The sequence below is a fragment of the Hoplias malabaricus genome, chromosome 2, assembly GCF_029633855.1.
Source record: "Hoplias malabaricus isolate fHopMal1 chromosome 2, fHopMal1.hap1, whole genome shotgun sequence".
NCBI classification, from domain to species: Eukaryota; Metazoa; Chordata; class Actinopteri; order Characiformes; family Erythrinidae; genus Hoplias; species Hoplias malabaricus.
Genome location: NC_089801.1, coordinates 44,842,054 through 44,986,232, shown reverse-complemented (window position 1 = coordinate 44,986,232; position 144,179 = coordinate 44,842,054). Strand labels below are relative to the sequence as shown.

Genomic DNA, 144,179 nt, shown 5'->3' with positions numbered 1-144,179 from the left:
AACTGGAATGGACTAAAGTACAAGGGAATCTTCCTTTTCCTGAAGACATACAGTATGGGGGGCACCCTGGATCACCCTACCCAGTCGCAGTGACTGCCCTCTATACAAGAATCGAAGCAGCGTGTCCAGTCAGACTGAATCTGGACAAACTGTCTCAGTGCAAACAGAAAGAAGGACAGACTGTCGCTGATTATCTACATGAAGTGGAACAAATCCATGAAGCTCACTCTGGACTTCAGAACCCCGCTGACTATCCAGGAAACGACATGAGCGACTTACATGGGAAAGCCACTTAAAAGAACGCTTCCTAAGTGGTTTTAAATCTGACATTTAGACAAAGGCGAGAGATGACTGTGTGGAAGTGGACACAGGAGGACTACAGACCGTCCTGGCCTTTGCAGTGCATGTCAAAAAAGACTAAATGAAAAGGTGAAGAAAGGACAACAAAAAAAAAGCAGCACCAACTGCAGTGTGCTGTGCTGGAGGCGGCAAAAGCTGCTTTCAGAGGAGACAGAAGAAGAGGAAGAGGGCGAGGAAGAGGTAGAGGATGCGGAAGAGGTGGCACTAGCTTCAGAGACTTCTTTCTGTACAAGTGTTACAACTGTAACGAAATGGGACACATTGCTGTTAACTGTCCTGAGAACCTACCAGCAAGAGACATAGTTTGAGGAAGAGGAGGCATGAATCATACAGGGATCAGAACACAGGCCACACAAACATCTGGATCTGGATTGTTTTAAATTATCAAATGCTTATAACAAAACCCTCTGCCTGGCCGACAATTGAATTACAAATTGTGGGCCAAATTGTAACTATTTTAGTTGACACTGGGGCTACAATTTCTGTTTTAAAAACAGGGGCCTTACACCCCGAACCACGTTTATCAGGCAGGAAAACATCTATATTGGGGGTGGGTGGAGTTCCTTTAATGGAATCTTACACTGACAAGCTTTGGTATCACCATGCAGGAAGTGACACAATCCTAAAACATGCTTTCCTTCTATCATCAAATTGCCCTGTGAATCTTTTAGCTAGGGCCCTAATGTGTAAATTAGGAATGAAATTGTTATGCACGAAGGAGGGTATTGAGATAAGCATGTTAAATTTACCACAGATTCCATCCAATCCTACATGCGTGTGGATGGGATGGCAGTTAAAAAAAATCAAATCTATGGTTACCCTTTTTAAATAATTAATGGTCAAAATTTAATTATGATAATGTGAAAATCTCAGGGTATTTGCATCGCACTGCTAGTGTGGAAACCTGGCCTGTTGATATGGAGCAAATGTGTGTGTTCCAAGGTAGAGACAGTGTTAGTCTCTCTAACCACCCTATTTGCTGGAGAGCAATGGGCGGGCTGCGCTGTAAGTTTAACCTCAGATCAGAGTCAATGGTTTCGAGGGGAGGTACCTCACATTTCCTTAGCAAAGGGAGAAATAAAGAATGGAAAGACATGTCAAATTTCATTTTAACTTGTTTAACAATCACTGATTGGCAGCCTGCCCCCTCCAGGGTGTATTCCCACCTTGCACCCAATGATTCCAGGTAGGCTCTGGACCCACCGCGACCCTAAATTGGATAAGCGGTTACAGATAATGAATGAATGAATGAATGAATGATTGGCAGCCTAGTGAAACTGAAAATTGGGAATATTCAAAGACATCCAAAACATATGTAAATTTGTCATTCTCAGCCCAAGCTGAAGTGTCACTTTTGTCTCAGCAAATCAGCATCAGTAATGAAGCAGATTTTCTAGATGCCATTGAACCTTGGCTGTGGTCCAAAGGAAAATATGATGTTGGTCTTATGAAAGGAGCTCCAGAATTAATAATCACTCCAAAAAGTGATTACAGGCCGTGCACAACTCAATATCCTCTGAAAAAGGAGGTCATCGATGGAATAACCCCTATTTTCAACAGTTTGTTGGAAAGATTAATTATTATAGAATGTCCGGACTCACCATGTAGATCTCCAATTTGGCCTGTAAAAAAATCAGCGGCTCCAGGGAAACCGGAGCAGTGGCGTTTTGTTCAAGACTTGCAAGCAGTAAACAAGCTGTTCATGCTCGAGCACCAGAAGTTCCAAACCCTCATACTATTCTGAGTCAGGTGCCAGAAAATTCACAGTGGTTCTCAGTGAATGATTTGGCAAATGCTATTTTCAGTCTGAAAGTGCACAAAAAGACCCTCAATTTTGGTTTGCTTTCTCTTTTCAAGGGAAATCATACACATTCACACGTGTCACACAAGGATACGTTGCATCACCATCTTTTTTCAATGCAGCCCTGAGGGATAACTCAGCTAAGTTCTCTTTCCCAGGTACTAATACATTTCTACAGCATGTAAGTGATCTTTTGATATGTTCCACTGAACAGAACATCTGTATAACTGACACTGTCTCTCTGCTTCATTTCCTAACACAGTATGTCACAGAGCAGACAGGGACAGGATACAACTTGTGCAATCAACAGTCACATATCTGGGACATGATCTGTCAGCAAAGGGAAAGTCACTGTGTGCAAAAAGAGTCTCTGCAATCGCACACATACCAAAACCAACTACAAAAAAGCAACTTCTCTCTTTTCTAGGCATGACTGGATACTGCAGAATGTGGATTCCAAATTATGCACAAACTTCTGCTCCACTACATGACATGGAACATAGAAAGAATCTAACAGCCTCGTCCAAAGTAACCTGGACCCCTGAAGGGGAGGACACATTAGCTTTGCCAAATCCAGAAAAACCTTTTGAGCAATTTGTAGATGAAAAACAAGACTACATGACTTCTGTTGTTTTACAAGAACACGGTAACTAACTTCAACCAGTGGCCTATTTCAGTGGGCGGCTAGACACCGTAGCTCAGGGTTATCCCTACTGCTTAAGAGCATTAGCAGCAGCAGAGAAGGCTATCATAGCTTCTAGAGAGATAGTTGGGTATGCAAACATCACCCTACACGTTCCACATGCAGTGTCCATGATTTTGCTGGAAAAACAGACATCACATCTTAGTGCAGCCAGGTGGCTTAAATATCACACGTTATTGACAGAAATGCTAAATGTTACAGTAAAAAGGTGTACAGTGTTGAACCCAGCTACTCTCCTTCCCACAGAACAGGAAGGGGAGCCCCATGACTGTCTGCACACACTGGACCTTGTCTGCTCTCCACGACCTGATCTGAAACATGTTCCACTCAATAATCCTGATTTAATTCCTTATGTAGATGGATACAGCTGCAAAGACTCTAAAGGCGTGACAAAAACGGTGTTTGCTGTTTTTACACTAACAGACACTTTGCTTACAGGTAGCCTACCTTCCAGTTTTTCAGCACAGGCTGCTGAACTAGTTGCACTGACTGAGGTATGCAAACTAGCCAAAGAAAAGACAGTCACCATCTACACAGACTCCAGGTACAGTTACAGGGTTTGCTCACAGCTTTGGGACCTTGTGGAAACAAAGAAATTTCCTAACATTCCCAGGAAAGGCAATTGCACATCACATATTAGTGTCAGTACTTCTGGATGCCATTCTTTTACCAAAACATGTGGCAGTAGTACATGTACGCGCACATACAAGTGATAAAACCCCAGAAGCATTGGGTAACATGAGAGCAGATTCTGCAGCTAAGAAGGCAGCATCTGACCCTGGGGTGTTTTTAATACAAGCCACCATTGTTGAACCTCAGAATATTACACCTGAGGAAATTCAAAAAACCAGAACAGCTAAAGATGTGAAAACATGGCGAAACTCGGGGTGTACGTTTAATGGGAAAATCCGGTTGGGACAAAACAACAAACCATGTCTACCCTCCTACTACTTTCCTTACTTTGCAAAAATGGTCCATGGAGTGGACCATTGTTTGAGGGGAGGAATGGTAGACGCAGTAAAACAACAGTGGTTTGTAAAAGGCTTCTCAAAGTACTCACAAAACTTTTCAAAAAAGTGTCTCACCTGTCTGAAGGTAAACTCAACAGGTGCCATTTCATATGAACACACACGTGGACATCCAGAACCTGACATGCCTTTTGATCACCTACAAATGGATTTTATTGAATTAACACCATGTCAGAAAAAGAAATATGTACTTGTGATCGTTGACATGTTTTCAAAATGGGTAGAAGCTTTCCCCACTTCTCACCAAGACGCACTAACAGTAGCAAAAATACTGTTGAGGGAAATTGCCCCTAGGATTGGTATTCCTAGGAAAATCTCATCTGACAATGGGCCTTCCTTTGTTAGCAAAATTTTAACACACGAAGTAATTGACATGCCACTACACAAACACTGTGCCTAACACCCTATGAGTGAAGGGGCGGTAGGAATCAAAGTATGTCAAGAAACGGGGCTAAATTGGGTGGAAGCCCTGCCGCTGGTGTGACAAAGAGTATGAAACAAAGAGTGTCATCCAGGACGAAACTCCCCCCTTTCGAAATAATGTTTGGCTGTTTGCCAAATAGAGGATGTGCTCCCAAAAGAGAAACACCTGCCTTGGAAGATGATCACATGCAAAAATATTGTTCAACATTGTGTTCTGTTTTGTCTGATGTGCACAGGAGGGTGAAAGAATCTTTACCAAGCCCAGCAGCTACAGGACACACGGTGAAACCTGGGGATTGGATCCTGACTAAGGACTGGAAAGCGGATCGCTGGTAAGGACCGTTCCAGGTGCTCCTGACTACTCACACCACAGTGAAGACTGCTGAGAGGGACACGTGGGTCCACATCTCACACCACAAAAGAGCCCCCGCCCCAGAAGTTCACCATGGCAGGAAAATTTTACATCTTATTCAACTTCTGCAAGGTGACAGCATTCATCTTCGCCTGCACCGTCCTGACAGCATCCATCTGGATGACAGTGAAAATATTGCGGGAAGCAAACCCTGAGACTACAGAAAGGTTCATAGACTACAGTAAATGTTTAATGGCAATATGTGAACTTCACAGTGAAGACAACTGGTAATGTAAATGACACATGCATTGTATGTTCACTAATGCCACATTCCTTATTGATTCTTTTGAATCTTCAGTTTCTGAAAACACATATGATGATGTGAATAAAACTTGGATGGGTTTAGACACAACTAGTTATAATCTTACTAGAAAATTCATGCAGGAACAATTCAATCCCCATTCTCAGTCCATCTTGTTAACTTTACAAAAAGGTTCCTATGTGAGACAGAATTCTTTAAAACCGTCTCCTATATCGAAATTGAACAATCAAATAACTCAGTTTAAATGTGACGACTATTATACTATTTTATTACTATGTGTAGTAATAAGTTTCCTTTTCAATATTCAGATCCTAAAGTTTCTGTATGTTCTTAGTGTCCTTAGAGACAGGTGGAGGAATTGTAATGGAAATGTTTATATTGTCTCTGTTGAAAGATCCTGTCTGCTTGTTTTGTCTGTATATTCATTTCTAATCGTCAACAGAACTCAGAAACTAAGAGTATGTCAGGTCAGTTTGAAGTCAGTGCTTTATCAGAACAAAACATTCTGTCCCTCATCTTGTTTATCAAACTGGGATGTCTCTAAGGAAACTAAGCTTGCAGAAATTTAGAGTGATTATCTTATGCTTTTGACGTATAAACTACCTATAAACTCTCTGTGAAAACATTTTCTTTGTCCACATTCACATAGTGCTCTGTGTTGACCACCTTAAGGTTAAATAAACTACTTTCTGATTGCAAATGCTCTGTTAGATTTCAATTCTTAAAACTTGTACTTATTTTCTCCACCAGACTTAACGTTTTATATTTGTTATTTTATGTATTTATCACAATGAAATGTTTTGCTTTTCAATGCTGTAAAGGCTGTACATTCAACATGGAATACAAAGAAAAGAGAAACAGCTAGAGTTTATAATTCTGTACCTCGTGGTTTAGTAGAGAGTGTACTCACCAGCTGTGGAGAGAGTGAATGTGGAGAACAGGAGAATGAGAGTCACACAGCTGTTCATCTCCCTCTGTCCTGCACACATTCCATTCACCTCAGCAGCAGAACACACTTCACCTCCACTCCCCCAGAGAGACTGAAGAAACTGAGAGAGAGAGAGAGAGCGAGCTCCCCCAGCCGCCAATCACACTCACTATTACCTTATTAGAAAGAGAAGAGGAAATCATCAAACATTTCAGTAACAAATCAGAGGAGGCATTTTCTTCTTTCTCCATTTTCATCAAAAGAGAGTGACGCTGATGGACAGAACTCCACCTCCGTCTCTAGAGGTGTGTGACTGAGAGAGAGAGAAGAGAGTTAGTGATAGCAGTGTGCTGAGAGGGTCATCAGCAAACAGGAGACTGACTTCAGAGAGAGGAAGCACTCCAGTGGAGAAGAGCTTTAATACTGCACTTGCACACAGCTGATCCACTCACTGATAAACACACACTCTGATAAACACACACTCTGATAAACAACTTACTAATTTACTTTGGAGTTACTAAACAAATATACACTCAAAACTATTAGTTTTTATTCAAAAGTGCTCCAAATGAACTAAACCCAGTCAAATCCATTACATTAATCTAGTTAGAATTGAGCAAGGTGTAATTATTTAAATGTATTTTGACAAACAGAATACAGTTCAAGGAAAATATAATTTTAAACATAAACAGAATAATTCACAAGAAAGAAATGTAATAATAACAGTGTTTTAATGGCAGTCATTTACTTTAACACTTGTATTTTCACATTGATAAATAAGGTCTTACAGAAGCGCTGTGGATCAATCCCTGTAGGAATTAGTTTTCTCCACAAGATGGAGCCAGAGGATTTCTAATGTCTGTGAAGTGCAGCCACACATTCACTACAGGGACAAAAGTTTGTGGACAGCTGCTCATCCCGCGTTTCTTCTGAAATTAAGTCTTTAATGAAGAGTTTGTTTTTCCGAGAATTTGATGGCCTTCAGACACAGAAGCGTTAGTGAGATCAGATATTGATTTAGTTCTGAATCACAATCTCATCCTAAATGTATTTGATGGACCTCCATTACTTCAGAGAACGAGGAAAACGCTTCATACTCCTCTAGTCCACGCTGGGCATTGGGCCTGGTGACCGCTCATGTGCAGCTGCTCCACAGCGTCCTCTTCTATAGACGAGGATATATATATATACGTTCCCTGAAGTAATGGAAATCCATCCAATACATTTAGGATGAGATTGTGATTCAGAACTAAATCAGCCTCCAACTTCACTAACGCTTCTGTGTCTGAAGGCCATCAAATTCTCGGAAAAACAAACTCTCTCTCTCTCTCTCTCTCTCTCTCTCTATATATATATATATATATATATATATATATATATATATATCGAATATATATATATCAGTGGCGGATGCTGGTCTTTCAAGGAGGAGAAGCTCAGTTTCGGCCTACATCATAAAATGTGTCGGTTTATTTATACGTAAATTCTAGCCTCTGTTCCTTTTTAAGAAAATGATCTGTGACCCTGTCGTACCAACAAGGCGTCTTTTCCAGGGACTTGACTAGTGTCCTCTCAATGGCCAGCAGGGCTAGGCTGCTTAAACGGCCTTGGCCCATGTGAAGTGTGTCCGCCTGTGAGTGCTTTGTGACGGTGGAGGGGCTCAGCAGCACCCGCTGGACAGAAACTGCGATAGAAGTCAGAAAGAGTGATAGAAGTCAGTCTCCAAACACAAGCAGCTACAAAAAACACACCAGAAATAGAAGCTCGATTTGTCGCTAGTCGTTTTTAACAAAGAAAATGCCGCTAAGGGGATTAAGAAAATCTCCGGTTCAACTCAGAACAGAATGAAAATGTAATGCTCCCACGGATCGTTACACCAAAGGATCGCTGATTCGCTCATTTCGCTGTCAATCAAAAAGGGATTCAGCCTCAGACAGATCATCCAATCATCATGCAGAAGCTGAGCGTCCGTTCTGCTGGACTCCTGGAGTGTGTCTGAGGCCTCTGTGGTCTGCAGACAGCTGGGCTGTGGCTCTGTGCTCAACCTCTCCCCCTCCACTTCATCCAGTCCTGAACACACACACACGTGTGTGAGGGGTTTCATCTGCTCTGGGAGTGAAGCTCATCTGGGGAACTGCAGCAGTGCAGAAGTAGTAAACTGCAGCTCCAGAGAACAGCTCTCTATCACCTGCTCTGGTACGTGTTTCACCACTGCTCTGATTAATCCAATGGCCTGAATCCAATGAACTGGCCTGTATTGAATGTTTATGTGGCTGTATGTTTTAATTAATGTGTTTGTGATGTAGCCGTCAGACTGGTGGGTTCTGGAGGAGCGTGTGCAGGAAGGCTGGAGGTCTTTCACAGCGGCTCATGGGGGACAGTGTGTGGTGACTTGTGGGATATTAAGGATGCGCAGGTGGTGTGCAGACAGCTGCAGTGTGGAGAGGCCCTCAGTGCCCCGGTACCAGCCCGGTTTGGACCTGGAACTGGACCCATATGGCTGGTGAAGTGTGAGGGGAATGAAATGTCTCTGCAGAACTGCCAGTTTCATCTGTGTGAAGAGGATGACTGTGGACACAAGGAGGATGTTGGGGTCGTGTGTTCAGGTGAAGTTTTAAAGAAGTTAACAAATATACCGTCAAGAAACCTTAACTTTTCAGAACTATTTTCCCAATAGAACGTTAGGTGTTAAACAAATGAATGAATGAATGAATGAACAAGAACATTTACAAACTGAACTCTAGACTGAAGTCGTTCTTCTCCCACAGAGTTTAAGGAGATCAAACTCACCGAGGGCTGTGTGGGGAATCTGGAAGTGTTCTACAATGGGACCTGGGGTAATGTGTGTGATAATGGAGTAGATGATGAAACAGCGAGTCTGATCTGTCAGGAGCTGAACTGTGGAAGAAGTGGCAGTGAGACCAGAGCCACAACGAGAGTGGAATCAGCTCCTAACTGGCTGGATTATATAAAATGTAGGAAACATGACTCCACTCTGTGGCAGTGTCCATCTTCCTCCTGGGGAAAGTATGAGTGCAGTGATGTGGCTCATATTACATGCTCAGGTGAGCAGTCGAGGATTTTTATGCTGAGATTAACAGTGTGTAGACATTTGTTTGCTTTCAGGTGTCAGAAGGTATAATCAAAACAGATTTATAGATTTCTCTAGATTTAAATAAATTATTTCTAATTTATATTCAATAATCCAAATGCATTATTATTTTAGAAAATGAAAATCCTCTTATTCATCGAAGCCATTTGAAATGTTCCTCATCTCCGTATCAAAGACAGTGCTCAGGTAAGAACTCCAACAAACATTTTCAGTTTTAATTATAACTTTAATTACAGCAGGTGCATCTTTTCATCTATTAATGGCCTTACATCACTATTTCCCACAAGGAGTGAAAACCTTTACTGTAGTTAATGTATTTGACACTGAATCTGAGCATTGTCAGAATTTCTGTTTGTCCATTTGTGTGTGTGTGTGTGTGTGTGTGTAGATCACCTGCCTCTCAGACTGAGTGGAGGAGAGGGAAGCTGCTCTGGGAGACTGGAGGTGTATTATAACTCTGAGTGGGGGTCTGTCAGTGATGATCTGTGGGACATCAGGGACGCTCAGGTGGTCTGCAGGCAGCTGGGCTGTGGGCCGGCGCTGAGGGCTGATGGGAATGCTGTCTTTGGTACTGGTGAAGGGCCGATCTGGCTGAACAGAGTGAAGTGTAGAGGGAATGAGATTCACCTGTGGGACTGTCCTCATTCCCTGAAGAACCACACTGACCGCTCCCACAGACAGGACGCTGGAGTCACCTGTGCAGGTCAGAGACCACTGGAGTTAGGAGTTTGTGTCTTTAATCAAAACTGCTGTACCCCAGGGTAAAAGCTTCACTGAAAGGTGCAGTGATACCCTTTAGTTATTAGCATCTAATACTAGTCTCACACATGCAGTGTTCAAACTGTACGGCTTAAGATTACGAATGGTCAGTTAATGTTAAGGAACAGTTAATAACCTTTATTTTACAGAGTTTATATTAGTATTTAATGTTCCACTTCTGTATTTCTAGAGATATCTGTGCCTACTACTACTGCACTCACCACAACCACCTTTTCCATCACCACAGGTACTGTTTTAATCTCAGGGCATTTTTAAATACTTTTTCTTAAAGATTGTTCAGAGCTGTTCAATGTTTCTGTTCTTTGTCATTATTTCCAGTTGATCGGTCAAAGGGAACAAACAGTACGACACATACTCAAGCTGTTCCCTTCATCTATCCAGTGTCTCTCCTGGTGCTGGGAGCGCTGCTCTTCCTGGCCTTAGTGCTTCTGTTTGTGCTGTTTTATCAGAACAGAGTGCTCAGGAGAGGTAGAGAGATTCAGAAATCATCTACAATCCACTTTCTGTACATTCTCTAAATATCATTAGTCCTTCAATCAGTCATCAGTCTTCTCTTCTACTGACCTGGCTCCCTGTTTCTCTCTGTGTCTCTCACAGTGCTCTCTAAGAGGAGGCGTAAGACTCTGACTGAAGCAGTCTATGAGGAGATCGACCGCAGATACATCACTAAAAGACTCCCCTCCACTCAAAGAGGTCAGTGATAAGTGGAGAGTTCTACATGAAGTTTATTTTATTAAATTAAAAACACTGTTCATCTACAGTGTAACAGACACCTGTTCAATATCGGAAAAACTGCTCTAGAGCACCTATACCTGCCTCATCCTGATCATCGGCATCTCATAACCCCCTGTTCATGACTGTACTTCTCTCCTCTAACAGGGAGTATCCTCTCTGAAGAACAGCGTTCAGGATATGAGGATGTGGATGAGGAGCTGCTCTCGGGTGAGAGGATCATTGTTGGTTAATTGGTCAGTTTGGGCCGTACAGAGAGGGGGGATTAGGGTGGTCTCATCTCTGAAGTGCTTTTATTTCGTAATGGCTCCATATTCTCAGAGCTGGACGTGTACACAGTGTTGAAAGCTGATAAAGTAAAGCCTGCTGCTGTTATTGTCTTGATTTGTGGCTGAGTCTTGACATGTCTGGCCCAGACTGAAGGCCTAGGTTTAATAATCCTACTTCAGCACTGGTGTAACATTAGTCTCTGGGGGATGATCTCGCTCTTTTGTTTTTAATTGTGGAAGTAGTTTGTTGCTTTGGTAAATGATTCTGTTCATCTGTAGAAAAGTAATTCCAGACAGATTTGATTTCCTTTAGAATCTTAATAGAATCACTTACTGTCGCTCACAAAAGACGCAGAAGAGATGTAGAACTCTGAAATGACGCTGAATGAGTAAAGTTTCTCCTTGTTTCCAGCAAAGTCAGTGACTGAGGAGAAGGCAGAATATTATGATGATGCTGCCCCCAGTGGTCTGATAGGTGAGCTCCTCTCTTAAATAATCACATGCATTTTGTTCTGTTTCCATTAAACCACAGTGTAAAACTAGGACTGCTCTGTTTGTAAAGTCAGTGTGTTTTTATTTGATTTTGGTGAAACAGAGAAAGGGGACACAGCAGAGAGCTATGATGATGTCCTCACTGCTGGACAGATCTCTGAGAGCGCAGCAGGTGTGTGCAGGTGTGTGTGTGTGTGTATGTGTGTGTGTGTGTGTGTGTGTGTTCTGGTTTCTAGTTTAGAGAGAAAAGTAAGTAAGTACGCAAGTGCAGTGATATAACTTTTCACGCGGGTTTAGATGCAGACGAATAGTACACACACAGTTCAAAGAACATCTTTAAAAGTCCCCACCACTGTTCTTTAAACGTGTGTGTGTTTAGGAGCAGAGGACATATCAGAGAGTTATGATGACATCATCAGCACTGACCAGAACTCACCTGGAGGAACAGGTACGACTTGTAATGGAACAACACTGTAATCTCCAACATGAACACAGTCACTGATGATACTGGGGCTGATTTAATGTCCTCTGTCTCTACATTTGGACAGAAGACATGACAGAGAACTATGATGATGCTGTTCCCACTGGACCAAGCTCCAACATTATGACAAGTAATGTTTTCTTCATGTGGATAAAAACAGAGAACTATGATGATGGACACTTGATAACTGTTAAATAGATTAGACAAGGAACAGGACAGACTGTATATTCTTTTACAATTTTATTACATTATCTTTGTAATTTGTTCTTATTTATTGTGAATTTTTAGTCATTTCTAACATCCTGACCTGTCCTAACTGAACACACACTTTAAATAAATACATCAAAGTCAGTTTGGCCTCATTGCATGATTTTTTATTATAAAATATTACTTAGTGAAAAATTTTATTTATAATGTTTTTTGTTATAATATTAATATATTAATTCCTCTTAATATACTATTAATATTTACAGAACTGTTATAGCATCTATAGATATTATTCCTTCATTCATTAATTTTCTGTAACTGCTTGTCCAGTTCAGGGTCGCGGTGGGTCCGGAACCTACCCAGAATCACTTGGTGCATGGAGGGAAAACACCCTGGAAGGGGCTGTCGCTATGGCCGTCCAAATCGGGTAGGTCATGCAAATTGAGTAGCGACAGGGGCTATGGTTTATGTAAATTACTGTGACTAGTTATAACAAATCTGTTTGATTAATAATTTATTTTAAAAGCAACAGTACAAATAATCACATTAAAATTGTTTATAATCAAATAATACAATAGTTCTAGTCTTATGTTTATTTCATGAATAGTTTTGTTCTAGCCATTTACCTCTTTACTATGATGTAAAGCCCACTGTTCCCTTTCACCCTGTTCTTCAATGGTCAGGACTTCCACAGAGCAGGTATGATTTGGGTGGTGGATCATTCTCAGTGCTGCAGTGACACTGTTGGACTTGTGGTAATGTGTGCTGTGTTGCTACAAGAGAATCAGGCACAGCAGTGACAAAAATTAATAGAAGAATGTTTGTCTTCTAGTATAAATTGTCTATTATGCATTCTATAACTATATGTGATAATGTAAGCTATAATTTTTAGTAGAACCTGCCATAAGCTGGACTGCTTTCAGGCTATGTAGCTAATGAGCCTACAGGAAGTAACCCAACCCCTTGGTAAATCTGATAAACAGTCAATAAAATCAGATAAAACATCAATAAAATAATTTTGGCTAATATGTTCTATGGCCAAGTTAGTTTGTATTGTAAATGCAGGTGAAATAAGCTAACATCCTTACTGCTAGCGGCTATTTGAAAGACATTGTGTACACTGAATGGATGAGAAAATGAGTTAGTATTTTTATGTCTTCCATCCTGGACTAAATAGTCTTAAATGTGAGAACATTTTGTTCACCAACAAATAACAGTAAGTAATTGGGCAGCATTCTAATTTCATCATTATACTATTATTGTTTGTGGGGGTAGTTGTAGGCTAGGCTGAGGCTAAGCCACTTTTTTGGCCTTGGAAAAAGTGTTAGGCAGTTTTTATGTAGGTGTTTAGGGACAATGTACAGAAATGAAAGAATATCACACTTTTTAAAATTATATAATTTTGTCTATTGCCTATGTTAGCTTCGTTACTCTTACTCTCATCACTGATAGTAGGTGGAGTATACATTTTATAGTGTTAATAAGTGACAATTTTTGTAAGTACTTAATGTTGGAAATATACGTGGTTCTAAAGGGTTGCACAGTTGGTATACACATTTAAGAGACCGAAAAAGACCAAAAAGATGTGCGGGGCCAGGCCCGATTTTATTTTATTTTATTTTGTCCCAGTCCGCCCCTGGTCAAGAGGAAAGTACATTGTGGAGCACACGGGCGGTCACCAGGCCCAATTTGTCAAGCATGGATTAGAGGGGTATGAAGGATATTCCTCGTTCTCTGAAGTAATGGAAGTCCATCTAATAAATTTGGGATGAGTTGGTGATTCAGAACTCTATGCTAACTAGATAACACTTCTGTGTCTGAATGTCATCAAATCCTCACAGAAATATTGCTGCTTTTACCTTCTCGGAAAAGTAGAAACAGCAAACGGGGGACAGACTCTATCAATGCGCTAATTTCGTAAGGAACAGGATGAGCAGCTGTCCACAAACTTTTGTCCCTGTAGTGGATGTGTGGCTGCACTTCACAGACATTAGAAATCCTCTGGCTCCATCTTGTGGAGAAAACTAATTCCTACAGGGATTGATCCACAGCGCTTCTGTAAGACCTTATTTATCAATGTGAAAATACAAGTGTTAAAGTAAATGACTGCCATTAAAACACTGTTATTATTACATTTCTTACATGGAAGTTTATTTATATATTTTGTATATAGTAATGAAGTTCTGAACGTGTTCATTCACAACAGGAGATCTTTTTTTGAAGAGGAATTTGTTTTAGAAAGAAAAAAAAGAAAGAAGAACACTTCGTTTATGTAATATGAGCAGAAAATGTTTAGTTAAAGCATTCCTTTGCATTCTGTGATAGTTAAAGCTTAAAAGTCATTTGAATAATGTTAACATTGCCTCTCCTTCTGGTAAGCTGTTTTTAAAGAAAACTCCTCATTGTTTACTGCCCCTTTGCTGTGTCTTGTTGAGAGTAAAGAAATGACACTGATCAGACACTGTTTCTGTAAGAGCTGAACTGAGACTCTGTAAACATGTTCACTTAAAGCATTGTTCTGAAAAGGCTTTGAATTGTGATGAACCCTCTATAATTTTTATAAAATGCTGCTGTAACTCTGAATCTGAATCAGGATTTTCTTCCACTGTGCTCTGAATGAACTGATCTGTATATCATCTGATTAATTATGAGTTCATAATTAATCAGATGATAAACAGATCAGTTCATTCAAACAGCACTTCTTTACTTTAGTTTAGTTTGAATTTTACCAAGTGTTAAACTGGTGTATCTGAGACTCTGTATTTCAACTCTGATCAGCATATGTATGTGTTTATCAGAGTGTGTGTTTATCAGAGTGTGTGTTTATCAGAGTGTGTGTTTATCAGTGTGTGTGTTTATCAGTGAGTGGATCAGCTGTGTGCAGGTGCAGCATTAAAGCTCTTCTCCACTGGAGCGTTTCCTCTCTCTGAAGTCAGTCTCCTGTTTGCTGGGGACCCTCTCAGCACACTGCCGTCAGCGTCTCTCCTCACACAAAGACAAACACCTCGAGAACCTAAGGAGGAGTTCTGTCCATCAGCGTCACACTCTTTTGATGAAAATGGAGAAAGAAGAAAATGCCTCCTCTGATTTGTCACTGAAATGTTTGATGATTTCCTCTTCTCTTTCTAATAAGGTAATAGTGAGTGTGATTGGCGGCCGGGGGAGCTCGCTCTCTCTCTCTCTCTCTCTCTCTCTCTCTCTCTCTCTCTCTCTCTCTCTCTCTCTCTCTCTCTCTGTTTCTTCAGTCTCTCTGGGGGAGTGGAGGTGAAGTGTGTTCTGCTGCTGAGGTGAATGGACTGTGTGCAGGTCAGAGGGAGATGGACAGCTGTGTGACTCTCATTCTCCTGTTCTCCACATTCACTCTCTCCACAGCTGGTGAGTCGGTGTGATTCAGATCAGTGTGAAATATTCAGCACACTCCAGGTTTGATGTTAAACTCTGAGTGCTGTGAGCATTTGTTGTAACGGACTGAAAGAGATGTACATTTTTCTGTCTTCATTTTATTTAAAACAGGGATCATAGTAAAAATCTAAATGTTTCTTTGGTAACAGTTTATAGATAAATGCTTTTATTAGTAGTAGATGTTCATATTATTATATGGTGTCAACTTTCTAAGGATGAAATGAACCGAAGTGTGTGTATTAAAATTCTTACATTCTCTCTCTCTCTCTCTCTCTCGTACAGACAGTGTGAGGTTGGTGGATGGAGGCAGTCGCTGTGCTGGGAGAGTGGAGGTGTATCGTGATGGACAGTGGGGAACAGTGTGTGATTATTATAACTGGGATATTAGAGATGTTGCAGTGGTGTGTAGAGAGTTGAACTGTGGAGAGGCCCTGGGTACTGCTCGGTTTGGTCCAGGATCAGGACCGATATTGATGGGATTAGTGTGGTGTCAAGGATCAGAGTCTTCACTCAATAACTGTGATTTTGAATCATATTATGATCAGGTCTGTACTTCTCATGATGAAGATGTTGGAGTCACCTGTTCAGGTAGGATCCCATCACTTTTCCGAACAAACATTGCTTTAAAACACATTACAACTTTCATCATGTTTCAAGAATACATTTACTTTACTCTACTGACATGTTCTTCCCTGATGAAACTCTAATACAAACAGCTCACAGAAAGTCCAGACTCACTGATGGTCCTCACCTGTGCTCTGGGAGAGTGGAGGTGCTTCATGGAGAGACCTGGTCCACAGTGTGTGATGCTGGCTTTGATCAGCAGGATGCAGAGGTTGTGTGTAGAGAGCTGGGCTGTGGGCTTCCTGTGGAGGTGCTGGGAGCAGCTGCTTTTGGCCGAGGGGATGAACATGTGTGGTCAGAGGAGCTTCAGTGTACAGGAAATGAAGATGATATCACTCTCTGCCCAGTATCACCTTCACTCAAACCCAACTGCACTTATGATAATGTGGGACTAATGTGTTCTGGTAAAGTATAAATATTTTGCCACGTATTCATATTAAAACATTACATGATCCCTGGCAGGAATTTGTGTCATTGATTTACAGGTGAATATAATGGTTTCACAGATTTGTTGCTTGTAATGGTTTGTTTTCTGTTTCACTAATTATTAATTTCTTGTCCCACAGGGGCTCGTCTGGAGGAGGGCTGGGACTCGTGTTCTGGTCGAGTGGAGCTCCAGTATCTCAGTGAGTGGGGCACAGTGTGTGATGGAAGCTGGGATATGAGAGCTGCCAGTGTCCTCTGTGGTCAGCTGAAGTGTGGGAGTGCTGTGGCTGTGTTGGGGTCAGACTGGTTTGGGGAGGGGAGTGACCGGATCTGGGCTGATGTGTTTGATTGTCAGGGAAATGAAACCCACCTGTCACAATGTCCCATTTCATCATGGAGTCGAGCTGCATGCTCTCATAAACAGGATGCTGGAGTCATCTGCACGAGTAAATAACACTGTTCATATCCTCTTAGAGGTAATATATAATATAAAACAAATCTATATTAATACTTTATTTAACTCATCATTCTCCTCTCCAGACTCTTCTCTGGCTCTTCATGAGGGGCTAGTGCGGTTGTCTGGAGGGAGGGAGTGTGAGGGGGAGGTGGAGGTGTACTTCAGTCAGGACTGGAGGAGAGTTCTGCTGGACTCCTGGAGTGTGTCTGAGGCCTTTGTGGTCTGCAGACAGCTGGGCTGTGGCTCTGTGCTCAACTTCTCCCCCTCCTCTTCATCCAGTCCTGAACACACACACACATGTGTGAGGGGTTTCAACTGCTCTGGGAGTGAAGCTCATCTGGGGAACTGCAGCGGTGCAGAAGTAGTAAACTGCAGCTCCAGAGAACAGCTCTCTATCACCTGCTCTGGTACGTGTTACACCACTGCTCTGATTAATCCAATGGCCTGAATCCAATGAACTGGCCTGTATTGAATGTTTATGTGGCTGTATGTTTTAATTAATGTGTTTGTGATGTAGCCGTCAGACTGGTGGGTTCTGGAGGAGCGTGTGCAGGAAGGCTGGAGGTCTTTCACAGCGGCTCATGGGGGACAGTGTGTGGTGACTTGTGGGATATTAAGGATGCGCAGGTGGTGTGCAGACAGCTGCAATGTGGAGAGGCCCTCAGTGCCCCGGTACCAGCCCGTTTTGGACCTGGAACTGGACCCATATGGCTGAATGAGGTGCAGTGTGAGGGGAATGAGACGTCCCTGTGGAACTGCAGATATCAGCTGAGTGAAGGGGGCGAATGTGGACAAAAGGATGAAGTAGGAGTGGTGTGTTCAGGTAAAGTCATATTATTGTTAACATGTACAAGCAACAAATGTTTATAATCTCTGAATAAGTCCTCTTCCTCCTGCAGAGTTTAAGGAGATGAGACTCACTGAGGGCTGTGAGGGGACTCTGGAAGTGTTCTACAATGGGACCTGGGGTAATGTGTGTGAAAACGGGATGACTGAAGAAACCGTTAGTCTGGTCTGTCAGGAGCTGAACTGTGGAAAATCTGGAAGTGAGAGAAATGGAAAAGCGAGAGTGGAATCAGCTCCTAACTGGCTGGACTTTGTGAAATGTAGGACACATGACTCCACTCTGTGGCACTGTCCATCTTCTCCCTGGGGTCAGAACAGTTGTGATAATGCTTATGAAGTGGCTCACATTACCTGCACAGGTAGGCAGTTAAATGGTTTATATAGTGACATTAAGATTTTCCATGTTAAAATCTCACACACACACACCACTCTTCATCCACATCATATATATATACTGTATATTCTTATTTCAGATGAGGGAAAATCACCACATTCTCATCCAACATGCTTTTCATCTCCGCACCAGAAACAGTGCTCAAGTAAGACTTTTAAACACCAAGAATTTCAGTACCTCCTTAAACATTTGTGTTATCAGTGCAGCTCAGAAAAACGTTTGCCAAACCTGTACAACTGAAACAGACCTAAGAAACTTCAATGAAATTAAGTATTTCTCAAATACTTGATGGTTTGTTGTGTTATTGATAACTATTCACTGTATTTATGTAATCCGTGACAAGATTTGTTAATTGTCACTGTCATTGTGTGTTTTGTAGGTCATCTGCCTCTCAGACTGAGTGGAGGAGAGGGAAGCTGCTCTGGGAGACTGGAGGTGTATTATAACTCGAAGTGGGGGTCCATCTGTGAGGATCTGTGGGACATCAGGGACGCTCAGGTGGTCTGCAGGCAGCTGGGCTGTGGGCCGGCGCAGAGGGCTGATGGGAGTGCTGTCTTTGGTGCTGGTGAAGGGAATTTCTGTCTGAACAGAGTGAAGTGTAGAGGGAATGAGATTCACCTGTGGGACTGTCCTCATTCCCTGAAGAACCACACTGACCGCTCCCACAGACAGGACGCTGGAGTCACCTGTGCAGGTCAGAGACCACTGGAGTTAGAAGTTTATGACTGAATCCCTTTTATTATCGGATTAATAATCTGTTGGGCCCCACTTAGGGCACTGATGCTTTTACTTTTACTGCTTAACACTACTTTCAGGTTGAAACTTAATAAGTATATGTTTTTGTTCTCCGTTATTGCTTTTCATTTAATGTGTGTGTTTTTTTTAAGACATATTAGAGCCCCCTACTACTGCAGTCAAAACAACAACCTTTTTCACCACCACAGGTACTGATTTAAACTTGAGAATGTATTTTTAATTATTTCTGAATGCACTTCAGTCTTCTACATTGGTTTGTTTGTTTGTTTTTTTATTTTCCAGTTGCTCAGAGAGTGAAAAGGACAGTCCGTCCTCCAGCAGCTGTTCCCTCCATCAATCCAGTGTCTCTCCTGGTGCTGGGAGCGCTGCTCTTCCTGGTCTTAGTGCTTCTGTTTGTGCTGTTTTATCAGAACAGAGTGCTCAGGAGAGGTAGAGAGATTCAGAAATCATCTACAATTCACTTTCTGTACATTCTCTAAACACCATTAATCCTTTAATCTGTCATCAGTCTTCTCTTCTACTGACCTGGCTCCCTGTTTCTCTCTGTCTCTCTCACAGTGCTCTCTAAGAGGAGGCATGAGACTCTGACTGAGGCAGTCTATGAGGAGATCGACCACAGACATTTCACTAAAAGAATCCCCTCCACTCAAAGAGGTCAGTGATAAGTGGAGCGTTCTACATGAAGTTTATTTTATTAAAGTTCACTCACATTTGAGTTCACAGAACACACACCACAGTGTAGTGATTAAATTGATGTTTATTTTTCTGTAATAAATTTCATGTCAATACAGCTTTTTCACTGAAATATTAATAAGAAAAATGAGTTCAGTGAAGGAAGGTGTTAGAAGATTTACATGAAGCTTAGTCTGAGCTAAAGTTGAATGGCAGCATTTCTGTAAAACTTCCACTTGTTCAGAGAAAACAATGCTGCAGGAAGGGGGTGTAAGAGCGTATGAGATTGCCCATGTGACCAATAAAATAAGAGACAGATTGTTCAGTGAATGATCAAGAAACAGAAGTTATGAAAAACTGAACCACAGAATAAGTGACCAGTTGTGTGACCGACTCAATAGCTAATTGACTTTACAGACTGGGTGTCTGACAGTGAGTAAATGTCCTTAGAAGAATGTGTGAGGTTGGTATGGCTCAGAACAGGATTTCTGTTTAACCAAATTGCTCAAACCCAAATCAAGCCTGTGCACATGACCAGAGGGAGATTCCTATTCGATCGTCTTCACACTAGGCCTGAATTCAGTTGGCTAACTGAGAAATGCTGCTTTGTGGAATACCATCAGTTAAATGAGTGTTTGAGACCGTTTTCGTATTGTGAGGGTGATTAGTGCTAGAGGGACAACTGCTTTTGAGGGAGACTTCAATTCCTGCCACAAATGTTCATGAACATTAATTCAGTAAAGTGTGCATAAAGTTTAATCCTAGTCTATGAAGATCCTCAGAGGGTAAATGGACTGATCTCACCTAAGTGCAGTGTATAATCCTCAGAACTGAGTCCAGGCCACAGTGAGCTGCTCCAGACTTTAATGAAGACATTCCTCAGTTCAGAAGTCCGTTATAATCCAGAAGACACCGGGGGCAAAAACAAACAAATAACCAAATAAAGAAGCAGAGAAAACCCTTCTGTGAACAAAACCAAAAGTCCAAACGTTCAACTTTAATCCAAATAGCTCCGTCAGCATTAGGGTCATAGCATTAGCGAGGTTAGCATTAGCATAACAAACCACCATAACAGCCCTGGCTGGTGCTGAAAGATACACAGGCACCACACAAAGCAGAAATAAAATCGTCACATCGAGCGAAAAAGCAACAGCATCTCAGCGAGAGATAGAACGAAGGAATGAGCTCTGAAAGCAGAAAAACATTTCAGATTCAGCGAGACACATAAACTGTAAAGTCGAGAGTTAGCCCGCAGTTCAGAGACGTGCTGCAGTGTTAGATATGTACCACCTAGTGGCGTGGAGTTTAAAGTTAATGTTGGATCTGTGTGACAATATGAGTCACTGGACAAATAAGTGAGAGCAAATTAGACCGTGACTGAGTCAATAACATAATAAATAATGAATGACTGACCAAATTGTTGACTAAATCAGACGGAATAATTCATCAAGTGAATAAGTGACCAGGTGAGTGAGATGCATATTGATCACTTGAATGAAGATCTGAATCTATATTACAGATTGTGACAATGTACATATGATTGTAACAATCATTCAAAAACCAACAATATTTTTCTGCTTGTATTTCTATATATATTTTCATTAAAGGTGTAATGGAACATTGAGGAACCTGGAGCCCCTCACTGTAGGGGGAGAGGATTGAGGCCTGTAACGTTCTCTTGGTGAATGTGATGTTGTTGGAGCAGGTTATTATACAGTGAACATTTCCAACCATAACCCCCTGTTCATGACTGTACTTCTCTCCTCTAACAGGGAGTATCCTCTCTGAAGAACAGTGTTCAGGATATGAGGATGTGGATGAGGAGATGCTCTCGGGTGAGAGGATCATTGTTGGTTAATTGGTCAGTTTGGGCCGTACAGAGAGGGGGGATTAGGGTGGTCTCATCTCTGAAGTGCTTTTATTTCATAATGGCTCCATATTCTCAGAGCTGGACGTGTACACAGTGTTGAAAGCTGATAAAGTAAAGCCTGCTGCTGTTATTGTCTTGATTTGTGGCTGAGTCTTGACATGTCTGGCCCGGACTGAAGGCCTAGGTTTAATAATCCTACTTCAGCACTGGTGTAACATTAGTCTCTGGGGGATGATCTCGCTCTTTTGTTTTTAATTGTGGAAGTAGTTTGTTGCTTTGGTGAATGATTCTGTTCATCTGTAGAAAAGTAATTCCAGACAGATTTGATTTCCTTTAGAATCTTAATAGAAACACTTACTGTCGCTCACAAAAGATGCAGAAGAGATGTAGAACTCTGAAATGACGCTGAATGAGTAAAGTTTCTCCTTGTTTCCAGCAAAGTCAGTGACTGAGGAGAAGGCAGAATATTATGATGATGCTGCCCCCAGTGGTCTGATAGGTGAGCTCCTCTCTTAAATAATCACATGCATTTTGTTGTGTTTCCATTAAACCACAGTGTAAAACTAGGACTGCTCTGTTTGTAAAGTCAGTGTGTTTTTATTTGATTTTGGTGAAACAGAGAAAGAGGACACAGCAGAGAGCTATGATGATGTCCTCACTGCTGGACAGATCTCTGAGAGCGCAGCAGGTGTGTGTGTGTGTGTGTGTGTTCTGGTTTCTAGTTTATTAAGTAAGTAGGCAAATGCAGTGAAATAACTTTTCATACACAGATCAGTCGTAACATTACAAGCTTTTGTGCTCACTTTCCATTTCTACTTCACATATAGGAGCATTGAGTAGTTCTAGAACTACACTTTTCTGTTGCTCTGCATAATTTTATTAGAGCAGGTATGATTTGAATTGTGGATCATAGTCAGCGTGACACTGACCTGGTGGTGTGCTAGTGTGTGTTGTGCTGCTACGAGAGCAGGCGTCATAAACAAACTGAACATCCAAAATATTCTTACCACAAAGCAAATGGATAAGGTGAAAAATCCAATACTTTATTTGACTCACAGTCAAATAAAGACATTTTTATACAGAGAGATACAGGAGCACAGTTAATACTTTAGTGACGTGGACTGGTAAACAAGATCCTGATTAGTCGATGCAGGACAGAGTGTCAGGTGTATGCTGGGTAATGTAATCCCAAGATTTAGTGGGTGTTGAATGGGACCAGTAGTCAACCAAAGAAAAATATCCAGTCAAAAGTGTACTGAGGGCAGCATCTAGTGATTATGGCTGATTGGAGCAGATCTTATGTGGAGTTTTACTGTTATCTACATCTTTAAAAGTCCCCATCACTGTCCTTTATACGTGTGTGTTTAGGAGCAGAGGACGTATCACAGATTTATGACATAGTCATAAGCGCTGACCAGAACTCACCTGGAGGAACAGGTACGACTTGTAATGGAACAACACTGTAATCTCCAACATGAACACAGTCACTGATGATACTGGGGCTGATTTAATGTCCTCTGTCTCTACATTTGGACAGAAGACATGACAGAGAACTATGATGATGCTGTTCCCACTGGACCAAGCTCCAACATTATGACAAGTAATGTTTTCTTCATGTGGATAAATAATGTTCAACTGAAGCTTCAACACAGTCCCAATGTCAGCTCTGTTTCTTCTTGTTCTCATTGATCTCCATGTTGGTGCAGTGGACGCAGCAGAGAGCTATGATGATGTGGTCACTGCTGGACAGGATGGAGGAGGGGGAAAAGGTGAGTGTCTGATCTTGAGCGACTGGGAGTTTAAAGTCAGTGTGAATGTGAAGTCGGCTCCTTTTCCTTCTGTATCATGACGTATTTCTGAGTGAAACGCAGCGTCAGAGTCTCTGTCTCTGAGTGAGCTGAGTGTCCTCACTCAGTGATAATAATGGATTGATTTTACAGACTATGAAGACGTGGAGGAGGAGCCTCAGACAGAGATGAATCATGTGACTGAGAGACCACACCCAGTGTCTTTCCTCAGGAAACTACATTCAAACCTCTTCAGACGCAACAAGTGATTCTGTTATAGATCAGAATTCATATTTTAAAGGAATATAAACATTGTTTATTGTAGCTTTATAAGATTTTGTACTTTTCATTTTTTTAATTGTAGAGGGTGCAAATACACCTGTTGGAAAATATAAACGGCAAGTTTTAACATTTAACATGTTTAAATATGTCTCTCGCATTCACAAATGTGAAACTCGTGAGCACAGAGGGAGGATTTGCTAGCGCACTGATCATAATCTCACTCTCAAACTAACTTTTTTAATATTTCTATACACTTTCTAATGGTTTTTACCTTGTCAGTTTTAGAAGTTTCGTTCGTGCTCCATCTGCACTGAGTGGATTTTCCATGATCAGTTTTCCAGGTGTTCGAGGTGGGGGGGGGGGGGGGGGGGCAGTTTTCCTTTGTGAATACTATTGGTTGATGTTTCCTAGTTCTTAGTTCTCTGACCTGTCCTTACTGAACGTGCACTTTAAATAACTTAATCAAAGACAGTTTGGCCACATTGCACTTGTCTATATTATAAATTACCCATTAATCAACTTAATTCCTTAAAGATTAGCATCATTTATTTTACACTAAACATCTTTGTGTACTTCATGAGGAGGTCGAGTTCATCTGCTGCAGCAGTTCACACTTACTTTATATTAATGGAACTAAATGTAATACTTATAGTAAAATTATATTAAAGGTGTTTTTCTATTTCTTGTTTATCACTGTAAAAGGATTTTACTTTTATAGGAGACTTGGACTATAATTCCTGCTGAGAAACCAGACACTGTTAAGTCACTATTAATTTTGTCTCTTCATTTGATTTTCTCACTATAAGCTGTGGCAGGCAGTGTATTTTCAGCTGAATTGCAGCCTAGTGTTATATTCCCCATCACTGCATTCTCCAAGAACAGACAGTGTTCTGGGTGTGACAGGATGTAATGGAAAAATGTCATTAATGCAAACTACAAACAGGTCAGTACCTGTGTAAGTACTGAATAATATCTCTAGTACATCAACAGAGAACAGATTACTGACAGAAATCAATGTGAAAAAGGAGCTTAAAGATAAGTGTGTCAATAATAAAGGAATAAAAGACGAAAACACAACAATAATTATCATTTACACAAGATCAGTAACATTAACATTTGAATAACTGAACAGTAGAGAACTTTCTGATAAAAACGTCTGTGTGAATTCAAGGGAAAATCCCCCTCTGGTCATTGATTAAATCCCTAACAACTCTCAGTTCATTAAAATTACACATCTAGAAGTTATTCCCAATTTTTAAAAATCCATTAATGCTTTAAATATATTATAGTTTATTCCATATATTACTAAAAGAAATATAATATGGTCCAGGACTGCCGCCTAGCGCCACCTTCACGATACAACCTCCCGAACCTTTCAACTTCTCTAAGCCACAAGAATGGGAGAGATGGATAAGGAGATTCGAGAGATTTAGGGTGGCCAGTAACCTTCACGCGAGTTCACAGGAGAACCAGGTGAACACTTTAATATACTGTATGGGAGACGAAGCAGATGATGTCTTGATAGGGCTTCAGTTATCCACAGAAGAACGCAAACAGTTCTGTAAAGTTAAAGAAGCATTCAACGGTTTTTCGTGCTAAAGAGGAATGTCATATACAAAAGAGTCAGATTTAATCTACGCACACAGCAGCCAAGTGAATCGGTTGATAGCTACATAACAGCTCTATATGCTCTCGCCGAAAACTGCAATTATGGAGAGTTGCATGACGAGTTGCTGAGAGACACTTCCCTGTCTGAACGAATGCAGCTGGACGGAGCGTTTACACTAGATAAAGCAATGAATATGGCATGACAGACAGGTCATTAAAAAGCAGCAGAAATAGATGCTGTGTATATATCAGTGTGAAAAAAAACTCATCAATCTGTGAAACAAAAGAAAAGCAGCCACTCTACGTCATCTAAAGCCATGGCACAAAACAGGCTGGTACAGCAGAAGTGTTCTAGATGTGGGAAAATGCCTGCTCACGGAAAGTGGCAATGCCCAGCTAAAGAGGTGACATGCCATAGCTGTGGTAAAAAGGGGCATTATAGCAAAGTATGTAGAGCTGCTAAGGTTGTTCATGCAGTAGAAGCAGACAGTAGTAATGACAGAGCAGAGAGCTGGTTCCTAGGAGGAGTGGACTCAGGAGACGAGCCCTGGACAGTCGAGCTGGTGGTCAGTAAGCAAAAAGTTAAGTTTAAAATTAACACTGGGGCACACATTACTGTCATTCCAGAGGAGACATTCAATAGCATAGCAAATGGAACATGCATGATGAAGGCTTCTGACAAACCACTGCTGGGACCAGGGGGAGTTCCGCTTGAGGTCGTAGGAATGTATGATGAATCCCTCAGCACAGGTGAGTGCTCAGTCCATGACAGAGTCTACATGGCAAAAAGACTGCAAACTTGTGACACGCATTGTTAGGGCGACCAGCTAGTATGAAGCTCAAGCTTGTATCTAGATTGGATTGTGTCGACATAGAAATGTTCAAGAAGACATACCCAAATCTGTGTCAAGGGATGGGAATGGTACAACAGCCTTAAACTATACAGCTCAGACCCAATGCCACACCATTCTCTCTTGCATCACCACAGAGGGTGCCCGTACCCTTATTAGGCAAGGTAAAAGAAGAGCTGGAGAGGATGGAACACCTTGGTTTCATTACAAAGATTGAGGAGCCAGCAGACTGGTGTTCAGGCATGGTAACAGTGCCAAAGACTTCGTATTTGTGTCGACCTTACACGACTCAATGCAGCAGTACTCAGAGAGAAATATATTCTTCCCTCTGTTGAACAGACCTTGGGCAGATTAGCAGGTGCTCATGTGTTTAGTAAGTTAGACGCTAATATGGGTTTTTGGCAGATACCGCTGGAAATTGTGACTGCAAAATTCACCACATTTATAACCCCGTATTGGAGATATTTTTTTCAACATGATACCCTTTGGCATAGCTTCAGCACATGAGCATTTCCAAAGACGAATGTCAGTAGTAATAGAAGGCCTGCCTGGAGTAGTCTGTCATATGGTTGATGTCCTCATTTGTGGCAATTCACAGATCCAACACGATGAGAGACTACATGCTGTCTTAGCCAGAATTGAAAAGGCTGACATCATGCTGAATCTGGAGAAATGTGAATTCAGAAGAGATGAGGTCAAATTCTTAGGTCACATTAGTTCAGCCAAAGGGGTGAGACCTGATCCAGGAAAGACAAAAACAGTTCAGGAAATGAGAGCACCATCACCATGAGAGCATCAGTAAGGTACACAGTTTCCTGGGTATGGTTAACCAGTTAGGCAAGTTTATCCCCTGTCTAGCTGAGAAAGACAAGCCATTGAGAGATTTGTTCTCCAAAAGAAATCAGTGGTGCTGGGGCAGTGCTCAGGAAAAAGCCTTCAGTCTACTCAAACAGGAGCTGTCATCCCCACCCGTGCTGGTGTTGTATGACCCCAACAAAGAACACAAGGTATCCTGTGATGCTTCTTCTTATGGCCTTGGTGCTGTTCTCTTACAGCAGGAGGATGGGCAATGGAGACCTGTCGCATATGCATCACGGTCACTCACCACAATAGAACAACACTATGCTCAGGTGGAAAAAGAGGCCCTTGGCCTGACCTGGGGGTGTGAGAGGTTTAAAGATTTCCTGATAGGACACCATTTCCATCTGGAAACAGATCACAAACCGCTTGTGAGTCTGCTAGGTACGCAGGAGCTGTCAGAGCTTCCCCCTAGAATACAAAGGTTTCGGTTGAGACTGATGAGATACCTCTATACAATCTCCCACACACCTGGCAAGGCACTGACCACAGCCGACACTCTATCATGTTTACCGGTTGATCGAAATAAGGAGGAACACAGTCAGGATTCTGATAACATGGAAGACACAAACATTTACGTAGAAGCAGTAATAAATGGGCCTACCTGCAAGTGCTACTTACCTTCCAGATCTCAAGAGGCAAGCTGAAAGAGGACAGTACATGCGCTGAAGTCATGAGACTTTGTCAGCAAGGCTGGCCCGACCGCAACAGTCTGACACGAGTGGTGAGAACTTATTGGGCGGAAAGAGCCACTCTCACAGTCCATGATGATCTTCTGTTAAAAGGATCCAGACTTGTAATTCCTTCAGTTATGTGCAACACTGTGTTGGAGAAATTGCAGAAGGGGCATCAGGGAGTTAATAAATACAGGCAGCGATCTCGGGAGACAGTGTGGTGGCCAGGCCTTAGTGGACAACTGCAAGAGCTTGTTCAAAACTGCAAAGTTTGCATCTGAAATAGAGAAAACCCTGCAGAGCCTACCAGATCAGAAGAGGTAATTGTGCATCTTAAGTCCATATTTGCAAGGCATGGTATCCCAGAAATTCTAATGTCGTATAACGGACCTCAATTTGCAAGCCAGCAGTTTCAAAACTTTGCAAAAGTTTATGGATTTCAACACAGTACCAGCAGTCCACATTTTGCTCAGAGCAATGGGGAAGCGGAGCGCCATGTCCAGACCTCTGGCCAATGGCTATAGCCCAACTCAACTCTTGATGGGAAGGAGAGTGCGTACCACTGTGCTTCAGCATCCTTCACTCCTACAACCAGATCTTCCCGACTATGCTGTGGTGAGAGAGAGGGAGAGAGTGATGAGACAAAAGGGGGCATGATGTACAACGCACAGCATTGAGCGAGAAACCTACATCAGCTAGCACCAGGTGAAAGAGTTTGGATTACAGACACCAAGAAGAAGGGACAGTGGTGGCTAACCATTCTGCATCACGATCTTACCTTGTGGAAAGCCCGCATGGAGTTCTTAGAAGGAACAGATGTCATCTGGTCCCTATACCTGCCTCTAAGATGAATGACAAGCTTCCTACAACTCTGGCTCGACCAGAGGAGGAGATCCCAGCTTCACCAGTGCTGCATCAGACTTCAGTACAGTCAGACTCAATTCAGAAGTCACCAGCTGCGGTTCAGACTCGGTATGGCAGAGTTATAGTTAAGCCAAGAGACTGGACGTATAGACGTATGAGACTTGAGAAGATGTGATTAAAAAGTACAGTTATAGCTTTAAGTATGTTCTTCTAGTTAAATGAGCCTGTAGGGTGCTATAAGAGCTGGTGTACAGAACATTTCTAAGAAGGGGAGATGTGGAGTAATTGTTCTGATGTTCAATAAATGTAGTATGTTTAGACCAATTTAGCTACGCCCTCAATGGATGTGGCAGGGGGCGTGGGAGAAGAAGGGGGGAGTTTTCAGGGCTTGGCTTTGGCTGTAGGCTTGTATGTACTGCTGTGAAGAAGTTCAAGCTAACAGTTGACTTGCTGCAGTGAATCCTTAACGGCCAACACGACACCTGTTACACACACCAAAAACAGTTGAAACAATTCTGGGATCACTATTTTAGCTATGAAAAGCACAAAAAACTTTTTTTCCTACTAGTGAGGGGTCTCGGGAACATATTTTCCCCTTGTACTTCAGGGTTTCCGTAGGCGACGTATGTGTTGGGAAAAAAGTTTCCATTCCAATAATTTTTAGAATGAACTTATTTCTCACCTTTTACTTCCGTATCTGTCTCTATCTTGTGGAGAAAAATCATTCCTACAGGGATTGATCCACAGCACTTCTCTAAGACGTTATGCTTCATACATGTGAATATAAAAGCGTTAAAATATTTGAATAACGTTAAAACACTGATATTACATTTTTTACATTATAGTGTATTCTGTATATGTTTATTACAATAATTTCCTTGTGCCTATTGTGCTTATCTGAGTGCAGCTTTATTAAAGGGCAGTGAGTATATTTAAAGATTTGTAAAAAGTACCAAAACAATGTATAATAGTAACTTTTATAGGGTTTCTATAGGTTTGAAAGTACAGAGCTAACCCTTAAACTTAACTCAAAAGCATAAACTACAGTAGTTAGCTCTCAAGCTGTGGGTCTAACACCCACACCAGCTCCTCTATGTCACCCGCCTTCTCTCTCACTTTTGCTCCTTCATGTAGCCACTGCCTCTGCTCTTCATGAAGTGTAACATCCTGAATGGTACCTAAAAGAGAACAGAAAATAAAATAATCAGTGCACCACATAAACAACCTTAAGCATGTCATCACAATAATTAATCTTAATTTCTCTATGTTTGACTCTTTCTGCTCAAGCTGCCAGAGAAGCATCATCATATTCAATGAAGCACTTTTAACTTGTTTTAGGTCTACACACATTTTGAAGCTAGCTTCCAAGAGTAAACAAGCTGGTGTCATTGATAAAATGTCTGGAGCCTGAGTAAATTTACTGGTGATGTGTCCGGTGCCTTGACATCATCATGTGTTGTTTGTCTGAGTGTGCATCAGAAGAATTAGAAATTGCGGAGTTTAGAAATGTATAATCCCACGTCATAAATTCTCCCTCACTCACAAAGATGTTTGTTCTTATTTAGCTGGAAGTTAAAGCTGCCCAGAGAAGCAAAGGCTTAATGTTTAATGAAGATAAATAGAACGTGGCGTGGACAGAAGTCACATTAGGACAACAGCAGTGACCTCAGCTGACCAGAACATTCACAGATTATTAGTTTTCAAATCCAGCTGTGTGATTGGCAGCTGGGAAATCAATCTCTCTCTTTCTCTCTCTCTCTCTCTCTCTCTCTCTCTCTCTCTCTCTCTCTGTTTCTTCAGTCTCTCTGGGGGAGTGGAGGTGAAGTGTGTTCTGCTGTTGAGGTGAATGGACTGTGTGCAGGTCAGAGGGAGATGGACAGCTGTGTGTCTCTTATTCTAGTCTTCTCAACATTCACTCTCTCCACAGCTCGTGAGTACACTTTCAACTAAATCTCTTGCAATAAATGCTTTAAATTCTTGTTTAATAAGTTTTTATTGGTGTGTGTTTAATGTGGAGTGTTTCTATATACCAGTAGCATGTTATAATATCAAAAAACATACTTTCCTGAAGTGCCAGCACTTCTCGTTTCACATCTCCTTTTCTAATACACAAAAATTACTCATGATCTTATTCCTTATCTCCTCACCTTCCAGGAGAAACTGTCAGGTGATTATATATTCAGTTGACCTTGAAAGTGTGTGAAGCATTTTTAATTTATAATATTTTAGTGTAAATGTAAACTAAAACATCATCAGATTTCACATAAATCCTGAAAATGATTATACACAACTTTAATTTAATAAACAAGTCAACAAAACTAAACCCAGTCATTTATTTGAAGAAAATGATGCAAAAAATATTTTTCTGAGGTCCTCAAAAATCTCATTTTTTCGTGCCATGGTACTGTTTCCACAAACATTTTGTGAAGATCATATTTTGAGTGTTGGTGGCACTGTGGTGCAGCAGGGAGTGTTGCAGTCACACAGATCCAGGGACCTGGAGGTTGTGGGTTCGAGACCCGCTCTGGGTGACTGTCTGTGAGGAGTTGGTGTGTTCTTCCCGTGTCCGCATGGCTTTCCTCCGGGTGCTCCGGTTTCCTCCCACAGTTCAAAAACACACGTTGGTAGGTGGATTGGTGACTCAAAAGTGTGAGTGTGTGTCGCCCTGTGATGGACTGGCACCCTCTCCAGGGTGTGTTCCCACCTTGTGCCCAGTGATTCAGGGTAGCTCCGGCCCCACAGCGACCCTGAATTGGATAAGCGGTTTCAGACCCTTTTATATATAACAGAGTGCACACTCACACGTGATGATTGGTACCTTGTTTTAGGTCAAGTTCTTGTAGAAATATAGAAAATTCTGGAGGGTTAAAAACTTTTGCATATTATGACCAAACTGCTTTCAAATATGTTTCATCACTGCATTGAACACTGTACATTCTGCACTTTATGGATCTATGGTTTAGGTGCAGACTGAAGTTCTCTCTCTCTCTCTCTCTCTTTCTCTAGAATATGTGAAGTTGGTGAATGGAGACAGTCGCTGTGCTGGGAGAGTGGAGGTTTTTCATGAAAGATGGTGGGGAACAGTGTGTGATTTTTACTGGAATGATATTTCTGCTACAGTGGTGTGCAGAGAACTGGGCTGTGGGGAAGTTGTGCAACTAGTGCGTGATGCTCACTTTGGAGCAGGATCAGGACCAGTCTGGATGTATGATACGTTCTGTAGAGGAGATGAGTATTCACTGATAGAGTGTGACACATTAAAGTGGAGTAATGATTACTGTGAGCATGATGATGATGCTGGAGTCGTCTGCTCAGGTAAACTGTTGTCACTCATCACATGAAACACAGTTCATGTGAAATCATTCATTCATTCATTCATTATCTGTAACTGCTTATCCAGTTCAGGGTCGCGGTGGGTCCAGAGCCTACCTGGAATCACTGGGCGCAAGGCAGGAATACACCCTGGAGGGGGCGCCAGTCCTTTCATGTGAAATCACAGAGTGTAATTATAGTTGATTGATAGATAAAAAAATTCAGAGGCTAACATATATGTTATTTCATTGAGAACGGACTTTAGAACATCTATTTCAGCAAGGTTGCTTGTTAAGAGCTGATTTACATTAACTAGTGTTCTGTATCTCTTGCCTGATGGGAGTAAGCATAAACTAGTATTAGTATACAGTGGGTGATCAGGGTCTTGTACTGTTATGGTGGCCTTTCTTAACATAGCCTTTTTGATCAAATGTAGCAGGTTGTGTGAAGGGAGACCTATCATTTTTTGAGGCAATATATGAAATGGGTGACAGCTTGTTGTAATTTGAATTTTTTAACATGGTAAGGAAACACATTGAGCAATACAGCATAATAGCTTCAATTATGTTTCTGTAGAGGAACAGAAGCAATGAAGATGCTACATGAAGTGTCATTAGCTTTCTAATGACAGGAAGTCATGATAAGCCTATGATCAACGTATACAGAAAAGGGCTGAGAACACAGCCTTGTGGTGCGCCGGTGTTAATAGTAGCAGTTGAAGAGAGGACCTTACCTATCTTAACAGCTTGCACTCTGTTACTTAAAAAGCTGTGCACCCAGCGGATAAAGAGTGAAGGGACATTCAGATACTGCAGTTTTTTAATCATCTGGTGTCACTGGATTGTGTCAAAGCAGAGACAAAATCAATGAAAAGAATTCTTAAAAATTCAATAACAAGACTCTTTTACACCAGTGTTCCTGAACAGAGACATGAGAGATGTGTAAATACAGACTGTAGGGAAGTGAAACAGCCAAACACTTTTCAGAATGAAGGAGCAGATCATATAGTTTCTCACTAAAAGAAGTCGACTGGTTTATACTTCTCACAACACAAGCCCTTTCTCTCACTGTTCATCTTGAGATCACTGTGGAGGAACAGGATGAACATTAGGGAGAAAACTGAGAGGAGAAAGAAAAGGTGTTTACTCTGAGAATGGTCAGGTTCTTTATTATAAATCTTCTGTAAAACAGAACTCTGTTGTAAAGAGACTCAGTGTAATGCTCATGTTTCAGTCTCCTTTGTTAACTGGTTTATCAGGACATATATTGTATATATTAGATCCAGTTAGATCTAGTTTCACACTGCATATGAGCGAGTGGACTTAACGACTTTGTATGTCCCTACATCATGAGAGCTTCGTCTCCCCATACTTGACACTGATTGGATTGTTGAGGGGTATGAGATGTCGGCCCATGGTCAATTCTATTGCTATTTGTGGCCCTGATCATGATATTTCTTATGTAATATGCAAACATACCTACATATGCAATGCTTATGTTACAAGCAGCTAATTCACTTTGGCACATCTACAGTTCCTTTATGGCTCACATTTGGCCTTAAATGACATTGTTGCCTCAGGGTGAGTCTGGCTGCCTCAACTCCACAAGTCCACCTTAAATAGGACAGATATCAGGTGTGTTGTGGAACAAATGGCCCAAATGATATGTGCCGTGACCCGAGCCATGCTTGGCTCATTACAGTTGGATCATGTCTGGTCAACACAACACCCCCCAGTACTGCAACTAAGCCATAAGTTAACTCAAATGCTATGTGTTTGGTCTGTACAGTGATCTACTGCTATGATAATGTGGTTCAGATCAAAATGAAAATTCCAAAGACCTAGACCAAACTAGGTATGTGTGAAAGCCCATTACGGCAGTTTTCAGTATTGGTCAAAACTGTCCTGGGACAAAGCACCAAAATAAATATAGGAAGAACATCCTGTGTTCTGGACAGCATATCTCTGATGTGTTTCTCTGATTAACGACTAAACCTTATGCTGGGCTGTGTCTGATACAAAGCACACCTGGACACAGGAGACGTTTAGAGTTGCAGCCTATATCTGATAGTTGGGTGGGATCTCTTGGCTGGATCACATTCTCACCACAAAGAAACCGGTCCTAAGATTGTTAGGGACTGGTTCAAGACCACTTATTCTCAGTATGGTTGTTTTGGTCCACACCTGAGTGCAATTACTGTATTCACACCTGCTCAAACAAATCACACCAAGGGTGAATACAAACCAGAAACTGATTCAACCAGACAAAAAAAAATGCACGTGTGAAAATGATCTAACTGAATAAATATTACCCAAAATAGAACTACATTTTCCAGCAGTGCACACTATTAAAAACTACAACATAAGCTCACTGGATGAAAAATTATTCACCCACAGGGATGTTCACTAGTCATTTTTTTGCAAGTCCGTCTCAAGTCTTTGAGGGGCAAGTCCAAGTCAAGTCTCAAGTCTCTCATTATGAGTCCAAGTCGAATCTCAACTCTCAAGCGGAGAAATTAGCACTTGGCTGAGGGGGGCTTGGACTAGTTTGGGCTAAGCCACTGCGAGTGGACATTATTTTATTGTTAAACGGGAAATTTCTTGTAAAGCAAGAATAAAAATATACTACATTTAATTCGGTAGGTTGTGCTTTGCTGCATACAGCACAGTAAAATAAACAGCAATCGGCCAAATTAATCAGATAATTACAAATAGATATGCAGCCTATAGGCTTAGTCCATGTACCGCTATAAATAAAAATCCAGCTAAATTTAAGCAATAATAAGAATTATGTTTTATAACCAAATTGAGCGAAAAAAGTCTCAGCTACAGCGGGTGACCGTTGTCAGTGCTGATATCTGTGGTTGCGCGCATGCGCTTAGTTGCGCTTGGAAGGAACTAAATGCAGGTCACTAAACAAACAATAAAGATATACATAAAACAATAATTATAGTAATAATAATAATAAATTACATTACACAGAGATTGTTCACGAGTCCCATATCTCGAGTCCATGTCGTCATTTGAAGGCGAGCCTCAAGTCGAGCCTGAAGTCACTGTTTTTTTGCGACTTAAGATTGTCTCGAGTCCGAGTCTCAAACTGTTCACCCATGACTGAAACATGCCTAATAGCATGTAATACTTCCATGAATTAAATTAGTGATTCAATTTGGCCTGGAGTGTACCAGTTTTTGGATGTATGTGACGTTATTCAGCCGCTCTTACATCAAATTAGATTTCATGGATGTCTTCCCTGGAATATTTTATTAATTTATTCCAGATAGTCTCCCTGATTTGTAAGCTTTTCACTCTTGACACATTTCTTCATTTAAAAAAAAATATATAAAAAATTAGAGATGAGGGAATATTTCACTCTCCCACTTTTTAGCTTAATTCACGTAAGGGCCCCCTTTAGGTCCATTACAATTAAGAAGTCCAACTGAAATACCGCTGAACACATGCCCCACATTTTTTAAACTTCTATTTGTCTTGAGGCAGGAAACACACCACTACATGATTTTATGTAGAATTCCATATTATATTTGTATCACATTCATTAACTCTGTCATTAGTATATGAAGTGTATTAACTATTAAATAAAAAATAAAACTACACAAAGTTACATAAACACACAAACGCAAGTAATCATATACAAAATGTTGGGCACCACTGTCATATATCATATAGTTTATATTTTATTCTATAAGTGAGCACAAATGCTGAACACCTACAAAGAACACACTGCTTTATGTTCCCTAGTAAACTTAAAATAAACAATGATGTGTATTTGGTGAATTTCACATAATGAATGTAACTGAAATACACACAGCTCACAGAAAGTCCAGACTCACTGATGGTCCTCACCTGTGCTCTGGGAGAGTGGAGGTGCTTCATGGGAACACATGGGGCACAGTCTGTGATGCTGACTTTGATCAGAAAGATGCAGAAGTTGTGTGTAGAGAGCTGGGCTGTGGACGTCCTGTGGAGGTGCTGGGAGCAGCTGCTTTTGGCCAAAGGGAGGTCCAGATGTGGTCAGAGGAGCTTCACTGTAGAGGAAATGAACCTCAGATTTACTCCTGCCCAATATCATCTTCACTCAGACACAACTGCACTCATGATAATGATGTGGGACTGGTGTGTTCTGGTAAAGTATAAATATTTAAACTCTATTTTAAAAGTTCTCTTCTCTGCTTGTCACACTTTGTGAGCAGTGGTCTGCACTTATCTGAGCTAATTCCTGTAATATGATGTTCATTCAGGTCACACAGAAGCTCGTCTGGTGCAGGGCTGGGACTCGTGTTCTGGTCGAGTGGAGCTCCAGTATCTCAGTGAGTGGGGCACAGTGTGTGATGGAAGCTGGGATATGAGAGCTGCCAGTGTCCTCTGTGGTCAGCTGAAGTGTGGGAGTGCTGTGGCTGTGTTGGGGTCAGACTGGTTTGGGGAGGGGAGTGACCGGATCTGGGCTGATGTGTTTGATTGTCAGGGAAACGAAACACACCTGTCACAATGTCCCATTTCATCATGGAGTCGAGCTGCATGCTCTCATAAACAGGACGCTGGAGTCATCTGCACGAGTAAGATCTAAAACTGTTCATATCCTCTTAGAGTAATATATAGTATAATGTAAATTTAGATTAATGCTTTATTTAACTCATCATTCTCCTCTCCAGAATCCTCTCTGGCTCTTCATGAGGGGCGAGTGCGGTTGTCTGGAGGGAGGGAGTGTGAGGGGGAGGTGGAGGTGTACTTCAGTCAGGACTGGAGGAGAGTTCTGCTGGACTCCTGGAGTGTGTCTGAGGCCTCTGTGGTCTGCAGACAGCTGGGCTGTGGCTCTGTGCTCAACTTCTCCCCCTCCTCTTCATCCAGTCCTGAACACACACACACGTGTGTGAGGGGTTTCAGCTGCTCTGGGAGTGAAGCTTATCTGGGGAACTGCAGCAGTGCAGAAGTAGTAAACTGCAGCTCCAGAGAACAGCTCTCTATCACCTGCTCTGGTACGTGTTACACCACTGCTCTGATTAATACATACACAAATTAACCTTAACATAATTCTCATAACCAGAGGAATAAATAAGGCCATCATGTTTTGGGATGAAGTGATGTATTGAATTTGTTTTGCATGTGTTTTGTGATCTAGCCGTCAGACTGGTGGGTTCTGGAGGAGCGTGTGCAGGAAGGCTGGAGGTCTTTCACAGCGGCTCATGGGGGACAGTGTGTGGTGACTTGTGGGATATTAAGGATGCGCAGGTGGTGTGCAGACAGCTGCAGTGTGGAGAGGCCCTCAGTGCCCCGGTACCAGCCCGGTTTGGACCTGGAACTGGACCCATATGGCTGAACGAGGTGCAGTGTGAGGGGAATGAGACGTCCCTGTGGAACTGCAGATATCAGCTGAGTGAAGGGGGTGAATGTGGACATGAGGAGGATGTAGGGGTAGTGTGTTCAGGTAAGATTCTGTGCCATACTTAACTGACATTTGGTTCTGACGCTGATAATACTTAAATGTTATGCATCACTGGAGAATGTTATGAACATTCACTATGTATTTTTACTAGACCAGCCAAGTGCTATTTTTACTAGACACCTAATAAGGAGGTGATTATAGTGTCATGGCCGATGTTCACATGTTTGAAGACACCGTATAATTAGTGAATTCAGCCATTATGTATTTTGTCCATTGTGAACATGGCTGTTTCAGATGTGTGTGTGTAGAAAAGTATGAAATTAATTTGGGGATATGGAGCAGGTGCACATGAGCTTAAGCTCTACAAATTCAATATTAGGCAGCACCTGGAGGGTTAAAATCCATCCAGCATTGAGTTGTGGAGCAGTAGAACTGTGTTCTCTGGAGTGATGGAGCGGCATACTGTTATACTAGGTAAAACTAAAAGTAACTTTATGTAGCACTGTGTTTATTCATTTTCCTCCCAACAGAGTATAAGGAGATCAGACTCACTGAGGGCTGTGAGGGGAACCTGGAAGTGTTCTACAATGGGACCTGGGGTAATGTGTGTGTAAATCACATGTCTGATGAAACACCCAGTGTGATCTGTCGAGACCTAAACTGTGGAGGAACTGGCAGTGTATCCTGGGGCACAGCGAGAGTGGAATCAGCTCTTTACTGGCTGGATGAAGTGAAATGTAGGAAACATGACCCCACCCTGGGGCACTGTCCATCTTCACCCTGGGGTCAGAAAAGGTATAATAATCGCAATGAGGTGGCTCTCATCACCTGCTCAGGTAGGTTGTTTCTCTCTACAGATTATAGTGCTGTTACTGATTGGCAGTCAATTTTAGATAAATGTTGTCATGAATTCATAAAGTAAATCTTCTGATAGACAGACATGGGATCTGGGTGTTTACCTTTTTTTTCCTTACAGAAGATCCAAGCCAGTCACACCCTCGACAGAAATGCTCTTCATCTCGCCTCCAGAAGGGCTGCTCAGGTTAGGCCCTTCATGTAATTGTTTTACATAAGATAGTCTGCTAATGTGGATTTTCTAGGTTAGTTATAAAACACTTACTCTGGCCTACACTGTCAAAAGTTTATTGGGATTGTAGGAATCTAAAAATATATTTCAGCATGTTACTATACATTATATTATATTTATTTTATATATATATTATATCAACAGTCTTCATGTGTTTTGTAGATCACCTGCCTCTCAGACTGAGTGGAGGAGAGGGAAGCTGCTCTGGGAGACTGGAGGTGTATTATAACTCTAAGTGGGGGTCTGTCAGTGATGATCTGTGGGACATCAGGGACGCTCAGGTGGTCTGCAGGCAGCTGGGCTGTGGGCCAGCGCTGAGGGCTGATGGGAGTGCTGTCTTTGGTGCTGGTGAAGGGCCGATCTGGCTGAACAGAGTGAAGTGTAGAGGGAATGAGATTCACCTGTGGGACTGTCCTCATTCCCTGAAGAACCACACTGACCGCTCCCACAGACAGGACGCTGGAGTCACCTGTGCAGGTCAGAGACCACTGGAGTTAGGACTTTGTTTCTTTAATCAAAACTGCTGTACCCCAGGGTAAATAAAGCTTCACTGAAAGGTGCAGTGATACCCTTTAGTTATTAGCATCTAATACTAGTCTCACACATGCCATGTTCATGCCATGTCACCTGTGCAGGTCAGAGACCACTGGAGTCTGGAGTTTCAGACATCAGTCTAAACACCTTCATCCATCACTGTTAATAATCCACAAGCTGAACTGTAAAACATTCTGAAATTATAAAGCTAAAGGTAAATTGTGGGCACTTGTAATGTATGACTTCACTTTGTCCAATGTGTATTTCTATTCTATGTGCTTTTGGATTTATTGTATTGTTTTTATTATTTCTATTTACAGATTTATCTGAGTCCCCTGCTGCTGCAGTCACAAGAACCTCCTCCATCACCACCACCACAAGTACTTTTTTAAACTGAAAATTATTTCTTAATGTGTTTGTGTTCTACTTCATTTTTCTATGTTTGTGTTTTTTTTCCAGTTGCTCAGACAGTCCCTCCTCTACCAGTTGTTCCCTTCATCTATCCAGTGTCTCTCCTGGTGCTGGGAGCGCTGCTCTTCCTGGCCTTAGTGCTTCTGTTTGTGCTGTTTTATCAGAACAGAGTGCTCAGGAGAGGTAGAGAGATTCAGAAATCATCTACAGTCCACTTTCTGTACTTTCTCTAAACATCATTAGTCCTTCAATCTGTCATCAGTCTTCTCTTCTACTGACCTGGCTCCCTGTTTCTCTCTGTGTCTCTCACAGTGCTCTCTAAGAGGAGGCGTAAGACTCTGACTGAAGCAGTCTATGAGAAGATCGACCGCAGACACACCACTAAAAGAATCCCCTCCACTCAAAGCGGTCAGTGATATGTGGAGAGTTCTATAGTAAATTTACTTTATTACATTAAAGTTTACTTACATCTGAGATCATGGAAAACATGCCATGATTCTGTGATTAAAAGGGTGTTTATTTTTCTGTAATAAATCACTATTTCTGCATATTTACAATAAGAGAAAATTAGTTCAGTGACAGATTGAGTTAGATAAGATTTACATTATGGTTATTGTGTAATTCTGCTGAAAAACATATATTTAGGAGCTACATTTAACCTGCATCATTCCTGTAAATCTTCTATTTCTGGTGAGAGAGAGATAGAGAGACAGATTTGTGGGACAGGATTGTGAGTGTGTGAGCTTGTTTGTGACAGAGTGAATGAATGAATAAGCAGGTCAATTAAAATGTGAACGAATGAGTGAGGGATAGAACAAGTAAGTTGGTGCTTGAATAAGACCACATAACTGAACTAATAAATCAGTGGCCTAAGCAGAGTGACAGAGTGAGCGATAGATTTAGTAAGAGAAGAGTTCCCAAGTGACTATTAGTGATTGATTGATTGACTGATCAAAGTGTTTTGAGCACACCCATTAATCCTGAACTAATCCCCAAGTCCTTTGCTGAAATGGAACTCCAAATTGGCAAGGTACCCCTTCCATGCTTCACTCTTGCCTGCAGACACTCATTATTGTACTGCTCTCCTGCCCTTCAGCAAACTGCCTTTTGTTAAAACCAAATATTCCAATATTTTTATATTGACTCCTCAATCCAGAGCACCTGCTGCCATTTTTCTGCATAGTTGAGTTGCTTGACCTGGGGCCGGTCTGCTAAAGTCCAATTTAAGTTTTCCTTAAATTAAAACCGGTTGCACAAAACTTTTCGTTAATGTTTCCTTAAAATGTTCACTTATGTATTTAAAGTTTTTTCCTCATCTTAAGGAGTCCCTTATTAAATCGTTGCACAAAACACCTTAGCAACTAAACTAAGTAAAACAACTTAAGGTACCTCTGATACTGTCTTAACCGCAACATGGCCGAGTTTATTGCAATAAATGAACATATCCCGAGGAGAGTATTCCACAACTGGGAGAACCCACTGGATACGCTTAATTATGAGCAGTTGATTTTAAATTATACATTTGATCTGCAGTCAATTCATGATTTGTTTAATCGAGTTGGATCATGCTACTTTCTGCAGCTGTGCTATTCCTTCAGAAATGCAGTTAATGATTTCTGTCGGATTTTATGTTACGAGATCCTTCCAGTCAGTAATAGGTGAGGCATTTCATGTCCACAAGTCAACAGTGTGCCACATCATTCAATGAGTTTCAAATGCCCTAACCCGTCTGCTTTTATTGTATTCCTCCAGGATTGTCTTTTTCTTGTTTTCTTTTGTTTTTTTTGTTGCGATAACATAAAATAGATTTTACTCCCGTATAAAAAATCCTTTATCACATTTCCTAATGTAAGGAATTCTTTTAGGGGATACTATGCAACACCCTAAAATAAATCCCTCAGTTAAGGAGAAATTAACCCTTAAGTGTCAGGGGAAAGCTTAAGGTGTTTTGTACAACTGGCCCCTGGTTTCCATGTTTAAGGTGTGGCTTTTTTGGCTGTATATCTTCTATGAAGACCACTTCAGGCCAAACATCTCTGAAAAGAAGTTAGGTGCACCTGGTACCACAGGTTTCTGCTAGTTCTGATCTAATGGCATTGCAGGAAATCTTCTGATTTTGAAGGGAAGAAAGCATGATGTGTTTTTCATCAGCTGCAAGCTTTCTTGGCTAACCACTGCATGTAAGGTCCTCAACACTGCCCATTTCTTTGTGCTTTTTCAAAAGATCAGCACATCCTGAAACCCTAATCTTTTGAAAGACTTTGCAAGGGGAGAGACCTTGCTGATGCAGTATGACTAACTACATTGTGTCTTGCTGCTGTGCAGTCTTGCCATGATGCCCTTTTGAGACTCCTACACACTTGCTTCTGTTTTAGCTTGATAGTGTTTTGACCTATATATATATGATCTTTGTCATCTGTTTGGTATATTTGGTTAGTCAAACTGATTATCTGACTATAATCCTATAAAATTTGTACTACTGTAGAACCTAGAAGAACAGATGCTGTTTTGAAGGCAAAGTCTGCTCTTTTGTTCATTTACTTTGCATTTTGTTAATTGATAAAGCAAATTATTAACACTTCCATTTTTTGAAAGCATTCTTATTTTGCAACATGTTTTCCACACCTGCCTAAAATGTTTACACTGTAATGTACATGTAATCAAACTGGCTCTGATGCATCTATCTGCAGAGCAGGAGAGCAAGTGGCAGATGCTAGACCAGCAGTCAAAATGGCAGGCAGAAATGGTCAAACTAGTTAAGGAGTCATCGTTACTGAAGAAACAGTGGAAGCAAGGAACCGAGAAGGAAAAAGAGGGTATTATGATTTTGTAAGAAGAGGTTAGAAGTGAGTTGATGAGACAAGAGCAGAGGTTAGGAGGAAGAGGAGGGGACAACAGAGTGGGCTAGAGCATTTTTAGTGATTCTTTTAATACCTTGTTTAGGACATTAAGGAGACGTCTGGGAGTTTGAAGCTTGGAGAAAGGATTTAGAAGAGCATTTTTCATAGTGTGCATTCCAATAAAGAAGTCACAAAAGGACTGAAGCTGCCAGCAGAAATTCTGCCAGTGGGCATCATAGACTGTGAATGGATGTTAACGCAGTTAACTGAGATACAAGAGGTGGTGCAGTGTACTAAAGCTTGTTTTGCAGCAGGGCATAATGGGGTACCATATTGTGTGTGTGTGTATAAAAGTGCACCCGCTGCCTTGAAGTTTCTGTGCTTGATGTACTGTACAAAGTTCACTGAACACACATAAATTGGGCCAGTAGGGATTAGTATAACCTCAGTCACCAGGGAGTCCAGTGTGAATTTACGTGTATCAGTGGAATATAGGACTATAGTGTGTATGTTCTTTAGGTAGAGTATAGAGTCCTGGTAGCACTAAGCGTGCATTAAAGGTGCTTGTGGGGCTAGGTACATCCTTAGTCACCAGGGAGGATGATGTGGTTAAAAGGCTGATAATTTGTTTAAAAAAAAACTTGGAGGGGTGGGACATAAGACATACTTGTTGAGAACTCCAGAGGTGTTATTGGTTTAATTAAGCAAAACACTGAATAAAGAGAGGTGCCTACCTGCTGACCCCTGTAAAAAGCTTGCGACGTAGCAGGTGCTTAGATATGTGTGATAATAAATTGGGATCTATGTGTAACTCCAGTGATTTTTTTCATCTTATTCGGTATAATTTCAATAAAGACCAGCAGTTCCGAGCAGTGCCATAGCGTTAGACAGGCACCACAGAGCGGCCCGGGAGTGTTAAAGAAATGTTGTGTTTGTAGGTGGACGTCGCAGATCAATTAATCTATTTAATGAGTTAGTGTGACAGGATGTCTGAATGAGTGAGTGAATGACAAATTACATGACTGTGATGTGAGTGATGGGATGCACGGTGGTGCAGCAGGTAGTGTCGCAGTCGCACAGCTCCAGGAGCCTGGAGGTTGTGGGTTCAAGTCCTGCTCTGGGTGACTGTCTGTGAGGAGTTTGCTGTGGCATGTCCGTGTGGGTTTCCTCCGGGTTCCTCCCTAAAGACACACATTGGTAGGTAGATTGGTGACTCAAAAAGTGTCCATAATGTGTGTGTTGCACTGTGAAGGCCTGGCACCCCCTCCACGGCGTGTTCCTGCCATGCACCCAGTAATTCCGGGGTAGGCTCTGAACCCACTGCGACCCTGAGTGGACAAGCGGGTACAGACAATGAATGAATGAATGACAGTGTGATAAGAGAGTACAGTACTGAGTAAGCAACTGGGTGAATTAATGACTAAATTATTGACATATTAAAAGCCAAATTAGTGTCTAAATGAATAAGTTAATGACCAAAACAAGAGTAGGCTGAGGGAATAAACAAGAGCCTGCATGATGAAGTCACTCAGTGAATAAATAAGTGACACCAAATGAGTGAGTTACAGAATGAATGACCAAATGAATATGTGTGAATAAATGAGTGTATAAGACAGCAAATAATAAATTAATGAGTGGCCCGAGTGTGTGAGTAAGTGACTGGACAAATATTAGATTCAATTAGAGAGTGAATGATTCATTAATTGAATAAGTGACAGAGTGAGTGAGAAGCAAGCTGGTCACATGACTGAAGATCTGAATCAGTATAACAAGTCGTGATCGGTATTAACAGTCATTAAAGAACAAATGTAAACTATATGTAGTGGCACAAGCAGAATATTGTTTGTGTTTGTTTTGGAGTGATCATTAATGGAAAACTGAGGAAGAAGTTGGCAAATAATACCCCCTCAGGGGATGGGGATTCAGGCCTGTAACGTTCTCTTGGTGAATGTGATGTTGCCGGAGCATGTTATTATACAGTGAACATTTCCAACCATAACCCCCTGTTCATGACTGTACTTCTCTCCTCTAACAGGGAGTATCCTCTCTGAAGAACAGCGTTCAGGATATGAGGATGGGGATGAGGAGCTACTCTTGAGTAAGAGAAATATCACAGATAAATTGATTAATTGGTCAGTTTTGGCAGAGAGGGGACTTATGGTGGTCTCATCTCTGAAGAGCTTTAATTTCATAATGGTTCCATATTCTCAGAGCTGGACGTGTACACAAGGTTTTGAATGTGGATAAAGCCTGTTTCTGTTATTGTCTTGATTTGTGGATGACTCCTGACAGATCTGGCCCAGACTGAAATTCTAGGATTAATAATCCTACTTCAGCACTAAGGCAAAAATGAGAAAAAATATCATGAATGTATTAAATACACACTGAATAATCAAGGGCATTATTTCACCATGTCAAGGTCGAACAAACAGTCTGTACAAAGGGACACAGGAGCACACAGTACTCTGGTGATGTAGAGTGGTGAATTTCATCCTGATTGGCTGATTCGGGACAGAGTCCATTGGGTGTATGATGGGAAATACTCAAAAGACTCAATGGGTTTTGAACAGGACCTGGAACCATGATACCATGTTAGGACTGGACCAGTGGCGGATGCTGGTCTTTCAAGGAGGGGAAGCTCAATTTCGGCCTACATCATAAAATGTGTTGGTTTATTTATACGTAAACTCTACCCTCCGTTCCTTTTCAAGAAAATGATCTGTGACCCTGTCGTACCAACAAGGCGTCTTTTCCAGGGACTTGACTAGTGTCCTCTCAATGGCCAGCAGAGCTAGGCTGCTTAAACGGCCTTGGCCCATGTGAAGTGTGTCCGACTGTGAGTGCTTTGTGACGGTGGAGGGGCTCAGCAGCACCCGCTGGACAGAAACTGTGATAGAAGTCAGAAAGAGTAATAGAAGTCAGTCTCCAAACACAAGCAGCTACAAAAAAACCCACCAGAAATAGAAGCTCGATTTGTCGCTAGTCGTTTTTAACAAAGAAAATGATGCTAAGAGGATTAAGAAATTCTCCGGTTCAACTCAGAACAGAATGAAAATGTAATGCTCCCACGGATCTTTACACCAAAGGATCGCTGATTCGCTCATTTCGCTGTCAATCAAAAAGGGATTCAGCCTCAGACAGATCATCCAATCATCATGCAGAAGCTGAGCGTCCGGGCCAGCCGAGGCCAGCCCACTGCCCCATAGACCCCCAGAGACGCTGAGCGTCCAATGGGCGGGACAAAGCCCAGCACTTATCCAATGACTCGTTTCGCTGCATTTGGCTGCTTCGTTATTGATCTCTGTGGATGCTCAGCGTCCTCACTGTTTAAAGCACTGTGATGCCGCGGGAATGATTGAGAGGAAAGCTGCGTCTTTACCAGTGATAAGAAGCTGATTCTGAACAAATGTTGAGCACATTGTAGTGCATATTAACTCAATGACATGTACACACAACAATATATATTTGATCACTTATTTTTTGACATTTTAGGGGAAGCTGAGCTTCCCTTGCAGTCTTAGAGCAATCGCCTCTGGACTGGACATAGTGCTGGACTAAGAACAGTGTCCTGTGACCACTGGAAGCAAAAAATGCAGAGTATTTAGACTACAATCTGTAATTTTAAAACTACAAAGTGCTTCTGTATGGTCTATGGAGCTATTTGGCTAATTGGTGGATTTCTACTGATTTCTCTTTACAAGTCACTACAACATGTTTTGTAAATGTGTCTGTATGTGTTGGCATAGACGAAATTAGACGAAAAGAGATTTATGGTGATGTCATCAGCGCTGACCAGAACTCACCTGGAGGAACAGGTACAACTTGTAATGGAACAACACTGTAATCTCCAATATGTTTTCTTCATGTGGATAAATAATTTTCAACTGAAGCTTCAACACAGTCCCAATGTCAGCTCTATTTCTTCTTGTTCTCATTGATCTCCATGTTGGTGCAGTGGACAGAAAAGTGCTATGATGATGTGGTCACTGCTGGACAGGGTGGTGGAGGCGAAAAAGGTGAGTGTCTGATCTTGTTGTGGACATTTCAGATAAATGTGAGTGTGGAGGGTGGAGGAACTGATTTAAATGAAGGGCACAGGAAACTTGTTGAAAATATCTGATCTACAGCAGGGCTGCCCAATCCTTGTCCTAACACTCAGCACAATTTTCGTCCAATCTTTTGGTCCTCATCTTCTCTGACCAGTCACAAGGCTGACTGACTATTCTGCCCTCAATATGTGTCGGTACAAGACTCTTGTGTAGTAAACAAGACTCACCGTATGGATTATGCATTACTCAATCTATGGATTAATAAAACTGAACCAAGAGCTAACAGATACTTAAAACATATTAGCTGGAAAACTTTAAAACATTTAAAGTCTGCTGAGTTACAAAATGCAATGCTTGGACAATACAAATACAATTTACAAGCAATCATTTCCAAGCCACAAAAAGAGCTAGAAAATGATGGTAGTCAAAATCTTGGAAAAACACTTCTGTTTTTGCAAAAGCAAAGAACACCCAAATAATGAGGATGCATAACTTCATCAACCAATCATATTAATTGGGGGGAAAAGCTCAGCGTCTTTTAAGTTGGAACAGTATGTTTGAGGAAAAAACTACTGTTTGTATGTGGCGAAAATGGATCAGCATTTATTCAATAAGTGTTACAGATACAACAGAAACTCATTTGTAACTCGTGGAGTTTAGTTTTGTAGCACTTTTGGCCTTCATGCCTTTAGCCATCTCCCGTATTTAGAGTTAGTTTTACCTTAAAAAATCTGAAACAGCAAAAATAGGTCAATATTACTCATGGAGCAGCCTTAATCATCTGTTTCCATGATTTGGGGACCACACCGCCAAATGCAGTTTCTCTGCCATGAGCAAAGTGAGAGAAAGCCTAGAGCAGTGGTTCTCAAACTGTGGTATGTGTACCACTAGTGGTACATGAAGCAGCAGGAGGTGGTACACCAAATGACCTTGAAAAATGTACTATTTAGTTAAGGAATTTATTCATAACTGAAAATCAAAGGTTTTTATGTGTAAACAGGTGTAACAGGCTGTTTTCACCTGTAGCCTATTGAAGCACATGACTGATATTAAAATTTACCTGTTTCTTTATTTCTTTCAAAATGCTTATTGCCCATACATTTTATGTTCTCATGAATGTATAATAGTGTTTAAAACATTCAGTTCAGGCCTAGTATGTATTTGTATTCCCACTATAATTGTGTAAAGCATTGCAAATATCCAGTTAAACAAAAAAGCAACAAAAGCATGCAAAAATTCAAGCAAGATTTTGCCTTATGCCCCCAGAACAGAGGAAGAACCAGGGGTGCACAAGTCTGTGGTTAAAATCATAGGTGGTACTTGGTCTAAAAAGTTTGAGAACAACTGGCCTAGAGTATGTAGAGACAATTTATTTTTTAACCCACTTACTGTCACTAGGGATATGTAATCTGGCCTCTGAGGTTAGAAACAATTTCAAAAATGAGTGCTGTGCTTATAGTGACCACAGGAGGGACCTATTGACTGACATAATGAACATTTCTGTTGAAATAAAGCTATGCACTGTTTCACTCCCATGACCTTAAAGAGCAGCTGAACAAACAGAAGCCAACAGCAAAAATATTGACTCTGAGTTTAAAGTCAGTGTGAATGTGGAGTGGGCTCCTTTTCCTTCTGTATCATGACGTATTTCTGAGTGAAATGCAGGGCAGAGTCTCTGTCTCTGAGCGAGCTGAGTGTCCTCACTCAGTGATAATAATGGATTGATTTTACAGACTATGAAGACGTGGAGGAGGAGCCTCAGACAGAGATGAATCATGTGACTGAGAGACCACACCCAGTGTCTTTCCTCAGGAAACTACATTCAAACCTCTTCAGATCAAAATATCATGGCAAATCTAAGCAAATTCTTAAGTGCCTTAAAATATTTTGAAGCAGCTTTTTCTAAAGAGCATTTGTGTGTGTGTGTGTGTGTGTGTGCAGTGGCAGCTTCACAGAAAACTTGTCTCTTCTAGTCCTTAAATTTGCTTTCTTAGTTTTGTCTGGACAATAGATATACACTAATGTTCTTTAGTTCATGTATGAAATAGTTATAATTACTAATGGGAAAATATAATCTGACTAGTAATTAACCATGAAGTTGTTTGCATGTACACAAATGCTTATGTAAGATGGATTGTAGCGTGTGTTCACAAGAAATAAACTGAGATTCATCGACAGAGACTTTGTGTCTGTGAGTGATTCTGTTTCTCTGAGCTTGGAAAAAGGTGGTGGTTAAACTTCTGCATTTATGTTTTAATGGTAAAGAAAATATATAAAACCATCTGGGGGCTCGTCTAGGATTTCTCATGTTCGGGAAGACATTTACCTGGAGCAAGAGGTGACAGGAACATTTCCTGAACACCCACATCAGATGCCTTCATAGAAGGAAGTGACGCTGACCGGCCTCTGCCCGGACCTCTGAAATCAATGGACTCTGAGAACTGTGGTGAATAGGTTTGAGAATTCACCAATGTTTAGAAGTACTTAAGTATCCAAGCCGATAGATTCTTAGGCCAGGGTCTATGAACCCTTTAAAAGTGATATTCAGTATGATTCTGGAAACCAGGATGAGCATGGAGCACTTCAGGACCAAGGGCTTGTATGAAAAAGTGATAGTGGATATAGCAGTCATGTTTGCCTTTTTATGAGAAGAATCTCTACAGGAAAAATGGGTTCAGAAGTGTGGTTTCCCAAGAGGGGGCAGCCTGAATGTAGGGAGATTGAAAAAGTTAAAGGTTAGAATATCTGGAGCAGAAGAGTGATGTGGCAGTGGGTCAGCAGAAGATATAACAAGTGTAAGAAACTGAAATGATACAGGGCAGACTGGATAATGTTTATAAATTAGTGGGATGATGCACAAAATATAGAAAGGATATGAGAAATTAATAAGCCCAAGTCTACTAATGTGAATACTGTGTTCTTCCTCTTTCTCTGTAAAAACTGAATGATTAGGGAAAGCAGGAATTATTGTGCCCTGCCCAAATTCACCTGTCCAGATTCCAAAATAAAAGAAATCGTAACCAAGACCAAGACTGCACAAGACCTGGTAGCAGTTAACCCTGCTGTTCATTCTGAAGTTAATGAGAATCCAAATCTGTGCACCAATGTTTTATCACATTTTTCAGTAATAGATTTAACGAGAGCATTTTCTCAGCCTTTCAGTCCAACCACAAGTATATGTGGAATCACCTGATAATTCTAATGCAGCCTTGAGACTAGCTCTGAAGGAGTTTGTTTTCCTTTGGGAGCCCAATGTTGCAATGCGAGAATGGTTTGCTTGTGTTTTCATCTGATGAACTTGCATAAGATACTTGGGCACTTCTGTATTTTCTAGCAGAAAGAGGACATAAGATCAGCTTGCATAAGTTTAACTGGCAATGGATGAGAAATTCAATATCATATCTACAGCTGGAAAGTCTAAAGCTGTTTTTTTTAGCTCTAAGTTAAGCTCTTACCTAATGCAACTGCCACATTACCTCTTTCACCCACACAATGGGTAAAAAGGAATGAGTTTGTTTATACTCTCATCTTTAGAAAATTATTAAAATGAACTCTAGAAAAAGCAGATAGTGCAAAACAATTTGACATTTGGTGTTTAAATGAGAGTAGACCTTTCTTTCCAGAGCATTACTTACTTAAACAAGCTGACAAATGGGTATGTCATGTGTCAGTGAGAGGACTGCTGGAAGAACTACCAAGAAGTGGTTTGCAAAAAGGTTTGCTAAGAATTCCACAAAATTTTACAAGAAATGTCAAGAATAACAAACTACTGTCAACAAATGTCACCAGGGAACATCCACTGACCCTTTTCAACATTTTCAAATGGATTTCAAAGAGCTGAACACATGTGAGGGTAAAAGTTATACTTTAGTGATCATGGACATATTTTTGAAAGTGTTTTTACCTCTGAACAGGATGTCAGTGCATGAGCTAAGGCTTTAGTGCTGCATACTACACTGACATTAGGCTGCATTGTACAGCAACCCCTCTGATAGCACTTTTCACCAAAAAACCTCTGGTTCTTTAACTGGTTCTGTTTCTGATACTTGGAATCTTGGTACTCTTCAGCAGACCGGTCACCCTCATTTCCATTAGATTAGATGGAAATAATCTGAAAAGATACATCAGAAGGGGGCAGTTTGAGGGGTGCTTGGTTTCAGCTTCGGTTTGACGAAACTCAGTGCCAGTCCCAAGAGATAACTGGACAGTGAACACTTTATTTGAGGCTCTAACTCTGTTTTGGTTCCAGATGCGAACTAAATTTTCTCATTTGTGAATCAATTTGTGTTGGTGTAAACACTCCGAAGAGTTCCAAATTAGGTTCATGAACAGGAACCATGCTGGTTCCTCATTGGTGGTAAAGCTCTAAGATTGGCGGGGCAGGATAACAGAATTATATCCTTCTCAAATGTTAAGAGGAAACTGATGCTGAACTGGCTTCAGTCGTCACCTCTAGTGATAACATGCATGAAAACTAAACATAAATTTTCTCTTTTTGAGATAGTGTTCGGGAGGCCTCCACAAACCGGCCTGCGCTACAGTCTACAGACGCTACAGCCCAGGTGGTGTTTGGTGATATCTAACCTTGAGACTGGTTCGTCATCAAAGAAGACACATGAAAGAATTGTCAACAGAAGTGGTGGTTGGGTTCATTTCAGATGCTCTTGGTGATGGAGACAGCAGTGGTGTCCAGAGAGAGGGATATGTAGTCACACGGAACCCGCTGCAGATAAGCACCTGGGCTTGACATTAGAATCATAATTGAAATTTTCTGGAATAGTTACGGAGTGGACTACAGGGCTGATAAGTTATTTGGCGAAAAACTGGGGTGCTATGTTTGTCCAACTTGGAGCAGTCATTGGTGTAGTTCTAGGTATCTTGGCCCTGAATAAATGGTTTGTGATTTCCCGTGCACAAGATCTTAAGCAGATTTAGAATTTCAAGGTGTATGCCAATGAAGGCCTGTGCTGAAAGTTTCAGCAGCTGCTGCAGGGTGTTTTTTTTTTTTGTTGCCATTCTAAGTACTGTAAGTCCACAACAATAGTATTTCGAAACCAGTATGTGTTCCCAGAAAACTTCTCAGTGGTTTTATTTCCTCTTTCTCTGTGTACCTCAGAAAGACAAAGGAAACATGTTTTTATTGTAGTTTGCAAATCTCAGAAAGGACACAGTGATATTAAACAACTCCAGGAGTAAAACCATCATCTAATATTGTGTTACATTGTAATACATTTTCATGTGTTATTGTTGTAATGATTGTGAGAACCATAGATTAGTACCACATCCTTAATCCCAGCTGTGTTCAGTTCTGGATCTTGAGTTTCTTATGGTTGAAGTGTGTAATGTGTGTAAACTGCTACACTGGTCTAAAAGATAATTTTGTTCTCCTCTCTTCTCCAGATGTTGAGCAGCAGCAGACCACTATAGAAAACAGAAGAAGTTACAGCCATCCATCTCACTCTGACATGCACACATAGTCCGTTTACCTCAGCAGCAGAACACACTTCACCTTCGCGCCCCCAGAGAGAGACTAAAGAAACCGAGGGTAAGACAGAAGAAAAGAGACAGTTCTAATATTTAATTTAACTGAACAGCAGCAAAATATGCGCTCCTAACACCTTTACGTTTTTTGTTGATTTTTTGGATATGTACAGCAGCAAACTATAATCTAAACTGTACTTAAATGTGTCAGGAATATTCAGACTCATTTTAAAAGACCTTTCAACAAATTGAAGAGGTGAAAATATAGTTAGTAGATCCAGGGATCATCTGAGCCATTTAGCTTATACAGCAGAATCAAACGTAAGCAAACGTAAACCTCAGCCAACAGAAGATGAGCAACGAGGAAAACACAGGAGAGGTGAACAACATCAGAAAGGAAGGATACAAGTGGAAGAGAAGAACAAGGCAGACTGGCTGGACTAAACCAGTTTTAGAGCTGTTACACCATATAGAGCTCAGATAGTACATTGCCTGGTCCAACAGAACCTTTGTCAGTTACTAACACACAAACTCTTAATGCAGTGGGATGGGCCTGGGTGCCCTAGCCATCAACTATCCTGAAGAAGCCTCCAGTGATAACAAAAATAAAAAAATATAAGGCAGAAATATTAAGAAAACACCCAGAAACACTAGGAGACTAAGACAGATTTTACACGGATAAATGAAAGAAGTATTAAATCCAATCTACTGTTCTATATGGATCACCCAGATGTATGTCACTCAAGTCTTCTTTCTGATAACTGGCTTCTTAAAATGTGTGGAAATAAAGCTATGAAGCAACTATACCTCAATACCACCCCCAAATTTAATATAAATATTTACAACAATGGAACCATCATGATTCAGGGATCTCAAACCAAACTGAAACATTTTGAACGAGACTTTCAAAGACAAAAAAACAAAGACAAAAATAAATCCACGCTACCCCCTACATCAACACACCCTGCTCTGATGTCTGCCCCCGCCCACCCTAGATTAAACAGTTAGTAGTCTGACTCTAAGCCTCTATGACGAACTGTGCATTACTAAAAGACATAATCGTTAAAATTAGTTGATTTCGTTTACCTGTGTTTGCCAGTCTGCCATTTTCCAATCAGGGTAAGACTGGCTCTCGCTGACGTAACAGCAGAATGGGCTGGGCTTTTAACTTCAGCAGCCAATGACTGTCTAGATCCTGACTCCCATCAAAAGTGAGAAACTTCTGGAGGCGACTGAGAGAAGTGCAACTAAGAAAAGGTGCAATGAAAGACGATTATATATAGAGAAATATTCTGTTTATAAACCTGTTTTATAATTCAATATTAATGACAGTTTTCTCAATTACAAAAATGTCATTTATTGGTTATAGATTCTGTTTGTTGGTTCATAGAACATTAGAACCTATTTTGATGCCATATTGTGGGTCTTCTTTCAGCCTTCATTAAGGCACCTGTTCAAATATAAAGCTGCTCCAATCATGAGCTTCACTGGCCTCCGGTTCACCGTCAGAGTGTGGTTTATAATTTTATTTTTAAAAAATAAGGTCAGTAACAAGAGCACAGTAGATAATGATGGCAATGTTATGAAAGCTGAAACCAGCAAAAAAATCACTTGTTGCATCTGAAGAGGTTTGAATGTAGTTTCCTGAAAAAAAGACACTGGGTGTGGTCTCTCAGTCACATGATTCATCTCTGTCTGAGGCTCCTCCTTCACTTAGTAGTAAAAGGTTCAGATGTCTGTAAACACAGAAATGACATACAAAACATAAATGCTGAGTGCATCCATATATGTCTCCATGTGGTCAGCAGATATTAAACCTAGAATAAAGGTGATGTGATAAGAAACTCCTAACTCCAGTGGTCTCTGACCTGCACAGGTGACTCCAGCGTCCTGTCTGTGGGAGCGGTCAGTGTGGTTCTTCAGGGAATGAGGACAGTCCCACAGGTGAATCTCATTCCCTCTGCACCTCACTCTGTTCAGCCAGATCAGCCCTTCACCAGCACCAAAGACAGCACTCCCATCAGCCCTCAGCGCCGGCCCACAGCCCAGCTGCCTGCAGACCACCTGAGCGTCCCTGATGTCCCAAAGATCATCACTGATAGACCCCCACATAGAGTTATAATACACCTCCAGTCTCCCAGAGCAGCTTCCCTCTCCTCCCTTCAGTCTGAGAGGCAGGTGATCTACACACACACACAGAAACTGAACAAATCTAATGACAGTACATATTTCATAAATATATTGTAACATGATAAACAAAAATTATTTCAGTGATGCCTATATTTGTTTGAGAGGTATATTTTATTTTTTATATAATGATTTCAAATTCAGTTTTACATTTTAAGCCAACATAAAATAAATAAATCAATAAAAATCCATTACAGAATTCAGCTTTCCTGAATTTGATTTCCTCTGAAATTTATAAAGAGAGGGGTTTCACAGGAAAGAGTAACATTAAGAAGTTAAATACATTTTTTAAAAGCCTTACTTGAGCACTGTTGCTGGTGCAGAGATGAAAGGTGTGTTTGAAGACATTGTGATGATTGTCCCTTGTCTGAAACATGAATTTAAAGTATTTATTTTATGACTGCAGTGTGTGTGTGTGTGTGTGTGTGTTCATTTATTCATGCAGTTTTTACCCTGTAAAACTTTTGTTTATGTCTCTGTATAAACTGTAGAACTGCCTACCTGTGCAGGTGATGTGTGCCACTTCATTACGGTTATCACAGCTGTTCTGACCCCAGGGGGAAGATGGACAGTGCCACAGAGTGGAGTCATGTTTCCTACATTTCACAAAGTCCAGCCAGTTAGGAGCTGATTCCACTCTCGCTGTGCCCCAGGATTCACTGCCAGTTCCTCCACAGTTCAGCTCCTGACAGACCAGACTTGCTGTTTCATCATTCATCCCATTTAGACACACATTACCCCAGGTCCCATTGTAGAACACTTCCAGAGTCCCCTCACAGCCCTCAGTGAGTCTGATCTCCTTATACTCTGGGGGAGAAGGATGTATTATGTCTTTAACAGATCTATTATTGAATGAATCAGGGCGTGTTAATCGATTCAATTTATAATATTCTTTAAAATGTAAACATTTCTTGCTTGTACATGTTAACAATTGTAATATGGCTTTACCTGAACACACCACTCCTACGTCCTCCTTGTGTCCACATTCACCCCCTTCACTCAGCTGATATCTGCAGTTCCACAGGGACGTCTCATTCCCCTCACACTGCACCTCATTCAGCCATATGGGTCCAGTTCCAGGTCTAAACTGGGCTGGTACCGGGGCACTGAGGGCCTCTCCACACTGCAGCTGTCTGCACACCACCTGCGCATCCTTAATATCCCACAAGTCACCACACACTGTCCCCCATGAGCCGCTGTGAAAGACCTCCAGCCTTCCTGCACACGCTCCTCCAGAACCCACCAGTCTGACGGAGCTGTGGACGGAGTTAAATCCATCTATACACACACAACATATCAGTGTGAGGTTGATAAAGTTATGTTTTCTCCACATGATTATAATCATCTGACTGTAAATAGGTCAGAAATTATTATAATAAATGATAATTCAGGTTATGTATGCAATTTAGTAATTAGATATTGAAATTCACTGGAACAGGTGATAGACAGTTGTTCTCTGGAGCTGCAGTTTACTACTTCTGCACTGCTGCAGTTTCCCAGATGAGCTTCACTCCCAGAGCAGCTGAAACCCCTCACACACGTGTGTGTGTGTTCAGGACTGGATGAAGTGGAGGGGGAGAAGTTGAGCACAGAGCCACAGCCCAGCTGTCTGCAGACCACAGAGGCCTCAGACACACTCCAGGAGTCCAGCAGAACTCTCCTCCAGTCCTGACTGAAGTACACCTCCACCTCCCCCTCACACTCCCTCTCTCCAGACAACCGCACTCGCCCCTCATGAAGAGCCAGAGAAGAGTCTGGAGAGGAGAATGATGAGTTAAATAAAGTATTAATATAGATTTGTTTTATATTATATATTACCTCTAAGAGGATATGAACAGTGTTATTTACTCGTGCAGATGACTCCAGCGTCCTGTTTATGAGAGCATGCAGCTCGACTCCATGATGAAATGGGACATTGTGACAGGTGTGTTTCGTTTCCCTGACAATCAAACACATCAGCCCAGATCCGGTCACTCCCCTCCCCAAACCAGTCTGACCCCAACACAGCCACAGCACTCCCACACTTCAGCTGACCACAGAGGACACTGGCAGCTCTCATATCCCAGCTTCCATCACACACTGTGCCCCACTCACTGAGATACTGGAGCTCCACTCGACCAGAACACGAGTCCCAGCCCTTCTCCAGACGAGCTTCTGTGTGACCTGAATGAACATCATATTACAGGAATTAGCTCAGATAAGTGCAGACCACTGCTCACACAGTGTGACAAGCAGAGAAGTGAACTTTTAAAATAGAGTTTAAATAGTTATACTTTACCAGAACACACCAGTCCCACATCATTATCATGAGTGCAGGTGTGAGTGACTGCAGGTGATATTGGGCAGGAGTAAATCTGAGGTTCGTTTCCTCTACACTGAAGCTCCTCTGACCACACCTGGACCTCCCCTCGGCCAAAAGCAGCTCCTCCCAGCACCTCCACAGGACGCCCACAGCCCAGATCTCTACACACAACCTCTGCATCCTGCTGATCAAAGCCAGCATCACACACTGTGGACCAGGTCTTCACATGTAGCACCTCCACTCTCCCAGAGCACAGGTGAGGACCATCAGTGAGTCTGGACTTTCTGTGACCTGTGTGTATTTCAGTTATATTACAGTTCTTTTACAGCACAGAATAATAAATAATAAATTATAGATTCACACCCATTTTCCACCTGGTAATTGGTGACAGTAGCAAGTGTAAGAGTGATCTCCAAAAGAGATTTTAAAACATTGCTCATTTTAATTTAGTTGCTCTGACATACACCACACTTAATCTGACTGTTTGTGTGTGTGTGTGTGTGTGTGTGTGTGTGTGTATTTTATACAGCTGCAATTAAAATTATTGCAGAGTGCCCACTGCAATTTAGGGTCTTTTAAGCAGAATTTAGAAATTTAGCTGTTTGCACTTGGGGTAGGGGAGCGTGTGTTAAATAATGGTTCCGTAATTCTGAGACTGCAGTAGTCATCTGAAGTCTGAGTTGCAACAGAAGTTGATAAATAGGGGTTGAGTATTTCTGCAGTAGTAGTTCATCCTGTTCCTCCACAGTGATCTCAGGATGAACAGTGAGAGAAAGGGCCTGTGTTGTGAGAAGTATAAACCAGTCGACTTCTTTTAGTGAGAAACTATATGATCTGCTCCTTCATTCACACATGAAAAGTGTTTGGCTGTTTCACTTCCCTACAGTCTGTATTTACACATCTCTCATGTCTCTGTTCAGGAACACTGGTGTAAAAGAGTCTTGTTATTCACCACTAATTACACTCAGAATCCTCAGTAAAATTAATGGTGTGATGTTAATGATAATATTAACACAGACTGTGATTCATGTGATGACTGACAGCAGTTTACCTGAGCAGACGACTCCAGCATCTTCACCATGACCACAGTTATGTACACCCCATCCTCGTGATCTACAGTTCTTCAGTGTAAACTCTGTTCCTCTACAGTCTATATTATCCATCCAGATTGGTCCTGATCCTGGACCAAAGTGACCAAACCGTGGGGCATCTACAGCCTCTCCACAGTTTAGCTCTCTACACACCACTGCAGCATCATTCATATCCCAGTAATCACCACACACTGTTCCCCACTGTCCTTCATGAAGAACCTCCACTCTCCCAGCACAGGGACTGTCTCCATTCACCAACCTCACACTGTCTGTACGAGAGAGAGAGAGAGAGAGAGAGAGAGAGAGAGAGAGAGAGAGAGAGAGAGAGAGAGAAAGAAATTGAAAATGTTTTTTAATCTGAACTTAAAACATTTCTATAAAGTGTACACTATACAGTGTTTTTACACTTCAAAGAGTAATTAAGCATGCAAAATCTAATTAAAAATGTATTAATGAATATAAATAATTTATTAATAATGTATTAATTTATACATGAAATATGGTCAACTAACCATATATATTGAGCATTTCTAAACTAATGAAACATTTTGTAACAGACAAGTTTGTGAAACAAAGGGAGAAAACAAAGCCTTGACCAAATGAAAAATAGCCAAGTAATAGAAATATACACATCTGTCTTAGAGAGCTAATGTTTAATGTTTGGCTGAGAAGTTGAATGATGTGATTGGCACTTCATTCATTTAGAGTCATGTTGTTCCTTCTAAAATTTGCTGCAGGGGTAATGTTGATTGGCATTATGCCTTGTCAAATCCTCAACCTAATGTGAGTGTTAGTGTAAATGCAAATTGTGTAGCTTTTATGTTCCTTACATTAACATGAACCCGATAGCTAGGCAGATGTTAGCTAGCCATCCTTCAAGTATGGATCTACTGGATAAATGTATCCTTTTTTAACCTGACAAAGAAATTCCACAACTTGAAGTTAGATTAGAACTTCAGTTTCTAGATTAGATTAGAATTAGAACTTGAAGAGGGCCTACTGGAGATACAGACTTCAAAGAAACCTTATGTTGTCACACCAGTGAGCAAAAGCACAAAACATGCTGTTACTTTGCTAAAGTCCTTTGTAGTGTACAAGCTGTGGCAAGAGTTACTTTAAAGGCTCTACATAGAAAATCTGAGAGAGGTCCAGTAGTCAGTAGTGTTCCCTCAACGTCACCAGTAAGTAATCTACCCTTGTTACAACCTCCTGTCGACATCAGTCACCTTAATGAGAAGGAGCAAGCAAAAGTGAAGAAGATACTTTGGGAAGAATCAGCAACTTTTTCCAGAAACGGTAAAGATTTTGGGTTTATCCCTAACTTGCAGATGTTGATTATTCTCAAAGATGATATGCCAGTGCAGAGAGCATAATCCTCAGTCCACAAATCACTGCTCAAAGAAGTAAAGGAGTATATCCAGGAGCTTTTGATGCAAGTCTGGATTGCCTCCACAGCCTTCCAAAGGAGCGTGGAGGAGCTGCTGGGCCCCCTGAGGGATGAATGCTGCGTCCCCGATCTCAAATATGTTCTTTGTAATGCAGAAACATTTCGTGATCATGCAAATTCCTCCAGTGTCATGGGGTAAAACTAAGACCTGAAAAATATTGACAGGAAGTCATCTTGTGTCGGCTCAGGGAGTGAGGACTAACCACAAGCTGTACAGTTGTTGGCCAGTAAGACACCACAGACAGTTGGGGATGTGAAGAAGCAAAGCCCATCTATGACCTTCTCCAAAATTAATCAGACCAGACAGTTCATTTTTGTCAGCAGCTGCCTGTGGTGCACTCAAACTTTTTCCTCATTGTCCTGTTTCTCATTGTTGGAGCACTGTGATGACTTCGGCTGGGTTCCCCATCGTGACAGTATTTGAATAGGTGTAAAATCACAGGTGAGAAATCCCCTCACTACTGTCAAAGATAATGGCCCTTTAGCCCCAACCCCACCCCATCAGCGAGACCAACTGAATCATTTGGTTGTAAATGGTGGTATTTTAGTTATTTAATAACGACACAGACTGCTTTGGAGTAACAAAGCCATAAATATGAGCTTCAGATGACTGCTTGAAAGCAACAGAGAGAATCCAAACTTTACTACAAGCTGTTTTTAAAAACTGAGCTCTCTGTCTTTGCGCAATTACAAAACATTTACTGTCAGCTTCACAAATTCTGTCGCTGGAAATAGTTAGAAGCTAATCTGCGAAAAAACATGCTGCAGAAAAACATGTCAAATATATTTCACTTGCTCATCTTCCTCATGCAGCTGAAAAGCATGACTATGCTGTCTTCAAGCTCCGCGATCAGGGTGAAAACACAGACATGTTCTTTAGTTTACATGACTAAATTGAGCGTTTTCACACACTGTTCATAATCCTCCAATAAGAGTGAATGGATTAGCATGCAATTATCATATGAATACGTATGGGTGGGCCATCAGAAGTCACGATCTGAGTTGCGTACTGAAATGTGCCTCTTGTTACTTATGTTCTATAACAAGCTAAAAATAAATGTATTTTCAATCTCCATATATTTGAAAAGTAGACCCTTTAAGGTTTCTGGAGGTATGTTTATTATGTTTCTAGGACAAAAGTGTTTTGGCGCAAGTTTTAATTTATCCAACTCCACATTTTTTTCTTTTTACTTTTATGTTTTGATTGTCTCTTGCCCCCCCCCCCCCCCCCCCCTTTTTTTTTTTAAATGGAATTATAAAAATTGTTGAACACAAAAACAAAACTAAACAAAAAACCAAACCCTTGAGCAACTTATCATTCTACTCATGAACCCTCCAGTGCTGGCATATCCTGATTTTGACTTTCCTTTTTTACAACATACCAATGCCTCAGACCAGGGCTTCTGGGCGATCCCCTATCAGAGGCAGGATGGCAAGCTAAGGGTTATGGGGTATAAGGGTAGGACACTGATGGCAGCTGTGTGTTACTACCATCTATACAGTGGCCAGTGTGTCAAAAGTTTAGGAATTACCCATACTATGCACCCCATTTCATGGTGTACACTGACAATAATCCTTTGACCTGCATCATGAGTACAGGTAAACTCAATGTCATGGACCATAGGTGGGTAGGGGAGCAGAGTTTATGTCTGACAAAAAGTATAGACCAGGAAAGCCTAATGTTGATGCAGATATGCTGTCATGTGTCCCATTGGACATAGAAACCTACACAAGTCCTGCACAAAGGAGTTTGCTGAGTGATGTGACTGAACAAGGCAAGTGTATCATTGACTGATGAAGTGCGAAACAACTTCATAAAGAAAATGCTCATGTTGGCACAGAAAAGGTGCTCCATCTAACAAGGGAACAATTTTATTGGCCCTTTATGACCAGGAAATGTCCATGCATCAAGTCCAAGAAGCCAGTGACTCCAGATTTAAGCTCCCATGAGCAGTATTATATCATATGTTCTCCTTGAGCTAGTGTGTTTTAACTAGTAGACCAGTAAGTGTGGCTATGAGTATATGCTTGTAGTGATTAATCATTTTACTAGATTTGCTCAGGCCTATCCCCCAAAGAACAAGAGTGGAAAGAAAACAGCCAAGTGCATTTGTAATGATTTCATGCCTTGTTTTTGGATATCTACTTTAAGCTACTTCATGATCAAGGCAGTGAGTTTGAGAATCAGTTATACCCCACACTCCAAAAGCTTTCTGGTATCCGTCATTCCCGCACTTCACCATACCACCCTCAGGGCAATCCAACTGAACGTTTCAACTGAACTATAATCCAGATGTTGAGGAACTTAACTAACAAAGAGAAGGAGTGGAGGAGAGACCAACTACAGCTAGTTGTACATGCGTACAATTGTACACAACATGAGTCTACAAGTTACTCCTCTTTTTTCTTCTCTTTTGTTGCCATGCACACCTGCTGGCTCCTCAATAAACAAATAATCAAGTTTAATAGTGTTGTCTCATTTATTAGTTGGATTTATCAATGATTATTTTCTGTATAACTGTATTAATAATTATTATTATTAATAACTGTATTATTTTCTACATAAACAATTTGATGATGTTTTATTTAGTTAATATTTATACAGAAATTTACAGTTTCTAAAGGCTTCACAGTGCCTTTAGTTAAAGTCAGCTAAAGTCAGCACAGTGGAGCAACAGTAGTGTCACTGTCACACAGCTCCAGGGTCCTGGATTTGTGGGTTTGAGCCCCACTCCGGGCGACTGTCTTTAACAAAGATGTCTATAAAAGTAATCCATAACATAATCTATAATGTAACTGAGAGGTGAAAAAAGAAATTAAGTGCTGCTTGTGCAGGACAGTATATGCTTGACATTGTAACATGCTACTGACACATAGTAACACTCACACCAATGAAAACACTTTAAACAGCCTTTGTCCACCATTTTTTTTCTACACTTGCTTGCTGTGTACTTCACTGATCAGTAGAGAGTGTACTCACCAGCTGTGGAGAGAGTGAATGTGGAGAACAGGAGAATGAGAGTCACGCAGCTGTCCATCTCCCTCTGACCTGCACACAGTCCATTCACCTCAGCAGCAAAACACACTTCACCTCCACTCCCCCAGAGAGACTGAAGAAACTCAGAGAGAGAGAGAGAGAGAGAGCTTCCTCAGTGACAAATCAGAGGAGGCATTTTCTTCTTTCTCCATTTTCATCTGATAAACACACACACACACACACACACATACGCATTGAGAGTTTGAATACAGACTCATAGCAACACTAATTCAACATTTAACTATTTTGTAAGATTCAAGCTACACTAAAGAAGTGCTGAATGATCTGATCTGAATATTATTTGTTTAATGATTTGTTGAACTCAGAGCACAGTGGTAGAAAATCCTGGTACAGATTCAGAATAAAAACAGATCAATTCAGAGTCCCAGTTCAGCTCTTACAGAAACAGTGTCTAATCAGTGTCTGTTCTTCTCTCTCCACAAGACGTAGAAATGAAGTGGAGTTGATGATAATCTTTGACTGTTCTGGTCAGCTGAGGTCACTGCTGGTGTCCTAATGTGGCTTGTGTCCATGCCACATTCTATTTATCTTCATTAAACATTAAGCCTTGGCTTCTCTGGGAAGCATTAACCTCCAGCTAAAAAAAAACAAATATGTTTGTGAGTGAGGGAGAATTTATAAAGTGGGATTATAAACGTCCGAACTCCCCATTCTTATTCACTTGATCCACATTCTCATAAACTACTCATTAACTTCAGAATTGTCTGAAATGCAAAACATATGCACACAAAAATGAGTTCCTAATTCATTAATTAATTCATTCATAAATACTTATAAATGCATAATCCCAGAAAAAAAAATGATCTAGTCTGAATTGCGTAAATATATTTGACCCATACACAGTACAAAGAAATTATGTCTATAGAAATGTATATAATAAATTATATAATAAAACTTAATAAGTGTTTTAATGGCAGTCATTTACTTTAACACTTGTATTTTCACATTGAAAAATAAGGTCTTACAGAGGCACTGTGGAATAATCCCTGTTGCTATTAGTATTCTCCACAAAGTAGCTAACCTTATTCATTAGAAGGAGTGCCTACAAACATTTGGACACATAGCCGACACTCAGTTTATTAGGTACAGCTCTCTATTACAGCTGTTTTGTTTTGTTCCCTACTTACATCTCACATAGGGTAAGTTAGGTCTTTGTGCAAATAAGGTAAATCAGTGGATTTCAAGCCCAGTTACACACCAGTAAAGTGTCCTGATTAAGATTTGATTCATTAAGATCCAATGTGAACCTGTATTATGCTAGTAGATACCATGCCTGTAAAAGCTGAAGCAGGGAGGTGAACTTAGAAGTTTTTGGGGAGGAGTTAAGGGTGGTTTATGAATGAGTATAAAGCCAGACCTCAAAAATTACAGGAATGCTAGTCATTAAGTGCTACAGAATGGACAGCTTGAGGTACTCTGGTCAAGGGTTTGGTTGGTGTCGTGGATCATGGGTAGGTGAGTGAAAGGGTTAGTGAGTCCACAAATGAACTGCCTTTGAAAAACTGATGCATGACTGAGTGCTGTGTGAGAAGGTAGAGGAATATCATTAGATTGAGTAAATTGAATGCCCTTTATTGATTATGATGACAGAAATTCTAGCATGATGGGGGATGGCATGACTGGTAATTTGGAGTACACAAAGTGCCTCAGTGATCAAGGGGTAGTGGTTGCACAACCCGATGGAGTGTTGAGACATTGCCACAAAGCAGCTTTACAGAATTAGTATCAGAACAGATAATTTGAATCAAAGCCCAGTGTGAGCAAGCCGAAGGCAACAGTGGCAAGAAAAAATTCCCTCAAGACTGGTGGATGAAACCTTGGGAGGAACCAAGACTCACAAAGGGGATCCATCCTCCTCTGATCAAACTAATGATAGAAATTACAGTGTCACCAGTTAAGTGTCAATATGCTACAGTATAATAATAATAATAATACAAACAATAATAATAATCATCATCATCATCATCATCATCTTTTCTGCGTTTCCATTTCAGGGTCAATGTGTATAATAATAATAATAATAACAGTAACATCAATCTGGGGCCACAATAATGGCATCAGACTGGAAGCATCAGTCAGAGTGTTGCTAATCTGAATCAATTTCTACTTCAGTGTTATTCATGTTGGTGGGGCAGCTTCAAAACACTCAACTAATAATATTTCTATGCAAATACAAACTTTTATTTTCATTGAGAGAGAATGGCAAAAATACTTTATTTTAAACATAGACATTGCAGGGAACTCTAAGGCTAAGGATTAATTTAGTCTGTCATATATCCCTTTGTTCGATTCCCGCTCCGGGTGACTGTCTGTGAGGAGTTTGGTGTGTTCTCCCCGTGTCCACGTGGGTTTCCTCCGGGTGCTCCGGTTTCCTCCCACAGTCCAAAAACACACGTTGGTAGGTGGATTGGCGACTCAAAAGTGTCCGTAGGTGTGAGTGTGTGAGTGAATGTGTGTGTGTCTGTGTTGCCCTGTGAAGGACTGGCGCCCCCTCCAGGGTGTATTCCTGCCTTGCGCCCAATGATTCCAGGTAGGCTCTGGACCCACCACGACCCTGAACTGGATAAGCGGTTACAGATAATGAAAAAAATAATAATAATAAATATATCCCTTTGCACAGCAGGTGTCACTAGTGAGAACTATTTAATGAGGCTTCGGGTAATGAACCTTTGGGCTGGAAATACACATTGGTTCATGAAGCCTTACTTTGCCATCACTACTGACAAGACAGCAAAGACAATAAGACATTGAGGCTAATGCCATACAGCTCAGACACAACCAGGAAGTGTAATAGAATGATGAGGAATGCTCCAGCAGGGGTCGTTAAGTAAGGAGAGAGCAGGGCGTGATGTCATTCCATTGCTGTGCAGGGCTCCGAACACTGGCAGCGGGGTTCCTCTCGTTAGCTGAAGGTGATGCCATTGTTTCTTAGCACGTTACTGGAACACAGAGGCTGGGCCACATGCCGTTGGCGGAGGTAGAGGTGGGGTTTCACCAAGTCAGTACGAGAGGAAAAACAGGAGAACAGTACATGCGAGAGCAGGTGTGCTTAAAGGTTTTAGCAGTGGGTGCAGTGGGGAAGCATGGCATGACAGAGAAGAGGGAAATTAGAGGCTAGATTGGATTGATGACGGCCGAATGCGGCTCCCAATATAAGGCAAAGGATCAGCAGAAATGAACCCAGTGCTGGAGGAGTGAGCTGACGTTGTGAAGCAGTCAAGTCGAGGACCGTATTGTGAGCCAAAGCAGTGCCAGTGTTAAGAGTGTTAACATACACGTAACCATAGAATGACATTTTTCTAAAAGACACGTTTCCTGAGATTATTTTAATAAACCTGATTGTGTGAAATATAGCAAATGTACCTATTTTTTAATCAGGCATCTGTAACTGCTTATCCAGTTCAGGGTCACGATTGGTCCGGAGCCTACCTGGAATCATTTTTTTGATTTGGCCTCAAGGCAGGAATACACCCTGGAGGGGGCGCCAGTCCTTCACAGGGCAACACACACACACTTTTGAGTTTGTGGGAGGAAACCGGAGCACCTGGAGGAAACCCACGCCACACACCAAACTCCTCACAGACAGTTACCCGGAGCGGGACTTAAACCCACAACCTCCAGGTCCCTGGAGTGCCTGCTGTGCCACCGTGCCGTCCCCTTATCAGGTATTTAATAATTTTTAAAAAGTCCACTGATACCAACTTGCTTTTGATTAAATTTATTTAAGAAGCATGTTCAGGACAGGTCAGGATTTTAGAAATGATTGAAGATTCACAGTAAAATTATTAAAAAAAGACAAAGATATAATAAAATGGTAAAACAAATAATATGTCTAATCTATTTTCTGTTCTGTAACACATAATTTCTGAGGCACAGAGTCAGTGAGAGACCTGGACATTCTGGCTTATTCTAACCTGGACATACAGATGTGTTCAAAATAATAAACTGCATGTTGTTTTAAAACATCTGTATTGAGAGTGTAGCTCACTGAGGCTGGTATTTTACTCCTGGAGGTGTTTAATACCGCCGTGTCCTCTCTGAAATCTGTAAAGCTACAATAAACAATGTTTATATTCCTTTAAAATATGAATTCTGATCTATAACAGAATCACTTGTTGCGTCTGAAGAGGTTTGAATGTAGTTTCCTGAGGAAAGACATTGGATGTAATCTCTCAGTCACTATTCGACTGCACCTAAACCAGAGGGAAAAGTTATTTGCCTGTACTTGCATGCATTAGTTTTCTCTCTAAAGTAAAATCCAGAACACACACACCTGCTGCGCTCTCAGAGATCTGTCCAGCAGTGAGGACATCATCATAGCTCTCTGCTGTGTCCTCTGTCTCTGTTTCACCAAAATCAAATAAAAACACATTGACTTTACAAACAGAGCCGTCCTAGTTTTACACTGTGGTTTAATGGAAAGATAAACTCAGGCAATTCATCAGTAAAGGAACCCACTTATCAGAGCACTGCTGGGGAAGACATCATCATAATATTTTTCTCCAGTCCGAGATTTTGCTGCAAAAAAAGCAGCATTTATTACTTTATTATAAACATATACTAAGAGAGTTTGGGAGAGTGTGTGACTCCATTAAGATTCTCATGGAAATTATTTCTGACAGTCTAGTCTAGTGCTGAATCAAATCTTTAATCGCAGAAATAAACAACTCTCACTCTGAAGAGCAGCAAACATCAGTTAAGAATAATTGATGGTGATGAAGCTCAGTGTGGACAGAAACTGAAGTTTATTCTGTAATATTTTATGTTTTTCATAATTGGGCTCTAAAAAATCAATAATCAGAGCTGACACCAAAATTGCAACACAAAGGATGATGTAAATACATATGAATTTATTATTTAATGATCCTCTCACCCGAGAGCAGCTCCTCATCCACATCCTCATATCCTGAACGCTGTTCTTCAGAGAGGATACTCCCTGTTAGAGGAGAGAAGTACAGTCATGAACAGGGGGTTATGGTTGGAAATGTTCACTGTATAATAACCTGCTCCAACAACATCACATTCACCAAGAGAACGTTACAGGCCTCAATCCTCACCCCCTACAGTGAGGGGCTCCAGGGGTCTGTTCTGCTGTGTGTGCTGAGACTCATAAACAGGGAACAAGCTAATACTTCTTTATTTTTTAAACATGATTACTTATTGTTCATTTACATATTTTACTCTCACTCACACAGTCACAGTTATATACTCACTCACACTCTCACTCATTCACTTATACTGACACAGCATCAGACAGAAAGAGAAAAAGGGAGTACAGAACACTGCAAACCAGAAGATTTAAAGAAGGATTATTTAGATATACTGAACTTCAAATTCAGACTTTTTTTTTATTCATCAGCAACTTCAACCTTCCCATTCCACATTAAATGACACTTGTAATTAGGTAATTTAGTAATTAATTAATTACTAATTCATTAATAATTCATCTGCCGGGTAAAGTTTCAAAATTCAAGTATGAATATGCAATTTAAAAAAACTGAGTTCTTGGACCTGGGTTTACACTTGATTCTCATAAGCAAATTCAACACATAAACAAAGCACACTCATATAATATTTAAAAGTTTTTATTTGGATAACAATAGCATTCACAACATGGGTTAAATTATTAAAGTTTCATAGACTGGGTTATTTGGTAAACCAAAACCCTCATATGATCTTCAGTAATGTGCGATGAAAGGGAATCAATATATGTGGAGTGTGTTAACTGAGACTATTAAGAAATTAATTATAACTGGTAACTAAAAGAGGTGTGTAACTGTTAAAGAATTGGACCTGACATTCAACCCTGGAAAGTATGCTTGAGAGCCTACTGGACCACAGAAGAATGAGCTTTTTCACAGCTGTTCCCTCCAGATGAAGTTCCAGTCTGAGGTGGGGGTCCTTAGCTGACCGCCAGTTGTGTAGCCAGGGAACCTGAGGGGCTGTCTCTGGCGGAGCCCTGAAGAGCGGTGGCTCCTGGTTGATGAAGGACACTGACAGTTCTCTATCTAGGCTTGCTGGTTCTTTAGTGCTCTGGACGGTGGATTTGGTGGCTTAGTGAAGCACTTGTTCCTGCGTGAAAGTCAATGTCCCGGGACCTATAACTTCTAATATATAAACTAATCTCAGACATGTTCACTTGCTTGGCCAAATCAAGTCCACCAGCCGTTGATGAGTTCTAGTGTGGAAGCTTTTGTGGAGCAATAAAGAAACGAATAAGCAAGGTACAATAAAAAAAACAAATAATTATCAAAAGTATCCTTCTTTCTTTCTGCAGAAGGCTTGATGCTCAAAATTTAGTCAGTTTTTTCAGAGATTTTCTTTATGTGGAGTTGAGATTTTCTGAGAGGAGTGAACTGGCGTTGTGGATCCTCAAGTGGACTCTTTGTGCTGGAACTGAAGATCAGAACTTGCTTCAAATTTGATGTTCATGGCTCTCCAACTGACTGACTCCTCTCTGACTGAAGAGTCGTTCTGCACAGGCTCTTTTCAAGAGTCCTCTAGGTCCTGCCCAGTGGAGGAGCCTGTGGTCTGACTGGACCCTGAGGGTTCAGCAGAGCCACTGGTGATTATCCCCAAGGGTTTCAGTCAGAGCTTAGTCCCTCCCAGGGATCCATCAGGGACAGGGACTAAACATTTCATTCAGATAGCGTCTGATTAATTAATTATTTTAAGAGAAAGATATTGGAATAAAACATGTTTCCTGGTGGACTATTCCACAGTGCATTGCACATAGGATATAAAAAAAAAACATTTTAACCCCAGTACAAAATAATACATGAAAGAAAAAGGGGTTTCTTTAAAGCCATGTTAAAGCCAGCATTTAGAACTTTATCCAATTATTTATCCAACAAAGATTCACCTGTAAAAATACAAGCCAAAAATATTAACATTCATCTTTACAAATCTAGGATTATATCACGGACTTCAAGAATGTATGAAAGTTTGTAAAAATGCTACAACCTTGATTAACAGGATCAAAAGTTATAGAAAAGAAAAATTACAGGAATTGTCAAAGTCGCCAGAACAATGGACTTTTTGAGAGCGCCCTTTTTGGGGTGATCTTGCTCCATGTGTGGACGCAGTTGCTCCTGAAAGTTTTATTCCAGATCTTGGCTTAGAGGTAATGTTTAGTGTCAGATTAATAGTCACGTGAAGTCTCAGTGTGTGGTTGTGATTTTCACTACGTACTGAACAGAGGAATATAGGTTTCTCTCCTTTAATATTGGAATTCCATGTTTTGACTCAATAAGAAAAGACTGAGGCTGTCTTGATACGTCTTTTACATAGCAATGGCGAGTGGGGTCAGCCTGCAGACTTCCTGGCTCCCAGCTGAAGAAACTATCTTGAGGTGCATCTTGATGTGCGAGGATGCTTTTAATCACAACGCTGATGATTGGAAAATTGGGTGATTGGGTCATCCCCAATCTTTCTTTGATCTTTGGAAGAAAGTAGATTGATGACTTGACCAAGGGGACTGTTTTATGGCCTTTGAATAAACAGGAAATCCTAACTTGGGGCATCTGATTAACTTGAGTGAATACTGTCTTTTAAAGACCTGGAAACAGTTATACATGCTTTTATCTCCTCCCGTATCGATTATTGTAATTCTCTGTACCTGGGTATATCTCATTCGAGCCTGTCACGATTGCAACTGGTCCAAAATGCAGCTGCAAGGCTTTCGACCGGTACCAAGAAAAGGGAGAGAATTACCCCTGTGTTGAAATCGTTGCACTGGCTACCAGTGAAATACCGAGTTGAATTTAAAATCTTACTGTTTGTTTTCAAAGCTTTCCATGGCCTGGCTCCGAAATATATTTCGGATCTTCTTTGCTTTCGATCTACCTCACGTGCCCTACGCTCCTCTGACAAATTGCTTTTAGACATCCCTCGCTCTCGGTTGAAGTTCAAAGGAGATCGGGCTTTTGCTGCAGCCGCTCCAAGACTTTGGAACAGTCTCCCACTCTTTATAAAACAATCCCCTACAGTAGTAACTTTTAAGTCCAATTTAAAAACATATTTATTTTCTCTGGCCTTTGGGTCCTTTTAAATTACTTTAGCCATTTGTCTCTGCCTTGGTTTATGTTGTCTTGTTATCTGTATTTTTCTCCACAATGTTTTATTGTTGGATTCTTTTATTTGTTTTATTTCTTTTACATGTATGTTTTATAATTTTATCTGGTTTGTTTTGTTAGTTGATTTTTATTGTGCAGCACTTTGGCTGACATTCACTGTCTTTTTAAATGTGCTATATAAATAAACTTGACTTGACTTGACTTGACTTGAGTGAGATTTAATTTGGAGATTCATGTCCTGAGTTCACTACACAATATATTGAGCAACACACAAATATCTTGTACTTGTTGCTTCCTATATTGCTTTAATGCTGATTTTTCCATCCTGTTATACTGATTTAAATCTTCAGTTATGTGATCAAATTATGCCTCACAGAATCACACACTTGATCACTGGGTCACTCATTCAATCATTCACTGGTCATTCATTCACTCACTCATCACTTAGTCACTCAATCAAATGGTCACTTGTTCACTAACTATTCATTTTTCACTCGTTTGGAAATGTGGTCATTCTCAAAATCCCTCAATCAGTTATGCTCACTTGCCTGGTCACTCATACAGTCACTCAGTCACCCTAACATGGTTACTCAATTGGTCACTTACAGTAATCCCTCACTACTTCATGGTTTATTTTTCGCGGATTCGCTACTTCACAGGTTTTTTCAAGGGGGCTTATGGCCGCTAAAAATATCATTTTCTTATGGTGTGTAAATTAAAAATATTTTTTTATTATTTACATGTATTAGATTAGGCCTGTAGGTCACAAAATATATCATTTACAAGTATTTCTTACTTCCAAGTCAATTACGTACTCTAAACTGGTCACTCTAACTCATTGAGGCATACATCACTTGTCATTTGATCATTACATGTTCTCTAAATTGGTTCCTCAATCATTTAGTTACTCAGTCACTCAGTTTGTTCTGTTCTCAAAAGATCTCACATATTCTCGAGTTCAGTTTTCACTTGATGAACCTTTTTTGGTCACTCACTGAACCGTTGTTCACTCAGTTACTGATTGACAAGCTCACTCATCCTCTCTCTCTCTCTCTCTCTCTCTCTTACAGAAATTGTGCAGTGTAACAGCTGCTGAACTGATGTTTATCAGCAAAATTACACACTAAGCTTCATGTAAATCTCATCTAAATCTGTCTTTCACTGAACCCATTTCTCATTATGAATTCACTAAAGAAATTATTTATTACAGAAAAATAAAGTCTTTAATTTCTGCACTGTAGTTTTTGTTCTGTGATCTCAAATGTAAGTCAACTTTAATTTAATAAAATAAACCATATATGGAACTCTCCACATATCACTGACCTCTTTGAGTGGAGCGGATTGTTTTAGTGATGTGTCTGTGGTCAATCTCCTCATAGACTGCCTCAGTCAGAGTCTTACGCCTCCTCTTAGAGAGCACTGTGAGAGACACAGAGAGAAACAGGGAGCCAGGTCAGTAGAAGAGAAGACTGATGACAGATTGAAATTTAGAGAATGTACAGAAAGTAGATTGTAGATGATTTCTGAATCTCTCTACCTCTCCTGAGCATTCTGTTCTGATAAAACAGCACAAACAGAAGCACTAAGGCCAGGAAGAGCAGTGCTCCCAGCACCAGGAGAGACACTGGATAGATGGAGGGAACAGCTTCTGGAGGAGTTTTCAAAAGACTGTGTGTTCTCTTTGTTGACTGATCAACTGCAAATAAAGATACAGGAAAGAAATAGTGAAGAGCTCTCAACAATCTTCCAGAAATATTGTGTAATACCATAAAAGATTAAAACAGTACCTGTGGTGAGTGCAGTAGTAGTAGTAGGCACAGATATATCTTGAAAAACAGAAGTGAAACATTTATTACAAATATAAACACTTTAAAACAAAAATGTAACTGTTAACTGATCATTCTGATTCTTAAGCCATACAGTATAATCACTGCATGTGTCAGACTACTATTAGATGCTGGTAATGGAGGTGTATTAGTGGAGCTTTAATTTATTAAATGCACAAATGACTTGCTGTTTCATCATTCATCCCATTTAGACACACATTACCCCAGGTCCCATTGTAGAACACTTCCAGAGTCCCCTCACAGCCCTCAGTGAGTCTCATTTCCTTAAACTCTGGAAGGAGAAATAAGATTTTCTTTTTTTAAGAGAGAGTCTAAAAAAAGAAAAATAGTCCAATAATCTAAATATGTCTGTAATTTTAATCGAATACTGCATTACAGTTTTTTTCCACTGAACGCAGATTATTTTATCCCAACAAATCTGTTAACTACTTTGTGAAAATTTAAGAATCTTTAATCTTTAATTTAAGATTTTTTTTTATTGTGGCTTCTTAATAAAAGTACATAAAGTTGTAAGTGATTTGTACATTTAATACACTGAAACATTCTACATTAGCAGCAGTCAGGAGACTTTACCTGAACACACCACTCCTACGTCCTCTTTGTGTCCACATTCACCCTCTTCACTCAGCTGATGTCTGCAGTTCCACAGGGACGTCTCATTCCCCTCACACTGCACCTCATTCAGCCATATGGGTCCAGTTCCAGGTCTAAACCGGGCTGGTACTGGGGCACTGAGGGCCTCTCCACACTGCAGCTGTCTGCACACCACCTGCGCATCCTTAATATCCCACAAGTCACCACACACTGTCCCCCATGAGCCGCTGTGAAAGACCTCCAGCCTTCCTGCACACGCTCCTCCAGAACCCACCAGTCTGACGGCTAGATCACAAATCAAAACACAAATGCATGAATGGTTATTTTGCCATGAAGGTTAAGTCACATTGTTTTAAATGGATTAATCAGAGCAGTGGTGTAACACGTACCAGAGAAGGTGATAGAGAGCTGTTCTCTGGAGCTGCAGTTTACTACTTCTGCACTGCTGCAGTTCCCCAGATAAGCTTCACTCCCAGAGCAGTTGAAACCCCTCACACATGTGTGTGTGTGTTCAGGACTGGATGAAGAGGAGGGGGAGAGGTTGAGCACAGAGCCACAGCCAGGAGTCCAGCAGAACTCTCCTCCAGTCCTGACTGAAGTACACCTCCACCTCCCCCTCACACTCCCTCCCTCCAGACAACCACACTCGCCCCTCATGAAGAGCCAGAGAAGATTCTGGAGAGGAGAATGATTAGTTAAATAAAATAATTTCTGTATGAGCGAAGCTATAAATCATTCATAGTCTGTAACTGCTTATCCTGTTCAGGGTCATGGTGGGTCCAGAGCCTGCCCGGAATCAGTGGGCGCAAGACAGGAACACACCCTCAAGAAGGCATCAGTCCTTTGCAGGGTGACACACACACACATTCACACCTAGGGACATTTTTGAGTCACCAATCCAGGTGAGACACAGGGAAAACACACCAAACTCCTCACAGACCGTCACCCAGAAAGGGGCTTGGACCCACAACGACAGGGTCCTGGAGCTGTGTGACTGAAACACTACCTGTGCCGCCCTGAATTTATAATATAAATCAATATTAAATAATTGCTGTATGAAGCAATTCTTTCATATATTTAAAGATAACTTATAACAAAAATAATAAAATAACATACACAAGCCAAAGGGAGGACAACAAATCGATATCATAAAAAATGAATTCTATAGAGAAGTACATAAGAAAAGGAAAATGAGTGCAAGATCTGGAGAGTAAAACATTTTTAACATGGTATTAATTCTTTTAAAACTGTTTTTTTAACATCTCACCACTGCAGATGACTCCAGCGTCCTGTTTATGAGAGCATGCAGCTCGACTCCATGATGAAATGGGACATTGTGACAGGTGTGTTTCGTTTCCCTGACAATCAAACACATCAGCCCAGATCCGGTCTCTCCCCTCCCCAAACCAGTCTGACCCCAACACAGCCACAGCACTCCCACACTTCAGCTGACCACAGAGGACACTGGCAGCTCTCATATCCCAGCTTCCATCACACACTGTGCCCCACTCACTGAGATACTGGAGCTCCACTCGACCAGAACACGAGTCCCAGCCCTTCTCCAGACGAGCCCCTGTGGGACAGCAAATGAAATATTAGTGAAACAGGTAACAGAACAGTCCAATATAAAACATGTAACTCAGCAAAACTAATCCCTGAGAAAAATAAACACAATGGAATAGAAAATAAGAAATGTAATAATATTAAGAGGCCAAATATTTACACTGACCAGAACATATAAGTCCCACATCACTGTCATGAGTGCAGTTCTGTTTGCGTGAAAATGAAATAGGGCATAGAGTGATATCATCTTCATTTCCTCTACATTGAAGCTCCTCTGACCACACCTGGACCTCCCCTCGGCCAAAAGCAGCTGCTCCCAGCACCTCCACAGGACGCCCACAGCCCAGCTCTCTACACACAACCTCTGAGTCCTGCCGATCAAAGCCAGCATCACACACTGTGGACCAGGTCTCTCCATGAAGCACCTCCACTCTTCCAGAGCACAGGTGAGGACCATCAGTGAGTCTGGACTCTCTGTGACCTGTGTGTATTTTAGTTACATTAGGACAGAGCACAGCACAATAAGGTTTTAGACAGCATTGCAACAGAACTGTACGCTATTCTAATGGTTCTAATAATTGCTCATTCTTGACTATATCCCACCCAGTGGCACTGACTGTGTGTTGTGTTGCTAACCTGTGTAAACTAGTCAGTAATATTTAATAGCAATGTAAACATTAAAGAGGTTAAGTTTATTGTCACGCCTTCGTCCTGTCAGTCTGTTGTCCCCGCCATGTGCTTTATTTGCACATGGCTCTGTTTTGTTTATGTCCTTGTCTTCGCCTCCTCGTCCGTGTCATCTGTTAACCCGTCCTTCTCGTTATCTGTCTCAGGTGCGTCTCGTTTGTGTGAGTATTTAAGCCCTCTTGTCTCTCATCCGTTGGTCGTACATTTCCCCTTTATCCTGTGTTTTGTTGGTCACGGTATTTAGTCTGTCCGTCTGTCTCTAGAGTTTCCCCGTTTCTTCTCCTTTTTCGTCGTGTCGCTTTTCGTCCGTCTGTCCTGTTTTCCCTGTCCAGTTACCTTTGTTTTATTTAGTTTGTTTATTTCCTGTTTAAGTATCGTTGTTTTGTTTATATTAAATTATCCCGTGTTTTAGCGAATGCGTCCGCCTCCCTCAATCCGCCCCTCGTTCCTGACATTTATATCTGCTACCTTCTTTAAATATGCTCTGAAATTACCTGCCTCTGTAACTGCAGTGTTACTCTATTGTTCACCAAAAACTAATAATTTCTTTCTGTTATCTGAGCTACTCACACTTGCCTGTTCAATTTCTCCCCACTTGCTGCTAGTCAATGACTTCAATATTCATGTGAACACACTTGACTGTCACTTCTTGACTGTTTCCATTTTACACAGCATGTACATTTCCCCATTCATGACAAAGATCACACCCTTGTCTACTCTTCCTTCCTTTCTATTCTTAATCCACACCCTCTACCGTTTCCAGTTTCTGATCATAAACTTATTGTGTTTACTGCTCCTCTGGCTGTACCCCACCATTTCAAGCAAAAGTGCATTTCTATCCATAAAATTGAGGCTGGGGATGCTCCTCTTCTTAACCAGTCCATCTCTTCTGCCTTTCTGTAAGAAATCAAAGTTTACTGTTCATGTGGAGGCCTCCCAACAACATCTATCTGCATACAGAGATGCCCTATGTAATGACAAGTCAACTTATCTCTCATGTCTCATTAATAATCTATTAAATTAAAACAAATTCAACAAAAATGAAACTTCTTAAACACTTTGAAAGCACTCTCCTGCAGTCTGATAGTGCTTCTAATCTCTGTTCTTCCTTTTGTAACCCACTTTCTTCCTCTCTTCCTGACTTTTATACTTTTAGTACTTCTTACATTGTTGGTCCTCTAAGACTTAAATTTGCTCTCTAAGACTTAAATTCACTTCCTACAGCCTTAACTAAAACCTGTCTGCCTGCTCTGGTTCCCCATCTTACAACCCTTATTAATCAGTGTTTGCTTCTTGGTCAGTTCCCTCACCGTACAAAATTGCTGCAGTTTCCCCATACTTAAAAAACCTGATCTTAACCCATCAGATTTAAATAATTATCACCTAAACTCTAACTTTCCCTTCCTAGCTTAAGTTCTTGAACAAACTGTTGCCAGTCAGCTACAGATGTACTTGGTGACCAAAAACCTCCTTGAAACCTTCCAGTCTGGTTTCCGTCCATTCCACAGCACTGAAACAGCTTTAGTCAATTACCACCAATACCCAACTGTAACTTTGAAAATCAGGCAGGCACTTAACCACTTTAATCATCTTCCAGGCTTCATATCCGTGTATTTGCACTACTGCTGACACTGGTTCTGTTTATATTGGTACTGTCACTTAAGCTCCTCATCAGACCTAACTGACTTTTTCAATATAACCGGTATGCACTTGTTCACTTTATTTAGTTGTTATATGATTATCTTGCACTATTGTTTACTCTGCCTTGTACATCCAGTATCCTACCTCCTCCTATTACGATTATCTTGCACTATTGTTTACACTGCCTTGTACATCCATTAACCTACCTTCAAATCAGGTTATTGTCTTCAGTCAGTGTCCCATTGTCTCATGTATGTCTATCAGTAAGCTGCTGGTATCGTATGTCCTGCACTTGTCTTCTATTGTCCTGCACTTGTCTTCTGTTTGTTCACTTTCATATATTTATATACTTAGCTTAGATGTTTTCTTAAATGTTACTGCATCTTGGAGAGGAGAGTAATGTAATTTCAATCCTTTGTATGTCCTGTACATATGCAGAATTGACAATAAAACTCTCTTGACTTGACTCAAAATTGCTCATGTCCACAGACACAGGTGCTGTTAGCATACTTTTACTGTTAGTCCTAAGTGCAGCCATTGACAAAGTGTGACTGGGGCATCAAGGGCACATCCCTGGATTAGTTTATATCATACATAACCACCCTCTCTGGTTATATGCCCTTTACTGCTGCTGTCACTCATAGAGTTCCACAGGGATCAGTCCTTGGAGCTCTCTTGTTCATCATATACATTCTTTCACTCAGACATACACTGCATCACTTCAAACTTGATTTTCATTGTTACGCAGATGACACCCAGATCTACCTCAGTACCAGATCCATTAAAAATCCACCCCTTGCTCACCTGGAAACCTGCTTAGCACAAATCAAGAACTGGATGAAACAAAGCTTTCTCGTGCTAACAGTAATGAAACTGAACACCTTATTGGCACCAAGTAGACACATTAAAACTCCCCCTCTTACCCTCTACATTGATGATGTAGCTGTGTCTCTATCCTCTCTTTACACCTGTTCTCCAACATCTCCACTGGCTTATGGTTAAATATCGTATTCAATTTAAAATTCTTCTACTTACCTCTAAAGCTCTTAACAATCTCATTCCTTCATATCTGTTTGATCCTATTCTTCCCTATAAACCGTCCCACACCCTCAGATCTTCTACTGAGGGGCTACTCACCATTCCTCCATTCAACCTGCAAAAAATCTAACCTTAAACCTTGCCTTTTCACATATAATCTGCTTCAAGCCTAATCTGTTCTTCCCCTTTGTCCTGTCCTGCTGTATCTATTTCTGTCTAAGTGTATGTATTATGGTGTTCTTGTTACCATTTTTTCCATTGTGTATTACAAATTGTAAATGTCTTTGGGTTCCAGAAAAGCACCATATAATTACAATCATTCATTCATTGTCTGTAATCGCTTATCCAGTTCAGGATCACGGTGGGTCCAGAGGTAACACTTTAGAATATGACTACACATAAAAGTTATCAATCATTTAAAATCTGTTTATTAAAGGTTATTAAATGTGTTGTTAATGCATTAAAATAAATTAATAACCAGTTATAGCACATAGACAGAAAGGAAAACAGTGACCTGTTGTTTGCCAAATAGTGAACCCACATCCATCCTGTTATACCTCTGATCTTGCCAGATACTGACTTTATTTTGTCTTCCCCATCTGTTGACATTAATCCTGCCAGCTATATCACATATTTGTTGAAGAGTTTAACCATTAAACCACCAGGTTTGAAAAATTAACCACCAGCTGAATGTCTTCTATACAGTAACATTCTCATGTCTGAACTTATTCTTTACCTTGACATTTTCAGTAAGTTCTCTGACACTTTCATGTTTTTAAGCAACTTATAAACATTTATATAAGTAGTCTTATATTAAAATGGTACCTTTTATTATTAGTAATAGATTTACATATATTCCATCTGGCAAATGGTGACAGTTGTAGTAAGAATGGTCCTGGAAAGAAATATTAGTTTCTCTGTTGAGAGGGCATGTGATATGTTATTTTATATATGAACTAGGGCTGGGCAATTGATCTTAAAATTAACTGAAATTGATGTATTCTTTCCTATATCGATTATATGGATTTTTCTTAAAATGTTGTTCATCCTTTTTATATGTCCCCTGATGTGTGTTTATGTACTGTCCCCTTAAACTCACTCATGTCGGGGGTCTTTCCGAGCTCACTAAAAACTGCAGTTGTAAAGCCTCTTCTAAAAAATTTAAATTTAGAATCATCTCAGATAAGTAACTATAAAAAGATTCAAATTTACTGTTCATTGGCAAAAGCATTGAGGAAATAGTTTTCAGGCAAATCACTAGCTTCTTGTCCATTAACAGTAGCCAAGATAACTTCCAGTCCGGGTTCCGGTCTAATCCCAGCACTGAGATTGCCCTAATCAAGGTCATTAATGACATTCGCTTAAATACGGAGGCTGGAAAGGTATCTCTTCTATTACTTCTTGACCTTAGTGCTGCCTTTGATACCACTGACCATAAGATTCTTATAGATAGACTCGCAAACTGGGTTGGACTCTCAGGAACAGTCCTGAAGTGGTTCGTTTCTTACCTGGAAGGCCAGAACTACTGTTTTGAAGTAGAAAATAATATTTCAGAGAACATGCCAATGACCCGTGGTGTCCCCCAGGGCTCTATTCTTGGTCCACTTTTATTTAATTTATACATGCTTCCTCTTTGCCAGATTCTACAGGACTATGGGCTGTCCTATCACAGCTATGCAGATGATACTCAGATTTACATGGCCCTGTCCCCAAATGACTCTGGTCCAGTTGACTCATTATGCAAGTGCCTTGAACACATCACTAACTGGAAGGGACACAACTTTCTGCAGCTGAATATTTGGGAACAGCAATGAGAGACAAAGAATGGCTGCGTATCTGGACTCGAGAGCCCTCAAATCTAAAGAACTGGCTCGCAACCTTGGTGTATTAATGGTCTCATCTCAGTTTTAGTCTCGTATTAAAGCGGTTACTAGATCAGCATTTTTCCATTTTAAGAACATCAGTAAGATTAGAGATTTTCTGACTAAACCAGACCTGGAGAAACTTATCCATGCTTTTATTTAATTGATTACGGTAATGGTCTCTTAGCTGGACTTCCAAAAAAGACAATTAAACAGCTTCAGCTGATTCAAAATGCAGCTGCCAGAGTTCTCACTAGGAGCAAAAGAAGAGATCACTTCACCCTCATCCTCAAATCCTTACACTGGATACTAGACTTTAAGGTGTTATTACTGGTCTATAAATGTCTAAATGGGGTAGGGCCAGTGTATTTATCAGATATGCTACAGAAATATGAGCCAAGCAGAGCTCTCAGATCTTTAGGAACTAGTCAGTTAGTTTAGCTACTATCCATTCATCCATCCATTATCCACCGCTTATCCGGATCCGGGTCTCGGGGGAAGCAGTCAGAGCAAAGAAACCCAGACCTCCTTCTCCCCAGCCACTGCCTCCAGCTCCTCCGGGGGTATACCGAAGCGTTCCCAGGCCAGTCGAGACATGTAGTCTCTCCAGCGTGTTCTTGGTCTGCCCTGGGGCCTCCTCCCCGTTGGACATGCCCGGAACACCTCACCAGGAAGGCGTCCAGGAGGCATCCGAACCAGATGCCCGAACCACCTCAACTGGCTCCTCTCGACGTGGAGGAGCAACGGCTCCACTCCGAGTTTCTCCCGGATGTCCGAGCTCCTAACCCTGTCTCTAAGGGAGAGTCCAGACACCCTGCGGAGAAAACTCATTTCAGCCACTTGTACCCGCGATCTCGTTCTTTCGGTCACTACCCAAAGCCCGTGACCATAGTTGAGGGTTGGGATGTAGATTGAACGGTAAATCGAGAGCTTTGCTTTTCTGCTCAGCTCTCTCTTCACCACAACGGACCGGTACAGAGCCCGCATTACCGCTGACGCTGCACCGATATTATTCTCACTCTGCTGGATCTAAGTGCCTCCTTTCATACTGTAAGCTATACTGTCCTGCTCTCAGGACTCTGAAAACTTCACTGGTTCAAGTCATACCTATCTGACCAGTGACAATAGGTTGAACTTCATCCACCCCCGGAGCCCTACCGCCAAGGAGTTTCCCTACCACCTCAGCCACCTCAGCCCCAGTGATAGACGAGCCCCCCCTGGGTCCCCAAACTCTGCTTCCTCTGCGGAAGATGTGCTGGTGTGTCAGGAATCACGGAGCGGACTGACGGAGGCGGACGCATTTGCTAAAACACGGACAGTTTAATAAAGCAAAACAAAGACAAGATACAAAGGAAACAACAAAACACAAAATGAAACAAAACTATCATAGAGACAGACTAGACTGGGAAAAGAAACGATGACGAGGGAAACTACGGAGACAGACAGATAACATGACCGACATGACAAAGGATAAATGAGAATGTGAAATGAACGACAAACAGGACGTGACACAAGAGGGCTTAAATACAGACACAAACGAGACACACCTGGACAGATAACGAGGACGGGTTAACACATGACACGGACGAGGAGGCGGGACGAGGGCGGAGACAAGGATATAAACAAAACATAGCCATGTGCTAAAAGCACATGGCCGGGGACAACAGACATGACGAGACGAAGGCGTGACAGATGCCCCCCCCAAGAACGCGCAACTCCCGGGCGCGTACTCCTAAACCCCCCAGGAGCTGGCACAGGAGAGGGCACGGAAAACAAGACAGACTAAGACAAGACAAGGAACCAAGGGAGACAGGACTCAGGACAGGACGGGAACCGACACAGGAGCTGGGGACACGACAGGACCGAATATACGAGACGGGACAGGAGACAAAGGGGGGCAACAAGAGACGAGAACGGACTGGACAGGACAGGAGTGGACACATGGGAATTGACGGGAGACTGGACTGGATACAAGACAGGGGACTGAACGTGGGACGGATACGGAGACTGGACACATTTGGGGACAGAAGACTGGACATGGACAGGTGACAGAACAGGGGACTGGAATGGAGACGGGACTGATTACAGGACTGGGTGCTGGGAATGGACGGGAGCAGAGACTGGTGACGAGACAGGGGACAAGACACTGGACAGGATAGGAACATTAGACTGGACAGGGGTATGTGACTGGACAGGGGTACGTGACTGGACAGAAGACAGGACAGGTGACATGACACTAGACTGAAACGGAGACGGGACTGGAGACTGGACAGGGGATTGAAAGGGAAACTGGACCGGAGACAAGACAGGTGACTGGACATTGGACGGATACGGGAACTGGACGTGAGACAAGACAGAGGGTTGAAACGGGGACTGGACAGGACTAACGGGACTGGACATGAGACAAGACAGAGGGTTGAAACGGGGACTGGACAGGACTAACAGGGGACTGGACATGAGACAAGACAGAGGGTTGAAACGGGGACTGGACAGGACTGACAGTGGACTGGACTGGACTTGACAGGGGAACAGGGACCAAGACGTTTACGGGGACAGACATGAATACAGTAACAGGGACAGGAATAGAAATGAAATCAGACACGGTTACAGGGACAAGCACAGAGACAGGAACCAAGACAGGGACAGACAAGGGAACCAATATAACAGGGGGGTGCCCAGGACTGGCTAATGTCTGTGGGGCAGTCTGAGGAACCAGCCTGGGCACAGTTCTGGGGATCGGCCCTGAAGTCCTTCAGGCCGACCTACGGACATGGACAGGAGCGGCCGTAGCCACAGTCACGGGGACAGGAGAGGCCGTAGCCACAGTCACGGGGACAGGAGAGGCCGTAGCCACAGTCACGGGGACAGGAGCGGCGGGTGCCGCCATCACGGAGACAGGAGCGGCGGGGGCCGCCATCACCGAGACAGGAGCGGCGGGTGCCGCCATCACCGAGACAGGAGCGGCGGATGCCGCCATCACCGAGACAGGAGCGGCGGGTGCCGCCATCACCGAGACAGGAGCGGCGGGTGCTGCCATCACCGAGACAGGAGCGGCGGGTGCCGCCATCACCGAGACAGGAGCGGCGGGTGCCGCCATCACCGAGACAGGAAGCCCTGCAGCGACGTCCACGGAGGCAGGGGAACCTGCAGCGACGTCGGCCACGGAGGCAGGGGAACCTGCGACGTCATCCACGGAGGCAGGGGAACCTGCGACGTCGTCCACGGAGGCAGGGGAACCTGCGACGACGTCCAAGGAGACAGGGGAACCTGCGACGACATCCAAGGAGACAGGGGAACCTGCGACGACGTCCAAGAAGACAGGGGAACCTGCGACGACGTCCAAGGAGACAGGGGGGTCTGCAACGACGTCCAAGGAGACAGGAGACAGTGCGACGACGTCCACGGAGGCAGAGGAATCTGCGACGTCGTCCACGGAGACTGGAGAACGTGCGACGACGTCCACGGAGGCAGATGAATCTGCGACGTCGTCCACGGAGACTGGAGAACGTGCGACGACGTCCACGGAGGCAGATGAATCTGCGACGTCGTCCACGGAGACTGGAGAACGTGCGACGACGTCCACGGAGGCAGATGAATCTGCGACGGCGTCCACGGAGACTGGAGAACGTGCGACGACGTCCATGGAGGCAGATGAATCTGTGACGTCGTCCACAAAGACAGGAGAGGCGCGCGTCGCGCTCACGAAGACAGGAGAGGCGTGCGCCGCGCTCTCGAGGACAGGCGCGGCTGGAGGCGCCGCGTTAATGAAGACAGGCGCGGCCGTTGGCGCCGCTTTTACAAGGACAGGAGTTCGTGCTGCTCGCCGGGCTCGCGCTGGAGCTGTAAAGGGTTTAGGGGGTTTCACAGGCGCACCCATTAGATCCCCTCAAGGTGCGCCCCTGTTAGCCTCTGACCTCAGAGCTATGGAGGTGAGGCTAACAGCCCCTACCCTTAACGCCCCCCCCAAAAATTTCCCCGGACCTGAGGGTGTAATCCTCCAGCGAGGGGGGAACTCCAGCACGGTTCTTCCGCCGACTCTTTCGACTCCCGCTGGCGCAACTACTCGATTCCCAAGTCGACTCCTCCGCTATAGGATCCGGAACAGCGCCAGGCAGGAGCTGGAGCCGGCGACTCCATTCCAAGGCCGCTTTCAAAGCCTCCCCCACAGGATCTTTGGGGCCTGTGCGGAATGGAGTCCGGCGAACGGCACATCCTTTGAGGTAATAATCCGCGCTAGCTGCGTCCTTGTGGTCGTTCATTCTGTCAGGAATCACGGAGCGGACTGACGGAGGCGGACGCATTTGCTAAAACACGGACAGTTTAATAAAGCAAAACAAAGACAAGATACAAAGGAAACAACAAATGAAACGAAACTATCATAGAGACAGACTAGACTGGGAAAAGAAACGACGACGAGGGAAACTACGGAGACAGACAGATAACATGACCGACATGACAAAGGATAAATGAGAATGTGAAATGAACGACAAACAGGACGTGACACAAGAGGGCTTAAATACAGACACAAACGAGACACACCTGGACAGATAACGAGGACGGGTTAACACATGACACGGACGAGGAGGCGGGACGAGGGCGGAGACAAGGATATAAACAAAACATAGCCATGTGCTAAAAGCACATGGCCGGGGACAACAGACATGACGAGACGAAGGCGTGACAGATGCCCCCCCCAAGAACGCGCAACTCCCGGGCGCGTACTCCTAAACCCCCCAGGAGCTGGCACAGGAGAGGGCACGGAAAACAAGACAGACTAAGACAAGACAAGGAACCAAGGGAGACAGGACTCAGGACAGGACGGGAACCGACACAGGAGCTGGGGACATGACAGGACCGAATATACGAGACGGGACAGGAGACAAAGGGGGGCAACAAGAGACGAGAACGGACTGGACAGGACAGGAGTGGACACATGGGAATTGACGGGAGACTGGACTGGATACAAGACAGGGGACTGAACGTGGGACGGATACGGAGACTGGACACATTTGGGGACAGAAGACTGGACATGGACAGGTGACAGAACAGGGGACTGGAATGGAGACGGGACTGAATGGAGACGGGACTGTGACATGGTGGGATTGAGAAGATACTCAAAGTACTCTCTCTACCGCCTAATGACATCCCCAGTCGAGGGACCACCATATACAGTGTTGGTGGAAAACCGCTTCCCCTCCTGAGTCGCCTGATGGTTTGCCAGAAACTTCTCGGAGCCGACCGAAAGTCGTTTTCCATGTTCTCACTGAACTCCTCCCACACCCGAGTTTTTGCCTCAGCGACAGCCGAAGCTACGAGTCGCTTGGCTCCCCGGTACCTGTCGGCTGCCTCCGGAGTCCCCCGAGCCAACCAGGCTCGATAGGACTCTTTCTTCAGCTTGACAGCCTCCCTCACCCGGGGTGTCCACAGGCACAGACAACCTTGCAGCCACAGCTCCGTTCAGCCGCCTCAACAATGGAGGTCTGGAACATGGCCCACTCGGACTCAGTGTCACCAGCCTCCCCCGGGATGCAGTCGAAGCTCTGCCGGATGTGGGACTTGAAGATCTTTCTGACAGGTTCCTCTGCCAAACGTTCCCAGCAAACCCTCAGCATGCGTTTGGGCCTGCCAGGTCTGTCCAGCATCCTCCCCCGCCATCTGATCCAACTCATCACAAGGTGGTGATCTGTTGACAGCTCAGCGCCTCTCTTCACCTGACTGTCCGAGTGTCTGATGCTAGTGTTCGTAATGGACAAACTGTGACAGGCACAGAAATCCAATAACTGAACACCACTCGGGTTCAGATCAGCTGGGCCGTTCCTCCCAATCACTCCCCTCCAGGTCTCACTGTCATTACCCACATGAGCGTTGAAGTCCCCCAGCAGAACAATGGAGTCCCCAGAATGAGTGTTCTCCAGCACCCCCTCTAGGGTCCCCAAGAAGGCATGGTACTCTGAACTGCTGTTCGGTGCATAAGCACAAACAACAGTCAGAGCCCTTTCCCCAACCCGAAAGCGCAGGTGAATTACCCTCTCGTCCACTGGGGTAAACCCCAATGTACAGGCGCTAAGCCGGGGGGCTATGAGTAAGCCCACTCCTGCCTTATGCCTCTCACCCGGGGCAACTCCAGAGTGAAAGAGCATCCAGCCCCTCTCAAGGTGATTGGTTCCAGAGTCCATACTGTGTGTCGAGGTGAGCCCAACTATATCTAGTCGGTACCTCTCAAACCTCGCACACCAGCTCAGGCTCTTTTCCCCCCAGAGAGGTTACGTTCCATGTTCCAAAAGCCAGTTTCAGTAATCGTTGATCAGAACGCCAGGGCCCCCGACCCCGGCTGCCACCCGATCCACAATGTGGTTCATTTCTGTCGAAAATTTCTGTCGAAAGTGCAGATTTTAAGCTCCACGTTAGTGTTTGTTTCATGGGGAGCTTTGTGTTGTGCTGTGTGCAGTCAACCACACGAGCATATTATTTTTTTGTTCTTAGATTTAACAGTTACAATAAAACACATGCTAGTAAACCACATCATAAGCAATAACACCTCTAGTGTGCTACAACAACTACAACAACTTCCTCATAACAAAAAAATCTCTAAAATTAAATTAATTAATTAAATAAAATAAAAAACATACAGCTCACCTTAAACGCTGGATTATACTTCAGAATGCGTGTTTGTGACTGAAAACTGATGAATAACGCATTAAACACAGAAAGTACTTTGGAACTTTGAAGGATCTCTTATTATTGAGTGTTTAAAATGGTGGTGAGGGGAGCACAGCAGGTAGTGTCGCAGTCACACAGCTCCAGGGACCTGAAGGTTGTGGGTTCGATTCCCATTCCGGGTGACTGTCTGTGAGGAGTTGGTGTGTTCTCCCCGTGTCCGTGTGGGTTTCCTCCGGGTGCTCTGGTTTCCTCCCACGGTTCAAAAACACACATTGGTAGGTGGATTGGCAACTCAACAGTGTTCGTAGGTGTGAGTGAATGTGTGAGGGTGTGTGTTGCCCTGTGAAGGACTGGCGCCCCCTCCAGAGTGTATTCCTGCCTTGCGTCCAACGATTCCAGGTAGGCTCTGGACCCACAGCGACCCTGAACTGGTTACAGCGGTTACAGATAATGAATGAATGAAAGTTGTCAACAACTTGCTTGTAACAACTGATACTAGTGTGGTGGCCTTAGTATTCTCACTCTGCTGGATCTAAGTGCCTCCTTTCATAATGTAAGCTATACTGTCCTGCTCTCAGGACTCTGAAAACTTGACTGGTTCAAGTCATACCTATCTGACCAGTGACAATATGCTACTCTCTCTTGTTTTAGCTCCTTCACATCTACTTAGCCAGTGTGTCCCTCAAGGCTCCGTGCTGGGATCTGTTGGTTTAATCTGGACTTTCAGTTTTACACAGATGGCATCAAAATAAATCTACGATCTGACTTTGTTACTAATTCATTCAAATTAAACAGTAATAAAACAAAACTTTTAAAGGCTTCTATTAAGAGAATCAGTTCCCTTAGTCTCTCTATTGCCGTTGTTGTTGCATATCCTTCCAAAGCAGTTCCTGACCTGGGGGTTATCCTTGATTCCACTCTTAAACTTAATCTACATGTTAATGCACTTGTTAAGCTTCAGTCTTCCAGTTACGAAAGCATAGCAGAAATCAGATAATCTTTCTCTCTTTCTGTCTGCTGCTAAAAAACTCATTCATGTATCTAGCTAAAATCCTCTTATCTACTGGAACACTCACTTCTCTATTAATTTTTCTTCCCTTAATAAGTTCTAGATGTTTCATAATTCTGCAGCCTACACACACTTGTATCAACACATTTGGCTCCCTGTTAAATATCACATTCAGTTTAAAATCCTGTTGTTCATTTAAAAAGCCCTATGAACTTGTCCTTTCCAACCTGTCAGAACTTCTTCATCGACCCTCAACACTCTTAGATCTTCTACCACATAGGTTTATCCATTCCTACTTCCAATCTTTACAACCTAGGTGACCATGCTTTCTGCAGGGTTGCTTCCCATCTCTGGAACTCTCTTCCCCCCACAGATCCATGTACATTACAAATGTAATGTATTACTGTTATTAACAATATTATCTGCTCCTTCATTCTGAAAAGTGTTTGCTTGTTTCACTACCCTAAAGTCTGTATTTGTATATCTCCTGTCCTCCTGTTCAGGAGCACTGGTGTAAAAGACTCTTGTTATGAATGACATGATATTAATGATAATATTACATAGACCGTGGCGGCACAGTCGCACAGCAGGTAGTGTCGCAGTCACACAGCTCCAGGGGCTTGGAGGTTGTGGGTTCGATTCCCACTCCGGGTGACTGTCTGTGAGGAGTTGGTGTGTTCTCCCCGTGTCCGCATGGGTTTCCTCCGGGTGCTCCGGTTTGCTCCCACAGTCCAAAAACACACGTTGGTAGGTGGATTGGCGATTCAAATGTGTCTGTAGGTGTGAGTGTGCGTGAGTGAATGTGTGTGTGAATGTGTGTTGCCCTGTGAAGGACTGGCGCCCCCTCCAGGGTGTATTCCCGCCTTGCGCCCAATGATTCCAGGTAGGCTCTGGACCCACCGCGACCCAGAACTGGATAAGCGGTTACAGATAATGAATGAATGAATGAATTACACAAACTGTGATTCACGTGATGACTGACAGTAGGTTACCTGAGCAGACGACTCCAGCATCTTCATGATGACCAAAGTCATGTTTACCCCATGCATCTGATCTACAATTCTTCAGTGTAGACTCTGATCCACTACAGTCCACACCATGCATCCAGATTTTTCCTGATCCAGCTCCAAATGGTTCCCCCTTAAGTGCATCTATAGCCTCCCCACAGTTCAGCTCTCTACACAGCACGGTAGCAGCTCTCATATCCCAGACATGATCATACACTGTTCCCCACTGTCCTTCATGAAGAACCTCCACTCTCCCAGCACAGCGACTGCCTCCATTCACCAACCTCACACTGTCTGTACGAGAGAGAAAGCGAGAAAAATAGAAAATGCTTTTCTATCATCCCCTAAAAACACCTCTGTAAAGTGGACAGTATGCAAATGCAGAATTTGAGCCTAATGTATAAAAGCAGTGGGGTTTGAAACGTAAAGAATGCAGTTAAAGGAATGATTAAACAATACTAAAAATGTTTATTTATTTATTTATTGAGTAAAACGATACAGTTACGGATCAGTGAGCGATAAAACTATGTGAACCTCTAGGATTATTTGTTCATTTGAAGGTGAAATTAGAGTGTTTATTTTTAATTCACTGTGACAGCAATCAGGTGTGTGCATGGTGTTATATCGAGCAGGGTCTAATCAAATCCAAATCCAAAATTTGAGGAAGTGTATCACTGGACAAATAAACAGCTTAGATTTCTGAGGACCTCAGAACAATAATTACTGATTCGCATCAGGCCGGACTTTACAAATACTTTACAAATGCATAAATGTTAATCCACAAATTATACACACATCACAAATATGTTTCACAATTCACAAATGAATAAATCTCAATCTGTGTCTCACGGTCTGCAGTTTGTACAAATACAGTTACATTCATAAATACATATTTTTGTTTTTCATAAATATATCATAATTTTATGTGAAAATAAATACATTTGTTTACATTTACATGGCACATATTTATAAAGTTGGAGCGGGTGAAATGCAAAAGTAAAGTCTCAAAATCCAAAATCCCACGAGAGGAAATGAACAAATGCACGTCAGGGAAAACACGTGAGTGACTTGATCCACAAATGCAGATTCTACACTTTACAAATACATTTTAAATTCGAGACTTCGACTTTACAAATGTATGCAATGTAAATGTAAACTAATTTATTTATTTTTGCATAAAATTGTGATATATCTATGAAACCCAAACACATGTATTTATGACGGTAATGGTATTTGTACAAACTGCACCCCATGAGACACAGATTGGGATGTATTCATTTGTGAACAGTGAAACATATTTGTGACTTGTGTTTAATTTGTGGATTAACATTTACGCATTTGTTAAGTATTTTGAGACTAATCTCTCTTTATAGAAATTCCAGATCTATCAATATATATCCATCTATCTATCCATCTATCCATCCATCAATCTACTATTATGTACAAAATGTATGGGAGTATTAACATTCTATTTTATTGCACAATGTTTAGAGGCAGTCACTGAAAATAATTTAATAATACTTAAAACTCTGTGTGCGACTCTACACTTGTCAACATATTTTACTGACTCTTCCCTGAGCAAACGTCTAGATTGGAAAGTTGTCTTCCAATATATATTTAAAAATATATGTCTTTATATGTAATCTGATATTATATGAATTAGAACATGAAAAGGACAAGTCACTGTATATTGTGGAAAATAGATGCAAACTAAATTATTATTATTTTTTAATTTATTAAATATTTATACTTTACCGACACAAACCAGTCCCACATCATTATCATGAGTGCAGTTGTGTCTGAGTGAAGATGAAGTTGGACAGAAGTAAATCTGAGATTCGTTTCCTCTACACTGAAGCTCCTCTGACCACAACTGGACCTCCCCTCGGCCAAAAGCAGCTGCTCCCAGCACCTCCACAGGACGCCCACAGCCCAGCTCTCTACACAAAACCCCTGCATCCTGCTGATCAAAGCCAGCATCACACACTGTGGACCAGGTCTCTCCATGAAGCAACTCCACTCTCCCAGAGCAGCGAGAGCCACCAACAAGCCGGACTTCTAAAATAATGTGTTAACATATATTCACTTTGTTATTTTCTGCTACAGATTTGAAAGTTCATCAAACAACAGATGTAACATTCAGTAAAAAGGACAGGATATTCATGGATTTACTAACACACATATTTTAATCATAAATTACGAGCTATAAAAATAAATTTAATTAAATGTATCAAATAATTTATAAAAGCTCACCTGAACACATGACCCCGGCATCTTTTGAATGATCACAGTTCTGCTCGCCACGTCCTGATCTACATTTCTTCAGTGTAGACTCTGATCCACCACAGTCAACATTATCCATCCAGATTGGTCCTGATCCTGCTCCAAAGTGAGCTGCACTGGGAACATTTACAGCTTCCCCACAACTCAGCTGTTTACACACCACTGCTGCGTCACTCATATCCCAGCCATTATCACACACTGTTCCCCACTAATCTTCATAATGAACCTCCACTCTCCCAGCACAGTGACTGCTACCATTCAACAGCCTCACACTGGCTGTACAACAGAGAGAGCAAGAGAGAGAGAGAGTGTGAGAGAGAGAGAGAGAGAGATAGAGAGAGAGATTTGACTCATAACACAGTGTCCAGTTTGGTAAAGTTACTGAAACATGAAGCGATTTTTTTATATTAATTTACTAACTGGACATTTGAAACACAATATACATACTTATCAACCACAATGTTAAAACCACTGACAGGTCATGAGAATCAAAATGATTATTTGAATTCAGCTGGACCTGTCACAGGGATGGAATATATCAGTCAGCAAGTGAAAAGTTCTTAAAGATGTTAGAAAAATAGACACGCTTAATATATGAACCACTTTGACAAGTGCCTAACTTTGATGGCCAAACAACTAGGCCACAGTATCTCCAAAATTTAGGTAAGGTGTGGAGTTCCTAGTATGCCGTGGTTAATATTAGCCAAATGTGGTCCAAGGAAGGACGACCATTGAAATGGAGACATGGTCATGGGCTCTTATGTCTCACTAAGATACATGGGAAAGGAGGACTGGTCTTGTTTAAAAACTCCTGCAGCACTGCTGTGTCTGATCAATTCGTACTAGCACATAAAAACACACCATCACATCAGTGTCATTGCAGTGCTGAGAATAATAAACCACCTAAACCATGCATGCTCTGTGGTGATCCTGTGGGGGACCTTACTATTGAAGAACAGTTTAAAAGGGGACAAAGTATGCAGGGAAACAGACATAAATACAGTCTGTACTTGTAGAACTACAAAGTCAGAAATAAAATGGTGGCCTACTTTTATGGCTGACAGGTGTATAGTAAAATATTTTACATGCAATAAACCTTTATATTATTGTATTTAATCAGATATTACACTCTCCAGGTTGCTGCCATAAACTGGATAAGTGGTTATAGACAATGAATGAATGAAATTATAGGGTTTAGCACAGAAACAACAGGTCACTGTATAGTATGAGAAACAGCTGCAAACTAAACTTATTTTAATTAATTTATTCCTCTTCTGTGTGACCTTGTCACGCCCTCGTCTCGTTTGTCTGTTTTCCTATCTCAGCACATGGCTTTGTTTTGTTGTCGTTCATGCCCCGCCTTTGTTCCGCCTTCTTGTTCGTCACTCTCGTTATCCGTTTCAGGTGTTTCTCGTTTGTTGTTGTATTTAAGTCCCCTTCCTTCACTTCCTAGGGTCGTTCATTGTTCTTTGTTTTGTTCTTCGTATGGCTTTCTATGTCAGTTGTTCTTTGTACTGTTTCTATCGATATTGTTCTCGTGTTTGTTTCCAGTTGCTCGGTTTATTATAAGCTCTAGTCATGTTATTTCCGGTTATCGTTCTCAGTCTTGTTCTTTCCCCGCTTAGTGTTTGTCCTCTAGTTCGTTCATGTTTGTTTCATTTATTTCCTGTTTAATAAAGTCTGTGTTATTAGCGTTTGCGTCCGCCCCAGTCAGTCCGCACCCCTCGACCCTAACAGACCTGAATGAACTTCATATTACAGGAATTAGCACAGGTAAGTGCAGACCACTGCTCACAGAGTGTGACAAGCAGTAAAGTTAATTTTTAAATGGAGTTTAAATATTTATACTTTACCAGAACACACCAGTCCCATCATTATCATGAGTGCAGTTGTGTCTGAGTGAAGATGATGTTGGACAGAAGTAAATCTGAGATTCATTTCCTCTACACTGAAGCTCCTCTGACCACACCTGGACCTCCCCTCGGCCAAAAGCAGCTGCTCCCAGCACCTCCACAGGACGCCCACAGCCCAGCGCTCTACACACAACCTCTGCATCCTGCTGATCAAAGCCAGCATCACACACTGTGGACCAGGTCTCTCCATGAAGCACCTCCAATCTCCCAGAGCACAGGTGAGGACCATCAGTGAGTCTGGACTTTCTGTGACCTGTGTGTAATTCAGTTAGAATTCAGTTTTGTGCAGAGCACAAAAACATAAAATGATTCAAACCCATTTTCCACCTGGTTAACTGAGTTGCTGTAATTTTTTCTGACACTTCCCCACTATCATTTTCAAAATTCCACTGTGTGACGTGCTTAATTATAAAATAAGTACAGAGTAAGTAAAGGGTATGATACAAGAAATATGTGATTATTACTGAGTATCTTACAAACATTTTACAAATAGGACACACCATAAGTACAAAGTAAGTACCTATTAAGTAAGCCATAAGATAAATAAAGAGTAAGTAAAGGGTTTGATAATAGATGTAAGTGGTTCTTACAAACATTTTACATAGACACATAATAAGTACCTCTTATGTGTAAAAATAAGTAGTGTTAAGGGTATGAGAGTAGATGTTTTTTTTTTACCAGGTATATTACAAATATTTTACAAATAAGGCATGTCACTACAATTCCAAATCTATAGAAATTCTAGTATTGAAATAGTTTAGTACCCTGTACTTTCCTGTATTTCTGTTCCCTGTTAATTATGGTTTAAACAGTTTAGTACCTTTTACTTTTCTTTAACTAACTGTTAAGTAAGGTATAAGTACAACTTAGTACCCTGTATATAGTCTGTGTAGTCTGTAAATTGTGTGGCTTCTGAACAGGGAAGCATAAGTCCTGAATAGTGAGCATGAGAACTAATATATTATTTCATATTATTAGTAGTAAAAAAATTATTTTCAATTTACATACTTTAAGGTATTCACTTATTTCCTTTTTTTTTTCATTTCATTTTTAGAAACAATAAAAAGCAAAATACATGTAAAATTACTCTTTTAAATTTAAAATGACACACTTAAAAAGTTAAAAGTTATGAAACCCTAAAACGTCTGCCTCTCAGTAAGTTCATGTTCTTGCCACTCAGTGTAGATCAGCTGTGTAACTGTGAAGGACTTAAAATTGAAGAGTCATATATGATTCCTGAATTAATCATTTGTTCCTACACTGAGGATCTGCAGTGGTCATGTGATCGAAGACTCGTTCGGGAGTGAATCTGATCCTGGCGCGTCCATCATTGAGACAAATGAGGTGAGTGGAGCACATGATCAGCGCAAGGACAAATGAACGAGTCACTCTGAGCTCAGTAATTTCCAATTTAAATTTTTACAATATTTTTACAAGTTTATTTTACAGCCCACACTTCCTGTATTATAGGGTACTTAATGGTATGGTACAGGAAAGTACCAGGTACTAATTTTCACATTCATTTACAGCCCCCACTCCCTGTATTACAGGGTACTTAAGGGTAAGTTACAGGAGAGTACTGGGTAATAAGCTGTACTAACATACACTTAAGGTTAAGTCTGGAGAGTGCACATTTACTTTATTATATGGGTTGTTCAAAGGATGTTAAATATATAGTAGGAATGATATATGCCCAGGACTTCTTGTGTGAAGACGATGACCCAAAGGTAAGTCTGCTGAGCTGAGGAAGCAGAAGACAACACCAATGCATATTCCCTGCTGTACCCGTGTGAAGGGAGGAGAAACACCCATTTCATCATTAGTCAGCTATGTACATATAATGCCTCAATACATACAGGCTAAAATATCCCTGAAGTATCTGGTGATGATTATTGTGGTAAATCAGATTATTAACCTAATGAGTACAAAGCACCATGAAACTCTGCTAGCGCCTGTAATGAAAGAAGTTGGCCATGTCCTTCCCTGTCTGTGCACTTTAAAGGATTTTTAATTGCATTTAGAACTACAATGAATTCAATATATTAGCTGCATTCCTTATTTATATAAAATGACAGAAGTAGTCACTTTAATTCAATTTTGTTATCTATAATTAGGCTTAGAGGTACAAGAGATTTGGAACGTAGTTACGTGCCTTATTTATAAAGTGTTTGTAAGATACTCAGTAATAACCACATATTTTAGTATCATACCCTTTACTTACTCCACTCATCTCCACAAATTATGCTATGGTGAAGTTTAGAGTGTGGACTGCTGGGAAATATAGTTGTAACTTGAGAGACAATGTTTTAAATTGTATACTGTTTGTATACTGCTGTATTGTATACTGTTTCTCTGTGGCTTAGTGTCATGTGTGTGTTCTCTTAGAACAGTTAACAAAGGAGCATTACACTGAGTCTCTTTACAACAGAGTTCTGTTTTACAGAAGATTTATAATAAAGAACCTGACCATCCTCAGAGTAAACACCTTTTCTTTCTCCTCTCAGTTTTCTCCCTAATGTTTGTAATGGGAAAATGCAGATTAACACTAATGAGTAATGATTCATAATAACTAATGACAAAAGATATGGGGTTTGATTAATCTTGGTTAATTCTTAGTCATATTGTAGGCCTTAGTGCTTGAAGTTGAGGGATTTATTGCATTGTGTGGTTACGGTGACCTGTGGAAAAAACAGGCCTGAGCAGATTAGAAGGAACTGAAGGACATTCTCACCATTTCTCAACCAATAAGGGAATGATTGGGTTAAAGGTATGAGAAACGTTGATGGTGTACGTGACTGGGGCTTTATATGTATGACTGGATTTTGTTCAATAAACTCGTGAGATAAGAGAGAATCTTTGACTGCGTGTCTTATTCCTCTGTTCTCCCCAAAGAATTCTTTGAGCAATTGATCTATCGATCTTCCTTTCTGGTTGCACATAGATTAATTAAAAAATTTCCATTGTTACGGTGATCTCAGGATGAACAGTGAGAGAAAGGGCTTGTGTTGTGAGAAGTATAAACCAGTCGACTTATTTTAGTGAGAAATTATATGATCTGCTCCTTCATTCTGAAAAGTGTTTGGCTGTTTCACTTCCCTACAGTCTGTATTTACACATCTCTCAGGTAAAAGAGTCTTGTTATTCAACACTAATTACACTCAGAATACTCAGTAAAATGAATGGTGTGATGTTAATGATAATATTAACACAGACTGTGATTCATGTGATGACTGTCAGTAATTTACCTGAGCAGACGACTCCGGCATCATAAATATGAGTACAGTTGCTTTTACCCCATCCTCGCGATCTACATTTCTTCAGTGTAGACTCTGATCCACTACAGGACACTTCATCCATCCAGATTGGACCTGATCCTGGACCAAAATGACCAAACCATGGGACATCTACAGTTTCCCCACAGTTCAGCTCTCTACACACCACTGAAGCATGAATCACACCCCAGGCACGGCCACACACTGTTCCCCACTGTCCTCTATGAAGAACCTCAACTCTCCCAGCACAAAGACTGTCTCCATTCACCAACTTCACACTGTCTGTACAAGAGGGAGAAAATGTTTTCTATGAGCACCTAAAACAAAGTTCTGTAAAGTGCACAGTATACTGTGGTGCATGCACAGTTTGAGCGTAAAAAAGTATAGTTTTGACATATAACATCATCAGATTTTCAATCAAGTCCTAAAAAATAGATAAAAAAAAAGATTATTAACATCATCTCTAGTGTTTGGACTTCACTGATCCACAGTAGGACACTGTGTGGTCGAGGTATTGCATGTAATCAGTAGGACTGTCTTTTGAAGACTCTTTAGAAATCTAGGTTCACACAATTGAAACAGTCTAAGGAGGCTGTGTTGTGACATCACTGCAAGGGTACAGACTCAAAGTTGTGGCACAAAACTGGGAAAATGAAATTCTACTACATAAAATGTATGCAAGCTATTGTACGGTAATATGTCAATAAGCTTATGCAGAATAAAATACTACTGACTGAATATGGAATTTACATTTAATTATTTTACACTTTCCTAGTTAAAGAGGATGAATTCTAGTACATGAAACACTTTAAAACAAACTCTACTCCTGAACCTTCTGAAGCTGTTTTCACTATGTTGTTTTTTCTCCTTCGTGCTGTACATGCACAGGGAAACTTGGGAAACCATTAAGTGTATATCAATTGCGTTCTCGAAATTGCTCTGACCATATGTTACATTACTAGGCTGTCTACTAAGGGTCTTTCACACTGAAACAGCTTTTTATCATGTAGCGAAATGGCCTAGGCTTTCCAAGGCTTTTCAGACCACTGAAATCCTTGGAATTTATTTCAATATAAACATTGTAGAAGGACCTACATCTGCCACTCTTTATATATACATATATATTGTAGTGGAGATGAACAGATTATTAATTTTAATAAAAGATATTATACTTTTTGGGGACTTAATATGCCAAAGTTATCTTATTATGCTGAAAGGCTTCTCTTAGCTGGTTTTCAGAGATTTTCAGTGACATCCCCTCCTTGCACCAAGCCAAGATCGGAATGTGAGATTAGCATCCAGAGCAGTCTCATAAAACCTCACTCCAGGACGTTTACGACCCAAGGTCCCAGGGTCAAGAGGAGAATCTTTGCAAAATGCAGAGAGACACACAGACTCAAACTTGATTAAAACTGTTTTCTCACACATTTTAAAAGATTGTTAAACAAAACAATCACAAACCTTATTTCCCATTGGTTTAAAACAATTTGAAGTTACATATGTGCACAACTGTTTAAAATTAATTCCATTTTGACAATCTAAATAGGTGGAACTAATTTACATGTGTTTAAAGTCATTTTTGTTTTATATGAATTTATGTAAAACCAAGGTAGCCACATACTATGTGTGTAGTTGGTTAATAATTATGTAAAACTTGGTGTGTCTGAATGATATTACTTTGTGTTAACATGATCTTTTATATTGCAAAGTATGATTCAGAATCCTGGGATATTCACTCACCAGGGATGTTCAAGTCTTTGTCTTGTCAAGTGTCATAAATTCTATGTGATGCCACTACCAAGGTACACACTTAGAGGCTCACTCTTTTTAACACTCCTCTGAGACACACACTCTTAGAGAATTTTGGAGAGGAAGATGTTTTTCTGAAGAACGTCTCTCTCCTTCTTCCAGCAGACAATTCTGCTCAGATAGGATAGTCAGAGAGCTCCCGTGCTCTGCAGACGTCTCTGTAGGCATAGGCTCTCTCATGTCTCTCTTCAGCAGTCTTGGGCCCCTCGTGGTCCAGAGAGAACCAATTTTTCTATATTAATGTTGTCCAGATAGAAACTATAGATTAATAAAAGCTATAGTTTAACCCTAGCGAAATTTCAATGCCACACCCAGAGCATGGAAACCTTAGACCTCTGACCCTAAAAAGGACGATAACGCCTCCGGACCAATAACGACAAAAGAAGGCCGCACGCACCCTCAGAATGACCTTCTGAGATGAGGAAAAACCTGCCCAAGAGAGACCTGCATGGACGTGTCTCTCTCTCACAAGGCGGCAGATCAGCGATGATGAAGAAACCCCACAGAGACCTTCAGAACGCCACCAGCTCAGACGGCTGCGTCTGACCGTCTTTCTTAGAACTTAGGGTAATAATTATCATAGAGAAATTCCCTCATATATTAATCTCCCTGTTCCCTCATATATCGCTGTAATCCATTTCATTATATGAATGTCTAATTAATATTCATTATTTGATATTACAATTAATAAATCAGTTGTGTGATAAAACCAATCCATGGTTATTTGTTTGTTCTTGTACGGAATTATAACTTCTAGTTCAGATTCAATTTCAGAGTCAAGAACCCATGGTGGGTCAATGAGCATACTCATAGACATTTTGCCCAGTTGATGAACTTTGAGAGGGGCTGCTTCTTTGGTCTGAGAGATGCAGGATGGTGCTGCCATCTAGGCCATTCTGACCAAGTTCTTAAGAAGAATATCTATTAAGTTGTCATAGCAGCCATAATACCTCAAACAGAGAAATGTGCAAAGGGTTCAGTGAAGTATGTTAAGACACACTTAGAATACTAAAGTATGGGAGATCACATACAAGACCAGACAAGGGAGCACTGAAACCAAGTGGTATATATAAACAGGACAACACCTGGAAGAGATATCGAGAGTGCAGGGCAACAAAGGAGGCACAGGTGGAAACACTAATGAGAGGGCGGAGACAAAGGAGGAGACACATGAAACAAAAGAAAACATAGCCATGTGCTCCTTAGCACATGACAAATAAGGGAACTCAGATACTGATAGAGCAGGAACACACAAAACAGGGCAAAAGGCCAATAGATGTAACAGTTCAATAATACCACACAACACACACTGATTAATTTTTGGCTAATTTGAGCCTCTTACTAAAATAGAAAAACTTATTTTTAACTACCAATGCAATGGTACAAGTATTATTTAACCTACCTAGTGTACAGGCCCTACATGCTCAGGTTTTATGTTGGGTTTTTATAACCTGCCATTTCTCTCTTGGCAAACACAGCGTACACTGCATCAAGGGCGTAGAATTAGCATGGACCGAAGTGACGTGTCTCAACCAATGTACAGAGATTATTGAATTGTCCACACCAATAATTTGACCCCCTAAAAAAAATGCCCGATCCGACAATGTCTCATCAACCTAGAGGTGCAGAAAGTGTTCAATCATGTTCTCTACTCAAGTCCTACCTTTTTGCACTGGTACAGCTCCCCTACGAATTCACCAGTGAAGTTGCAAAATACTGTCTCTAACAGGAATCGCTGGCTTTGAAAACCCCAACAATGCCATTTACAACATTGTGCCTTCGTATGTTTTTTGTTTCGTTTTTTGGACTGAACACAGCTCTGTGCCCCAGTTTTCTCAGATCAGTTTTTCTTGTTGCACATTTGGCTTTCACTGGAAAATTTTTGCTGGCCATATAAACCTCTTCAAAACACCTTGAGGTAAAAGTTATGAGCTGCCATTGTGAGTCAGATAAAAATAAATGTGAAAGCTGCTGTAAAGAGAATTTTTTCAAGTGGCGAGTTTGTGCAGGATTTGAATAAGCTCTGCATTCCATGGTAAGACAAGGCAAGGCAAGTTTATTTATAGCGCACCTTTCATACAAGAGTACAAATAAAAATTAAAATACAGCAATAAAAAGTATTACATAAAAAGAGTAAAAGTAAACATGATAAAAATGATTAAAACTATTTCAAATGATACAATAAAAGCAAAGAACTAATGTGCCGTGTAGTGGAGTATGGGCCACTTCGGTATATGAATACCGAAGATAGATTTGGACAGATCGAAATGAAGAAATGAAAAGTTTTGAATTAAAATTTTTCCATTCTGAAGAAGACTTTTCGTCTGCAACATAGCAGCCCCACACACACACACACACCCAATCTAAAACATCAAAGGACTTGAGAAGGACACTTTAAAGTAACACATGGCCCCAACAACCCCCTTCTCTCTTTTAACTAACAGGAACTGTCGAGATAACCAATTTTTATAATGCTTTTAAGAGACAGGGACCTCAAACACAAGGAAGGGTTATAATCCCGCTTGGGACAAAGTGGCACCTCAATGTCTCAATCCTTATCTCGAACCACTAAACAGACAGCCCAGATGGTCAAACTGATTGAACTCGGGTTGACCTCTCGTTAACCAACGCCTGGACCAACAGCGACACCAAATGGAAACTACGCCTCGCTCGGAGTCGCCGGAAACCATGACGGAAAATAGTCGAACTCTGAATTATTTGTGTATTAAACAAATGTATTGATGTCACTTTCTGTACCCTCAGATGAATGCCTACCTCCTAATGAAATGTGTATATTGTGGACTGTTTCTATCATGAAGAGAAATCCTACCTCTGAATAGGATTAAACGAACTAATATACTTTTCCAGCGTATCGTCATGAATGGGACATAAAGATGAAACCTTATGTAACTGTTTGATATTAATAACCCAGTATACTCATTATTGTATGTTACTAATACGAATAGGAAATTTCGATACGGGAAATGTCTATCTTATTACTTATTGTTTAAAAGATCTTTGATCCAGCCTTCCCACTTTTCTGTCTCATGGAGTCAGTCACGTGAGCCTGAACTCGCGTCCAATCAAAAAGAGGACGCCTTCCATTAGGGCGTGACCGCGCTGACTTTGAAAAACAGCAGCTCGACTGCTCACATTCAGTTCGAAGTTCTGAAGAGTTGCGAGGACTCTACAGAAGTAACGGACCACGAAAGAAAGCTGGAAAGAGAGGACGCCGACGAGAAACTTTGAACAACAAACACTCTCTTCTCCACGACGACGACGAAACAAAGGAAAAACTCAGAGACTTCATTTAAAGCTTACGAGAGACGTCTCGAAATTAGCTAAGAGTATGAAGTTTTACTAATACGTCGAGTAATTTGAATATCTTTCTTTTCTCTTAATCGTGTTTATGTCTTATAACCCAATCTAAGTTTAATCTCACGACTGATCGAATCAGGTGAACTTATTCGTGGCCAGAGTAAGGAAACACTGCCGAGACACCATAAAGTCTTAGAATAAGTGAGTTTATTGAAGCGGTTTCAGTTCTGGAACTGCAGCAACCAGCGGAACTTTCGTCCAAACGTCCATATAGTTGGACGCTCCCACTCACGACACTGAGCCAGAGGATTCTGCCGCCGGCGTCATCACGCTCCGAGTACGCCAAGGCGACTCAACCGACGAAGAAAAGCCTCCATGCGGACTCAGCCTGGAAACTTCGGAGACCGCGAAATCAAGCAAGACGCCATAACTCCCAGGACCTCAGAGAGCCTTTGTACGCAACGAGTGGTGAGAATCGACGAAAAGTAAGCTAAACTTATGCATTTCCAGAGCTGAGAACCGAATTAAGTCTCTTGATAAACTTTGTATTAATTAAACCTTAGTTAGCAACTTTAGTCACAAGCCAGAAGCGCCTAGCTCACCTTTAAGCTCGAATCAGTTCCCCTTACCGGACACCGTGAGATTACAGGGTTGTGCTATGTTAATTAAATATCTTTCTCTTTGTTAATAAAACTCTCATTATTTGAAATCACAGTGTTTGCAGTTTGTTCGTTATTCTCCTGAAAATCCTGACGGACTCATTTTAGCATGATTATTATTCATTCTCAAACTAATTATTAATGTTTTAATTGCTTAAGCCAATTATAAATCTTAATTAATTTCACTCAGTCAAATATCAGAGGTTGGAGGAGTTTGAATAAGGTCAAGGCTATAAAACAATTATAAAGATCAAATTATATGTATTTGTGGTGTACCTTACTACACTACATATATAACAATTATTTATTTTGGCGCCCACGCGAGGCCAGGAAAAAGGCTTTTAATGAACAAACTGTAAAAACACTGAAACAATATCAGCTTGGGTTTATGAAATACTTTCCGCTGTTTGTGTTGCTGAATAACGATTGAGATTCAAAGCTTGATGTGGGTAATTTCGTGTTGTGTTCGTTACTGCTGAAAAACTGTTCTGTGATATATACCGGTTAGAAAATAAGCTTGGTTGTTTTTGAAAGAGCGCGGCTCTGCGCCATTTTGCATGCATTAAATTGAGGCCTGGGCACGTCTGAACTGCGCGAAATTCCGCTGTAAGACTTTGCCGTCGGTTCGACCCCTCAGCCGCGAATCCCGGCGAGAAACCACCGAACCGAATACCCCCGTTCGTTTTAAACTGGGTCGCTACCAGCGTTAATAACGAGATCGCGCGCTAGGCGATTGGGAGGTTATTAAACAGCCGAAAATACGGCTTGTATGAAGAGCGGTCTGCTCTTGTCAGCTGTTCCTGTTAAACTGAACGTGTATTCAGAAAAGGAACGAACCCCTTTGAAGGGGCGGAGCTGAAACTAAGGAGGGAAATTCAAAACGCCCCCAAAACAGAGGAAGACAAATTCCCTCTTGTGGTATAAGTGCGTAATTGCAGGGAAAAATACTTCATAACTAGCGTCTATTGAAGCGTGTCCTCCCGTGCTCCTCCTTGTGGTCAAGCGGTGCTACCCTTGACGTTTGATTCCCGTACACCCTCTAGTGGTTGGGAGGTTGTCCGCCGAGACAACATAAGTGTTTAGCAGCCCTCTGGTGTTTAAAAGTTGTCATTACAGATGAAATTCTTTTAAAATACCTTAGTGTAAAATCTCTGTTCCCCTTTTTAAATTTTAAGTTTTATTTTTTTTGATAGAGTATCTGAGCGTTTAAAATCTTTATCCCATTTTAGATTTTAATCTGACAACGCCCTCTAGTGTTGAAACTTCCCGCTACAGTGGAAATTCTCACTTGTGTTATATTGTGTCTGCCCGTACCGTGTCGGTCGGGATTCCCACCAGCGCCGACTGGTGTCCATTGCTGCTATTGCATTGTAACTTGCTTGTCGCCCCCTGGTGTCCTAGTCTGGTATTACAATTTAAGTTCAACTTAAACACTGAAGCTCGCTGTTGCCATTCAGACTTACCCTTAGTACCCTCTGGTGGAGAAAACTTGCTATCGCAATTGAAATTGTCGACCAGTTCACACTGATAAGACCTGGTATCACAGCTCTAGTGGCTGTCTCTAAACTCTGCACATCTGAATAATTACAAGTAAAGGCTTGGAAGCATAATAAGTTGATACAACTACAGCAGACAGTGTGCAGTAATTAGAGATTGACACTTTAACTTGATACCAGATCACAAACGCAGTTAAAAGAGAGAGTCTATTGATTTCGCTGTTCTTAATAATTCTTTAATTTGGAAAATTCTTTTACTTTCATAATTCCTTAACTGGAAATTATATCTAGTAATAGATCTTACTTAATTTTAAATTCTTTAATCCAAATTTTTCAACAATTCTTTAATTCAAAATTTTTAATAATTTAATTATCAAAAAAAATTTTTTTTTTGAAAATTTTTTTTTCTCTCTTCTTGTATTCACTTGCGCATAGCAACTTTCACTCCACCCTCTCCTACTAACAGACTTCCCTTAGAGATTCACAAGTGAACTCTAACACCATACATACTAGCAGTTACTCTTAGAGCACTCGGTACAGGTGAATTTAGTTCAGATTTAGTTAGAAAAGGGATTAACGGAATTAATCCTAACTAAATAGAAGTAAGTTACACCTCGCAGTTAAAACACAGCTAACATGGCAGAAGGGACTTTTTCCTCGGAAGTATATATAGAAGGTTTGTGGGATGAGGCATTCTCTGTTCTGACCAGCATCACCAGTGATGTGATGCCTGGATTCGCAGAGACTGTGCAGAAGACCTCCCTGGTCGGCCGTGACCACATGGTGGCTAAGTGGGTAGAGAACCACTTAACCGACATCCTCAAGGGCAAGCCCCTAACTGAGGCATTAGGTCAAATAGCCCTCCTCGCTGTAGTACAGCTCAGAGCCAGTGAACGTGAGCTTGACGTGTCACGGCGACAGCAGGCAAAGGTAGAGGCAGAGTTAAGTCGACTTCAAAGCGAAATAGCTGAAGGGAACACACTACCCCAGGTCACACCTGATGTGCCACCTAGTGCCGCTATAGGAAGACAGGACCAGCAGGAAGATAGTGAGGATCAGGAACCAGACTCAGGGACCGTAACCTTTAGAGCTGCTGCAGCACCTCCTCTGGTATCAACGGGTATTTCACCTTCCCCTGTGTCTCCTGTCAGTCGTCCCTTACACCGCCCTGCTAGACCCAGAACACTGCAACCCAGTGTCTGGTCCCCTCAACCTTTACCCTCTCATGGTCCCTCATATAAGGACCTAGATAAAATCGCGCGTAATATAACCCGCTTTGATCCCAAACCTGACGGTTCTAATGATATCTTTTCCTACCTAAAAGATATTGACTTTTACCTCCAAAGGTTCCCCGGGATCACCATAGATGACAGACTATATGTGATTAAACTGACCTCCAACCGAGACGTCAGCAACTTCATTGAACGTCAGCCAGACTATGTAAAAGCGCGATATGATGTGCTGTGCCAAGCATTGGAGGAAGAACTCTCCAATCACCTGTCACAGACCGGACTGGCCGCTGCTTTGAATATAAAACAGCAACGCCAGGAATCCCCTCAGCAATATTATAACCGACTCAGACAGGCGTACTTCGGACCTAGAAATGACTCCGGAATGGAGGAAGAGTTAAATTTCAAATCACTATTTATCCAAAACCTCCATCCCCACACCAGTCATCAGTTGGGAGTCTCAGCTTGCCCTCGCACCCTGTCTAGCAGACAGCTGCGCGATTTAGCACTCAGAGGTTTCCTAAAATCCCAACAAATCCCCAACAGGCGGTCCGAAACACCCCAAGTCTTCAATGTCGACTCCAACTCCCCACATTTAGAGTTAGAAGGTGCCACCCAGGCCGATCCACAAAGATCCGCCCTGGACCCTTCCTCCACTCCGTGGACCAGTGAGGGCCCGAAACCTCATCCACCCTCACACCAATACAAGCACTACCCTCCTCACAGGCCAGACAGAAATCACGACAAAGATTTCTGGAACCCTCGGGACAGGGCTGGGTATGGTCGTGACTATTACCCTGTAGAAAACTGCGGTGCGGGCCGTGGAAAGCCATCACATCCCCATAAGGGATATGAGCGAACAGCTCCGAACCAGCTTTCTGATTCCTATAGAGAAAAGAAAGAGAAATACTGGTATCAAAATAAAGAAAATCACGCTAAAGACAAGCTTAAAGGCAAGGAACTCAGCTCTAAAGAGTTAGAGGACATCCGCCGAATGCTTGCAATGATTTGCAAAGAGAAAAAGAAAAAACCTGACGTTCTTTCTATCACCTCTTCGCGGTCTAACCCAAAGCCATCCTCTAACACCCCAGAAATGTTAGAGAGTTATGTAGGAGAAGTGACAAGCAAAGCTCCGTCTTACAGCGCACCGTGCGATCTCCTCGTGACCCAAACAAACATTGAAAACCCGATGATACAGGGGGGTGACTTGCAACCACCCTCCAGTGCTGTTTTAGTTGTTCAATTAGACGGTAAAGAAGGTTTAACGCCAAATGACCCTTCAGTCATTGAAGGCGACACACCCGTCCGACAATTCATGGGACACTTGACTGAGAAAGGGGTTGCACGCAAATTCTACTTGTCCACCATTGTGGAAAGAAGGCTAGTACATGAGGCCCTGTTGGACACTGCATCAGATGTCACGCTCATGTCTTCCGCCTTATTCCACCAGGTTCGAGCCATTGCGCGGCGTGAAAATCGCGAGATACAGCTCCAAAACTGTTCTCTTAAAATTCAGCCGTATTCACATGCAGGCCTCACTATCCAATCTATGGCACTAATACACTTAGCCATTGGACCAATGACTTTAGTGCATCCAGTCCATGTGTCTCCTCTCGAAACAATTCCCTTCCTCATCGGCAAAGATCTCTTTAATCGCTTCGAACCACTGATTGACTTCAAAAGGTCAAAGATCTGGGCACAAGTGCGTGAGCCTTTACCCATCTGCACCCCGCACCACCGGGAAGCTCAGTGTTGCCGTCTTGAAATCCGGCCTGATTCAATAGGAGATCCACCAAGTCAGATCCCTCACTTCGAGGAAGAGGAAACTGAGCCCATGGCAGCCACGCCAGAGACAGCAGTCTCTCCCTGGCCCCCTAGTGCCATGTTAGAACAACGGAACACATTCCTGTGCACTTTCACACAGCCGTCCACAACAGACGCTCCCGGCCTTCCCATCGTGAATGGTCTCACAATGCAGGACTATCATGTAGACAATGCAGTTCTGGCTCTATGGACCGACCAGTCCGCCATAAACCAAACCCTCTTTAACACTCTGCGCCTCACTCAACCAAATATTCCTTTGGTGAGCAGTCCTTGTCGTTTTCCTCTTAACCTGACATCAAAAGCAATGTCACCCACTGATGGAATTTGCGCTTTAACCGTCCAGTGGAACAAAAGGGTAATCACCCATTATTTCTTAGTCGTCCCTAACTTGCCGCACGACGTTTACATTGGAAGTGACTTCTTGGTGCGCCTCGACGTCCACGTAGACACCCTCAATAGCGTGCTGTGGTCTTTGACTGATGTTTCAACGGAAACCTGGTCCTCTGATCTCAGCAACCTAGGCTCAGGACAAACTATTCCCGAGGTATGTCAGGTCACTAACCAAGGTTCACGTGTGGTACCTGCGAACGCAGCAAATGTACCCATCCGCTTAGTCATGCGACCTGGCCAACACTTAAGCCACGCGCATGCACTTTTCCAACCATCACCTCAGTTCTTCGAACTAGGCCTCACCCTCGAAGCCACACCTTTGGTGGAGACGCGAGCAAGATCCACCTATCTATTCGTACGGAACGAAACCACTCAACCCTTAACGATCCCTCACTCATCCCCTCTGGGTTGGTTAGTCAGTACGAAATTCCATGACTTTGAGTTGCGAATTCCGATCATAGGACCAATGCCTGAATCCCTGCTTCTTGACCATGCAGAATCAAAGGTGTTCTACACTCATCCGACACGAGCTGTTGCTCTCTTCTCAGCTCTGGACATGAGTAACGACGCCATTTGCAGGATAGATCTCGCTGACGACAATCAAATGACGATCACGGTTCTTTCCATAGATTCATCCCCGGAATCCTCCCGGGAACCATCTCTTCTTCCCGAAGCAGGAGAAAACACTTCAAATCCACGTACTTCAAAAGAACTATCTGACTCCGAATTTCGTATCCAAGTCGAACAAGTTCTAAAGGAGGCCGACGCCCTCCAAAGCAAAGAAGAACGTGAGAAACTCTGTGAAGTGCTCCTTAAATATCAAAAATCTTTTTCCAAAGATTCAACGGACTGTGGTCTCACTGACATTCATTCAGTACGCATTCCCACTCGTCCAGGAGCACCACCCACGTTTGTCCGCCAATACAAAATTCCGTTGGCATCCTATGAACCGGTACAAGAAATCATTGATGACTTGCTGGAAAAGGGCATAATTCGACCCTGTAACAGCACGTATTCGGCACCATTATGGCCCGTCATAAAACCAAATGGTAAATGGCGCTTAACCATCGACTATCGGAAACTAAATCAACAGGTTCCCTTGTCTCGATGGCCGATGACGCAATTGGAGCAAGAACTTCCCTCTGTCCGAAACGCTAAATACTTTTCCACCATCGATGTAGCCTCTGGCTTCTGGACCATCCCGGTGCAAGCAGAAAACCAACACAAGCTCGCTTTCACTTTCGCAAACCGACAGTACACATTCACTCGGTGCCCTTTTGGATATGCCAACTCACCCGCGGAGTTTAACATCTTCTTAAACAAAGCATGCCCTGATGCCCGCGAGCGAGGCACCCTCATATATGTGGACGACATACTCATGCGTAACCACTCCCTACAGGCACACATTGACGAGATTGATCATGTTCTTGACCAGCTTACAACAGCAGGTGCGAAAATATCACTCTCCAAATGTCAGTGGTGCAGAACAAAAGTGAATTACGTCGGTCTGCTCGTAAGCACTGATGGTGTTGAACCACAAGTGAGTCGAGTGCAAGGGGTAACAAACCTCGCAGCACCCACCAATCTTAAGGAACTCCGCAGTTTCTTAGGAGTATGCAACTACTCACGACAATTCATAGAGAACTACGCGGACCTAGCTCGTCCACTTTATGACCTCCTGAAAAAGGACACTCCGTTCACCTGGGGCGAAGCCCAGGAACACGCCATGCAGGCACTAAAATCGAAACTGTGCACGGCTCCATGCCTTGCCTATCCTGACAGTAGCAAAGAATTCTACCTAGAAGTAGGGTTCTCGGACCACTGTCTCAGCTCCGGTTTGTATCAATTACACGATAGAGACAAACGTGTCATAGCCTATGCTAGTAAAACTATGCTGGCTGCCGAAAACAAATACAGTGACTGCGAAAAAGCACTACTAGCAACAGTGTGGGCAGTCAAACATTTCTCCAACTACCTAGGTGGTCAGAAGGTGATTGTTGAAACTCATCATCAACCAGTCACTTTCCTAAACAGCCAACGAATTCGAGAGGGTGTAGTAACTAACGCTCGAGTAGCGTCCTGGCTAATGGCTCTCCAAAGCTTTGACTTAGAGGTGCGTTACGCGCAAAACTACAAGAGCCCCCTAGGCACAGGCCTTGCTTCCTGCAGGCGATGCGAAGGAAACATTCCTTCCCAAGTGCCACAATCTCCAGAAACCCTCTTACCCACCGTGGCTAACCACCACTATTTCGATCCTAACACATGCAAAGACCTTGTCACTGCGTATGTAGATGGTTGTTCGTTCCGCCGAGAACACACCCTGATGGCAGGGGTGGGTATTATCGGAATAAACGGATGGCCTCACGAACCCCTAAGTTTCAAATTGGGTGCTCAGTCCTCCCAATATGCTGAAATAGCAGGAATTCTCATCACAATCCAGTCTGCAGTCCAGAAAAGCGTAAAAACGTTGGTGATCTGCACAGACTCCCACTACGCGCGCCTAAGTTTCACATGCCACTTGAGACTGTGGAAAACCAACAACTACACCACGTCAAACAAAAAGCCAGTTAAACACAAAGAGCTTTTCGCGGCATGCGAACACTTGGTAGACACACATGACCTGCAGATCTACTGGAAGAAAGTGAAGGGTCACTCCCGAGTCCCGGGAGATGACAAAGAATTCAATGATCAAGCAGATAGCTTAGCCAAACAAGGGGCCCGCGAAGGCACATCGTGGACATTCGATCCCTCCCTTTTTCCAAACCCACCCGACATCGAAGTCCTAGCTGTCACACGGTCTCGAACAGTAACGAAGGCGTCGCCTGACAATGCCAAAACTACCATTGTCTCTATTAACCCTGCTTTTTCGGACGCTGACTTAGTTGCTCTCCAAGCTCGAGACCCATCCATTTCTAAAGTGCTTAGCCACATCTCTGACCCATCTACTAATCCCATCGCAGCACAAGATCTTGACACCATACCAGGCCTTAAAGACCTATACGGCGCCAGAGCGTCCCTCCAAGTCGTCAAAGGCTTGCTAGTTCATGCCACTGACTCGCACACTTCACCTACGTTCGTGGTTCCTCAGTGCCACAGGGGGGTGATGCTGATGCACGCCCATGACTCCCCATCTGCGGGACACAAAGGGGTCAAAGCAACACACCATGCGCTCAGGCAGGTGGCATATTGGCCCCACATGGTAAAAGATGTGGCTGACTATATTAAAGGCTGTCTGGTATGTTGCCAATTTCAACCCTCAAATCCTCTTCATAGAGCCCCCTTGCAAAAGAAGGGATTATCCTTCCCTTGGTCAAACCTCCAGATAGACTGGGTTGGACCACTCACTTGAACAGTAAGAGGTAACAAGTACTTCCTCACAGTCACGTGTGCATTCACTAAATTGGTAGAATGCCTCCCCGCACCGAATGACACAGCGCTAACCACTGCATACTTACTGATGAACCATGTCTTCTCACGGTTTGGCCTACCCAGCCGTGTCGACTCTGACAGAGGGACACATTTCACAGCTGAGGTCATGCAGCAGCTCTGGCAAGTCTTAGGAGTAAAAGCCAGCCTTCACATTAGCTACCATCCTCAAAGCTCAGGTCAGGTAGAACGAGCCAACCGAACTGTTGTTAGCATACTGAAAAAGTACGTAGCAGCAAACCAACGAGACTGGGATGTCAAACTCCCCCTCGTACTGATGGCCATACGGGTGACCCCACACGACGCGGTCGAGGTCTCACCCTTTGAGTTGATGACAGGGAGACAAATGACTCTGCCTCTACATCTGTTATATCAGCCAGGTGAAGCTAACATAGCCGTAGCCTACACCACTCATCAGTATATGGAGGACCTGCAGAAACACCTCAAAGCTACTTTCGCCTTTGCCCAGCAGAAACTGGAAAGAAGTGCAGAAGGTCGCAAAACGTACTACGATCACAAAGCATCCCACGATGAACTCCAAATAGGGGACAAAGTATGGTACTACATCTTTGTCCAACCTGTTGGAAGGTCGCGAAAAACAGGGGGGAATTTGGCCCGCAAATTCCTACCCCGATGGTCCGGTCCCTATAAGATAACAGACAAACTGTCCCCCGTTGTTTACAGGATCAAAATAAACAAAGCTCGGGGCAGTACCGAATTCAAATGGGTCCACCGCAACCAAATCCGACCACACACAACCCCCATGGGACTTGTAGGGGATACTAACGCTTGTGTTAGATCATAAACGACAGAACCAAAGGCAGGAAGGGTGTTAGTTAACAAACAACTATAACCTTCTACTCACACCTTAGTTCTCCTATCCCTTTTCTCTTTTTCTCTCACTCTTTAGCAGGCAACGAGCTTCTAACCAGACTGAGGACACTCAGGGTGCAAGACCCTAGTCCCTCATCGTCAATTATTGTAGAGTGCTTACCCTAGGAAATTTTTATCAAAAGGGGGGTATCGTGAAAATTTTTATAATTTGTCTAAACGACTCGCCGTAAATACCCTAAATCTAACCATGAGCATCTCTTCCGGTAGGATGGCCCCGCTGCTCATTCTCCTGATCGTTGGCTCCCTAGGAACCGCCGTGCTCCCTGAAGTGATCGAACCAGGTCCTGACTCAGGAATAATACTGAAAGACCAGCCGGGACTGCTAATCACTAATTGCCGCCTCCACACCCAGAGAGTATTTGTACGGTTGAATCCCGCCGAAGCGTGTAGCAAAAACCTACCGATAACCACTCTGCAGACTGGCCGGAATGGAGTTAGATGGACTGAGGAAGCTATCAGCCATGCTGAAGCCGACGTAACTCACATGCTCCGCCAGCTACAAAAGTTTACCGTGACGCAATCAGAACTAAATGGTTTTAATAAACGACCTAAACGCTTCATAGGCGGATTGCTAATGGCAGCTGCAACTGTGGGATCACTACTGAGTCTCGGAACGTCCGCCGTCAATGCCGTCAATGTAGCCACTGTTAAACGTCAAGTAGGGGAATTGCAAGCGGAAATTCCGAACATTAAAACCCAATTAGACAAACAGCAGCAGCACCTGCAAACCATTGGGCAAACCCTACGTGGCACCGTCGTAGTGCTCAACGCTCACAGTGTCGCCTTGAACAAAACGCTCCAGACGGTAAACTCCATGCTTTCAGTAGTACAACTTGACCTTGCCCACATCCAGCTTGTGAATATGTTATTGTCTGATATGCTACAAGAAATCAGCTCCTCTGTAGATAGCCTAGCCATGGGAAGAATTCCTCCCTACCTGGTGCCTCTATCCTTAGTACAGGAGATTTTATCCACAGCAACTCGAGAAGTAGTTATCGACCTCCAGGCCACCTAGCCTATACCTTAGGTAGCGCCATCCCAATTTATGTTAATCTCAAGACGAGAATTAGCATTCATTATTAACCTTCCCATAATGGCGCCTGAAAACATATACCGTTTGAAAGATGTTGTCAACGTTGGTTTCTGGCAAGATTCTGCCTACGTTCGTGTGAAAACAACATCTCTTGTAGCATACCAAGACGATAACCCTGACCTATATCTGGTACCCAATTTGCTTATGTGCACACTCACTAAAGACATTCACTACTTGTGCCCTAGCAAACCTTTCATTCGTGACAGCGCAAATGGGATCTGTGGCCTCAAGCCTATGATGAGTAATACTCAATGCCCGGTAGTCGTTACGCCCCGACGTTTGGTAACCAGTACTCAAGCTGAGATTGTTGGAAATCGTTGGTTGGTTAACACCCCCTTTAGAGAGGCCCTACTAACCTATGATCAACATGACACCTCAGAAAGGGTACTCCTTCCTAGCCAAACCTACTGGGTAGACGTCCCCGTAAACGCAATCTTACATGTAGGAGACCTGGCCCTGTATCACCTAAACCCTGACCAATATGAGAGCGACATAGAAATCTCAGAGTTCTTCTCCAAACACACCATCGAGCTAGATACTAAAACACTAACTCGCCTAGAATATGAGGGAACCCAAGTCATTGACCTAACCCCCATAGATAACACCCTTAGAGAACTGTCGTCTCAACCCCTATGGCCAGTTCAGCCTGTCACCTATGCATGGTCCACCCCAGACACCTTACTAGTTACCCTGGTAGGATTAGGATATCTTCTGACCTTTGGTATAGCCTGGTTCTATTTCAAACGCACTCAAGCCCTCCAGAGCAGGTTAGAAACTTGGTCTAATAAAATGGTCAAATTCGTCAGACATAAAAGAGCCCAGAGAGGTGAACCCCCAAGTTTTAGATATGAAGCCGAAGGCCATGTCGAAGAATCAGCCCTCGAGGTTGCGTTTGAACAAGACCTACCCCTAAATAATTAGAATCCCTTCAGCATGCAAACATACACATTCCATATACACCCATACATTAATAGGAATACATCAGCTCTGGAAATGTGTTTGAATATGCTTGCTGATCTCACCTTCCTCCACAGCAAAAGTTCTTTTCAGCTCCATGATCCCTGCCGAACCATAAAACTGAAAAGAAAGGGGGGAATGTAGTGGAGCATGGGCCAAATATGAATACCGAAGATAGATTTGGACAGATCGAAATGAAGAAATGAAAAGTTTTGAATTAAAATTTTTCCATTCTGAAGAAGACTTTTCGTCTGCAACATAGCAGCCCCACACACACACACACACCCAATCTAAAACATCAAAGGACTTGAGAAGGACACTTTAAAGTAACACATGGCCCCAACAACCCCCTTCTCTCTTTTAACTAACAGGAACTGTCGAGATAACCAATTTTTATAATGCTTTTAAGAGACAGGGACCTCAAACACAAGGAAGGGTTATAATCCCGCTTGGGACAAAGTGGCACCTCAATGTCTCAATCCTTATCTCGAACCACTAAACAGACAGCCCAGATGGTCAAACTGATTGAACTCGGGTTGACCTCTCGTTAACCAACGCCTGGACCAACAGCGACACCAAATGGACACTGGCGAAACTACGCCTCGCTCGGAGTCGCCGGAAACCATGACGGAAAATAGTCGAACTCTGAATTATTTGTGTATTAAACAAATGTATTGATGTCACTTTCTGTACCCTCAGATGAATGCCTACCTCCTAATGAAATGTGTATATTGTGGACTGTTTCTATCATGAAGAGAAATCCTACCTCTGAATAGGATTAAACGAACTAATATACTTTTCCAGCGTATCGTCATGAATGGGACATAAAGATGAAACCTTATGTAACTGTTTGATATTAATAACCCAGTATACTCATTATTGTATGTTACTAATACGAATAGGAAATTTCGATACGGGAAATGTCTATCTTATTACTTATTGTTTAAAAGATCTTTGATCCAGCCTTCCCACTTTTCTGTCTCATGGAGTCAGTCACGTGAGCCTGAACTCGCGTCCAATCAAAAAGAGGACGCCTTCCATTAGGGCGTGACTGCGCTGACTTTGAAAAACAGCAGCTCGACTGCTCACATTCAGTTCGAAGTTCTGAAGAGTTGCGAGGACTCTACAGAAGTAACGGACCACGAAAGAAAGCTGGAAAGAGAGGACGCCGACGAGAAACTTTGAACAACAAACACTCTCTTCTCCACGACAACGACGAAACAAAGGAAAAACTCAGAGACTTCATTTAAAGCTTACGAGAGACGTCTCGAAATTAGCTAAGAGTATGAAGTTTTACTAATACGTCGAGTAATTTGAATATCTTTCTTTTCTCTTAATCGTGTTTATGTCTTATAACCCAATCTAAGTTTAATCTCACGACTGATCGAAGCAGGTGAACTTATTCGTGGCCAGAGTAAGGAAACACTGCCGAGACACCATAAAGTCTTAGAATAAGTGAGTTTATTGAAGCGGTTTCAGTTCTGGAACTGCAGCAACCAGCGGAACTTTCGTCCAAACGTCCATATAGTTGGACGCTCCCACTCACGACACTGAGCCAGAGGATTCTGCCGCCGGCGTCATCATGCTCCGAGTACGCCAAGGCGACTCAACCGACGAAGAAAAGCCTCCATGCGGACTCAGCCTGGAAACTTCGGAGACCGCGAAATCAAGCAAGACGCCATAACTCCCAGGACCTCAGAGAGCCTTTGTACGCAACGAGTGGTGAGAATCGACGAAAAGTAAGCTAAACTTATGCATTTCCAGAGCTGAGAACCGAATTAAGTCTCTTGATAAACTTTGTATTAATTAAACCTTAGTTAGCAACTTTAGTCACAAGCCAGAAGCGCCTAGCTCACCTTTAAGCTCGAATCAGTTCCCCTTACCGGACACCGTGAGATTACAGGGTTGTGCTATGTTAATTAAATATCTTTCTCTTTGTTAATAAAACTCTCATTATTTGAAATCACAGTGTTTGCAGTTTGTTCGTTATTCTCCTGAAAATCCTGACGGACTCATTTTAGCATGATTATTATTCATTCTCAAACTAATTATTAATGTTTTAATTGCTTAAGCCAATTATAAATCTTAATTAATTTCACTCAGTCAAATATCAGAGGTTGGAGGAGTTTGAATAAGGTCAAGGCTATAAAACAATTATAAAAATCAAATTATATGTATTTGTGGTGTACCTTACTACACTACAGCCGTTACCAAATAAAAAGTGCAGAGTATTTTAGACTGAGCTGTAAGCCTGCTCAAACAGGAATGTTTTTTCCTTTTGGTTTAAAAGTCGGGGCTCTTCTAATATTCTCAGTCAGCTGGTTCCATTTAAGGGCGGCATAGAAGCTAAACCCTGCTTCTCCATGTCTAGATTTCACCTGAGGTAGGACTAACTGACTAGTTCCTAAAGATCTGAGATCTCTGCTCGGCTCATCTCTCTGTAGCAGATCTAATAAATACACTGGCCCTACACCATTAAGATATTTATAGTAATAACACCTTATCAGCAGCGCCTCTATCTTCTTCAGAGTCTGAAGAAAGCTCACTTGTCTCCCAGGATACTGGTGAACTTTTACCGCTGTACCATCGAGAGCATACTTACCAACTGCATCTCTGTATGGTACGGCAGTTGCTGTGTTGCAGACCACAAAGCTCTCCAGCGGGTGGTAAAAATAGCACAGAGCATCATAGGCACCAAATTACCTACCATCGAGGACATCAACCATAAACACTGCCTGGGCAGGGCAACAAATATCGTCAAGGACGTCACCCACCCAAATCATGGACTTTTCAGTCTTTTACCATCTAGCAGATGTTACAGGAGCCTCCATTCCCGCACTAACAGGCTTCGTAAAAGTTTTTTTCCCCGAGGCTGTTATCCGGATGAACACTATTCAGGCACTTTAAATAAACATTGCACAATCATTTCATTGCACCTTCTGTAAATTTCATTCATCCTTCAGTACATAATGCATCACCTACACAATGTTACTTTGTTTACATGTTTTATATTTCAATATGTATATATGGTTACTTTAACTTCCATAATCACAATGGTATATCACAACTGCACTTTATGTAAATAATCACAACTGCACTTTATGTAAATTATGTAAATAATGTTATATATTGCACTTCTGGTTAGATACTAACTACATTTCATTGGCCCTGTACTTGTACTCTGCACAATGACAATAAAGTTGAATCTAATCTAATCTAATCTAGAATGTTATGTCCCATCCAGTTAGTGATGTGTCCAAGTCATTTGCATAATGATTCAAATGGACCAGAGTCATTTGGGGACAGGGCCATGTAAATCTGAGTATCATCTGCACACCTATGATAGGACAACCCATAGTTTGGAAGAAACTGGCCAAGAGGAAGCATGTATATATTAAATAAAAGTGGACCAAGAATAGAACCCTGGGGCATGTTCTCTGAAATATTATTTTCTATTTCTACAAAGTATTTCCTAGCTTGCAGGTATGAAACAAACCATTTTAGGGATGTTCCTGAGAGTCCAACCCAGTTTGCGAGTCTATGTATAAGAATCTTATGGTCAATGGTTTTAAAGGAAGCAATGAGGTCAAGTACTAATAGAAGGGATACTTTTCCAGCAACTGTATTTAAGCGAATGTCATTATTTACCTTAATTAGAGCAGTCTCAGTGCTGTGATTAGACCAGAACCAGGACTGGAATTTGTCTAGGCAAACTAGGGATTTGCCTGAAAACTATTTTCTCAATGATTAAGCCAATGAATGGTAAATTAGAAATTGGTCTGTAGTTACTTATCTGAGATGATTCTAAATTTTTCTGTTTTTAGAAGAGGCTTTACAACTGCTATTTTTAGTGAGCTCGGAAAAACCCTTGACATGAGTGAAGTGTTTACAATGTGGAGTAAGTCTGGTGCAATAGTATGAAACACACTCTTTAAAAATTTGCTTGGTAGTGTGTCAAAACATCAAGTGGATGGTTTGAGATGACTGTGTCAATTAAAATTTCATTATTAACAGTACTGAACTCTGACATTTTAACTAAGAAGCTGTAGAAGCTGGGGTGGTTCTTCTCTGCACCTGAGGGCTGGCCGACAGGGAAAGTGACAGCCTTGTCCCAGCCGATACCAGCTTCTGGTATAGAGGACATGGAGGATTCCTCTTGGGGTTTTGGTGTCTCTGGCAGCTGAGAGAAATGGTTGTTGCCACTCATGTTCAGTGTCTGCTGCTCCCTCAGGTCATCCTCAGTCAGGGGAGGATGTTCTGGTTCTGAAATGGAGTCATCAGCTTGTACAGTAGAGTTCCTCAATGTTGGTGCTGATATGCCACCACCAAGAGAAGTAGATAAATTGCACACTGAGAAAATGAGGTTGTCTGTCAGAAGTTTATCACCCCTCTTGTTTGTGTGTAGTCCATCTCTCCTGAAAAGTTCCCAAAGAACACTTTAAAAGTTGTCAATGAAGTCCAGTCCATTTGGCCTGCAGCTTTTAATCTGAGTAAACTTGAGAACATATTAGTGCTTCCTGCAGGTGAAGGTCCACTGATGAAAGATTGTATGTTGAAATTGATGAGTGTGTTAAAGAGGTCATTAAAGTCTCTTTTTAAAACGTCAGACTCCTGCTTGACAGTGTCATTCTTTCCAACATGTACAATAATCCGCTTCAAAGTCGTGTACTCAGCCAGCACAGCTGGAAGCTTTGCATTCAGTTCAGGGACTGTGATGTTTGGCTCACATTACACTATGAGTTTTGGGGTTTTTACCCCATTAACAGTGTCATCTCCAAAGATCAGGGTGTCTGCTGTAAGCTTGTTAATGTGTTGTGACCAGCTGACACTTCTGGCACTTTCTGTGTTTTGTTCACTTTATTTGTGATTCTCATGAAGGGCATGCAGTGGTCCAAATCTGAAGTGAGTAAGACCGATATTCTAGCCTTGTTCTGGGCTGTGATCACTCAGCAGCAGTGTTAGGTCCAGCCGCACCCATTGTCCGTCTCTAGCTGTATTCACGGCAGTGTTGCCAGCCACACGATCCTCTAGTCTGGATCTGTGTCTCCCCACTGTCCGCTGCTCTGTTAAGTCCTCAGCTCGCTGTCTGCTGCCCATACTCCCACTCTCTGTTCCTCCTTGCACAGCACCAAAATGTCAGTCCTTAAACTCTAATAGCAGGCTCTGAAAAACCCCTTTCCAAACCTGTCATTCTCTGTAGACATCCGTAACAATTCTGACAGCACGTGTCAAAATGATGAGGCATTTCACAAGTTTCTTCCTGTTGCCTGTAGCCTGTTGAAACTGTCCTGGTTCCTAGAGCAATTGCACTACTTTAAAAAGTATGAAAAGCAGAAAATGTCCAGTTATGGCTTCGTATGTCATGCCTTGGCCCTGTTCTGTCTGTTTTCCCCATCATGTGCTCATGTAGCACATGGCTCTGTTTGTTCTTGTTCCTATCTCCGCCCTAGTCCCGCCTTAGTCCTGCCTCTGTCTAATTGTCTCCAGGTGTTCCTCGTTTGTCTTTTCCTTATATACCCCTGTGGTTTGAGTGCTCATTTGTCTGGTGGTGTGTGCGTAGATGTGTGTTTTCTTTCTTTCTGTTTACACGCGTCTACCCCAGTTCATGGCTCTTCCCTGTCTGTCTTTGTTTAGTGCATAGTTTAGTCTTGTCCAGTTTCCCTGTATCTACCAGTGTTTATTTTAATTCTGTCTTTTGTTAAATAAATTACGTCTGTCTACTCATTCTCCCTGCTCAGCCGTGACATCGTAGTGCTGCTGACTTGTGTATATTTAAAAGCTCATATACTCTATCACAGAAAAACAAGGAGGTTTTGAAAAAATAAAAAGTAAAGAAATAAAAGATAGCAGAGCTAAGCGTTTGAACGGCAAGAAAGGAGTGGTTGACATGTCTCTCTGGCCAATTAGTGCTCTGCAGAGTTTACACATCACCATTTAGTGCCTACTTGGCACTTGGCACTGACACTGTTCCAGGGACCAGGTACCAGATTTTGACAGTGGAAAAGCAAAAGAGCTGAGTTGAGTCGAGTAGAGTCATGTAGGTTCCATGCAGTGGAACAGCGGCATTACTGTGCAAGACTCAGGTGCAACGTGGGTGACACATGGGTGTCAAAAGCAAGTGAGGATGGCAGCGAAATTATTTTTTCGTACAGCATACAGCAGGTTAAATTCATAGGTCCCCACCAATGTCAAGAGCACTTGGCATTATAAAGCAAAAAACTACTTAAAAAGTACAAGTACACAAAAAACTACTGAATTACAGTAATGTGAGTAAATGTAGTTTGTTACCAAACTACTGAACTCCTTACAAAACCATACAACTTGTTATGTGTTCCATTTCATGTGCAGATATAGAACAGGGCAAGAATGATGTATCTATAAAAGCAGAACTGGAATTATAATTATGTCATTAAATAACATTTTAATCATGAACCACCAGCGCATCCACAGGGTTGAAATCAGAGCTGCCCACCTCTAGATATTATAGGTGTGCCTTTAGATTAGGAATTGTGTACCAACATTTCCTGTAGTCTGAATGATATTACTTTGTGTTAACATAATCTTTTATATCACATTTTAATTAAGCTTTCTCAAAGAAAATTCCTAAAACAGTCCTGGGAAGCACATATGTACAAAGTTTATATTATTATGTTGTTTATGTCACCATGTTTAAATGTAGGTTGCACAAACAGAGTAACAAATGCTTGCATTTATGCATACTTACTATATACATATTTTTCAGGTGCAGTTCGGTATTCTGTATATTGCTTTAAATATTGCTTATGTCACAAGATTAGATAGCTTTCAGATTTCATGATTTGTTCCCAAATGTGGAGATATTGTTTTGGTCATAATTTCAAAGGAATGATACAGAGACATGTTAATTTATGCACTTCACTATTCTTAGAAAGAAAAAACACACTTGTGGTTAAGGAACCTCAGCTTAATAAACTCAATGATTTAAAATTGAGACTTGAAGGAACAAGCATGGACCAACAACGCTCTCAAGTGGACACTCCAAAGGACAATGCCACACTACCTCAAGGAACGTTTTATTGTTTTATTCTTTTTTACATTCATATACTCCAAAATATATACATACTTATATATCTGAAGACAAATATGCATGTGTGTGTTCTAGCGTCTGTAACCAGGAAGGGATCCCTTCCTCAAATTAATGCGCATGATCCTGCATTACTCCTCCTATATTTTATCTCTACTAATTTAGGATGTCATCAGTAACGTATAATAACACACGTATAATAAGTGATTCATCAAAAAAGAAATAGGTACTAAAATATAAAATGGGTTTTCTTCACAATTATCATCACAAGCTAAAATAAGTACATTGATAAATTCATGTTAGGCTCAGGACTCTACTCACAAAATGGTCACATGTCAAATTAATAATTTCTCTGTGTTGAGATGAGACACAGCCTATGGACTCTGGCCAATCACAAGGTATGAAAGGACTGCCCATAAGACTGCAGCACGAGAGCTCTGAAAGAGAGGGGAATTTGATGCTCAGAGAGAATGTGATGCTCAGGTACATGTGGCGCCCACTATGTACTAATGCCAGACTACGCTACCCCTTGGTTTAGGCCTGGAGCAAAGGAGAGCTCCGTGTTAAATAATCTCGAAACACAGGTTTAGAAAAATACCAAAAAAGGGTTTTTATTAGTTATTCTAGAAGTTGTATCATCAATGTCAGTTTGGGTTAAAAGAAAATAAGAAATTTTAAAAAATAATAATAATATTGGGCCAATTGTGGAAGTTGGGATTCCGACTAAAAAGAAATCCTTAATAACACATGTGAAAAAAGGCTTTAATCAAAATAAGAATGCTCTGTAATCACATGGCACTCACACTCAGTCACACTAGTGAAACCCCCATGTTAACCTCCCTGCGCCACACAATTAGCCTTGTAAATTTTCTCCTTTGAGCAGCAAAGTTAATAACACCAGATATAAAAGATAACAATAAAAGACACTGAGGAAAGACCCTGATAAAAACACCAGAGAAAAGCAGGTGGCAACCCAGTTGTCATATCAATCAGCTCCCAGCAGGATAACTGGAACTCAAACTTAGGGGTGATAATTACACAGCGATCAACCTGTGCTAATAAAACAACCACACCGGTCAGAGGCTAGGCTTTTGCAGGCAGGTAGTTTAGCCCCTTACATGACCACTGTATGCACCGGATTGTATAATGAACATGGCCGTTGTGGCACACACCACCTCAGGCCCAGACAACAAATGCTACTGGGAGTCTCTCACATGCCCATCACTCGCTTTCAACAGTAAATGCTCAATGAAACGGCTCTGCATCCCAAACGCTGCCACTCACTATGCTGTGCTAGCCTAGCCAACTGTTCCAAAGAACCCCAGGGTGCCTGACACACAGGACCACAGCTGGCTCTGTGGTTGCCTGGCCCCACATCAATATGTCTCTCCCCAACAAAGACAAGGGCTACATATAGAAGAACACAGCTCAGCTCAGCTCAGCTCAGCCTGAAAAGGACTCAGTGACGCAGTGTTCAACATTATGACTCGATAATTAAATAGAACAAAACAGCAGTCCTGTGCTCAAATTATATTAAATTGAAAGTTAAAGTAAACTTCATTACTGCCCAGTGAAGTGTTCATGCTAGGGTAAATTAAACATGTGAAACTTATTTTTGGCCAGAATAAGTCACATCTGAGATTAGTCCACAGATAAGGGAAGAATAAGCCATAGAGACGACTATCAGCCACCTGCTGTCTCCAGTCTATCCTCCGAGCCAGAACCGCGACATCATCTGTGTGTGGAAACCCTGACCCTCTCACTCCTGCTTGGAGAACACCTAAACAAAGCTGTGGACCAGACTGCCAGTGCAGAGCGGCAAGGCCCAGTCTGGACCCCCTTTTTCAACCAATGCAGACCAATCCAGACCTTTGGTTGGATTGAGCAACCACCACTGCAAAGGCAGTAAGGCCTCAAAATTACTTTCATTAGTTGATGCCTATTTGTCCCTTTGATAAAATATATACTTTAGTTATTGGTTAGCTTACCTTAGAGTAAGATTACATTTAGTCAAACACATCCTGTATCACTTTCCTATTATTATTATTATTATTATTAAAATTCATAAGAGGGGTTTTACATAAGTTAACCTAACCTTTAATGAGTAATCACTCTTTTTCCAAATGTGTTTGGAATTTACTCATAAAACAGAGTATTATCATCATTATCCACTAGATGGTTAATAATAATAATAATAATAATAATAATGTGGCTTTATTATGACTTAATTAATTTATCATAATTAATTTTAATCATTCAAATATAGTTCCCATGCTACAATCTTCAGAGAAAAAGTAAGGTCATGTTGTTCATTTCATATCTCAGAGGTTGGTGTGGATTGTATTCCTGGGATTAACTATAGTTTCCTTTTAGAATTTAGGGTAGGTATCATAGAAAAACTCACTGATGTAATATCTTTCTTCTTCCTCATGTATCGATTTAGTTCATTTTATTATAAGTGGACAATCAATAGTAAACTACATTTCATTTAATAAATCAGCTATATTTGCAAAACCAGTCCTTGGTTATTTGGTGTGTGTGTTGTTTTTGTGTGAAAGCCTTACTTTTGGGTAAATTTTGAGGCCAAGAACACTATTATACATTATCTATTATAATATAATAAATTAAACAATTAATTATTACTCTTTCCTCTCCATATTTCTTTGGTTGGTGTTTGGTAATGGAATTTACATATAAAATATTTATATGCAACCTGATATTACAGGGATTAGCAAGAAATGGAAGGCAGGTTACTGTTTGTACCATGTGAAAACCAGTTGCAGTCGTAAATCATTTAAAAATTATATATATACTAATAATATATATTTATACTTTACCAGCACACACCAGTCCCACATCATTATCATGAGTGCAGTTGTGTCTGAGTGAAGATGATGTTGGACAGAAGTAAATCTGAGATTCGTTTCCTCTACACTGAAGCTCCTCTGACCACATCTGGACCTCCCCTCGGCCAAAAGCAGCTGCTCCCAGCACCTCCATAGGACGCCCACAGTCCAGCTCTCTACACACAACCTCTGCATCCTGCTGATCAAAGCCTGCATCACACACTGTGGACCAGGTCTCTCCATGAAGCACCTCCACTTTCCCAGAGCAGCTAGAGCTCTTTCCCCACACCACTGCTGCGTCACTCATATCCCAGCCAACATCACACACTGTTCCCCACTGATCTTCATAACGAACCTCCACTCTTCCAGAACAGCGACTGCTACCATTCACCACCAACCTCACACTGTCTGTACAACACACACACACACAGAGAGAGAGAGAGAGAGAGAGAGAGAGAGAGAGAGAGAGACACAGAGATCTGACCTTATAGAACTGTACAGGATTTTGTAAAACTCTCAGTAAAATGTGGCACATTGCAGCGGTAAGACTTTTCTTATATTAATTTACTAACAGGACATTCAGAGCATAATATATGTACTTATCATCCACAAAATTAAATCCACTGACAGGTCATCAGAATAACACTGATTTACTGAATTAAGTTGGACATGTCACAGGGGCAGAGTATATCACTCAGCAAGGGTACTGTCAGTTCTTATAGATGTAAGAAGCAGGAAAAATAGACAAACTTAGGTGTAAAAGGGGACAAACCAAGTATGCAGAGACAAACATACATACAGTCTGTAATTGTAGAACTACAAAGTGCTCCAATACGATCAGTGCATCAGAAAAAAGGAAAATGTGTGCAGAACCAAAGAAGTTGTGTACCTTTATCACTGTTAGATGTACAGTAATATATTTTACATGCAATAAACATATATATTATTATATGAAATGTGATATTACAGGGTTTTCTACAGAAAAAAAGCAGGTCACTGTGTGTATTGTGTGAGAAACATCTGCAAACCAATAAAGATTTAAACAAGAAATGGAAGGCAGGTTACTGTTTGTACCATGTGAAAACCAGTTGCAGTCGTAAATCATTTAAAAATTATATATATACTAATAATATATATTTATACTTTACCAGAACACACTAGCCCCACATCATTATCATGAGTGCAGTTGTGTCTGAGTGAAGATGATGTTGGACAGAAGTAAATCTTAGATTCGTTTCCTCTACACTGAAGCTCCTCTGACCACACCTGGACCTCCCCTCGGCTAAAAGCAGCTGCTCCCAGCACCTCCACAGGACGCCCACAGCCCAGCTCTCTACACACAACCTCTGCATCCTGCTGATCAAAGCCAGCACCACACACTGTGGACCAGGTCTCTCCATGAAGCACCTCCACTCTCCCAGAGCACAGGTGAGGACTATCAGTGAGTCTGGACTCTCTGTGACCTGTGTGGATGTTAGTTATATTAAGATGTTGCACAGCACAGAAACAGTAATTGATTGACTTATTTTCCACCTGGTAGACAGGTGGACAATAGTGCAGTAAGCATGGTTCCCAAAAGTGCTTTCTGTTTTTCTGACACATTCCCCTTGTTCAAAATTGTATTGAAGAAGATGCCCAAAACTTTGAATATGAATGTGTGTTTTATTTAACATGACAATTAAACTCTAATTTCTTAATTTAAATTGTTGTGGTGAACAGTTTAAAACTTGTGGGGTAAAACTGTGAGCTCACTCTTTTGCTTCTGGTGTCTGCTTATCTCCTACCTCTAGCTTCAAAGCTCTTCCCTCATCATCCCAACCCCTTCCATTTGCGACCCTGCCACTCCCTTGCAAGAGTTCCTTAGCAGCATTTGGACTCTTTTTAGGGTTCACTCCTATGCGACAAGCTCTAAACATGTTAACACATGCAAGTTAACCCAGTATTAAAATTTCAACACGTATTATTTAGTTGTGATAAAGTGACCAAAAAGAACACGATTACATGTTTTTTAAAATCTCCACCAATAGGAGGCATCAAATTTGGGCATACTTACATATTCATAATAATACTTACATCCCACATTATAGCTGACAACCCAACAAAAATCCTATGTGAATGTGCCCCCTTCATTTCATCGTAATTGTTCATAACATTTGAATCAGAATTAGAATGCTTGCACACAGAGGATTTATAATTTTATTATCCACATTTAACCCAATCTGTGCCGTGAAAAACACATTTTCACACACACACTAGTGAACACTAGGAGTCATGACTTGCCAGCTCTGGGGATTGACCCAGCATCATTCTGGTTACAAGCCCAGTTCCCTAACAACCAGGTAATGGCTGCCCCTAATATAGTAAGCTAAGCACTTACCTATGACTACGTTGAGGCCTACCTGAGCAGTGTGAAGACAGCAACACTAGCAAGCTAATCCCCATGGCAACCAGAGGTTTATTTTTTCTCAATAAAAGATTTTGCTGTTTAATTCCTTTACATTTTTAAACATGCATATAATTAAAGTCATAAAATGTTCTAAAGCATTTAATACATTTATATCAAACAAGCATCACTATTCTCTCACACTATGGGTGTGACACACATTGTGGCATAATTCCTTCACAGTGATAACTGATGGACAGAGATTTAATGGCATACTGCCTAAACAATACAGAGTCAACACAAACACATAGTGAAATGAACTTTCCAGACTCTCCTTTCTGAAAACATGCAGAATGTGCAATATACCACTCTTTGACGAGGTATATATTAAACAAATCCACAATGTATGAGAGAAAATACTTTACAAATGCTTAAATGTTAATACACAAATTAAACAAAGTCACAAACATGTTTTACTATTCACAAATAAATATATCCCAATCTGTGTCTCACGGTCTGCAGTTTGTACAAATACAGTTCATAAAAAATGTTTTTGGTTTTCATAGATATATCATAATTTTATGTGAAAGTAAATACATTTGTTTACATTTACATTGCATATATTTGTAAAGTCACTGCCTCGAATTTAAAATGTAATTGTACATTGCCGACTTTGCATTTGTCGATCAAGTCACTCAGGTGTTTTCTGTGACGTATATTTGTCCATTTCCTCTCACGGCTTTTTGGATTTTGAGACTTACCTTGCGCATTTCACCCGATCCAAATACAAATGTATGAAGATGAATTAGTGCCAAATTGAAAAGCCAGTAACCAATACACAACTGTATTGTATTGCACTGTGAGGTCCTTCAAAAATAAACTTCTCTTTGAAATGCAATACACGAGATTATTTTTAAAAATGTGCCATAATGAAAAACAAATATCAATTACATTGATTTAATATCGCTCTGTCTCTTAGCAGAAAAAAACAATGTGCATCAATTTCCAAAAAATATAATGCTGAATTTGTGTCAGAATTTAACACAAACCACCGAAAACTGCAATCAGCTAAACTAAATTGTATTCTACTATGTGGCACCCTGAACGTGTCAAAGCAAAATGTAAAGCAAGGACTGTATTTCAGCTGTGGCGCAGCAGGTAGTGTCGCAGTCACACAGCTCCAGGGGCCTGGAGGTTGTGGGTTCGATTCCCGCTCCGGGTGACTGTCTGTGAGGAGTTGGTGTGTTCTCCCCGTGTCCGTGTGGGTTTCCTCCGGGTGCTCCGGTTTCCTCCCACAGTCCAAAAACACACGTTGCAGGTGGATTGGCGACTTGAAAGTGTCCGTAGGTGTGACTGTGTGAGTGAATGTGTGTGTGTGTCTGTGTTGCCCCGTGAAGGACTGGCGTCCCCTCCAGGGTGTATTCCCGCCTTGCGCCCGATGATTCCAGGTAGGCTCTGGACCCCCCGCGACCCTAAATTGGATAAGCGGTTACAGATAATGGATGGATGGATGTATTTCAGCTGAGAGCAGTATTCATGCCGCAACTCAAAAGCCAATAACAGTCCTCTACTGAATTTGGGGCGGAATCACAGGGCGGGACGCCAGTCCTTCACAGGGCGACAAACACTGACACATTCACTCACACACTCACACCTATGGACACTTTTTGAGTGGCCAATCCACCTACCAATGTGTGTTTTTGGACCGTGGGAGGAAACTAGAGCACCCTGAGGAAACACACATGGACACAGGGAGAACATTTTACAAATATTCATTCATTATCTGTAACCGCTTATCCAATTCAGGGTCGCCGTGGGTCCAGAGCCTACCTGGAATCATTGGACGCAAGCCGGGAATACACCCTGGAGGGGGCGCTAGTCCTTCACAGGGCAACACAGACACACACTCACATTCACTCACACCTACGGACACTTTTGAGTCGCCAATCCACCTACCAATGTGTGTTTTTGGACTGTGGGAGGAAACCGGAGCACACAGACACGGGGAGAACGCACCAACTCCTCACAGACAGTCACCCGGAGCGGACATTTTACAAATATATGCAATGTAAATTGAAACAAATGTATTTATTTCCGCATAAAGTTATGATATATCTATGAAAACCAAAAACATGTATTTATGAATTTAACTGTAATTGTACAAATAGCATATCGCGAGATACAGATTGGGATGTATTAATTTGGATGTATTTATAGTGTAACAATTATAATTAGTTATAATTTTATAGTAAAATTTTTAACTTTAATTTGTGGATTAACCTTTACGCATTTGTCAAGTGTTTTGAGACTAATCTCTCTCCATAACAAAGAGCTGCTCCCTTTATATTAAAAAAGAGTCAAATATCCATCTACAGGTAGAAAAACTAAGTTTGAGTTGTGAACAACTATTAACAGATTATATACAGGTACCTCTAAAATATACATAATATCACGAAAGAACATAAACATCAATTCAGCCTGCTCTAAATACAGCAGTGTTTAATGCATGAACATTTTAACTGGCTTGTTCAGCAGGCTTTATTTAATCAACTGAGTACGTCAATCTGGACCTACTTTTGAGGTGTTGAGACATTGCATGTCTGCCATTGTGTCGATGTCATTGGGTGAATTTATTACGGAACTCTGGGCTCCATTTAACGTGGTCGACTGGGATTTCCACTTGTTAGGAAATTAACTGCATATGGGGGAGGGGCATATTTGACTACAAGCAAATCAGAAAGAGAATATTTAAATGACAACCCTCTAGGCCAATCATAAATCCGAACCTCAAACTCTCATACACTTACTATCAAAGTCTCTTACATTGAGTATCAAACTCTCATACGGGTTCAAGGGAAATCTTAAGGTAAATATTCAGTTAAGGTGTTTTACACAACTGGGCACTGTACTTTTACTCAAGTACATGGTTTGTGTACTTTGTCTACCACTGTGTTTTTCAAAGCCAGCGATTCGCATTAGACACAGAGTTTTGCGATGTCACCGGCTCCATTTCACGGGGGAGCTTTTCTAGTGGAAAAGCAAAAAGTTTTAAGCGAGTCAAGTCGAGCCCATGCAGTGGAAAAGCACCAAAATCAAATTATTTAACTGCCCTTTCATTCTTAAAAGCCTTTGGCTGTTTCACTTCCCTATGTTTTAACACTACGTCTTCCTTTTAAGGACCACTGGTGTAAAAAGTCTCGTTATTCAACACTAAGGATTCTCAGTAAATTAAATGGTGTGATGTTAATGGTAATATTACACAGACTGTGATTCATGTGATGCCTGAGTGGTTTACCTGAGCAGACGACACCTGCATCTTCGCTATGACCACAGTTATGTTCACCCCACCTTCGTAATCTACAGTTCTTCAGTGTAGACTCTGATCCTCTACAGTACACATCATCCATCCAGATTGGCCCTGATCCTGGTCTAAAATAACTATACACTGGTGCATTTACAGCCTCCCCACAGTTCAACTCTCTACACACCACTGCAGCGTCTCTCATATCCCAGTCATCACCACTGATGACTAGTTTGATTCCCGGGTGACTGTCTGTGAGGAGTGTGTTCTCCCTGTGTCCGCGTGGGTTTCCTCCCACAGTCCAAAAACACACGTTGGTAGGTGGTTTGGCGACTCAAAAGTGTCCGTAGGTGTGAGCGAATGTGTGTGTGTCTGTGTTGCCCTGTGAAGGACTGGTGCCCCCTCCAGGGTGTATTCCTGCCTTGTGCCCAATATTTCCAGGCAGGCTCTTGACCTACCATGGCCCTGAACTGGATAAGCGGTTACAGAATGAATGAATGAATGAATAATTATTAACAAGAAAAATCATTATAATGATACATCTGTAAAAATCATATTCAGATTACTCAGTAATAATAATATAATAGTATTATAACATATTTTAGACATTATTATTATATACATTTTCATTTACTTCCTGAGACAGTCTGTGAAACACAGCGCTCTGTAACATTTACCACTTTATTAAGAGGCGAAGTGAAGCGCCCTCAAGTGGAGATTCTGTGAAATACAGTCAGTGGTGAACAACTGGTATTTAATCATTAAAAAAAAGCCCAATGAGCCAAACCACCTTTGATTCATTTATTAAAAGAGCGTGCTCAGTTAGGACAGTTAAAAATGATTGAAGATTCATAATACAATTATTCAAATGAATGAAAAAAAATGAGAAAATACAATAAAATGGTTAAACAAAAGTCTAATCTATTTTCCGTTCTGTAACACATCATTTCTGAGACACACAGAGTCAGAGAGAGACAGATTAACAGTTATCAAGTGTCCAGTGGTCTACTGCTGCTCAACATCTGGAGAAGAGAGGAGAACAGAATTATCTCTCAGACCACAGCAGCAGATTCCACACATTACACACTTACACCATAAGAAAATCTCATTCTGACCTGGACATACAGATGTGTTCAAAATAATACACTGCATGTTGTTGTAACACATCTGTATTGAGAGTGTAGCTCACTGAGGCTGGTGTTTTACTCCTGGAGGTGTTTAATACCACCGTGTCCTCTCTGAGATCTGTAAAGCTACAATAAACAATGTTTATATTCCTTTAAAATATGAATTCTGATCTATAACAGAATCACTTGTTGCGTCTGAAGAGGTTTGAATGTAGTTTCCTGAGGAAAGACACTGGGTGTGGTCTCTCAGTCACATGATTCTGTCTGACGCTCCTCCTTCCCTTAGTAGTAGAGGGCTCAGATATGTCTGTAAACACAGAACTCCAGTTGATCAGAAACTCCAGACTCCAGTGGTCTCTGACCTGCACAGGTGACTCCAGCGTCCTGTCTGTGGGAGCGGTCAGTGTGGTTCTTCAGGGAATGAGGACAGTCCCACAGGTGAATCTCATTCCCTCTACAATTCACTCTGTTCAGCTAGATCGGCCCTTCACCAGCACCAAAGACAGCACTCCCATCAGCCCTCAGCGCCGGCCCACAGCCCAGCTGCCTGCATACCACCTGAGCGTCCCTGATGTCCCACAGATCATCACTGACAGACCCCCACTCAGAGTTATAATACACCTCCAGTCTCCCAGAGCAGCTTCCCTCTCCTCCACTCAGTCTGAGAGGCAGGTGATCTACACACACACACACACTACAGCTAAACTAATGGACAAATCTAATCACAGACTCCATAAATATAATAAATGCATTGTATTATAATCAGCATCATTCAGTGATTCTTATATTTACACTGGTTCTCTGATAAAGACACATTCTCATCTAAAAGAAACACAAAAGCAGTTACTGAGATACTTGGTGTTTAAAAGTCTTACTTGAGCACTGTTTCTGGTGCAGAGCTAAAAAGCATGTTCGAGGAGAGTGTGATGATTTTCCCTCGTCTGGAATAAGAACATACATTATTTATGTGATTCTGATGGCGTATGTGGTGTGTGTAATTTTAATTATACACTCTTTCTCTATAAACTGTAGAACTGCCTACCTGAGCAGGTGATGTGTGCCACTTCATTACGGTTATCACAGCTGTTCTGACCCCAGGGGGAAGATGGACAGTGCCACAGAGTGGAGTCATGTTTCCTACATTTCACAAAGTCCAGCCAGTTAGGAGCTGATTCCATTCTCGCTGTGCCCCAGGATTCACTGCCAGTTCCTCCACAGTTCAGCTCCTGACAGACCAGACTAACGGCTTCTTCAGTCATCCCGTTTACACACACATTACCCCAGGTCCCACTGTAGAACACTTCCAGAGTCCCCTCACAGCCCTCAGTGAGTCTGATCTCCTTATACTCTGGGGGGAGTAAAATGAATGAACACAGTGATACATAGTTACTTCTAGTTTGTTTACCTAGTAGTAGAATATGCTGCACCATCACTCCAGAGAATGCAGTTCTCCTGCTCCACAACTCAATGCATTTTAACCATCAAGGTGCAGCCCGACATTGAGTTTGTAGAGCTTAGGCTCATGTGCAGCTGCTCCAGAGCTCCCAAATAAATTACATACTTTTCAACAGAGAATGCACATCTGAAACAGCCATGTCCACAATGGACAAAATACAGAATGGCTGAATTCAATAATTATATGGTGTCTTCAAACATGTGAACATCAGCTATAATTCATTCATTCATTCATTATCTGTAACCGCTTATCCAGTTCTGGGTTGCGGTGGGTCCAGAGCCTACCTGGAATCATTGGGTGCAAGGCGGGAATACACCCTGGAGGGGGCACCAGTCCTTCACTGGGCAACACACACACATCTATGGACACTTTTAAGTCGACAATTCAACTACCAACGTGTGCTTTCGGACTGTGGAAGGAAACCAGGGCACCCAGAGGAAACGCACACGGACACGGGGAGAACACACCAACTCCTCACAGACAGTCACCCGGAGCGGGAATCGAACCCACAACCTCCAGATCCCTGGAGCTGTGTGACTGCGACACTACCTGCTGCACCACCGTGCCGCCCCCTCCTTATTTAGTCTAGTACAAATACATAGTGAATATTCATAACATTCTCCAGTGATGCATAACAATGAAGGATTAATTTCAAATGTATGACACAGAATCTTACCTGAACACACCACTCCTACGTCCTCCTCATGTCCACAATCACCCCCTTCACACAGCTGATATCTGCAGTTCCACAGGGACGTTTCAGTCCCCTCACACTGCACCTCATTCAGCCATATGGGTCCAGTTCCAGGTCTAAACCGGGCTGGTACCGGGGCACTGAGGGCCTCTCCACACTGCAGCTGTCTACACACCACCTGCGCATCCTTAATATCCCACAATTTACCTTGCACTGTGCCCCATGAGCCGCTGTGAAAGACCTCTAGCCTTCCTGCACACGCTCCTCCAGAACCCACCAGTCGGATGGCTAGATCACAAACCAAAACACAAACACATTAATTAAAACATTCCATCCACAATCAGTACAGCAATTGATCCCTTGATGGACTTCTTCTGATTATGAAAATTGTTAATGGTTGGTTTTGTGTTATATTCATAAAGATCAAGCCACAGAATTTTAAATGGATTAATCAGAGCAGTGGTGTAACACATACCAGAGGTGCAGGTGATAGAGAGCTGTTCTCTGGAGCTGCAATTTACTACTTCTGCACTGCTGCAGTTCCCCAGATGAGCTTCACTCCCAGAGCAGCTGAAACCCCTCACACACGTGTGTGTGTGTTCAGGACTGGATGGAGAGGAGGGTGAGAAGTTGAGCACAGAGCCACAGCCCAGCTGTCTGCAGACCACAGAGGCCTCAGACACACTCCAGGAATCCAGCAGAACTCTCCTCCAGTCCTGACTGAAGTACACCTCCACCTCCCCCTCACACTCCCTCCCTCCAGACAACCGCACTCGCCCCTCATGAAGAGCCAGAGAAGAGCCTGGAGAGGAGAATGATGAGTTAAATAAAGTATTAATATAGATTTGTTTTATATTATATATTACTCTAAGAGGATATGAACAGTTTTAGATCTTACTCGTGCAGATGACTCCAGCGTCCTGTTTATGAGAGCATGCAGCTCGACTCCATGGTGAAATGGGACATTGTGACAGGTGTGTTTCGTTTCCCTGACAATCAAACACATCAGCCCAGATCCGGTCACTCCCCTCCCCAAACCAGTCTGACCCCAACACAGCCACAGCACTCCCACACTTCAGCTGACCACAGAGGACACTGGCAGCTCTCATATCCCAGCTTCCATCACACACTGTGCCCCACTCACTGAGATACTGGAGCTCCACTCGACCAGAACACGAGTCCCAGCCCTCCTCCAGACGAGCTTCTGTGTGACCTGAATGAACATCATATTACAGGAATTAGCTCAGATAAGTGCAGACCACTGCTCACAGAGTGTGACAAGCAGAGAAGTGAACTTTTTAAATAGAGTTTAAATATTTATACTTTACCAGAACACACCAGTCCCACACGATTATCAGGAGTGCAGGTGCGTGTGACTGCAGGTGATATTGGGCAGAGAGTGATATCATCTTCGTTTCCTCTGCATTGAAGCATCTGTGACCACATCTGGACCTCCCCTCGGCCAAAAGCAGCTGGTTTCTGAACCTCCACAGGACGCCCACAGCCCAGCTCTCTACACACAACCTCTGCATCCTGCCGATCAAAGCCAGCACCACACACTGTGGACCAGGTCTCTCCATGAAGCACCTCCACTCTCCCAGAGCACAGGTGAGGACCGTTGGTGAGTCTGGACTTTCTGTGAGCTGTGTGTTTAAGGAAAAGCATGTCATGAAGAACAGTAAATTTGGAAACAGTGTGTCTTAAGGCTTTGTGGTGTGTTCAGGAGAGATTTTACACCTCTACCTCTTTGTTAATGTTGTTAAAATAAAGTCACATATTAATGAGTCTGGACACTATCTTTGTGGTCAGTTTTAGCATTTCTTTGACTGGACACATTCCAGCTGTGAAACAAATTCAGATTGTGGTGGATTTCTTTGTAACTTCTAGGTGAAGGCTGATTAAAGCTGGCAGATGGACTGATAGTTTCTAATAGTTTCACTAATAGCACTAATAGTTTTACTAATGTTAAATGTGTTATTAGGTCATATATCTATATTATAATATTGATGTGACGATATAAACACAGTCCTTTATTTGATCTTGTTCCTCCACTCACTGCTGTCACTCATTTAAACAGTTAATCTGTGCTCCTCAAACCTTTTAGTAGATTTTGGCTTTAGTTTTTATTTTGCTTTAATTCTGTTTATTTTATTTATTTATTTATTTGTGTAAAGCCTTGTAACACTGGAAATGAAGGTCACCCTCAGCGTACTCCAAGTTGTGGAGTGAACAGCCTGAGTATCATTTTACATTTTACATACACTACTTTATCCAAAAGTTTGTGGACACCCTTCTAATGAGTGAAGTCACTGTGGACACAGACGGTCAGATGTAAACACACAGTCTGTATCTAAACAGAAAATCATGGGATGAACTGGAACACTCTGGAGCAGTGAAGGTAGTGTCTGAGGTGTAAAGCCCACCCTCACTGGGCAGTGGAACTGTTTTCCATTGGTGAACAAAGGGGATGAGTTGGAGTCTGTGATCCAAAACTAATCCAACATCAGGCACTGATCACGGTAAAGTTCTCATGGCCGAGTGCCATCAAACTCCCACATCAATGTTTCAGTATCTAATCTAAAGTCTTTGTAGAAGAGCAGAAGCTGTTCGTGTTCTTCATTTCATAAGAAATGTTGGAGAAGCAGGTGTCCACAAACTTTCAGCCGTTTAACGCTGGAATGATTTTAACTTCAGTTTGTGAAGCTTCGGCTGAAACAAGTTCAGTGTAAAAGAGTCTTTTAGAGAAAGCAGTTCATCTCAGCGCTCACTGAACTACAGCACAATCCAGAGTGAAGAGGTCTTTAGAGTTTAGTTTAGAGATGAAGTGGAAATCAATATTGATTATTAGTGATAGGTGCTGGTTATTGTTTATTAATATCAGTGATGTTTGTTATTGAGGAGTGAGGGCAGCCTACCTGAGCAGGTGACTCCAACATCTTGGTCATGAGAAGTACAGTAACGACCATAATCTTCATCAAAACCACAGTTATTCAGTGAAGACTCTGATCTTCGACACTGCACTAATCCCATCAATATCGGTCCTGATCCTGGACCAAACTGAGGAGTACCCTGAGCCTCTCCACACTTCAGCTCTTTACACACCACTGCAGCATCTGTCATATCCCAGTCATAATCACACACTGTTCCCCACTGTCCACCACGATACACCTCCACTCTCCCAGCACAGCGACTGCCTCCATCCACCAACCTCACACTGTCTGTACGAGAGAGAGAGAGAGAGAGAGAGAGAGAGAGAGAGAGAGAGAGAGAGAGAGAGAGAGAGAGAGAGTTGATAAAAACTATGTGGTTCATTTAGTAACTGTTTATTTCACCATATAAATAAACATCTGTTACTTTTAAAAGTATTTAATAATTTAGTAATTTATTTAAAACTAAACATTTAAATAAATTACTTTTAAATTCACATGAACTTCTTTTAAAAATAAAGTAAAAAATACAGAAAGAAGTTGTAATTAATAAACAATACACTCAGAGTTTAACATCAAACCTGGAGCGTGCTGAATATTTCACACTGATCTGAATCACACCGACTCACCAGCTGTGGAGAGAGTGAATGTGGAGAACAGGAGAATGAGAGTCACACAGCTGTCCATCTCCCTCTGACCTGCACACAGTCCATTCACCTCAGCAGCAGAACACACTTCACCTCCACTCCCCCAGAGAGACTGAAGAAACAGAGAGAGAGAGAGAGAGAGAGCTCCCCCAGCTGCCAATCACACACACTATTACCTTATTAGAAAGAGAAGAGGAAATCTTCAAACATTTCAGTGACAAATCAGAGGAGGCATTTTCTTCTTTCTCCATTTTCTTCAAGAGTGTGACGCTCCTCCTCCGTCTCTAGAGGTGTGTGTGAGAGAGAGAGACAGCAGTGCGCTGAGAGAGGCCCCAGCAAACAGGAGACTGACTTTAGAGAGAGGAAAGAGCTTTAATGCTGCACCTGCACACAGCTGATCCACTCTCTGATAAACACACACTCTGATAAACACACACTCTGATAAAAACACACTCTGATAAAAACACACTCTGATAAAAACACACTCTGATAAACACACACACACTGATAAACACACCCTCTGAAAAACAACTTACAAATTTACTGCTGAGTTACAAAACCAAAATACACTATTGAAAAACGCTGCAAATAAAGTAATCCCCGTCAACCCCATTTTATTAATCTAGTCAGAATTGAGCAAGATGTAATTATTTATATTTGTTTTAACATACAGAATACAGTATGTACAGTATGAAGGAAATGATAATTATAAAAATGTACAGAATGATGTAACGTGTAATAATAACGGTATTTTAATGGCAGTCATTTACTTTAACACTTGTATTTTCACATTGATAAATAAGGTCTTACAGAAGCGCTGTGGATCCACAAGATGGAGCCAGAGGATTTCTAATGTCTGTGAAGTGCAGCCACACATTCACTACAGGGACAAAAGTTTGGGGACACCTGCTCTTCCTACGTTTCTTCTGAAATTAAGTTATACATGGGGAGTTTTCCCCCACTTTTGCCACAGTAAGAGTTTCTAATCTGAGAAGGCTTTAGATTACATGCCTGAACCACTTCTGTCAGGATTTGTTGGTATTCAGACACAGAAGCGTTACCAGATATCAGACGTCCTTTTTCAGACTTAAAAAAATGTCCGAGCGGAATTTCCGGGATTTTGTTTTTCTAGAGCTTATATAGAATTTCGAGAAGCGTTTCGTTCACAAACTAGTCCCGCCCTCCCCTACTCCGATTGGTTCACTTGAGTGAGAAGGGGGAGTGGTGAAGTAGCCTAAAATCTTCTGATTGGACGGTCTGACTGTAGAGCTACCGTTATTGGTCGATAACCTTCTCTGTGAACATTTAATTGGTCAGTCTGCACGTCAGTAGTCCTTGTTTACGTCAGGCAAAGCTCATGTACCTACCCTCATCTCGAGCAGCTAGGCCGAAACGTAAATGTAAGTTCTCGGATGAATTAAAAAAGAAATTCCCATGTTTTGTGTAGCAAATAAAGGTGTAAAGGACCTAAAAGCACACATAGGTTCAGCTAAACATACAACGGCAGCGAGGGGCGTGCCCTGATCACCCCCCTCTTTTTATGGAATCAGATTTGTGCCAAAAAGAATCGCACAAAAAATATTATCTCAAACGTAAAACTTATAACTTGCAAACAAAATATCCAGCTCTGACCTTTGTGCTCCATGACTTTTGTGCATGAGCTCTATGTTCTGCGCGTGCTCTCTGAGTTTTGTGCGCCAGCTGTCTGAGTTCTGGGCGCCTGATCCATGAGTTTTGCGAGCAGTTTTGGCACAAAGCTCTCGCGTGTGCGGGACTTCTCAGGGGTGCCGCCTTCCCATTGGCTAATGAGTTTTTGACTGACAACTCAGTGCCCAAGGCATTCGTTGCAGCTCAGCAGTGGAGAGACAGGAAAGATTTCAACATTAAAGAGTTAGTAATTTTACACCAACACGAATTCTCTTTGTACTTTACTGTTTTAAAACGATGAAATACCTGCAAACTCCGACAATCAATGTAGATATTGAGGTAATGTTCTGTCTAAAACAAAACATTAAAGATTTTACTGTGAATACAAACCTGTTTGTCTCTCGTTACCAGACACTGATCCGAGGTAAATGCACACCGATGTCTGTTTGCTCAGGATGAAACAGAATAAATGACCGTTAATTTGTTTATTTGTAAATTAATATTCATGAGTGCTTGAGCCTCTGTTCAAAAACCTATCGTGTACTAATGTAGTGGGTCTTCACTTTTCCATAATCGCTATTAGATGGTTTAAATGCCCAAATTTGATATTGAAGATCACAGTTAATCTGTTTTTAACAAATGCCTTATGTGCATCCACAGCGTCCTCTTCTATAGACGCTGCTCTTCTGTGGAGATTATACACACTGTGTCAACAACTCAACACCTGTGTCCACAGTGACTCCACCTTAAAGTAGCTGACTTCACTCATTAGAAGAGTGTCTACAAACTTCTGGACACATAGCAGACACTCAGCTGACAGTTTGTTAGGAAAGCCACAATCCAAATGAATAGTTTTTTTAAAAAATAGGATAATATATAAATAACTATCCATAATATAATAATATCATAACATAGTAAAACATTTATATATTTGTCCCCAAACTTTGTCCCTGTAGTGAATGTGTGGCTGCACTTCACAGACATTAGAAATCCTCTGTCTTCATCTTGTGGAGAAAACTAATTCCTACAGCGCTTCTGTCCTTATTCATCTGTGTAAGAAAAATACAAGTTTTAAAGTAAATGGCTGCCATTAAAACCTGTTAAGGGATTAGGGGATATTTGTTGAGAATAAATTATAAATATGTAATTTTAATGGGTTTAAAGTTATTATGGGTTTAATCTATGACCAGAGGAGGCTCTGTCCTCCACTGTTCACAGTTATATTCACGTTTATGTTACTGCTCTTGTGTCTGAGGGCAGTGTTTCTGATGATGGTCAGTTTATTGGTCACTACATTACAGATGTATTAGGGCCTGGTGTTAAAGCATTGGTGCTTGTGTAAATTATAATTTATTGTTGTGTTTTAATCTTCTACTCCGTACACTGACACACACACCTTTAAGCACCTGTTCACATTGGTTTCTGTCAGTGATTTGCTCTCTGCTGATGTCCTAGAGATATTATTCAGTACTTACACAGGCTCCGACCTGTTTGTAGTTTGTGCTAATGACAAAATTTCCTCCATTAATTCCTTCCACACACTGCACCCTGTCTTTTCTTGGAGAATGTGTGACACATAATATTCATGTTTATACGTATAATTGTTTTGTGTGATGGAAGTGTGTTTCAGAAAAGGTGTTATTGGGATACGTTTGTCCGATACGCTTTTCCTTTGAAGCAGAGGCAGGAGGTGAGGCAATAGCGGTTGTTTTATTTTCACCAGAAGGGAAACAGCCAGCCTACAAGTAAGACAGAAACTGACTCCTGTCCGTGTTTTCACCTGTTTTACAAAGGTTAGTAAGACATCCCAGTAAACAATTAGCCGTTGATTCAACGTTGAAATAACGTAATGACTGCCGTCTAATCAACGTTCTCTTAAGGTTAAAAATGAAAGTTGAAAAGACGTCTAAACACAGACGTTGGAAAGACGACTATTAGACGTATTTTGGACGACCATTGACGTTATTAATTAGTCCCGAAATAAATTACCTGTATAAAACGCGTTTTAGACGTCCACTGACGTTATCGATTGGTCACCACTTAACTAACTTATTAAGATGGATTTTGGACGTCCATTGACGTTTAAAATATGTCCTTGACGGACAGACTAATTTTAGACCTATTTTGAACGTCCAGGGACGTTCCTTGTTTACTGGGATATGCTTGTAAAATAATTCTGAAAATGTTGAGTATGCATGTTGAACATCAGTTCATACCCTAAATGGCATTGAATTTAAGTATGAAGGTTTTGTTAATCGTGATGCTAGATGCTGGTGCTAACAAAATCAATACTACTCATGCTCTGTGGGGTTTTTTGTGTAAGTGTGGACTCCTTAGTACCCTGTTGGTAAAGGACCATTTACAAACTACACTACACAGTAAAAACGAAGGTGACGAACCACGCACATGACACACACTACATCTCTTACGCTGGTAAATTGAACCATTACTGGCCCGTAGTGATTAGTTTTTCAGAATAAATTTCAATAGTATTTGAACCTTTGATGATATTGTTTGTAAACAAGTTGTATTTGATTAAGTGTAACACACATGACATACAACAGCTCTTATTTTGGTCAATTTAACCATTATTGGCCTGTGGTTTTTGAGAATACATTTCAATAGCTTTTGAACCTATATAATAATAATAATAATAATAATAATAATAATAATAATAATAATAGAGATATAATAATGAGTATAAGCCTGATATAAAATGATTATGCTAAAAATGTTGACACTGTGCTGGATTAAACTTATTTACTAATCTTATTTATAAAAGATAACAACAGAATCTAATGAAGAAAAAAATGTAAATTGGACTGTGAACACTAGTGGACCTCCAACTTTGCCCTCAGTGGGCCAACTTTGGTCCGCTGTGTCCTTGCTATCAGGGGATGGTAAAGTTGAAGGTCTGGACATTTGGTTTTGTTCACAGATGTTTTTTCTGTCCTTCTTAATTCAATTATTTATTTGCTTTTTGCTCCCGGTGTCTTCTGGATCATAACGGACTTCTGAACTGAGGAATGTCTTCATTAAAGTCTGGAGCAGCTCACTGTGGCCTGGACTCAGTTCTGAGGATTATACACTGCACTTAGGTGAGATCAGTCCATTTACCCTCTGAGGATCTTCATAGACTGGGATTAAACCCAGTTGACTTTATAGACACTTTACAGACTGAATGTTTATGATGAGGATGAAGATAGTTTATTGTTCTCCAGCTTCTTTTCCGGAGTTCCAGTTCCAACTTAAGCTCTGCTGTATGGCAAGCCGTTTTAGCCTAAAATGACACCAGTGAAACAAGTCCTAACTCCATTTTTACTAGTAAGATTTCTAATACAAGATCTCTCTAATGTAGTTTTTACTGGTAACAACTCCCATTTCAGATATCAATTATGACATTTGTACTAGTAAGAATACAGACCTACATATAATTAAATTCTGACTAGTCACATTGCCAGGAGGACGCGAGATCTTTAATGTAATTCTGACTAGTCATAATTCTCCATTGACTTACATTGACTTTCACCCTCTCATATCTGTAATTACATTCTTACTAGTAAAAACTCCAGTTAAAGATACCTACAATTCTATTTTTCTAGTACAAAATTACATTGCAGATATCAAGAATGTATATTTTATTTTACCTTTAAATGCCACTTTTCTTACAAACCGGATTCCAAAAAAGTTGGGACACTAAACAAATTGTGAATAAAAACTGAATGCAATGATGTGGAGGTGCCAACATCTAATATTTTATTCAGAATAGAACACAAATCACAGATCAAAAGTTTAAACTGAGAGAATGTATCATTTTAAGGGAAAAATATGTTGTTTCAAAATTTCATGACGTCAACAAATCCCAAAAAAGTTGGGACAAGGCCATTTTTTACCACTGTGTGGCATCCCCCCTTCTTCTTACAACACTCAGACGTCTGGGGACAGAGGAGACCAGTTTCTCAAGTTTAGAAATAGGAATGCTCTCCCATTCATGTCTAATACAGGCCTCTAACTGTTCAATCGTCTTGGGCCTTCTTTGTCGCACCTTCCTCTTTCTGATGCGCCAAATGTTCTCTATAGGTGAAAGATCTGGACTGCAGGCTGCCATTTCAGTACCCGGATCCTTCTCCTACGTAGCCATGATGTTGTGATTGCTGCAGAATGTGGTCTGGCATTATCTTGCTGAAAAATGCAGGGACTTCCCTGAAAGAGATGACGTGTAGATGGGAGCATATGTTGTTCTAGAACCTGAACATAGTTCTCTGCATTAATGGTGCCTTTCCAGACATGCAAGCTGCCCATGCCACAAGCACTCATGCAACCCCATACCATCAGTGATGCAGGCTTCTGAACGGAGAGTTGATAACAACTTGGGTTATCCTTGTCGTCTCTGGTCCGGATGACATGACGTCCCAGTGTTCCATAAAGAACTTCAAATCGTGACTCATCTGACCACAGAACAGTCTTCCATTTTGCCACACTCCATTTCAAAAGACCCCTGGCTCAGTGCAAACGTCTGAGCTTGTGGAGCTTGCTTAGAAATGGCTTCCTCTTTGCACTGTAGAGATTCAGCTGGCAACGGCGGATGGCACGGTGGATTGTGTTCACTGACAATGCTTTCTGGAAGTATTCCTGAGCCCATTCTGTTATTTCCTTGACAGTGGCATTCCTGTTTGAGGTGCAGTGACGTTTAAGGGCCCGGAGATCACGAGCATCCAGTAGAGTTTTACGGCCTTGACCCTTACGCACAGCAATTGTTCCAGATTCTCTGAATCTTTTGATGATGTTATGCACGGTTGATGATGATAACTTAAAAGTCTTTGTTATTTTACTCTGGGTAACACCATTCTGGTATTGCTGCACTATCTTTCTGCGCAACAATGGTGGAATTGGTGATCCTCTTACCATCTTGGCTTCAGAGAGACACTGACACTCTGAGAAGCTCTTTTTATACCCAATCATGTCGTCAACTGACCTAATTAGTGTTAATTGGTCTTCCAGCTGTTCATTATATGCTCAATTTCCTTTTTCCAGCCACTTATTGCTACTTGTCCCAACTTTTTGGGGATTTGTTGACACTGTGAAATTTTGAATCAACATATTTTTCTTTTAAATTTTTACATTTACTCAGATTAAACTTTTGATCTGTCATCTATGTTCTATTACGAATAAAATATTGACATTTGCCATCTCCACATCATTGCATTCAGTTTTTATTCACAATTTGTTTAGTGTCCCAACTTTTTTGGAATCCGGTTTGTAAATATGTTGGTGTCCTGAATAAGATTATATTAATACAATGTGAGTGTAAATCTTTGTTTCTCAGTAACTCTCGTTTTACTTCAGAAATTTGGGCCGAAATTGTCTAAATACTGATTTTGTTCATTTGTCAGTGTATAAATGACTTATATTTTATTCAGAATTCCACATTTCTTAAACACTCGTGTTTGCTGAATAAGATTAAATTGATAAAGTGGCTGCGCAAAACTAGGGGGCGTAGGCCCTGCACTAGGAGATTAGGCGCCACCAGCTCTCAGAACTCCAACTCCCAGAATCCTCAGCGCTTATAGACTCTGTATAAATTATAAACTCACACAAACACAGGCCCAGCGACCACCTTTGTAGAGGTTTCTGAAATGTGATTTAGCAAAGGTTTAAAAAGGAAAGGAAAAAAATGTACGAATTTCTGCTTCATAAACTCAGGCCATTGATCTGCATTAATCTGGTAGTGTTTTCTTTAAAAGTTTATCATGTTTATGTGGAGTGATGGACCAAAATCACCATAATTCTTTTTTTTTTTTCCTATCCTCATCCCTGAAATAAACACTCCATAAAACTTCAGTTTGAGTGGCCGGGGCTAAACTGGGTTCAATACCTGCCTCAGGTCACTGTCTGTGAGGAGTGTGGTGTGTTCTCCCTGTGTCTGCATTGGTTTCCTCCCACAATCTGAAAATACAAGTTGATGTGTGGACTGGCTGTGCAAAAGTGTCCACAGCTGTGAGTGACTGTGTGAGTCTGTGATGCCCTGTGATGAACTGGAGCCCTGTCCTGCCTTGTCTTCAGTGATTGTGGGAAGACTCCAGAACCACAGAGACCCTGAACAGAATGAATTTATAAAACAAAATTAACTCATCCAAAACAGTCCAGTTCATTTTCATCTTCTCAAAAACACCAGCAGCACTGCTGTTGAAGTGTATTGAAAATGTATCACGTAAATATGGAACATGGAAATGTGCTTCATATGCATGGGTTACTAAGTGTGTGTGTGTGTGTGTAAAATATGAATGCCTCATCGTTTCTAGGTGTCAGGACTCGCGGAGGGCGGACTGACGGAGGCGGACACACTTGCTAAAACACAGTATTTATTGAAACAATAGATGACAAAACAGAGATAGACAGACTCGAATGATTAGACAGAATACCTGGACAGAAGGAGACCTAGACAGAGACAGAGATCATACGGGAAGAGTTAAACAGGGACCTGGAGAAGGAGAGCAAAACAGAGAACTGAACAAGGAGAGCTAAACAGAGAACTGAACAGATACAAAGAGAGCTGGACTGAATAAATATACAAACAAACTTGAGACAAGGGAAGCGATAGGAACAAGACAAGGGAACGAGCGACAGACAAGACAGACAGACTGGAGAGTACGAACAAAGGTGGAAATGCGGAGACAAACAAATCAAATCAAATCAAATTTTATTTATATAGCGCTTTTCACAACAAAAAGTCGTCACAAAGCAGCTTTACAGAAATCCAGGTCCAAGCCTCCTATGAGCAAGCCAGGGGCAACAGTGGCAAGGAAAAACTCCCTCAGCACACGAGGAAGAAACCTTGGAAGGAACCAAGACTCATACGGGGAACCCATCCTGCTCGGGTCGACACCGGAGACACAGCAGAGAACAGAACAGAAGTACAAAGTGAAATGATGACAGATGAAGGGGTTATAGTAATGTGAATGTAGAATATTAGTGATGTATGAGTCTGAGGAAGGAGGAGGTGATCAGGGATTCTGTGAGTTAAAAGTAGGTGCAGAGTTAATTTGAGATAAAACAGCATGGCCAAGCATGATAGTTTAGACACAGGGGCTGGATCAGGGCAACACCTGGAGAGCAGAAGGACATCTCGAAGCATGAGAGAGACAGGAGAAAGAAAACCAGACAAAGGGAACAAATAAAAATACAGAGGTTAGTAGGGTCATGGTAAAGAACGGGCAAAATTGTCCTGCGAAAAAAGCTTCCAAAGGTCAGGCAAGAGAACCCAGCAACAGACAGCGTGTTGGCGGTTACTAGAAAGCTAACTAAAAAATCTGTAGCTATGGTGATATGACAGGGTTAATACAGAACATTGATAATATGAAAACCAGCTCGAAAACACTAATAGAGAAGGAGTAACCTGAAAGTGAATGATTAACCAAAAGCTTGTTTGAAAAGGTAGGTTTTTAATCTAGATTTAAAGATTGAGAGTGTGTCTGAGCCCCGAACAGTAACCGGAAGTCTATTCGAGAGTTGAGGAGCTTTGTGAGAAAAGGCTCTTCCTCCTGCAGTGTTTTTCTTAAAGCGAGGAACAAAGAGTAGATGGGCATCCTGTGAACGAAGAGTACATGACGGGTGATAAGGTATGAGAAGTTCAGTAAGATACTGTGGGCCTAAACCATTTAGAGATGTATAAGCTAAGAGGAGTATTTTATAGTCAATGCGAAATTTTACAGGTAGCCAGTGTAGGGACGAGAGAACACGGGTGATATGGTCGAATTTTCTAGCTCTAGTGAGCACCCTGGCTTCTGCATTTTGAACTAACTGAAGCTTGTGTTACGCTTTGTGCATTGCAGTTTCAGATAACGAGGGGGACGCATCACCAACGAGACTGACGAGGACGAGGGCGGAGACACAAACAATAACAAACAGAGCCATGTGCTAAGAGAGACACGGCAGGACAAGGGCGTGACACTAGGGTCTTGTTAATTGTTCATGGATTTGAA

At 41.7% G+C, this 144,179-nt stretch overlaps 4 protein-coding genes and 1 pseudogene across 7 annotated transcripts; 2 read left to right on the top strand and 3 right to left on the bottom strand.

The window, feature by feature from the left end:
- The first annotated feature begins 14,964 nt into the window (after positions 1-14,964).
- LOC136686214 (antigen WC1.1-like) lies at positions 14,965-23,808 on the top strand. The gene is made up of 19 exons (XM_066659840.1): positions 14,965-15,365; positions 15,675-15,980; positions 16,109-16,427; positions 16,581-16,888; positions 16,983-17,312; positions 17,417-17,722; positions 17,799-18,104; positions 18,219-18,284; positions 18,519-18,833; positions 19,027-19,083; positions 19,178-19,324; positions 19,454-19,549; positions 21,340-21,402; positions 21,874-21,936; positions 22,024-22,125; positions 22,812-22,874; positions 22,975-23,037; positions 23,144-23,206; positions 23,378-23,808. Exons 1-19 carry the CDS (start codon positions 15,308-15,310, stop codon positions 23,491-23,493), a joined length of 3,147 nt encoding a protein of 1,048 aa, XP_066515937.1. The 5' UTR covers positions 14,965-15,307; the 3' UTR covers positions 23,494-23,808.
- Positions 23,809-30,167: 6,359 nt separating this feature from the next.
- On the top strand, positions 30,168-47,867 carry LOC136686219 (antigen WC1.1-like). Of its 3 annotated transcripts, XM_066659843.1 has the most exons (16): positions 30,174-30,291; positions 31,368-31,676; positions 35,502-35,816; positions 35,932-36,246; positions 36,343-36,666; positions 36,810-37,115; positions 37,604-37,909; positions 38,050-38,115; positions 38,323-38,637; positions 39,015-39,074; positions 39,154-39,288; positions 39,418-39,513; positions 43,981-44,043; positions 45,692-45,760; positions 45,901-45,961; positions 47,728-47,867. In XM_066659843.1, exons 1-15 carry the CDS (start codon positions 30,234-30,236, stop codon positions 45,918-45,920), a joined length of 2,757 nt encoding a protein of 918 aa, XP_066515940.1. In that variant the 5' UTR covers positions 30,174-30,233; the 3' UTR covers positions 45,921-45,961; positions 47,728-47,867. The 3 variants fall into 3 exon arrangements, 2 of the variants coding, with proteins under 2 accessions (XP_066515941.1, XP_066515940.1); XM_066659844.1 differs by lacking the exon at positions 31,368-31,676 and having other exon boundaries at positions 30,168-30,291; XR_010800290.1 differs by lacking the exons at positions 39,418-39,513; positions 43,981-44,043; positions 45,692-45,760; positions 45,901-45,961; positions 47,728-47,867 and adding an exon at positions 38,796-38,908 and having other exon boundaries at positions 39,154-39,225.
- Positions 47,868-51,064: 3,197 nt separating this feature from the next.
- On the bottom strand, positions 51,065-62,004 carry LOC136686220 (scavenger receptor cysteine-rich type 1 protein M130-like). 2 transcript variants are annotated; one of them, XR_010800291.1, is made up of 12 exons: positions 61,941-62,004; positions 61,483-61,697; positions 57,016-57,324; positions 55,941-56,255; positions 55,511-55,825; positions 55,093-55,416; positions 54,611-54,940; positions 54,164-54,469; positions 53,964-54,029; positions 53,344-53,658; positions 52,562-53,211; positions 51,065-51,415 (listed from the first exon to the last, which is right to left on the bottom strand). XR_010800291.1 is itself a non-coding variant. In XM_066659845.1 (11 exons), the coding sequence occupies exons 2-11, from the start codon at positions 61,538-61,540 to the stop codon at positions 53,204-53,206; spliced, it is 2,346 nt and encodes a 781-aa protein (XP_066515942.1). In that variant the 5' UTR covers positions 61,541-61,697; positions 61,941-62,004; the 3' UTR covers positions 52,492-53,203. The 2 variants fall into 2 exon arrangements, 1 of the variants encoding a protein (XP_066515942.1); XM_066659845.1 differs by lacking the exon at positions 51,065-51,415 and having other exon boundaries at positions 52,492-53,211.
- Positions 62,005-71,543: 9,539 nt separating this feature from the next.
- Positions 71,544-122,322, bottom strand: LOC136676776 (deleted in malignant brain tumors 1 protein-like). The gene is given in 12 exon segments (XM_066653998.1): positions 71,544-71,753; positions 72,056-72,361; positions 72,460-72,635; positions 72,637-72,751; positions 73,344-73,654; positions 73,802-74,120; positions 87,529-87,837; positions 89,299-89,601; positions 90,837-90,844; positions 91,680-91,992; positions 94,985-95,293; positions 122,007-122,322. Coding segments are annotated over 12 exon segments (2,910 nt in total). The 3' UTR covers positions 71,544-71,628.
- A 6,173-nt stretch (positions 122,323-128,495) lies between these two features.
- On the bottom strand, positions 128,496-136,283 carry LOC136686223 (scavenger receptor cysteine-rich type 1 protein M130-like; annotated as a pseudogene).
- Between the last annotated feature and the right edge of the window lie 7,896 nt (positions 136,284-144,179).

What these genes read in the sequence shown, in the direction of transcription:
- LOC136686214 (XM_066659840.1), top strand. Translation starts at nt 15,308, where the DNA reads ATGGACAGCTGTGTGACTCTCATTCTCCTGTTCTCCACATTCACTCTC. An exon ending in GGCTCACATTACCTGCACAG is followed by an intron (nt 18,105 to 18,218) that starts GTAGGCAGTTAA and finishes TTCTTATTTCAG; the next exon opens with ATGAGGGAAAATCACCACAT. An exon ending in AATCCCCTCCACTCAAAGAG is followed by an intron (nt 19,550 to 21,339) that starts GTCAGTGATAAG and finishes CTCCTCTAACAG; the next exon opens with GGAGTATCCTCTCTGAAGAA.
- LOC136686219 (XM_066659843.1), top strand. Translation starts at nt 30,234, where the DNA reads ATGGACAGCTGTGTGTCTCTTATTCTAGTCTTCTCAACATTCACTCTC. An exon ending in ATTCACTCTCTCCACAGCTC is followed by an intron (nt 30,292 to 31,367) that starts GTGAGTACACTT and finishes CTCTTTCTCTAG; the next exon opens with AATATGTGAAGTTGGTGAAT. An exon ending in CCTCCAGAAGGGCTGCTCAG is followed by an intron (nt 38,116 to 38,322) that starts GTTAGGCCCTTC and finishes TGTGTTTTGTAG; the next exon opens with ATCACCTGCCTCTCAGACTG.
- LOC136686220 (XM_066659845.1), bottom strand. Translation starts at nt 61,540, where the DNA reads ATGGACAGCTGCGTGACTCTCATTCTCCTGTTCTCCACATTCACTCTC. An exon ending in TGTGGGACTGGTGTGTTCTG is followed by an intron (nt 55,826 to 55,940) that starts GTAAAGTATAAC and finishes ATGTTCATTCAG; the next exon opens with GTCACACAGAAGCTCGTCTG. An exon ending in GCACCAGCAACAGTGCTCAA is followed by an intron (nt 53,659 to 53,963) that starts GTAAGGCTTTTA and finishes GTGTGTGTGTAG; the next exon opens with ATCACCTGCCTCTCAGACTG.